This window comes from Alligator mississippiensis, chromosome 15, assembly GCF_030867095.1.
Source record: "Alligator mississippiensis isolate rAllMis1 chromosome 15, rAllMis1, whole genome shotgun sequence".
NCBI lineage: Eukaryota > Metazoa > Chordata > Crocodylia > Alligatoridae > Alligator > Alligator mississippiensis.
Window position 1 is genome coordinate 28112421 of NC_081838.1, and position 138385 is coordinate 28250805.

The window sequence follows — 138385 nt, forward strand, 5'->3', positions numbered from 1 at the left end:
GCTCAAGGGCAACCAGCATGGTTTCATTCGGGGCAGGTCCTGTCAGACCAACCTGATTGCCTTCTACAGTCAGGTCACAAAATCCCTGGACATAGGTGTCGCAGCAGATGTAGTCTTTCTGGACTTCAGGAAGGCCTCTGATACTTCTCCCACCCCATTCTCATTAAAAAGCTAGGTGACTGCAGGCATTGATGCCTACACAGTCGGATGGATTGCAAATTGGCTGAAGGGTCGTACTCAGAGAGTGTTATTGAGTGGGTAATTTTCGACCTGGAGAGAAGTGGGCAGTGGAGTCCCCCAGGGCTCGGTCTTTGGGCCCGCACTCTTCAATTCCTTTATTAGCGACTTGGACAACGGGGTGAAAAGCAGCCTGTTTAAATTCACAGACGACACCAAGATTTGGGGTGAGGTGGGCACGCTAGAAGCGAAGGACAGATTACAGCAGGATCTGGACAGGTTACAGGGGTGAGCAAATGAAAATAGGATTGGATTCAATACTGACAAGTGCAGGGTGCTGCACTTGGGCAATAGGGACCAGCAGCATACCTATAGGCTGGGGAACTCCCTTCTCGAAAGCACGGTGGCAGAAAGAGATCTTGGAGTCAGTATTGACTCCAAGATGAACGTGGGCTGACAATGCGAGGACATGGTCAGTAAGGCTAACTGTACCTTGTCGTACATCCACAGATGCATCATGAGCAGGTCCAAGGAGGTGATCCTCCCCCTCTCTGCGACACTGGTCAGGCCACAGCTGGAGTATTCTGGGTGCCGCACTTCAGGAGGGATGTGGACAGCACGGAGAGGGTCCAGAGGAGGTCCACTCGCATGATCCAGGGACAGCAGGGCAGGGCCTACGAGGAGAGGCTACGGGACCTGAACCTGTTCAGCCTTCACAAGAGAAGGCTGAGGGGGACCTGGTGGCCGTCTATAAACTCACTACGGGGGACCAGCAGGGTTTGGGAGACCTTGTTCCCCCGAGCGCCTCCTGGAGTAACAAGGAATAATGGCCATAAGTTGCTAGAGAGTAAGTTTAGACTAGACTTCAGGAGGCGCTACTTCACAGTCAGGGCGGCTAGGATCTGGAACCAACTTCCAAGGGAGGTGGTGCTGGCTCCTACCCTGGGGGTCTTTAAGAGGAGGCTCAACATTTACCTGGCTGGCGTCACTTGAGCCCAGTTTCCTCTGCTGCCCACGGCAGGGGGTCGGACTAGAATATCTACAAGGTCCCTTCTGACCCTACGTCTATGAATCTATGACAAGCAAAACTCATGACATGGGTGACACTGTGTGTGTTAAGGTGCAGCAGGATGAAAGCTGCAACCCTGCTAGCCCCTGCTGTGGCCACAAAGCCTGCCAGCTGTCGAGGAGATCGGTGCAGGGGGGTTCTGGGGCCCTGCATCCCTAGCTGCTCACAGGCAAAACTCATGACATGGGTGCTTTTGTAACTGCTGCCTCGTGAGGCAGCAGGATTGAAGATCCACCATCACTTGCCACCACAGACCTGGGGGTAATAATTGACCACAGTATGAACATGAACCGGCAGTGCGATGCTTTAGCCAGCAGCGCCAAGAATACCCTGGCATGAATCAATTGATGCATCTCCAGCAAAACCATTGCAAAGAAGTGATTTTCCTGCTCTACTTGGCATAGGTGAAACCGCTGCTGGAGTACTGCATTCAGTTCTGGGCTCCGCACCTTAACAAGGACATGGTAAACCTGGAGAGAGTCCAGAGAAGGGTTACCCATATGATCAGACTTGCACGGCAAGCCATATGAGGAAAGGCTGAGGGACCTGGGACTCTTCAGCCTGAAAAAGAGAAGGCTGGGAGGGCACTTGGTAGCAGTTTACTGCTACATCAGAAGTATACATCATGGGCTTGGTGAACTGTTCACCAGGGAACCCTTGGGGAAAACTAGGAGTAATGGTCACGGACTCCTGGAAGACCATTTCAGGCTCAACATTAGGAAAAACTACTTCACAACTAGGGTGTCCAGACTGTGGAATAAGCTCCCTCCAGAGATGGTGCAATCGCCTACCCTGGCAATCTTCAAGAGGAGACTGGACAGTCACCTTGCTGGGGTCACTTGACCCCCAGCTGTCTGTCCTGCTTGGTGCAGGGGGTTGGACCTGATGATTTTCCAAGGTCCCCTCCAGCCTTACAATCTAGGAATCCATGAGTGGCTGGAGCCTTAGTCTTAGGAGAGATGGCTTTGAAACGGTTCTTCCAGGCCGAGCCCCCTGCCCCTACCTCTTTCACAGCCGGCAGCCTTTGTGGCCTCAGCAGGGCCTAGCACGCAGGCCTGCAGTAGTTTTCCCCCACCCTGCCCCCAAACAGACACAGTCCCACAAGCACCTATGACACAAGTTTTGTCTGTCATCAGCCACAGGTGCAGGCCCCAGAACCCAGAATCCCTGCACCAACCTCCTCGACAGCTGGCAGGCGTCATGGCCTCAGCAGGGGCCACCATCCCTGCAGCTGTCACCTTGCTGCACCTTAACACACAGGTTCACCCATCACGAGTTTTGCTTGCCCGCAGCTTGAGGTGCGGTTTCCCCCAAACCCCTGCACCTGCCTGTGTGAAACGTGGCAGGCTTTGTGGCCTCCACAGGGGCTAGCATCCTGCAGTTTTGACCCCCTGTGGTGTAACACATACACACGACATGAGTTTTGCTTTCAGGAATTTGGGGTACAGTTTCCCCGAACCCCCTGCACCTATCTCCTTGAGGATTTGCAGGCTTCATGCACTCAGAAGGGGCTACCATTTCTGCAAGTTTCATCCAAGTCAGGCCAGAAGTGACAAAGTTATAGGCTGTTTCAACCTGTTTCAAACATTTTGAGTTTTGTTTTGATTCGAAACGGCCGTTGTGTTGCGGTCCATCGAAACTTTCGAGGTTTCACCATGGGCTGTAATGGGGAAGGACAAAACAGCCTACAGCTCTGTCATTCGTGGCCTGACTTGGATGGGACTTGCAGGAATGGTAGCCCCTGCGGAGGCCGCAAAGCCTGCCGAGTTTCAAGTAGACAGGTGCAGAGGTTTGGGGGAAACCGTACTCAAGCTGTGGACAAGCAAAACGCATGACATGGGTGACTGTGTGTGTTACGGTGCAGCGGGGTGACAGCTGCAGGGACGGTGGCCCCTGCGGAGGCCATGGAGCCGGCCAGCTGTGGAGGAGATGGGTGCGGGGGCTCGGGGCTCTGCGCCTCTAGCTGCCAAGAGACACAGCTCGTGCCCCGGGTGCTTGTGGGACCGTGTCTGTCTTGGGCGGGGCGGGAACTACTGCAGGCCTGCGTGCTAGGCCCTGCCCTGGCCACAAAGGCTGCCGGCTGTGAAGGAGGTAGGGGCAGGGGGCTCGGCCTGGAAGAACCCTTTCAAAGCCATCTCTCCTAAGACTAAGGCTCCAGCCACTCATGGAGTCCTAGACTGTGAGGCTGGCGGGGACCTCGGAAGATCATCGGAGTGGAGGTGCCGGAGGGCGGGGGACACGTGGGTTTCCCGGGGAGGGGGGTTGGTGCATGGGGACACGTGTGTTGCCAGGAGTGGCGGTCAGGGGGGCGGGGCACCAGTGGCTTCCCTGGGGTGGGGTGTTGGAGGGCAAAGGGACATGTGGGATCCGCGGGCGGGGGCACGTGGGGAGCCCGGCTCTGTCTCGCGCTGCTCATTTCCCGCCTGTGGCCACGAGCGGGTTAACGCCGGCCGGGCGGGAGGGGGAGCACCGTCAACGTCACGTGGCGTCACAACGGCGGGGCGGGGTTTGCAGTCAGGCGCGGCCGGGGCAGGAGCGGGGGTCCCCCGGGCGGCCGCACCGACGCGCGCCCCGGCGGGCGGAGCGGGGAATGGCCAGGCCGGCGGAGGAGCGGGCGCGGAGGGAAGCGGCAGGGCCGGGGGGCGAGCCCCGCCGTGTGCCCGGAGAGGATGCCCCGTGCCCCCGGGAGCCAGGTGAGGGCCAGGACGGAGGCCTCCTCGGGGGTCTGGTGCCCGCGTGTGTGCTGCGCACGGGGCGGAGGCGGCGTGTCTGCCCCGCCCGTGACTCGGCTGCCAGACTGGTACCGACGTGGCTGGGCTGGGACAGAGCTCATCCCTGTGTTCCTAAAGTTCATCTCCAGCCTCATGCCCCTGGAGGTCTGTTAGCAAGAGCTGACGTTGAGTCTTCATTCTGCTCCTTCTTCCTCACACTGAAGCCTCCACCATGCTTAGTCCCAGGCCAGTCCAGGAGACGAGCAGGGCTTTCCCCATGCCAGCAGCACCAGGACTAACCTGTGCACTCTCTTCCCACCCGCAGGTGCTGGCACCCTGAGCAGAGCAGAGCAGCAGCTTCCTGAAGAGGGGCCTGGGAACCTGGAGCTGCAGAGGACTTCCCCAGGGAGACCGGAGGAGAGGAGCTCCCTGACACCTGAGCCGGGCCAAGTGCAGAGCGGGCAGGGCAGGCCTCCAAAGCAGGAGGAGAGCTCAGAGGTGAGCAGGGCACCCAGTTCAGCTTGGGGTGAGAGCATAGGTGAGGCAGAGGGCAGGAGGAGCCAGGGGTGCTATAAAGACCTTGGAGAGCGGAGAGCCCTGAAGAGTGTCAAACCTATGGTGATGGAGGCTGCAAACACGCCAAGCTGCATTAGCAGGAGCTCCCTCCCAAGTGCAGGGAGCCAGGGGTGCTGGCATGGGAAGGCCTGGTCAGGGCGCATGGGAAATTTTGCATCCCTGCCTGTCAGGGCTAAGCCTGCACCTAGTTACAGTACAGAGTGATCCCAGACAGGGCTGTGGGGGCTGGAAGCAGCTGGAAAAGGAGACACTGATGGTGTAACGCTTGTGCCTGCAGCTCCAGGAGGTGTTTGAGGACGTGGCCGTGTATTTCACACAGAGGGAGTGGGAGCTGCTGGATGATGACGACAAGGTGCTTTACCGGGACCAGATGCTGAAGAATTTCCAAGCCCTCGTTTCTCTGGGTAAAGCTCTGGTTCTTGCTTCTCTCTGGAGTACTTGACAGAAGCCTTACCGAGAGTGCAGGAACAAACCACCCTGATGTGCAGGAAGATTAACAAGCATGGCAGAAGACCAGCTTGGCTTAGCAGGGGGTATCCGGCAGGGCAGCAGCTCTGCATGAAAGGGCCTGGGGGTTACAGTGGACAATCAGCTGAAAATGAGCCAGCAGCATGCTCTTGTTGCCAAGAAAGGTAACGGCGTCCTGGGCTGCATGGGTGCGTGTGTTGCCAGTGGGTCAAGGAAAGTGATTCCTCCCTTCTGTTCAGCACTGGTGAGGCCACATCTGGAGTCCTGTGTTCAGTTTTGGGCCTTTGGATATGGAAAAATTGGAGAGAGTCCAGCAGTAGACAACAAAAATGGTGAGGGGCTGGGAGACATGACCTGTAAGGAAAGACTGAGGAAATGGGACTTACTTAGCCTAGAGAAGAGGAGACTGCTTGGCAACCATTGATGTTTCCAGATCACAGTGTATGCATGGGAGGTCACCCAATCCTTCGATGCATGTGCCCAGGCAAGAGCTTTTTGGAGGAGCGGAGGCTGCCCAGACCTTGCGCCCCACTTTAGGACACCAAGACAGATTCCACAGGCCAGACTGGGTCTAGACGTTTGGTGAGAACCAGACATATTTGTATAAGCGTCCGGAAATAGAACCCAACTACCTGAAGGGAGGTTCGAAAGGGAATGAAGCCAGACTGTTCTCAGTGGTGGCAGATGACAGGACAAGGAGCAGCCGTCTCAGGTTGCATCCGGGGAAGTTTAGGTTTGATGTTAGAAGAAGGTTCTCACTAGGAGGGTAGTAAAACACCGGAACGGGTTACCCAGAGAGGTGGTGGAAGCTCCAGCCTTGGAGGGTTTCAGGACCCGGCTAAAAGCTTTGGCTGGGATGATCTAGTTGGGGCTGGTCCTGCTTTGAGCAGGGGTTTGGACTAGATGTGACCTCCTGAGGTCCCTCCCAGCCCTAATTTTCTATATTTCTATGTGACGTGTGGAGTTTCATAGTCTGCTTCCTGTGTTTCACACTCTTACCCACAAACACTTTTGGCTGGTGGTGTAAATGTTTCTCCCCACTACTTGGTTATTGATCAGACCCGTCTCACATTTTCATACTAATAGATCCTCCTTCATTTCATTCATCTTTGTTCACTTTTGTCTTCCCCAGTCTTGTAACTCCTGGTGCTTCCATGTGCAGCAATTTCTTGACAACATAATTCATAGATGGAAGGGACCTCAACAGATCATCGAGTCCGACTCCCTGCCATGGGTAGGAAAGTGTGCTGGGCTCGGATGACCCAGGGAAGATGTCTATCCAGCCTTCTCTTGAAGACCCTGAGGGCAGGGGAGAGCACCACCTCCCTTGCAAGCCCGTTCCAGATTCTGGCTACCCTGACTGATCTCCTTTCCCTTCTCAGCGAGTTCATATCATGTCCAGTTCATTGTACTTAAATGCCCTGAGATGTTTTCCTTGGGGAAAATTTTTCTGATTTCCTCTCTCTTTTGCCTAGCTTGTCCTCTCCAAACACATTTAGCAATCCCAGCATGCTCAGTTCCGGGGTATCTAAATCCCCTTTTCTCCTTCTTTGGTTATGACCCAGCAGAAGTTGACGGAAGTCTTACCAGCCACTCATGCTACAGCACGTGGATGATGCGTTTCCTCCACTCTTCCTGTAGTGACATGCACACTTGATGTAACCCAGGTACTCCTAACAAGGGGTCACTGGAAGTTTCTGTCTGCATTCCTCCCTGCTGTCTTCATCCTCGTACACCAGAGACTCTGGCTTTGCTGCATTTACATTAAGACCTGTGCTCTCAAGCTGGCTTTGCCATTCTCAAAAGTTTTCCTCTCCTTTTCCTAAAATCCCTTTGCCGATCAGACACTCATCACTGCAAAAAGAAAAAGTGGGCTAGGTGCAGGTACTAGCAAAAACCAGTTTTCATTTCCAGAGAATCTAATACAGGCGCTTGTTCAGGCTTGTGAGCAGGGTTGAGGTACATATTAACTTACTCGGTCAGCTTGCTTTTCTGATGCGTTCCTATCCCTCCATATCCCCCTAAAGGATTTTCTTAGGGAAGCGCTCAAATGCTTTCTCTAGTTGAGCTAAGTGGACGTAGATCATTTGTACATTATGTCCTTTCACATGCTGTGAGATGTCTCCTTCTGCCTTCTTTTGTCCCTCTCCATGAGCCCCAGGAACTGTTTTGAACCCTGCAATATTTACCAGCCTGTGAACTCATTCCTGTCCTGGGATGATCCTATGATTGGATGGGATGACTGCTTCAACTGCTAATACAGTTATAATAAAATCATCCTTTCCTGTGCTCTGGTGATGATTAATTATCCTCTTTCCCAGAAAAAAGTTTCATTTTCAGTTATCTGTCATTGATGCTTTTCATTGCCACAGGCCTGCTCTTTAAACCTGCACTGAAAATAGGCTCATGACCACTCCTTCCCCTGGAATTACACCGATAAGACAAATGTTATCCATCCACAAGTGTGTCCAATGTCTCTTCTTTTTGGTACCTTGCAAACAGTAAAAGCTTTATCTTTCTGCTCCCTCCTATGTCATGGATCAGTGCATCTTTATGCTGATCCCTGATGACTGTCAGTTTAATGCCCTGTCTGTACCAGAGAGTGGCTGGGGCTTGGTTCCCTATGCCCGATCCCTGCACCACCTGGGTGACAAGGATCATGGTTTCTTGAAGGCTTCTCTCCGTAGTGCCTTCTCTTTCATTCTAAATGCCTATTCTCTCTTGTCCATCAAGGCCGTAACAGAAACCAGGAGTTCCTTGGATCTGTTCCCCAAATCCCAGCTGGTTCTTCTGCATCTAGTACCCAGTCACTAACCCTGTTTAACCACTGTCCCAAACAGGATATCAGGGTCCTATACCTGACTTAATCTGCAGCATCCAGCAAGGACAAGTGGAGCTCTGGGTCTCTGATGAGGACGGTCGGGAAATCTCAAGGTCCGAGAACCTGCTATCAGGTGAGTTGTGGCTGTCCCGTCCACCCGACTCTGCTGTAAGTAACGCTCCTGCCAAGCGTGCTGGGGGGACCTGGAAAGTGCAGACCTGCTCTGTGCTGCCATGCAGGGTGCTGACATCGAATACTGTACGTTATGCTGTAACGTGTCTAGACATGTGTTGTTCCCAGTTGCTGAAATTCAAGGATGTGGAGACAAGGAACTGTTCCCTTCTCCCTCTAATGACAGATGTCAGAGGACAATCAGGTTTGCTGTCTTGATTTATTGGCCCAGATCTGGTTTCCCTGGGATACCGTGTTCTTCTATTTCCATCTTCACTCAGCAATGTAAGAGTTCATTCCCCAGCCCAAGGTAGCCATATCTCTGTAACAGGCTCTCCCAGGGCATGATAGGATTTGTAGTCCCCCATGGGAACCGGCATGTTATGCAGAGGCTCTGTGTAGCTGTTACTGTAGAACAAGAAAGAAGCTGATGCTTGCCCTGGCTTCCCCTGGTCAGGTTGACCTGGAACCCAGGAAGTGTTTCATCATGGTCTCAGGCTGCATTAAAGGGCTCCATGGCATGGGTGGGATTCAGAAGCTTTCGTGTTGCGGATGGAAGTGAATCCCCATCGCTTGCACCAGAATTGCCCCCTTTCTGTTTCCTCTGTGGGGCCTTGAGTGTTACAAAGCTGAGATTCAGCAGAGTCCAGGTTTAGGTTTATGCCAAGGCCTTAAACCAGGGGTGGGCAAAATGCGGCATGCGGGCCAGATGCAGCCTGCCAGGCCATTCTATATGGCCTGCAGGGCCCCTAAAACATTTAGAAGATTAATATTTATCTGTCGATGGCTGCCTGTCATGTGGCCCTCGATGGCTTGCCAAAACTCAGTAAGTGGCCCTCCACCCAAAATAATTGCCTGCCCCTGGCTTTAACGCAGTGCAGACTCCTGTGACATAGAGGCCACTTGGGACCCATCAGCAGAGCGAAACCTCCATAGACTCATTCCCTGTGCCAGACCTGGCCCTAGAAACAAGCAGGAAGCACAGCCCTGCTCCTTTCAGAAGAGAGTGCTGCAGCTCTATGAATTCCCATCATACTCAGCCCAGTAGAGCATGAAACTATTCAGGTACTGTCCTAACAGCTAGCTGTGGCTACTAAAGCGAGCAAAACGCTGGCTTGCATCCATAGATCCTTCTCAGGCAAATCCCAGGACATCATTCTCCCATTGTACTCGGCCTTGGTAAGGCCGCAGCTGGAGCACTGCGTCCAGTTTTGGGCTCCACAATTAAAAAAGGACGTGGAGAAGCTTGAGAGTCCAGAGAAGAGCCACGCGCATGATCAGAGGTCAGGAAAACAGACTTTACGATGAGAGGCTGAGAGCTATGGGACTCTTCAGCCTGGAAAAGCACAGGCTCAGGGGTGATCTGATGGCCACCTATAAGTTTACAGCGGGTGTTAACCAATATCTGGGGGAATGCCTGTTCACCAGAGCACCTCAAGGGATGACAAGGTCAAATGGTTATAAACTCCTGCAAGACCATTTCAAGCTGGACATAACGAAGAACTTCTTTACTGTCTGAGCCCCAAGGTCTGGAGTAGCCTGCCACCAGAGGTGGTTCAAACACCTCCTTTGAATGCCTTCAAGAGAAACCTGGATGTTTTTCTTGCTGGGATCCTATGACCCCAGCTGATTTCCTGCCCCTGGGGCAGGGAGCTGGACTCTGATCTTCCGAGGTCCTTCCAGCCCTAATGTCTATGAAATAACACACATGTCTGACATATGCTTCTCCCAGCAGGGCCGGGGGTGATGGCTGCTGACAGCTGCACTAAAAACTCTGAGAGTCCAGCTCAGAACTCCAGTGACAAGGGAACATTATCCCAACACAGGGACCTGTCCCTCTCTCACTCCCAGCACTTGGGGTTTTCACAGAAAGACCTTGTTTTCTTGAGAAATCCAAGTGCCAAGGTCCAGGCCTGCTCTGAGGCCTAGCTCAGTATTTGCTCTTTGCCAACAGGCTGGGCACTAATCTGGTATTTCTCTTACCCATGCAGGAGGTACCTGGCTGCTGAGCAGAATTAAGGAGCAGCCTCCTGCGGAAGGGCCTGCCAGCCTAGAGCCAGCACGGACTTCCCTAGGGAGTTTAGGCAAGATGGTCTCCCTGAGACCTGAGAAGGAGCCATGGCACAAGAGTCAGGGGAGGCCCCGAAAGCAGAAGGAGAACAGAGCGATGAACCAGGTACCATCTCCAGTTGAGCATGAGAGTGGAGAATGGATGGAGCCCAGACAGAGCCCTGGGGGCAGGGAACACTTTGTGGAGCTGAGAGACCTAAAGAGCCTCTGGGAAGATGCACTGCATCCCAGCCAAGGCATTGGGAAAGGCCTTGGAGGAAAGCAGGAGCTCACTGCCAAGCACAAAGGCAGAGCCCACCCCTGCCTGAAGGTCAGGAAAACCTTTAAGGGCCCATCATTCCTGGCTCTTCATAAGATAAGGTAGACTGGGCAGAAGCCCCACATATGCACCAAATATGGGAAGAGCTTCACCTGCCTCTCCACCCTGGCTGTTCACTCTCAGACCCATTCTGGAGAATTCGGCTTCTCTTTCACTAAATGGGCTTAAAGCTTTGTACGCCCCACAGACCTGGTCAAGTACTTACACGTGTGGAGGGAGAAGCATCAGTACCGCTGTGTGAAGTGTAGCGAGGCCTTCACCCATTTCTTCTCCCTGTCTCAGCACCGGTACATCCACCTGGGGAGGAAGACACACCGCTGCACTGAGTGCAAGAGCTTCATCTGCCGGCAAAACCTGTCCCAGCACCAGTGTATACAGATGGGGGAGCAGCCACACCATGGCACCAAGCATGTGAAGAGGTTCAGGTATTCCTCCAACCTCGTCAGGCACTGGTACCTGCACACAAGGGAGAAGCCACATCAGTGCTCAGAGTGTGGGAAGAGCTTCACTCACTCCTACAGGCTGGCTGATCACCAGCGCATCCACACAGGGGAGAAGCCATATCAGTGCTCAGAGTGTGGGAAGAGCTTCACTTATTCCTCTGGGCTGGCTCAGCACAAGCATATCCACAAAGGGGAGAAACCACATCAGTGCTCGGAGTGTGAGAAGAGCTTCACTTACTACTCCAGGCTGGCTGAGCACCAGCGTATCCACACAGGGGAGAAGCCATATCAATGTTCGGAGTGTGGGAAGAGCTTCACTCGGTCCTCCAAGCTGGCCTGGCACCAGCGCATCCACACAGGGGAGAAGCCACATCAATGCTCGGAGTGTGGGAAGAGCTTCACTTACTCCTCCACGTTGTCCCAGCACCAGCTCATCCACACAGGGGAGAAGCCACATCGATGCTCAGAGTGTGGGAAGAGCTTCACCTGGTCCTCCAGCCTGGCCCGGCACCAGCTTGTCCACACAGAAGAGAAGCCACATCAGTGCTCAGAGTGTGGGAAGTGCTTCACTGTCTCCTCCAGCCTGGCTCAGCACCAACGTATCCACACAGGGAAGAAGACAAATCAATGCTTGCAGTGTGGGAAGAGCTTCAACCAGTCCACCGACCTGGCCAAACATCGTCTTATCCACATGGTGGGAAAGCCACATCAGTGCTTTGAGTGTGGGAAGAGCTTCACTCAGTCCTACAGGTTGGCTGAGCACCAACGTATCCACACAGGGGAGAAGCCACATCAGTGTTCAGACTGTGGGAAGAGCTTCACCCGATCCTCCAGCCTGGCTCGGCACCAGCGTATCCACACAGGGGAGAAGCTACATCGGTGCTTAGAGTGTAGGAAGAGCTTCACCTTGTCCTCCGACCTGGCCAAACACCAACTCATTCACATGGTGGAAAAGCCACATCAGTGCTTGGAGTGTGGGAAGAGCTTCACTTACTCCTCCAGGCTGGCTGAGCACCAGCGCATCCACACAGGAGAGAAGCCATATCAGTGCTCAGAGTGTGGGAAGAACTTCACCTATTCCTCCGGGCTGGCTCAGCACAAGCATATCCACAAAGGGGAGAAACCACATCAGTGCTCAGAGTGTGAGAAGAGCTTCACTTACTACTCCAGGCTGGCTGAGCACCAGCGTGTCCACACAGGGGAGAAGCCATATCAATGCTCAGAGTGTGATAAGAGCTTTGCTCGGTCCTCCAAGCTGGTCTGGCACCAGCGCGTCCACACAGGGGAGAAGCCACATCAATGCTCGGAGTGTGGGAAGAGCTTCACTTACTCATCCACGTTGTCCCAGCACCAGCTCATCCACACAGGGGAGAAGCCACATCGATGCTTAGAGTGTGGGAGGAGCTTCACTTGGTCCTCCAGCCTGGTCAGGCACCAACTCATCCACAAAGAAGAGAAGCCACATCAGTGCTCCAGGTGTGGGAAGTGCTTCACTCTCTCCTCCAGCCTGGCTGAGCACCAGCATATCCACACAGGGGAGAAGCCATATCGATGCACGGAGTGCGGGAAGAGCTTCACTCGGTCCTCCAAGCTAACTTGGCACCAGCGCATCCACACAGGGGAGAAGCCACATTGATGCTTGCAGTGTGGGAAGAGCTTCAACCAGTCATCCAACCTGGCCAAACATCAACTCATCCTCATGATGGAAAAGCCATATCAGTGCTTGGAGTGTGGGATGAGCTTCACTCAGTCCTACAGGCTGGCTCAGTTCCAGCATATCCACACAGGGGAGAAGCCACATCCATGCTCAAAGTGTGGGAAGTTCTTCCTCCACTCCTCCGAACTGGCCTTGCACCAATGCATGCCTATCTATGTGTGTCCATAATTCTGCCAGCAATACAGGAAGGATTTGGGGGTGTATACCTGCTCAGCACCTACCTGTGTCTGCATACAGGAAAGCAGTCTGGTGCAGTGCAGCAACAATTGACCTTTCATTCAGCCTTTCTAGGGCAATGCAGAGCCCAGACAACACAGAGGCTGACCTCCCAGATTTGTTGAGGAGATGGAGTTAAATGGGAGCACCGCAGGCAGAGGGCAGTCCTGATACTGGGGAAACATGTGAGGAGTTGATCTTCAAATCAGCCTTGGAGCCTGTGCCATCCCCATTGTTCTCTAAAAGTAGTCAGTGCTCCCAGGGGAAGAAGAATTGCCTTCAAAATAGCATGCTCTTCCCAACTGGATCCAAATGACATTGGGTGACTTTCTTTGGCCAAATCCCAGCTTTGTCCTCCCTCTTGGTCCCAGGGTTTGGTATGTTAGGCTCTTGAGTTGCAGGAAGGAGGACACTGATGTCTGGGGAAGCATTCCTTGCTCCTAAGCAACCCTGACCTTGCCATTTCTTCCCACCGCATCACCCCTCTCCCAGGCCTGCATATTCCCATCGGAGTCTGCAAGAAGCTGCTTCTGCCACCCCGTGAACCCGCTTTGGTGGATTTTGCTGCTCAGCCCTTCGTCAGAGCTTTGTGCTGCCAGCTGCCCCCTCCTCTCCTTCAGACTTAGAAAATTAGGGGTGGAAGGGACCTCCGGAAGTCATCTAGTCCAACTGCCTGCTCCAAGCGGGACCATCCCCAACTAGATTATCCCAGCCAAGGATGGAGATTGTATAACCTCTCTCTGAGTTACCTGTTCCAGTGTTTTAATACCCTCATAGTGTAACACATTCTTCCTAACATTTAAGCTAAACTTCCCTTCCTGCAAGTTGAGACCATTGCTCTTTGTTCTATCATCCAGCTCCACTGAGAACAATCTAGTGCTATCCTCTGTTGAACCCCCCTTCAGGTACTTGATGGCAGCTATTATGTCCTCTCTCAGTCTCCTTTTCTCCAGACTAAATGAGCTCAGTTCCTTCAGGCTGTCCTCACAAGTCATGTCCCCCAGGACCCTCAATATTTTTGTTGCCCTGTGCTGGACTCTCCAGTTTGTCCACATCCTTTCTGCAGTGATGGGCCCAAAACTGAACTCAGTACTCCAGATGTGGCCTCACCAGTGCTGAATGGAGGGGAATAAATGACCTACTGTCAACACAGCCACCAGTGCAGCCCAGGATGCTGTTAGCCTTCTTGGCAACAAGGGCACACAGCGGGCTCATATTCAGCTTCTTGTCCCCTGTCACCCCCCAGGTCCTTTTCTGTAGAGCTGCTGCCCAGCCAGTCCCTCCCAGCCTGCACCGGTGCATGGGATTCTTCCATCCTAAATGCAGGACTCTGTCCTTGTCCTTGTTGAACCTCATGAGATTTCTTTCAGCCCAATCCTCCAGTTTTTCGAGGTCACTCTCACTCTGAATCCACGCCCTACCAGCATATCAACTACTCCCCCATCTTGGTGACTGATTCCTTGTTACTGAAGCCCCACAACTTAACGTGATATCCTTGTGGTTGGTCTCTCTGTCCTCTCCAGACCTGTGAATTGGGAGCAGATCAGGGCAGATCTCTTATTTCCTAGCTCCTTCCCTTTCCATAAATTCACCTCAATTCCGGGGTTGTTGCTCACCCTCAGGAGCAGGAGCTGGTCACCCTTGAGGCATTACACCCATGTCCTATGCAACAAGGACCCTGCCCTTTTGAATGAACTTCTGGCTAGAAGGAAATACGGTCTAATTTCTGGGTTAAATGCAATAGTAGGGGTAAAGGAGGTGCAGCCTGTGACAAGTTCTGCCTCTTCTGTGGAAGGGTAGGGAAAGAAGGAAGGCACCCATCGTGTGGATGAAATGCAGCACATTGTAATTTCCCATTGGGAATACTGAGGCTTCACTGCTAGTGCCAAAGCCATTTGGCTCCATTAGTGCCTGTAGGGGCTACTCCATGGGGTTAATAATAACCCATCCTAGAGCATACTCATTCATCTCTCTAATTGTCGTTTCTGCTGATAGCCCCCAGTGTATAAAACTTGTCCCCTCCCTGTTTCCCTATATTACAGTTTTGAAGGAAATAAACTTTTGACTTAGGAATGAACCTGAGTTGTTCGGCAGCAGAGCTGGTTTGTCTTGTTGGAGGTGGCCACAAGGAGGGGAGGGAATGGGAATTGGTTCAACACATTACCCAGGCCCATAGCTACAAAACTTGCAGCCTGGTTATAGGCAGGGGCAGACATTCAAGCCTCTGCCCCTGTGTGCAGGACAGACATTTGGGCACCCAGAACCACGTGCAGGCCTCCATCCTGGACCTCACCTGACTCCTGATGGGACAGGGACTCTTCTCTTGTCCCGAGGCCCCAGGGTTTCAATCTCTCCTGACTCCTCCAGGCACCTGTCTTTATAACGGGCCCATCCCCCAAGAACATTGGGATGGGGAGAGCAGCACCCATGATCAGGGTGAAACGATTTCCACTGGAGCGTCCCATCTTCCTCCTGCCCCACCAGGAATCCCTCAGCCAGGGTCGCCGCAGGAGCTGGCCCAACATCAGGAGATGCAGGGGCAGGAGGTGAATCAAGCCGCGAAGCATCTGTGAACCATCCTGCCCTGGCAGATGCAGAGCTGGGAGTGGGGGTACGGTGTGGAGACCTGCACTGAGGCCATGTCCCTGGCTGGGGGGTTGCAGCCGGGGCAGGAGGAAGATTGAAAAACTCCAGGTGAGAGTGTGCCCATCTCCATGATCTTGGGCAGCGTTCCCTCCCAGCCCTCTCTCTCCCAGATCCTGATGCCTCTGGCATCTTATTCCTCAATCACAATGAGTATGCATGTCAAGGAGGTGTCCTCAGACAAGGTGCAGCCCATGGGGGCATTGCAGGAACCTGCTGATTCCTGGGCAGAACAGACAAAGACCCATTGTGCAGGCAGGTCTCTGCAGGAGTCAGGAGAGATGGAAATCTGGGGGCCTTGGGACAAGCCTCCTCACATCCCCATAGTGGAGCCCCTGCCCCACCGAGAATCAGATGAGTTACAGGATAGACACCTGGATGTGTGTGTGGGTGCGTGAGTGGCTGTCCTGCATGCAGATCAAGGGGCTCTAATGTCTGCCCCTGCCCAGGACAGGGCTACAATATTGAACCACATATCTGGGCTGGGACAGAGGTCTGATCCATGTGAGATGGGTTGCTCCCAGCAACACGCTCAGTAGTTTATTGCTTCACATTTATTACGCGTGTAGATGTGCCTTGTTTGTCTGGCTTTAAAGGGGTGAAATAACAAGTGTGAAGGTAAAACAGCCCAGTCCAACGGGGCCAGAACTTTCCCCGAGTCACAGCTGTGTCAAGAAGTCCTCTGAAGTGGGCTGGGAGAGGCACACACCATATGTGGGTGCTACAATACTCCTAGCGAATGCCCATCGCAGGTGCATGGCACTGAGGCAGAGGGCACTGGTATAGGGAGCGCAGGGCACCAGGTAATGTTCAGAGGTGGCTCATAGCCTCATAGTTTGTAGGGTCGGAAGGGATCTGAGCAGATCATCAAGTCCAACCTGCCGTGGCAGGAAAGAGTACTGGGGTCAAACGACCCCAGCGAGGTGTTCATCCAGCCTCCTCTTAAAGACCCCCAGGGTAGGAGCCAGCACCACTTCTCTTGGAAGTTGGTTCCAGATCCTAGCTGCCCTGACAGTGAAGTAGCGCTTCCTGATGTCTAGTCTGAATCTACCCTCTGCCAGCTTGTGACCATTATTTCTAGTCACTCCTGATAGTGCTCGGGGGAGCAGGGACTCCCCCAATGCCTGCTGGTCCCCTCTGACTAGTTTGTAACAGGCCACTAGATCCCCCTCAGCCTTCTCTTGTGGAGGCTGAACAGGTTCAGGTGCCGTAGCCTCTCCTCATAGGGCCTGCCCTGCTGCCCCCTGATCATGCAAGTGGCCCTCCTCTGGCCACATCCCTCCTGAAGTGCGGCGCCCAGGACTGGACGCAGTACTCCAAGTGTGGCCTGACCAGTGCCGCACAGAGGGGGAGGATCACCTCCTTGGGCCTGCTCGAGATGCATCTGTGGATGTATGACAAGGTGCGGTTGGCCTTCCTGACCGCTTCCCCACACTGTTGGCCCATGTTCATTTTGGCATCAATAATGACCCCAAGATCCTTTTCTGCCTCTGCGCTGACGAGAAGGGAGTTCCCCAGCCTGTAGGTCTGCTGCTGGTTCCTCCTCCCCAGGTGCAGCACCTGCACTTGTCAGTGTTGAAACCCATCGTGTTCTCATCTGCCCACCCCTGCAACCTGTCCAGGTCCGATTGCAGCCTATTCCTCCCTTCTAGCGTGCCCACTTCCCCCCACATCTTAGTGTCATCCATGAATTTGAACAGGGTGCTTTTTACCCCCTCATCCAAGTCACTGATGAAGATGTCGAACAGCGTGGGTCCAAGGACTGAGCCCTGGGGGACCCCACTGCCCGCATCCCTCCAGGTCGAATAAAATCTGTCCACCACCACTCTCTGGATGCAGCCCTCCAGCCAGTTAGTGACCAAATTCACTGTGTAGGTGTCGACACCACAGTCCCCTAGGTTTTTAATGAGAATGGGGTGGGAGACCGTGTCGAAAGCCTTCCTGAAGTCGAGAAAGACAATGTCCACTGCTACCCCTGCGTCTAAGGGTTTTGTGACCTGGTCATAGAAGGCCACCACGTTGGTCTGACAGGGCCTGCCTCTAATGAACCCATGTTGGTTGCCCCTAGGCATAACCTCCCCTGCCGGCCCCTTGCGGACATGCGCCAGGATAACTCTCAAAAAGCTTACCCAGGACCGCAGTAAGACTAACTGGCCTATAGTTTCCTGGGTCCTCCTTCCTCCCTTTTTTGAAAATGGGAACCACATTGACCCTTTTCCAGTCCTCTGGCACCACACCAAAGCACAAGTGCTCATAAAGCCGTGCCAGGGTCCCGCAATGACCTCTGCTAATTCCCTCAGCGCTCTGGGGTGGAGATCGTCAGGACCAGCTGGTTTAAATACGTCCAGTCCCTCCAGAAGTTCCCTGACTAGGTCCTCACTGACCCTGGGCCTGGGTGCACCTCCCCTGGGGTCTACGGGGGTCCCGGTGGGGGTGGTGACCCGGTCCCTGCTCAGAAATACGAAGGCAGAGAAATTGTTAAAGAGATTAGCTTTGTCATCTGGTGCGATGACCAGATTTCCTAGCGTGCCTTGCAGAGGCCCCACATTACCTGCTACCTTCTTTTACCCCCTATGTATTTAAAAAAGGATTTCTTGTTGTCCTTGATCCGGGTCGCTAGTCCCAGTCCCATCTCCGCCTTGGCCTTCCTGACTGCCACCTGCAGCCCCGAGCTACCGATGGCCCCTCCCTGCCTGTGTAGTCCTCCCTGGCGATGGCCCCTCCCTGCCGTTGGGTGTACGTCTTCTTTTTAGCTAGGAGACGTTCCTGGATGCTTTTGGTGAGCCATGGGGGCTTTTGCACTCTCTTGCCTCCTTTAATCCATCCACCCGGGAACCAATTTACATGGGAAGGGTACAATGAATCATATTGTTGCAATGTGGGATGCCCAGGCAGAGGACACAAGATGGAGGTTTGACATATAAAATGGAAACTTGACATGACTTTGGTTCACTTACAAACACAGGCTTAAACCATACAATATCCATATGAAACAATAACAATCAATACAAAAATGATAATAATACAATATACAACAGTAAAAATCAATACAAACCTAATAATAATACAATATAAAACAGTGGATATCCAAAACCAAAAACCTGTTCCAAAATAAAAATGTTAAAGCTTATCCTAAGTCTGAGCTCACTTATCTATAGGGAATAGAGAGGGAGAGAAAAAATCAGAAATGGTTGGGGAAGGGGAGGGAATGCATTTTAAAATTAAAAAAAAAAGAAAAACTGGGGGTTTTGCTACAGAGACACTTGGCAAAAGGTTGGTGGTGCCCTGGGTGGGCACCCCCGAAAGTCCCACCAGTGCCCCAGTGGTGTGTGCTTGCCTCAACAGTGCCCTGAACCGATGAGCTGTCAGCAAAGAGTAGCCTTCAGAGGTAGAGGCCGGGGAGCCTGGGGCTGGGGCTGGGAGCCATAGCTGTCCCCAGCCCTGTCTGCTGGGAGGGCCCCTGGCTGGGGGGGCTTGAAGGGGCTTCAGGGGGCACTTCAGTTTTCTGCACCTGTAAAAGGGGCACAGGCAGGGGCAAAGGGTCTAAGGAGATACCTTGGTTTTCCCCACCTGTGAAATGGATGCAAGCAGGGGCAAAGGTTATGTGGACTTCACGGGGTTCCATGTTTTCCCCATATGTGAAATGGATGCAAGCAGGGGCAATGGGTTTCATGGAGTGCCTTGGTTTCCCCACCTGTGAAAGGGGTGCAGGCAGGGACAAAGGGTCTATGGGTTTCATGGGGCACCTCGGTTTCCCCAACATGTGAAATGGGTGCAGCCATGGACAAGGGGTCTCAGGGCAAGGGGCATCTGGCTTTGGGAAAGAGCAGTGTGGGGTCAGCACTGGGGTAGGCTGGATGGCCTGGGACCACCCATAACCCTGTGTGCTGCGACGCTGTGGTGCATACCCCACATCTGGTGTAGGCTAGAGAGCCTCGACCTTCCCAGGCTGGCTGTGTAAACAGGTGGTTTGGGACCCACTGGAGTCTGGGCCCTGCGGGCAAGTAGCTTCTTGACTGCTCGCCTGTTCCCCAGGGGCAGAGACACGCTACACCCTCGAGCCCCAGCATCGCCCCGTCTCCCGTGCCTCTTACCTACCGCCGAATGGCCTGTGACGTCTCTGGAGCCTGGCACTGTCACATCGGGGAGCTCTCCCATCAGTAGCTCCTGCCAGTTTCTCAGAGGTGCCAGACGCAGGGCCCCAAAATCAGGGTCTGTTTCTGCCCCCCGGATGGGTGACCTGCAGCCATCTCTGGGCTGGAGGAAATTTAATCTTGGGAAAATGGAGTGGACGCCCATCCCGATGGGATCTTCACGACACAAGCCTAAATGATAGGGGGCCCCCACACCAGTGTCCCAGTGATGCGTGCTTGCCCCAACAGTGCCCTGCCCTGAAGTGGTGAGCTGCCAGCAAAGAGCAGGGTGTCTTGTCTCCTGCAGGGACCTTGGTGGTCCCCTGGGTGAGCCCCGGCCAAAGTCCCTCCAGTGCCCCAGTGTTGTGTGCTAACAGGAAATGTACTCACTGGAAAAGGTTTCAGTTCAACAAAAAGCATTTTTAATTAACCTGATTTTTGAACACAACAATTTTGATCCTTTCCATCTGGTGTGCAGTGGCCACATTGCAACAGAAATTGCAAGGATTTCTAAATGAACCCAAGGGGCACCTGGTGGACAAACTGTGGCAGACCAGGGACAATGGTGTGTTGCCTGTGTGAGAATACAGGTCGCAAAACTACCACGATAAAAATAATCCCGGTGGAACCGTTGGCCATTCATAAAATAAAACATGTTGGAGGTGGTTTTATTCACCACGATAAATAGAAATCTACCACCACAAAAAGATGTCAACGTGTATTTTCACCCGTGACAAAGCTAGAGAAATGGCAATTTTTGCCGTCATTTCGTGACATGGATCTAAGCAATGCAGAATGTGTACAAGGGCCCTAGGTTTACTGCACTCTTGCAATGTAGCATGACAGTTGACGTTACATTTACATTACGTAACGCATTTAAGACTCCTAATTGGTTAATGTGCTCTTACTAGTAAAAGACGCTGAGGGCACGTCATAACCGTTTTACCCTCCTGACCTCCTCCTACTAAATTACAGAAGGGGGCAGTTTAGGAATGTATTTTGCGATTGGTTTCTTTATTTATTTCTTTATTTTTGCTTCCTTGCAGCTCCCCTTGGCCGGCCCGGGCCACAGTTCTCCAGCCCCTGTGCAGGACTCAGCCACCCCAGCAGGCTCAGCAAAGCAGATGACCTCAGCTCTGAGCATGAGCTCCCCCAGGACGCTGTCCCAACCCCAGGGATTGGGCTGCCCCACCAAATGGACCGGTTAGCGTCAGACCTGAGCAGTGTCATCTATTGATGACAGTGCTGTGGCCGCCTGCGGGAGCTCCCTTACCGCCACCATGCTCCCAACCATGACAGTGTCCCCCCAGCCTCCAGGGCACACGGCATTCATGGTGTCATCTGTCTCCAGGCAGATCCAGGCTCAGCAGGGCTCCAGCGCACACTTCTCCCTCCTGCAGCAGAGTCAGTGCCTGGGGATGGGCTGTGGGACAATCCCACCTTCTTCTTCCCTGGCCCCATGGAGGTCTGCATAGTGCCTGAATTGATACGGATCTGGGGGCAGCCCAGGGCACAGCCATCCCGGAGCAGACACACAAGAGCCTGAGAAACTGAATTGATGGATCTACACCTGGGGGTGTTCAAAATGTGGAGCGGTCTGTCATTCAAGGCAGAGCTCTTTGCCAAAGGAGGAAATTTGTGGGTTTCTCTTCTAAAAAGGAAAATCTGTGTTTTCTCTGATTAAAATGGGAAATCTGTGGTTTTCTCTGTTTTTCCATGGGAAATGGAAAACCAGGATTCCTGATTATGAGTAAACTCCCTTTCCAAGTGATTGCCTCTCCCTTGTTACCAGATCCCTCGCCAATCGAGGTGTCTGTGCCAGCTGGAAAATATTTTGAGTTCTGCCCTGTTATCACAGCAGCCTATACAGTGCCTTACAATTCGTGGGCTAAGGTGCTCAATTCAAGTAATCGAGCTCTACTGCAGTTAATCAAGTAGTATACCCTGGTTTAGGGTGTCGGGCTGCAGCAATCAAGCCACACTATAATTAAGCAAATGAGAAGCCTTCAGAGCATTGAAGGGTTTTTGTGCATGTCGGTTTTACTTACAGCAGCCAGAGATGGATGCAAAAGGCTAACATTTACAACACAACCAAAGGACAATGACCTCCACCCTGTCACCTTTGTCCAAACCCTCATCTTCAACCCACCAAGAAAATATACTTAAAAAAACCCAGTATAGAAACTCAGCAGGTTTGTCAGCAAGGCGTGCGCAGTCCAGACCAGAAGCCATCCTGCCACCCAGCCTCCACGTGAAGGACCCAGGCTTTGAGGCTGTACAAGAACGGCCTCCTGCCTGCATCAGGTAAAGATCTCCATGCTGCAAAGATAACACTAAGGGCTAATAGCTTGTTTTATATTGGGAAAGAGTCTTGTACTGTACCTTAGTGTTGTAGCTTGTTAGTAGTGATTAAAACAAGCCTTTCTGCTATCCATCAACCGGGTGTTAATTCCCAGAGCACTCGGTTAAAAATTCAGTTTCTAACTGCAACACCTATCACAGGCACATTTCCTCAAAAAAATATAAAAAATGGGGATGCTGGTCATTTCAGTGAGAATTATAGCTGAGAAATATGGCGAAACGAATTCCTCCCGGTTCCCAGGCAAGAAAGGAAGTGGGAGATGCCGGGGTCGCACAGAGCAGAGCCGCGCGCAGGCTGCTCCCTCCTGTTCCTGTTGCTGCTCATCTTCTGGCTCCAGGAGACGGCTGATACTCTTCCCTCGTCCGCTCAAAACCAAGGCCTACGTTTGCCTCCAGTGTCTGTTCCATCGCTGATGGTGGCTAAGGGTGAGTCCTGAACAACTGACCCCCGCAGGCCTCGACTGCAGGGCTGAGACCGACATGGTGCTGCGCTGAACGAGAACAGCCTGACCCGCCAGCGCTTCCTCTGCTGCAGCAGCAAGGTCTGCACCAAGGGAGCGGGAACCCAGACCGGCCTGGACAGGAAGTTTTCCCAGGGACAAAGCTTGGTCTGAACCAGCAGGATGGAGGAGAGAGGTTTGGGTCTGAAGAACTGCACCCCACCCCGGTATCTGGGCATCTAGGGGGGCTGAACGTATGGGGTCCCGGGGTGGGCCGTGCTGCTTGGGGGACAGCGTTTCCCAGACAAGGAGCAGCCCTTCTCATGTCATGGGGCAAGTGGTGGGAACAGGGTGTCCTGGTACATAACGTGTGGCCAACATGGCCATAACATGACGACCCAGTGTTAGGCATTATGAGGTCACAGACAATGTGATGGGAACAGGGTGTTCTGGGACATAACGTATGGCCAAGATGTCCATCAACATGACGACCAAGGGTTGGGCCTTCTGACATCATAAGGGCATGTGATGGGGCAGGACTTCTGGTTGGTGGCCAAGATGGCTGCAAACATGCTGACCAGGGAAGGTCTTCTGATGTCATAGGGGCATATGATGGCGTGGGACGTCCTGTTCCAGGGCCAGGAACACCCCAAATGGAGTATTTCTGGAGGAAGGGGGGAGGTTTCTGGTGGCAAAGGTCAGGGGTCGGGGCGGGATTTTGGGTCCCAATATGGCAGGCAATATAGGAGTCGGGGGGGGGGGGGCAAGGGGTGGGGCACCTGTCAGGGGGCGGGGCTTTTCAGTCTGATAAGATGTACACCCATATACTACCAAGCCACATTCCCTCACCTAAACATATTATCCCTAACCTTCACCATCACTTCGACATTGGACAAGTAACGTGAACATTCAAAATGTGTCGAACAAAGTCCCATTCCCGCCCTTCTTTCCGTGGCCACCTCCAAGCAGGCAAGCCAGCCCTCCTGCCACAATCCTGAGGCTCATTCAAGTCATGTAAAAGCTGTAATAAAGGTAACGAGGGCAGATTTATACACTTGGAGGGGATCAGATGAAAGAGTGTGCTCCAGGCTGGGTTATTATTAACCACTTGGAGTAGCCCCTACAGGCACTCATGGAGCCAAAAGGCTTTGGCACTAGTGGGGAAGCCTCAGTTTTCCCAGTGGGAGATTACACCATGCTGCATTTCACCCAGAGGATGGTTTCATCCTTCCCCACCCACAGAAGAGGCAGGACCTGTCCCAGGCTGCACCTCCTTTACACCTCCTATTGCCGTTAGCCCAGAAAACACTCTACTTCCCCCTGGCCAGAGGTTAATTCAAAAGGGCAGGGTCCTTGCTGCACAGCAGGGCATGGGTGTGACTAGATCCTGCTCCTGAGGGTTAGGAACAACCCCTGGATTGAGGTAAATCCTCCAGAAAGGGAACAGGCTGGGAAATCAGAGATCGGCCCTGTAAAGTGTTCTGGGACGCAGACTTCAACCATTTCACAGCTCTGGAGAGGACATAGAGACCAACCACAGGGATATCATGTTAAGTTATGAGGCTTTATTAGCAAGGAATCTGTTATGGAGAATGGGATGCAGAGAAGGAGGGCCGGGAAAGCTGGCACCTGGTGGTTGTGATGAGGGGCTGAGAAGCAAAACTTGCCGAACTGGGCTCATGGGCTGCCAGCAGCAGCTTCTTGCAGACCCCAAAGGGCATGTGCAGACTTGGGAGAGGGGCGATGCGATGGGGAGGAAAGGTGAGGTGAGGGAATGATTCCCCGGCAATAAATGCCCTCCTTCCTGCAAATCAAGAGCCTCACATACCAGAATCCTGGGACCAGGAGGGAGGGCAAAACTGGGGTTGGCCAAGGAGAGTCCCTGGGTTTCACTTGGAGCCAGTTGTCTTGGGGAGGGCACCTATTGTGAAGGCACTTCTCCCTCCAGGAGCACTGGCTTTTAGAGAAGGATGCGGATGGCACAGGCTCCGAGGCCGATGCAAAGATCATCTCCTCACACATCCTGAGCATAGATGTGGCCTCTCTTTTCTGTGGATGAGCTGGTGCTGGATGAGGTGGGAGAATAGGTGGGAGAATTGCATAAAACTCTTCCCACCCTCTGATCGCTGATGTGGCTCCTTCCTTGCGTGTATAAACTGGTGCCAGGCCAGGCTGAAGAACTGGGTGAACCTCTTTCCACACTCTGAGCACTGATGTGGCTTCTCCCCTGTGTGGGTGAGCCAGTGCCGGGCCAAGCTAGAGGAACAGGAGAAGCTCTTCCCACACTCCGGGCACCGACGTGGCTTCTCCCCTGTGTGAATACGCTTGTGCTGAGACACGCTGGAGGGGTGAGTGAAAGTCTCCCCGCACTCTGAGCACGGACTGCAGGGCTGAGACCAACACGATGCTGCGCTGAACGAGAATAGCCTGACTTGCCAGCGCTTCCTCTGCTGCAGCAGCAAGGTCTGCGCCAAGGGAACGGGAACCCAGACTGGAAGTTTTCCCAGGGACAAATCTCGGTCTCTCCCAGCAGAGAAGCAGCAGGATGGAGGAGAGAGGTTTGGGTCTGAGGAACTGAACCCCACCCCAGAATCTGGGCATCTAGAATATAGGCTGAACCTCTTGGGTCCTCTGGGGTGGGCCGTGCTGCTTGGGGGACAGTGTTTCCCAGACTAGGAGCAGCCCTTCTCATATCACGGGGCAAGTGGTGGGAACAGGGTGTCCTGGGACATAACGTGGCAGCCAAGGCGGGGAAACCAGGATGGATCCAGAAATGCCCCAACCACAGCTCCCTGTTCACCTCCTGGCCTCACTTCTGCCTCTGGCTTCTGTGAGTCCTGCAGACTGGAGGGGGATCATCCAGAAAACATCCGTTCTGGGGATGCGGCTTTTCCCAGTCAGACCCTGACAGCAAGAGACTGGGACTGGGACGTACTTCAAGTGTGGGCTGCTCTCACACAGGCTTTTCCTCCAGCAGTCAGGCAGCTGCTTACTCTCAGCAAACAGCCTGCTCCTGAGGCTGCCCTGGCGCTGGCTGGGCTGCACCAACCCTCTGGAGTCCCACCGTGCACACTCTGTGTGCTTCCCAGGCCTGGCTGTGCTGACCTACCCAGATGGGCTTTCTATTTGGATCCCAAACCTTAACGTGCTCTGTTTGAGCTTCCCTTGAAGCCAGCCCAGGCATCGGGGAGCCTTGGCCCTTTGGGCTCTGACCCAGGCCTCCCAGTCCCATCCTCCTGGCTCTCTGCATTCCCACTGCCCAGGGTCTCTTTTTGCTCAGCTCCCAGAGAGGGACTTTACCTCTCTTGCAGATGAACTCTGGGCACCGGGAGTCCTATGCAGCAAAGCAGGAGGATCCTGCCCAACACAAGAGCAGGTAGAGGTCTCCTCTGCTTCTGCCTTCTGCTTTCCCCCTGGTGTCCCTGGGAGTGTCTTTTCCAACAGTCCCTCCTGGGTGTGCCGGAGAGGGCAGGGCTCTCCAGGTGCTGGGGCTCCTCCTCAGTGCTGCTCTGCTGTGTCTTCATATGCAAACCAGCCCATTGTAATCTTGGTGGCCCCTTCCCCAGGAGCTGAGTTACCCCTCCCTTTCCTTCCCCGGGTAAGTCACATCAGCCTTAACCCATTCTTTCCCATGGTGACAGCAGAGGGCACAAGAAAGGGAAACTGAGGCAGGGAACACCAACCTGAAAACCCCACAATGCACCCAACAGATGATAAGAGCAACCTCTAGTGTGGGACAGGCCCAGGGGGTTTCCTGTCTATTCATGACAGAGGAGGATCTTCCTGCCCAAGTCCTCCTTTAGTCCAGGTGGATATAGCCTTCCATGCTTGGAGGGGGGCTTTGTTTGTTTTTTTAAAGAAATGTTTTGTGCTCCAATCCAAATGAGTCAAATCGAGTCCAAATCCATGAGTCAGTCCAGACTCATAAGTGGCCCTACACCCGGCAAACCTCTTCCACTCCTCACCGGGGGCTTCAGATACTTCCAAAGTCTTTTGGCAGCATCCTGGGTGCAGGCCCGAACCCACATTCCCCAGGTCTCCCATAGAGCAGTAAGGCGCCGAGCCCCCGCACTTGCAGCCAGGCTCAGCTTCCCTTGCCACCTCCGGCAGGTAGTTGCTGCTGTCTTGCGAGAGAGAGCCCCGAAGCTGGGCGTCTGCGTTCTGTCTCCCCCACTTTCTTGCCCTCTCGCTCCGAGTGCTTCTGCACCTTGGACTCTGGGATGGTTTTGCTGGTGGTGGAACTGCCCGGGGCTCCGGCATTTGTCCTGGCAGCACTCCCCGCCACCGAGACCTTCAGCACAAGTGTGGGGAGGCTTCCAGCGGGAAAGGAGGGCGCCCTGGACGCCCCGACCCACTTCCAGTGCCGCACTGGGGGAAGTGTGGCCACAGCTCTCAAGGGGCAAGCCCTTAGGTGAGCCAGTGCCTCAGATGTCTTGGGCACCCTGACAGCGTGAGGTGCTTCAGGTTTGCTTTGCCTTCAGTTGATGCGCTTGTCACGAAGAGGGCGTTGATCTCCTTCTCCCTGTTCCGGGCCCGCCGGCACTGCGCGGCGGGAGCGCGGGTGCGCGTGCACCCCGGAGCCTGTGCGCGTGCACCCCGGAGCCGCCTGGAAGCACCGCCCGAAACCGGAAGTGCCGGCGGAAGTACGTGCGCCCCGGGGTCGCTGGTGGTTCCCTCGCCCCGCCCCTGGGCCCGGCTGCCCGTGTCTGCACCGCGGAGTCTTTTCCTCCTCGGCCCCTGGAGGCAGCGGGTGCAGAGGCAGGAGCGCCGCGGGCCGAGGGACGCTGCGGGAGCACGTCGGGGCCGGGCGCGAGGGGAGGGCAGTGTCCCGGGACAGCGCTGATGTGGCCGGCCGGCAGCGCGCCGTGCCGTGCCGTGCCGTGCCCCTGGGGACGCTCCCCGGCCGGCGCGCCCGGGCCCGGCTCCCCGTGACCGCGTGTCTGGTCCCCAGGTGGCGGTGAGCGCGGCGTCCGGGACGTGTCCCCACACGACATGCGGCCCCGGGGCGCGCTGCGCCAGCCTGCCCGCTCCTGCCCGCAGCAGCCAGAGGCCCGCGGGGCGGCCAGGCCGGCGGAGGAGCGGGCACGGAGGGGAAGGGCAGGGCCGGGGGGCGAGCCCCGCCGTGTGCCCGGAGAGCAGCCCCCGCCCCCCCGGGAGCCAGGTGAGGTCCAGGACGGAGGCCTCCTCGGGGGTCTGGTGCCCGCGTGTGTGCTGCGCACGGGGCGGAGGCGGCGTGTCTGCCTGCGCTGCTGACAGGGCTGCGCTGTTTGTAACCGTGTGGCCGGGCTGGGCCAGACCTGATCTCTGTGCAGGCAGGTCCCAGGCTGGGGCCCTTGCAAGACGGACCGGGCATTTCTCCTCCCAGCCCCTAATATGTGGATGTGACACGGCACCAACGTCCCTCCAGCTCCTGTCCCAGGGAGCCATGTCCCTGCAGGCTCTGACGTGGCGCTGTGGTCGCCGCCCCACGCTGGGACAGAGTTATTGGGTCTCATCTTCATCCTCGTGCCCATAGACGTCTGTTAGCAAGAGCTGTGGGACTTTGAATCTTTCTTCTCCCCACTCTCCACGCAGGGAAGCCCCTGTCTACCTTAGTCCCAGGCCAATGCAGGAGAATAGCAGGGCTTTCCCCATGCCAGCAGCGCCAGGGCTAACCTGTGCCTTCTCTTCCCCTCCCGCAGGTGCTGGGACCCTGCGCAGGTCTGAGCCGAAGCCTCCCGGACAAGAACCTGCAATCCTGGAGCTGCACGGGAGTTCCCCAGGGAGACTGGAGGAGAGGGGCTCCCTGACATGTGAGCTGGGCCAAATGCAGGAGGGGCAGGGCAGGCCTCCGGAGCAAGAGGTGAGCAGGGCACCACGATCATTTGGGTGGGAGAACAGCTGGGGCAGAGCCCAGGAGGAGCCAGGGACAGCATAATGACTGGAGAGCAGCAAGCCCTGAAGAGCATCAAGCCTGTGGTGATGGAGGCTGCAAACACACCAAGCTGCATTAGCAGGAGCTCCCTCCCCAGTGCAGGGAGCCAGGGGTGCTGGCATGGGAAAGCCTGGTCAGGGCACATGGAGCCGCGGCTCCCTGACACTAAAAGTGGTGCCCGGGCTGCCTCCAGGGGCCGAGCAAACACAACGTGATGTGCTGGGCTAAAGCCGACACCTGAACTCCTGTGTCCACAGCTGCATCCACACCACGGGTTAGCTGAATTTTGCATCCCTGCCTGTCAGGGCTAAGCCTGCAACTAATTACAGTACAGAGTGATCCCAGTCAGGGCTGTGGGGGCTGGGAGCATGTGGGACAGGAGACACTGATAGTGTAACGCGTGTCACTGCAGCTCCAGGAGGTGTTTGAGGACGTGGCCGTGTATTTCACACAGAAGGAGTGGGAGCTGCTGGACGATGACGACAAGATGCTTTACCGGGACCAGATGCTGAAGAATTTCCAAGCCCTCGTTTCCCTGGGTAAAGCTCTGGTTCTTGCTTCTCTCTGGAGTACTTGACAGAAGCCTTACCGAGAGTGCAGGAAGGTTAACAAGCATGGCAGAAGACCAGCTTGGCTTAGCAGGGGGTGTCCGGCAGGGCAGCAGCTCTGCATAAGAGGGCCTGGGGGTTACAGTGGACAATCAGCTGAAAATGAGCCAGCAGTGTGCCCTTGCGGCCAAGAAAGGTAATGGCATCCTGGGCTGCATTGGTGCATGTGTTGCCAGTGGGTCAAGGAAAGTGATTCCTCCCCTCTATTCAGCACTGGTGAGGCCACATCTGGAGTACTGTGTTCAGTTTTGGGCCTTTGGATATGGAAAAATTGGAGAGAGTCCAGCAGTAGACAACAAAAATGGTGAGGGGCTGGGAGACATGCCCTGTTAGGAAAGACTGAGGGAACAGGACTTACTTAGCCTAGAGAAGAGGAGACTGCTTGGCAACCATTGATCTTTCCAGATCGTGGTGTATGCATGGGAGGTCACCCAGGCCTTCAATGCATGTGCCCAGGCAGGAGTTTTTTGGAGGAGTGGAGGCTGCCCAGACCTCCACACCCTTTAGACCACCAAGATGTCTGGTGCTTCCCTGGCTGTATTTGCATTAGCGTCTGGAAGTTGAAAGCTTTTGTGTGGCGGACAAGGATGAACCACGGGGGACTCCAGAAGAGGACACGGAGAGGGGACTTAATAGCAGCATTCAACTACCTGAAGGGAGGTTCGAAAGGGAATGGAGCCAGACTGTTCTCAGTGGTGGCAGATGGCAACAGGGAGCAACTCTCAGGTTTCATCCTGGGACGTTTAGGTTTGATGTTAGAAGAAGGTTCTCACTAGGAGGATAATAAAACACTGGAACGGGTTACCAGAGAGGTGGTGGAAGCTCCAGCCTTGGAGGGTTTCAGGACCTGACAGAGCTTTAGCTGGGATGATCTAGTTGGGGCTGGTCCTGTCTTCAGCAGGAGTTTGGACTAGATGTGACTTCCCGAGGTCCCTTCCAACTTCCTGTATTTCTGTGTGATCTCTGGAGTTTCATAGTTTACTTCTTGTGTTTCAACACTCTTACCCACAAACACTTTTGGCTGGTGGTTTAAATATTTCTCCCCACTACTTGGTTAGTGATCAGACCCGTCTCACATTTCATACTGATAGATCCTCCTTCATTTCATCAATACGTCTTCACTTTTGTCTTCCCCAGTCTTGTAACTCCTGGTGCTTCCATATGGAGCAATTTCTTGACTACATGATTCTTAGATGCTAGGGTCAGAAGGGGCCTCACCAGATCATCGAGTCCAACCCCCGGCCATGGGTAGGAAAGAGTGCTGGGCTGAGATGACCCCAGCCAGATGCCAATCCAGCCTTGTCTTGAAGACCCCAGGGCAGGGGAGAGCACCACCTCCCTTGGAATCCCGTACCATATTCTGGCCACCCTGGCTTGTGAGCAGGATTGAGGTCCATATTAAGTTTTACTAGGTCAGTTTGCTTTTCAAGTGCCTTTTTCCCCTGCATTTCTTCACAAAGGATTTTCTTAGGGAAGTGCTCAAAAGCCTTCTCTACTTGAACAAAGTGCATATAGACCACTTATATGTTATGTCCTTTCACATGCTGTGGGATGTCTCCTTCTGCCGCCTTTGTCCATACCCATGAGCACCAAGAACTGTTTTGAACCCTGCAATATTTGCCAGGCTGTGTACTCATTCCCCTCCTGGGATGATCCTGTGATTGGATGGGATGACTGCTTCAACTGCTAATACAGTTATAATAAAATCATCCTTTCCTGTGCTCTGGTGATGATGAATTACCCTCTTTCCCAGAAAAACAATGTCTCACATTTAGTCACCTATCATTGATGCTTTTCATTGCCATGGGCCTGCTCTTTAAACCTGCACTGAAAATTAGCTCATGACCACTCCTTTGCCTGGAATTACACCAATAAGACAAATGTTATCCATCCACAAGTGTGTCCAACGTGTCTTCTTAGTGGTACTGTGCAAACAGTAAAAGCTTTATATTTCTGCCCTCTCTTAAGTCACAGATCAGTGCATCTTCATACTGATCCCTGATGACTGTCAGTTTAATGCCCTGTGTGTACCAGAGAGTGGCTGGGGCTTGGTTCCCTATGCCCATCCCCACGCCTCCTGGGTGACAAGGACCATGGTCTCTTGAAGGCTTCTCTCCGTAGTGCCTTCTCTTTCATTCTAAATGCCTATTCTCTCTTGTCCATCCAGACCCTAATAGAAACCTGGAGTTCCTTGGATCTGTTCCCCAAATCCCAGTTGGTTCTTCTGCATCTAGTACTCAGTCACTAACCCTGTTCAACCACTGTCCCAAACAGGATATCAAGGCCCTATACCTGACTTAATCTGCAGCATCCAGCAAGGACAAGTGGGGCTCTGGGTCTCTGATGATGAGGACTGTGGGGAAATCTCAAGGTCTGAGGACCTGCTGTCAGGTGAGTTGTGGCTGTCCCGTCCACCCGACTCTGCTCTAAGTAATGCTCCTGCCAAGCGTGTCGGGGGGACCTGGAAAGTGCAGCTCTGCCCTGTGCAGGGTGCTGACATCGAATACAGTATGTTATGCTGCAATGTGTCTAGACATGTGTTGTTCCCAGTTGGTGAAATTCAAGGATGTGGAGACAAGCAACTGTTCCCTTCTCCCTCTAATGACAGATGTCGGGGGACAGTCGGGTTTCCTGCCTTGATTTATTGGCCAAGATCTGGTTTCCCTGGGATACCGTGCTCTTATATTTCCATCTTTACGCAGCAACGTAAGAGTTCATTCCCCAGCCCAAGGTAGCCATACCTCTGTAACAGGCTCTCCCAGGGCATGATAGGATTTGTAGTCCCCCATGGAAATCATCATGGTATGCAGAGGCTATGTGTAGCTGTCGGTGTGGGGCAAGAGAGAAGCTGATGCTTTCCCTGGCTTCCCCTGGTCAGGTTGACCTGGAACCGAGGAAGTGTTTCATCATGGTCTCAGGCTGCATTAAAGGGCTCCACGGAATGGGTGGGATTCAGAAGCTTTTGTGTTGCCGGTGGAAGTGAATGACCAGAATTGCCCCCTTCCCGTTTCATCTCTGAGGCCTTGAGTGTTATGAAGCTGAGACTCAGCAGAGAGTCCAGGTTCGGGTTTATGCCAAACCCTTAGATGTGGTGCAGACTCCTGCGACATGGAGCCCACCTGGGACTCGTTGACAGAGGGAAAGCTTCATGGACTCATTCCCTGCACCAGACCTGGCCTTGGAAGCAGACAGGAAGCATGGACCCTGCTCCTCTCAGAAAGAGCTGCAGCTCTATGTCCTCCTGTCCTACTCAGCACAGTGGAGCATGAAACCATTCAGATACTGTGTAAACACACATGTCCCACATGTGCTTCTCCCAGCAGGGCCTGAGGTGATGGGTGCTGACAGCTGCCTCAGAAACTCTGAGTCCAGCTCTGAACTCCACTGAGTCCAATTTCTTTGCCTCCATTTTTCTGAGCAGGGACTGGGTCACCACCCTCACCGGGGCCCCCGTGGGCCCCAGGGGAGGCGCACCCAGGCCTAGGGTCAGTGAGGATCTAGTCAGGGAACTTCTGGAGGGACTGGACATATTTAAATCAGCTGGTCCTGACGATCTCCACCCCAGAGTGCTGAAGGAATTAGCAGAGGTCATTGCGGGACCCCTGGCACAGCTTTACAAGCACTCATGGTGCTCTGGTGTGCTGCCAGAGGACTGGAAAAGGGCCAATGTGGTTCCCATTTGGAACCAGGAAGGAGGACCCAGGAAACTATAGGCCAGTTAGTCTTACCTCGGTCCTGGGTAAGCTTTTTGAGAGAGTTATTCTGGCGCATGTCCACGAGGGGCCGGCAGGGGAGGTTATGCTTAGGGGCAGCCAACACGGGTTCATTTGAGGCAGGTTGTGTCAGACCAACTTGGTGGCCTTCTATGACCAGGTCACAAAACCCTTAGACACAGGGGTAGCAGTGGACATTGTCTTTCTCGACTTCAGGAAGGCCTTCGACACGGTCTCCCACCCCATTCTCATTAAAAATCTAGGGGACTGTGGCGTCGACACCTACACAGTCAATTTGGTCACTAACTGGCTGGAGGGCTGCACCCAGAGAGCGGTGGTGGACGGGTCCTATTCGACCTGGAGGGATGTGGGCAGTGGGGTCCCCCAGGGCTCAGTCCTCAGGCCTGCACTGTTCAACATCTTCATCAGCGACTTGGACGAGGGGGTGAAAAGCACCTTGTTCAAATTCGCAGGTGACACTAAGATGTGCGGAGAAATGGGCATGCTAGAAGGGAGGAATAGGCTGCAATTGGACCTAGACAGGTTGCAGGGGTGGCCGGATGAGAACAGGATGGGTTTCAACACTGACAAGTGCAGGTGCTGCACCTGGGGAGGAAGAACCAGCAGCAGACCTACAGGCTGGGGAACTCCCTTCTCATCAGCGCAGAGGCAGAAAAGTATCTTGGGGTCATTATTGATGCCAAAATGAACATGGGCCGACAGGGTGGGGACGCAGTCAGGAAAGCCAACCGCACCTTGTCATGCATCCACAGATGCATCTCGAGCAGGTTCAAGGAGGTGATCCTCCTCCTCTATGCGGCACTGGTCAGGCCGCAGCTGGAGTACTGTGTCCAGTTCTGGGCGCCGCACTTCAGGAGGGGTGTGGACAGCATTGAGAGGGTCCAGAGGAGGGCCACTCGCATGATCGGGGGCAGCAGGGCAGGCCCTACGAGGAGAGGCTACAGGACCTGAACCTGTTCAGCATCCACAAGAGAAGGCTGAGGGGGATCTAGCGGCTGTTTACAAACTAGTCAGAGGGGACCAGCAGGCAATGGGAGAGTCCCTGTTCCCCTGAGCACTACCAGGAGTGACAAGGAGTAACGGTCACAAGCTGGCAGAGGGTAGATTCAGGCTAGATATCAGGAGGCGCTACTTCACTGTCAGGGCGGCTAGGATCTGGAACCAACTTCCAAGAGAAGTGGTGCTGGCTCCTTCCCTGTGGGACTTTTAAGAGGAGGCTAGACGAACACGTTGCCAGGGTCGTTCGACCCCAGTGCTCTTTCCTGCCGTGATGGAGTTGGACTTGATGATGTGCTTAGGTCCCTTCTGATCCTACCAACTATGAAACTATGAATAGGGAACCTGAGCCCAACACAGGGAACTGCCCTTCCTTCACCCCCAGCACTTGGGGTTTTGGCAGGAAGACCTTGTTTTCTTGAGGGAACACAACTGCCAAGGTCCAGGCCTGCTCAGAGCCCCATCCCAGCAGAAGAATTACCAGTGTTTGCCCTTTGCCTACAGGGTGGGCAGTAATCTGGTGTTTCTCTTCCCCATGCAGGAGGTGCTTGCCTGCTGAGCAGAACTAAAGAGCAGCGTCCTGCAGAAGGGCCTGCCAACCTGGAGCCAGCCTGGACTTTCCTAGGGAGTTTGGGCAAGATGGTCTCCCTGAGACCTGAGAAGGAGCCATGGCACAAGAGTCAGGGGAGGCCTCAAAAGCACAAGGAGAACAGAGTGATGAACCAGGTACCATCTCCATTTGAGCGTGAGAGTGGAGAAGGGACAGACAGACAGAGTCCTGGGTGCAGGGAACAATTTGTGGAGCTGAGAGACCTAAAGAGCCGCTGGGAAGATCCACTGCATCCCAGCCAAGGTGTTGGGAAGGGCCTTGGAGGGAAGCAGGAGCTCCCTGCCAAGCACAAGGGCAGAGCTCACCCCTGCCTGAAGGTCAGGAAAGTCTTTAAGTGCCCATCACTCCTGGCTTTTCATAAGATAAGCTACACTGGGGAGAAACCCCACGTATGCGCCAAGTGTGGGAAAAGCATCACGTGCCTCTCCTCCCTGACTGTTCACTCTTAGACCCATTCTGGAGAATTCCCCCACTGCTGCACCAAATGGGCTTAAAGCTTTGTGCGCCCCACAGACTTGGTCAAGTACCTACACGTGCGGAGGGGAAAGCATCAGCACTGCTGTGTAAAAGGCCTTCACCCATTTCTTCTCCCTGTCTCAGCACTGGTGCATCCACCTGGGGAGGAAGACACACCGCTGCACTGAGTGCAAGAAGAACTTCATCTGCCGGCAAGACCTGTCCCAACACCAGTGTGTGCAGATGGTGGAGAAGCCACACCATAGCACCAAGCCTATGATGAGATTCAGGCATTCCTCCAACCTCATCAGGCACTGGTACCTGCACTCAAGGGAGAAGCCACATAAGTGCTCGAAGTGTGGAAAGAGCTTCACTCATTCCTCTAGGCTGGCTGAGCACCAGCGTATCCACACAGGGGAAAAGCCACATCGGTGCTTAGAGTGTGGGAAGAGCTTCAATCATTCCTCCAGCCTGGCTCGGCACCAGCGTATCCACACAGGGGAGAAACCACATCAGCGCTTGAAGCGTGCAAAGAGCTTCACTTCTTCTTCCAGGCTGGCTCAGCACCAGTGTATGCACACAGGAGAGAAGCCACATCGGTGCTTAGATTGTGGGAAGAACTTCAATCATTCCTCCAGCCTGGCTCGGCACCAGCGCATCCACACAGGGGAGAAGCCACATCAGTGCTCAGAGTGTGGGAAGAGCTTCACTCAGTCCTCCAGCCTAGCTCGGCACCAGCGTATCCACCCAGGGTGGAACCCATATCAGTGCTCCAAGTGTGGGAGGAGCTTCACCTACTCCTCCACGTTGGCCCAGCACCAGCTCATCCACACAGGGGAGAAATCACATCGATGCTCAGTGTGTGGGAAGAGCTTCCCCTGGTCCTCCAGCCTGGCACGGCACCAACTTGTCCACACAGAACAGAAGCCATATCAGTGCTCGGAGTGCGGGAAGAGTTTCACCCGATCCTCAAGCCTGGCTCAGCACCAGCATATCCACACAGGGGAGAAGCCATACACATGCTCAAAGTGTGGGAAGAGCTTCATTCACTCCTCTAGCCTGGCTCAGCACCAGCGTATCCACACAAGGGAAAAACTTAATCAATGCTCAGAGTGTGGGAAGAGCTTTACCTGCTTCTCCAGCTTAACCCAGCACCAGCGTATCCACACAGGAGAGAAGCCACATCAATGCACGGAGTGTGGGAAGAGCTTCGCTCAGTCCTCCAGCCTGGCTCAGCACCATCGTAGTATCCACACAAGGGAGAAGCCACATCAGTGCTTAGAGTGCGGGAAGACCTTCACTCAAGCCTCCCGCCTGGCTGAGCACCAGCGCATCCACACAGGGGAGAAGCCGTATCAGTGCTCGGAGTGTGGGAAGAGCTTCAGTCGTTCCTTCAGGCTGGCTCAGCACCAGCGCATCCATACAGGGGAGAAGCCGTATCGGTGTTCAGAGTGCGGGAAGAGCTTCACTCATTCCTCCAGCCTAGCTGAGCACCAGCACATCCATACAGGGGACAAGCCATATCAGTGCACCGAGTGTGGGAAGAGCTTCACCCAATCCTCCATTCTGACCCGGCACCAACGTGTCCACACAGGAGAGAAGCCACATCAGTGTGCTGAGTGTGGGAAGAGCTTCACCCAGTCCTCCAACCTAACACGGCACCAACGTGTCCACTCAGGGGAGAAACTACATTAGTGCTCACAGTGTGGGAAGTGCTTCCTCCACTCCTTCAAACTGGCCTTGCACCAGTGCATGCCTGTCCAGGTGTGTCCATAGTTCTGCCAGCAATACAGGAAGGATTTGAGGAAGTATACCTGCTCAGCACTCACCAGTGTCTACATACAGGGAAGCAGTCTCACACTGGTGCAGTGCAGCAACAATTGACCTTTCATTCAGCCTTTCTAGGACACTGCAGAGCCCAAAGGACACAGAGGCTGACCTCTCAGGTTTGCTGAGGGGTTGGGGTTAAATGGAAACACCGCAGGCAGAGGGCAGCCCTGATGCTGGGGGACCTGTGAAGAGATGATCTTCACATCAGCCTTGGAGCCTGTGTCATCCTCATTGTTCTCTAAAAGTAGTCAGTGCTTCCAGGCAGAGAAGAATTGCCTTCAAAATAGGATGCTCTTCCCAACTGGATCCAAATGACATCTGGTGACTTTCTTTGGCCAAATCCCAGCTTTGTCCTCCCTCTTGGTCCCAGGGTTTGGTATGTTAGGTTCTTGAGTTGCAGGAAGGAAGACACTGATGTCTGGGGAAGCATTCCTTGCTTCTAAGCAACCCTGACCTTGCCTTTCCTTCCCAGCACATCTCCCCTCTCCCAGGCCTGCATATTCACATCGGAGTCTGCAAGAAGCCTCTTCTGCCACCCCGTGAGCCCAGTGTGGTGGATTTTGCTGCTCAGCCCCTTGTCAGAGCTTTGCGACACCAGGTGCCAGCTGCCCCCTCCTCTCCTTCATAGACTCGTAGAAAATTAGGGGTAGAAGGGCCTCCGGAAGTCATCTAGTCCAACTGCCTGCTCCAAGCGGGACCATCCCCAACTAGATTATCCCAGCCAAGGATGGAGATTGTATAACCTCTCTCTGAGTTACCTCTTCCAGTGTTTTAATACCCTCATAGTGTAACACATTCTTCCTAACATTTAAGCTAAACTTCCCTTCCTGCAAGTTGAGACCATTGCTCCTTGTTCTATCATCTAGCTCCACTGAGAACAATCTAGTGCTATCCTCTGTTGAACCCCACTTCAGGTACTTGATGGCAGCTATTATGTCCTCTCTCAGTCTCCTTTTCTCCAGACTAAATAAGCTCAGTTCCTTCACGCTGTCCTCACAAGTCATGTCCCCCAGGACCCTCAATATTTTTGTTGCCTTGTGCTGGACTCTCCAGTTTGTCCACATCCTTTCTGCAGGAGGGGGCCCGAAACAACACAGGACTCCAAATGTGGCCTCACCAGTGCTGAATAGAGGGGAATAAATGACCTACTGGCAACACAGCCACCAGTGCAGCCCAGGATGCCGTTAGCCTTCTTGACAACAAAGGCACACTGCTGGCTCATATTCAGCTTCTTGTCCCCTGTCACCCCCAGGTCCTTTTCTGTAGAGCTGCTGCCCAGCTAGTCCCTCCCAGCCTGCACTGGTGCATGGGATTCTTCCATCCTAAGTGCAGGACTCTGCCCTTGTCCTTGCTGAACCTCATGAGATTTCTTTCAGCCCAATTCTCTAATTTGTCGAGGTCACTCTGAATCCTCACCCTACCCTCCAGCATATCAACTACTCCCCCATCTTGGTGACAGATTCCTTGTTACTCAAGCCCCACAACTTAACGTGATATCCTTGTGGTTGGTCTCTCTCTCCTCTCCAGAGCTGTGAATTGGGAACAGATCAGGGCAGATCTCTTATTTCCTAGCTCCTTCCCTTTCCATAAATTCACCTCAATTCCGGGGTTGTTGCTCACCCTCAGGAGCAGGAGCTGGTCACCCTTGAGGCATTACACCCATGTCCTATGCAACAAGGACCCTGCCCTTTTGAATGAACTTCTGGCTAGAAGGAAATACGGTCTCATTTCTGGGTTAAATGCAATAGTAGGGGTAAAGGAGGTGCAGCCTGTGACAAGTTCTGCCTCTTCTGTGGAAGGGTGGGGAAAGAAGGAAGGCACCCATCGTGTGGGTGAAATGCAGCACGTTGTAATTTCCCATTGGGAATACTGAGGCTTCCCTGCTAGTGCCAAAGCCATTTGGCTCCATGAGTGTCCTGTAGGGGCTACTCCAACAGGTTCCTGAAGAAAAAGGCCCTGGAGGTTGCAGTGGACTATACACTGAATATGAGCCAGCAGTGTGTCCTTGTTGCCAAGAAGACTAATGAGATCCTGGGCTGCATGGGTGCATGTGTTGCCAGTAGGTCAAGGGAAGTGATTCCTACCCTCTGTTCAGCACTGGGGAGGCCACATCTGGAGTCCTGTGTCCAGTTTTGGGCCACCACTACAGAAAGGATTCATAGATGCTAGGGTCGGAAGGGACCTCAATAGATCATCGAGTCCAACCCGCTGCATAGGCAGGAAAGAGTGCTGTGTCTAGATGACCCCAGCCAGATGCCTATCTAACCTCCTTTCGAAGACCCCCAGGGTAGGGGAGAGCACCACCTCCCTTGGGAGCCCGTTCCAGACCTTGGCCACTCTAACACTGAAGAAGTTCTTCCTAATGTGTAGTCTAAATCTGCTCTCCGCTAGCTTGTGGCTATTATTTCTTGTAACCCCCGGGGGTGCCTTGGTGAATAAAACCTAACCAATTCCCTTCTGTGCCCCTGTGATGAATTTATAGGCAGCCACAAGTTCACTCTCAACCTTCTCTTGTGGAGGCTGAAGAGGTCCAGGTGCCCCAGTCTTTCCTCATAGGGCTTGGTCTGCAAGCCCTTAACCATATTAGTGGCCCTTCTCTGGACCCTATCCAGGTTATCCACATCCCTCTTGAAGTGCGGTGCCCAAAATTGCACACAGTACTCCAACTGCGGTCTGACCAGCGCCCGATAGAGGGGAAGTATCACCTCCTTAAATCTGTTCGTCATGCATGTGCTGATGCACGATAAAGTGCCATTAGCTTTTCTGATGGCTCGTCACACTGCCGACTCATGTTCATCTTGGAGTCCACTAGGACTCCAAGATCCCTTTCTGCTTCCATGCCACCCAGCAGGTCATTTCCTAGGCAGTAGGTGTGCTGGACATTTTTCCTCCCTAGGTGCAGCACTTTGCATTTCTCCTTGTTGAATTGCATTCTGTTGTTTTCTGCCCATTTGTCCAACCTGTCCATGTCTGCTTGTAGTTGTTCCCTGCCCTCCGGCATGTCCACTTCTCCCCACAGTTTTGTGTCATCCGCAAGCTTGGACAGAGTACACTTCACTCCCTCATCCAAGTTGCTGATGAAGATATTGAAGAGTATCAGTCCAAGGACCGAGCCCTGCGGGACTCCACTGCCTACACCCTTCCAGGTCAAAACCGACCCATCCACCACGACTCTCTGGGTGCGACCCTCCAGCCAATTCGCCACCCACCGGACTGTGTAGTCATCCAAGTCGCAGCCTCTTAACTTGATCACCAGTATGGGGTGGGATGCCGTATCAAAGGCCTTCCTGAAGTCTAAGTAAACGACATCGACCCCTACTCCTGCGTCCAGGAGTTTTGTAACCTGGTCATAAAAAGAGACTAAATTAGTCAGGCATGATCTGCCTGCTACAAACCCGTGCTGGTTTCCCCTCAGCATAATTTTTCCTGCCGGGCTCTCGCAAATGTGAGCCTTGATAATTTTTTCAAAGACTTTGGCAAGGATGGATGTGAGACTGACTGGCCTATAGTTGCCTGGGTCCTTCTTCCTCCCCTTCTTGAAAATGGGGACCACATTGGCCCTTTTCCAGTCCTCCGGGACCTGGCCCGTGCACCACGAGTGTTCAATGGATGTGGAGCAATTGGACAGAGTCCAGTGGAGGGCAACAAAATGGTGAGGGGGTTGGGGGGGCATAACTTATGAGGAGAGGCTGAGGAAACTGGGCTTATTTAGTCTAGGGAAGAGAAGACTGAGGGGATATAAAGGCCTGTGCAAATAGGGAACTATTCGATTTGGATTTGGATTTGGCCGATTTGGATGCCAGATTCAATTCAGAGATCTGAATCATTTTTTCTTTTTGATTCAATTGAATTGCTTTGGAAGATTCGGAGCTGATTTGGAGATCTGGCCATAAGGTATGATGGGTAATCAATGAAATATGTATAATGTTTTTTGGCAGATTTGGATGAAACTTGCAGGGGTGGTAGCCTCTGCCGAGAGCATGAAGCCTGCCCAGTTTCAAGGTTATAGGTCAGGGGCTTCTGGGAAACTGCACCTCAAACTGCTGACAAGCAAAACTCGTGTCATGTGTGTATGTTAACCCACAGTGGGGTGAAAACTGCACAGGTGGTAGCTCTTGCTGTGGCCACGAAGCCTACCAAGTTTCAAGGAGATAGGTGCAGGGGTTTCTGTGAAACTGCACCTCAAGCTGCGGACAAGCAAAACTCCTGACATAGGTGACACTGTGTGTGTTAAGGTGCAGTGGGGTGAAAACTGCAGGGATGGTAGCCCCTGCTGAGGCCATTAAGCCTGCAAGATTTCAAGGAGAGAGGTGCTGGGGTTTCTGGGAAACTGAACCTCTGCACTTTTACCTGTGCTGCTACATCCCCCTAACCCCCTGCCCACCCCAGCCTGCACCCTCACCCCCTGTTGCCTCCATTTCCTTTTCACTGACTGGCTTTCTTACCTGCATTGCATGCTAGGCCAGCCTCTGGCTTCTTTATTATTCCTGCCATCCAGGACCAGAAGACACACCAACTGCAGGTGCTTCCTCAGCTTGACAAAGGGTTTTTCAACCCGAAAGCTTCCTAAGATATGTATTTTTTAACTATTTCCGTTTTTTTCATAATAAACATATAAACATAAAAACACAAGCCATCACACACCACGAGTAACATATATCCAACACAACATCTTTACTTCTTGTCAATTCCTTTATAAGAAGAAAGGCTGTGACAGTTCTGCCTGGGTGCCTTCGATGCTGCTGGCGCTATTGGTGTTGAGCCAGCTGAGTTATTTGGACCTGCTGTTGTTTACAGTGGTGGACCAGACTGAGGATGTAAGGGAGGAGGAGGCCTCACGGGGGCACGCTACCATGTTGTGCAGAGGTCCCAATGCCAGGAAGGGCACACGTGAACACATACATAGTCCCACAAGCACCCATGTCACGAGTTTTGCCTGCCTGTGGCCAGAGGTGCAGGGCCTCAGAAACCAGACTCCCCCTGCACCTATCTCCTGGACAGCTGGCAGGGTTCATGGCTGCAGCAGGGCCTAGGAGACCTGCAGTTTTCACCCCGCTGTGCCCTAAGACAGACCTTGTCAGTTGCACAAGCACCCATGTCACAAGATTTGCCTGTCAGCAGCCAGAGGTGCAGGGCCCCAGAACCCAGAAGACCCTGCACCTATCTTCTTGACAGATGACAGGCTTTGTGGCTTTAGCAGGCCTGCAGTTTTCACCCCCCTGTGCCTTAACACACACATAGTGTCACCTATGTCATGAGTTTTGCTTGTCAGCAGTTTGATGTGCAGTTTCTCAGAAACCCCTGCACCTATCTTCTTGAAACTTGGCAGGCTTCATGCTCTCAGCAGGGGCTACCACCCCTGCAAGCTTCATCCAAATCAGCCAAAAAACAACAAAGTTATAGATATTTCATTGATTCTCCATTATACCCTATGGCCGAATTGCCAAATCTTTTCCGAATCAATTCAGAAGCTCCGAATTGACTTGGACAGCCTGAAGCTTCTAGCGATTCAATTCAGATTTGTAGATTCGGCCTCCAAATCGTCTGAATCAGCACCTTAATTCCCTGCCATGCTTGACACCACCAGAAATATTACCCAAACAAGGTTTTAGTCCCAGGAGCGATCAGACATCTGCAGCTGCCCCCATGTCTGCATCCAGTTCCTTCAGTCCACTGTCCTGGCAGACCGAGCCAGTGAGATCTCCAGGTCCACTATGTGCTCCTCTGTGTAGGGCTGGGCAGGCTCCACGGCACGCTGCTCCCTTCCCCTGTTAGTCCAGCCTCCAGCTTCCTCTTCCATTTTCCCTTCTGTCCAGCCCCAGGGATTTCTGGGAGTAGCTGTCCAAACTCCCAGTGAGCACAGCTATGCAGACTGCCCTTGGTTCCTCCTGTTGTTAGACACATTATATTCACCGTATACTAAAATATTTGCATGTGGCCAAAACCCTCAACCAGAGGCAGCTTTGCTGGGGTCACCGTTTTTCTTGTCCCACTTGAACTTTCAGAGCATGTAGAAATGGGAAGGCGGATGCTCTTTCCCAGACAGTGGAGTATGACACTTACCTGGCACCGGGACCATAGGAACCTAGCCCCATTTTGAAGCCACAAAACATTTTCACACCACCTTGCCAATGGCTCTGCTGTCTGTGCCACCACCTGGAAGAAGTCCATGCTGAAGAGCAGGCTGCCTTCATGCGACCACTGTGTCAAGTCCAAGGTGGGGTTCTCTTCACTCAGGGTAAGATTTATATGCCCTTATGTCTAGCCAAACCCATGGTACTGTGTTTATACCATGATTCATTGTTAACCGGCCATCCTGGAATGGAGGAAACCTGTCAACTAATCACCTGTTACTTTGGTGGCCAGTGAAGGCACCTGTGGTCTCTACCAGCCCCTTTCCATTCCTTCTCGGCCTCTTGTAGGCTAAGATCAAGCATGGTTCTTCTCTGATTGAGTGGGTTCTCTATGTTCTGGATGGTGACATAATTACTAAGATGGTGCACTACATCCCATGTGTATGTCTATCCTAGTGTCACCATCCTTTTTAAATGTAAATGTGGGACACCTGCCCACTCCCCTCCACATACCTTCCCAGACTTGTATTCATACATGTACCTCCCAGATTTGGGCATTGACAGATGTGGGCTCCCTGCCGTATGCTCAGGGCTCCCCACCCTGCTTCCCTTTCCCTGGAAGCCCCGTGCCAGCCGTGTGCCCCCTGCCCATCTGGCAGCAGCAGGGGACACAACTCCATGCTGCCTTACCCCTGCTGCTGCTGGACAGGCAGGGGCACATCACCCTGGTGTTTCAGGGTCCTTATGCAGGGCAGCAGGGTGGGGAGCCCACAGCCAGCATCTGCCCCATCTCACACAGACATCTGGGGGGGTACGTGGATGAGCTCTTTATATAAGCAGAACTTGGTATGTTGGGAGATGAACACTCTTGTAAGGATATCAGGGCTAGGGGCAGATGGTGGTACAAAGAGAAAAGTCCAGTACTAGGTTGGGACATAACACCCAGATTAAGATGCGGAACAAGTCCATAGTGCAGGATGACTCAAAATATTCCAGATATTTGTGGAATGTAATATGTAACTTATTTAGATCACTGTATAAAAGGAGAATTAGAAAGCATGGGACCATTGAATTACCGTCAGGTATCCTACATGGTGTTGTACTGATACTTGTCATGGGCACATATGCAACATCTTGTCTGTCAGATCCCAGCTGTGTTTGGGCCCTGGCTTGTAGACAGTAAACCTGCCCAAACCTTTGCCAGTTCTTTAAGACAAGATTGGTGTTGGGATCTTCTGGCTATGACTTTTTGATAAAACCACAGTCAAGGAGACTTCAACACTGAAAACATCTAACTAACATGGAGAGAGGACAGAGACACTGCTACCAGGTACTACAGCAGTACTTCTGGGGCTACCTCATTTTCCAACAAGACCACAGTGCTCTCAGAGGTGCCTCATAAAGAACTAGGCCTGGAAGGGACTTCCAGAGGTCATCTAGTCCAGCCCCCTGCCTGAGGCAGGATCATCCCTCTCCAAACCATCCCATGCAATCATAATTTCAACTGTACGTAAAACTGCCCTTAACCCTGATGCAACATAGACCTGACACCCTAATCTGCCACAGGTAAAATGGAAAACATGGCATCTGATGTCCTCCTTCTCTAAAATGTCAGTATATACTGAAGAGCTCCAGGGCAAATGACCATGCCCTTCCCCTCTAAAGAAAGACAAAAAACTCACAGTCCATACTGTAACAGGGTGGCCTCTTCGTGAGGTCTGTGCCGGCCTCTGGGGTAACCTCTCGGCTTGCTCCCCTGCCATGCCTTGATAGAAAAAAATGAAAGTTGTTACTAAGGTGGAAGGCTACCCATTTTCTTGCCCTCCTGATCACTGGGGCCTTACTACATGCTTCGACCTGCCCTTACATGTGTCCCATGCCTCGCAACCTGTCCAACTTGTCACTTGGATTTTGTCAACTCTGTATTTAGAATGGATCCAATGCAAGAATCTCCAATGCCAATGGAATCATCATCAATGCCAATGGAAAGAATCCACTTCACTTCTCCACTCTCCTCCCCGATAGCACCTCGGTCATCTCCTAGCCACTCTGGCTGTCTGCCTGGCTTTCTGATTCAGGTGCACCTAAAACTCTTCTTCTCATCGACTTCAGCATCTCTTGGGAGATGCTCCAAGGTGCCCAAAGTCCTGCTTTCTTCCTGCAGCCATTTTCTGAATGATGCCTTTTAACCCTTGCCAGCCCCCTGGATTTGTCCATTCTACCAAGCTAGGTTTATGCACCATGCATTTGAAGTTTGCGCTTCCCCTTGGCCTCCAATAAGGTGTTTCAGATGCCTCCTAGGCTGCCAATTGGCCCCTTAACTACATCTGCCAGAAGACGTGAGGACCAGCAGATCCTGTAGGGTCAGCCTGGATGGCTCTCAGGGCCTCTGCAGCCTCAGAGTTGCAGGGACTAAGCCTGGCCTGGCCTGACTTAGGCCATCCTTCTCCTGTCTATGCAGATGCTGCCTCATCAGGCCAGGCCTGGCCTGGGGAGCTCTATGGAGATCCCATTTCCTAGTTGGTTCTAGTTCAGGAGCCTGGATCATGGGGCCCTGGGGCAGTGAGGCTGGACCAGGGAGGATGGTGGGGAGCTCTGACCTTTGCCCTTTCTCCCAGGTCATCTACACCCTGTGCAGTCCTGCAGTCTCTTTGCTTCATATCACCAAGCTCCTGCGCCAGTACAAGGACGCCAAGTCCCTGGACACGGTCCTGCAGGACTTCCTGAGCAGCAATGATGAGCAATGCCCAGGGGCCCTGAGGCAGGGAGACCTGTGCCAGCTGGACACCTCAGTGCCATAGCGTTCCCAACTGCAGGCATGTGGGTGCCTAGAGGCTCTTTGCCCTGTGTGTTCACTGCAACTGCACTCTCCTCATGCAGGGGTCTTCAGTGCCTGGTTCAACCATGTTTCTGGCTGGTTGGGCCTGTGAGGCCAAGAGGACTTTTTCTACATCACCTACAAGGAGCGGCTATGGGTATGACCCTGAAAACACCTGGCCCTGGCCCTGACCTAGAGCCAGAGGCCAGTTCTCCATCATCAAATTGAGCCAGGCAATACAATATAAAACTCTGAGCTCACCTTCAAATCTTTGCTTTTCAGTCTTGAACTACAGGTCTTGTTGAACAGATGGACCCAAAGAAGCACTCTTTCTAAAGCCTAATTTGAAAGATAGGTGAGAAGTCCTGGAGATCTCACTGGCTCGGTCAGCCAGGACTGTGAACTGAAGGAGCTGCACTCAGACTTGGGGGCAGTTGCAGGTGTAGGATCATTCTTGGGATTAAAAGCTTGTTTGGGGAACACTTCTGGAGGTGTTGGGGGGTGGAAGGGAATTAAGGTGCTGGGGGTATGGTACCACAATGTTGCTGTTTCTTTATCTTTTGCCTGTTCCCTCCCTTTGGCCCATTGACTTGCGACCCTAACCCTTATGATTTCTATATACAAGTCGGAACTCCCCCTTGCTTCTTGTGCCAGTTTCTGGGGTGCAGGTTGGCAAATAGGTTTTTGTCATCCACAAGAACCTGTACTTTGTGCCATGGCTCTTCAAAGTATTGCCACCACTTCCTGAAAGCCACTCTGATGCCTATGAGTTCACAGGTCAAGATCTCAAGATTTTTCTTCTGCTGGGGTAAGTTTGCAGGAAAAGATGCAGTGATGCAGGATTTGCTTTGGGCCCTGCCATTAAAAGAACACCACACCTATTACAGTGCTGGATGTATCCATTTCTACCATGAATGACCATTTCAAATATTCAAAGAATATCTGGGCTTCCACAGGTCAGTAAAACTGGAGATTTTTACTTAGTAGGGTGGGGGGAGGACTAGCAATAGTTAGCTACCTAGAAACCTGACAGATGGCCAGGTGTGGAAACTGCAGATGGGCTCTAAATCACCACCTCCAACTTCACCTTGCTCAGCAGCCCTTTGGGTGACTGGAATCTGAACCAAGGGGAGAGAAATAAAAAGGGAAGTTCTACTGGTTTTATCCCATCTGGTGGGAACGCCATTATCCAATAGGAACTAGAGCCTAATATAGCTGTGGCCATGGGTTTAAGTGGAGACCTAACTGACCAGAAGGACCCCAGCTGGACTTTACCACATTCTCGGTCACTTGTGCTGGGGTCGGACTCACTCCACCACCACCCTCAGAAGCCACAGTGGGGGCAGGCGGTGGCCCCCTCCAGCAGGGCTCTGATTTTCTGTTTTAAAAAAAAAAAGGCCAAAATATATAGGTATTTAGAACGTATTTTATTATGATTGAGGGACTGGTAGGATTTGAAGCTGTTTAAAATTGTAGATATATCAATAAAACATTGTGTTAAACTGATACAGATATAGAGAGGCATTTTATTTTAATCATGGAAAAATGTGAATTTGGGGTTTTTTAATCACAGAATTTGGGATTTGGGGGAAATTTCCCCCTTCCCCTCCATGACCCCAGATTAAGTCGTACTCTTTTTTGGAACTGGAAATATGGTAACCCTGCATAAGCATTTGTCATCAGGGCCCTGAGCAGGGTTGAATACGAGCAAAGGAGGCACCTAAGTCCACTAGGGTCCCTGCTGCCTGCTTCTCAGTCCGGTGACCCAGACTGTCCCCAAGCCCTGGAGAGTCCAACCCCCACTCCCTAAAGGCTTACGTGTATCCTGCTGCCAGGGCTGCTCCCACTACCCTGCCTGGCTATATGCTGAACACGTGCATGTGCGCACACAGATGCACATGGTGCTCCCTGCTTCCATTTGCCCCAAGTAGCCCTGCATTTTAAAGCAGGAAACAGAAAACTCAGATCCCAAACATGCTCGGTGCTGGGCAAGCCAGGAGATGTAGTTCTACCTACCAACATCCATGTTGAAAAAGGACTATCAGAGGAAATCCTGGACGTTTGTATTTAAAAAAACTGCCCAGATGGAGGTCATAGGACTAAAAAAAAAAGGACATGTCTGGGAAAACCCGGATGTATGGTAACCCTTATCATGGAGGGTACTTGTACATATGACAAATATTGCCCATTTTTGTTGTTTAATTGTGCCACACTTAACACATACAGGGTTTTTTGTGTTTTATATGAGTTCTGTTATGTTGCAAACTAAACCACATCCGCATATAGTTTAGTTTGCAACATAGCTACTTGAAAAAATTGCAGCCTTTCATCTGACAGCTGATGCCTCAGCTGTGGGAGAAGTGGCCTGAAGGCAGAAGGGGCAAGGGGCCTGATCCTTTTTTTTTCCCCCATGGAGCCTGACCATCTCTCCCTCAGCCAGGGGGTGAGCTGCAGGCAGGCCAAGCATCCCCTGACCTGTGGGGGGCCCGGTTTTTTCCTCCACGGCAGGCAGGCCAAGAGCTGCCCCAGCTCGGAGGCGCCCGATCCAATGCTTCAGGTCTTGCAAAGAAACATCAGGGAACCTTAACTGATCAGCAACCATGCTCCCCTCTTGAAAAGGGTTGGTCAGGATTTCAGTTCTTTTGACACACACTCCCTCACTTACATGCACTGCCCCCGACCTTTACCGCCCATTAGAAATTCAGCAAGTAACAGACACACTGACAATGTGTTGAACAAACTCCCATTCCCTCCCTTCTATCTGTGGCCACCTCCAATAAGACAAACCAGCCCTTCTCCCAAACCACTGAGCTTCATTCCTCAGTCAAAAGGTTATTTTCTTAAACACTAATATAGGGAAACAGGGAGGGGACAAGTTTTATAAGCTGGGGGGGTATCAGCAGAAAGGACAATTATAGAAATGAATGAGTGTGTTCCAACATGGGTTATTATTAAGCACATGGAGCAGCCCCTACAGGGCACTCATAGAGCCAAATGGCTTTGGCACTAGCAGGGAAGCCTGTTTTCCCAGTGGGAGATTACAACATGCTGCATTTCACCCACACGATGGGTGCCTTCCTTCTTTCCCCACCCTTCCACAGAAGAGGCAGGACTTGTCACAGGCTGCACCTCCTTTACCCCTACTATCACATTTAACCCAGAAAAGACCCTACTCTACTCCCCCCGGCCAGATGTTCATTCAAAACCACAGGGTTCTTGGCTGCACAACAGGACATGGGCCTGATGCCTCAAATGTGACCAACTCCTGCTCACGAGGCTTAGCAAAGACCCCTGGACTGTAGTGAATCCTTGGGAAAGGGAAGGGGCTGAGAAACCACAGGCATCTTTGATGAAAAGGGTTCTGGGCCCTGGTCTGTTCCCATGTCACAGCTCTGGAGAGGACATAGTGACCAACGCACAGGGATATCATGTTAAGTTGTGGGGCTTCATTACCAAGGACTCTGTTACAGAGAAAGGCATGAAAGGAAGGAGGGCAGGGGGGAAGCTTGCACCTGGTGGTGCAGAGGTCTGATGGGCTGAAAAGCAAAATCTGCCAAAATTGGGCTCATGGGGTAGCAGCAGCAGTTTCTTGCAGACTCCGATGGGCATGTGCAGACCTGGGAGAGGGGTGATGCGGGGGGAGGAAAGGTAAGGTCAGGGTGGAAGGCAGGGAATGGTTCCCTAGCAATAAATTTTCTCCTTCCTGCAACTCCAGAGCTTCAAATACAAGAACCCTGGGGCCAGGAGGGAAGTCGAAGCTGGGAGTCAGCCAAAGACAGTCCCTGGGTGTCGTTTGCAGCCAGCTATCTTGGGGAAGGCACCTATTGTGAAGGCAATTCTTCACCTGCTGGGAGCGCTGACTGCTTGTAGAGAATGATGGGGATGGCACAGGCTCCAAGGCTGATGCAAAGATCTTCTCCTCACAGGTTCCCCCAGCACAGGGGCTGCCCTCCGCGTGAAGTGTTTCCTTTTAACCATTCACCCACATCGGGCTTGGGAGGCCAGCCTGTGTCCTTCGGGTTCTGAAGTGCCCTCGAAGGAATGAACAAAGCGTGAGCTGTTGCTACAGTGCACCAGCATGAAACTGCTTCCCTGGATGCAGACACTGCTGGGTGCTGAGCAGGTATACATCCCCAAATCCTTCCTGTATTGCTGGCAGAATTATGGACACTCCGCACAGGGATGCACTGGTGCAAGGCTAGTTTGGAGGAGTGGAGGAAGCACTTCCCACACACAGCACTAATGTGGTTTCTTCTCTGTGTGGATGAGCTGGTGCTGGGTCAGGTGGGAGGATCGGGTGAAATTCCTACCACACTCCGAGCACTGATACGGCTTCTCCCCTGTGTGGATGAGCCGATGACGGGCTAGGGTGGAGGACTGGGTGAAGCTCTTCCCACACTCCAAGCACTGATGTGGCTTCTCCCCGGTGTGGATGACCCGGTGCCGGGCCAGTTTACAGGGTCGGTTGAAGCTTTTCCCACACTCTGGACACCGATATGGCTTCTCCCCCGTGTGGATGAGCTGGTGTTTGGTCAGGTAGGATTGGGTGAAGCTCTTCCCACACACCAAGCACTGATGTGACTTTTCCCCTGTGTGGGTAAGCTGGTGTTGGGCCAGGTTAGAGGATCGGGCGAATCTCTTTCCGCACACCAAGCACTGATGTGGCTTCTCCCCTGTGTGGATAAGCTGGTGCTGGGCCAGGTTATAGGATCGGGAGAAGCTCTTCCTACACACCGAACACTGATGTGGCTTCTCTCCTGTCTCTCTCAGCTCAATAAATTGTTCCCTGCACCCAGGGCTCTTTCTAGGCTCTGTCCCTTCTCTGCTCTCATGCTCAAATGCAGATGGTACCTGGTTTATTGCTACATTCTCCTTCTGGTTTTGTGGCCTCCCCTGACTCTTGTGCCATTGCTCTCTCTCTGATCTCAGGAAGTCCATCTTGACATAACTCCCTAGGGAAGCCCATGCTGGCTCCAGGTCTGCAGGCCCTCCCACAGGAGGTTGCTCCTCAGCTCTGCTCAGCATCCAGGCACCTCCTGCATGGGGAAGAGAAACTCCAGATTAGTGCCTACCCTGTTGGCAAAGGGCAAACGCTACTATTCCTTCTGCTGGGCTGGACCTCAGAGCAGGCTTGGACTTGGCACTTATGTTCCCTCAAGAAAACAAGGTCTTTCTGCCAACACCCCAAGTGCTGGGGGCGAGGGAGGGGTAGGTCCCTGTGCCCAGCTAATGTTCCCTACTTGGTGGAGTTCAGAGTCAGACTCTCAGAGTTTCTGGCCCAGCTCTCAGCACCCATCACCTCAGGCCCTTCTGGGAGAAGCAATGTGGAATGCGTGTGTTAGGGCAATGCCTGAACAGCTTCAGGTTCTAATGGGCTGAGAAGGAGGAAAGGAGTCAGAGCTGTGGCTCTGTCTTCTGAGAGGAGCAGGGCTGTGCTTCCTGACTGCTTCCAGGGAAAGGTCTTGTGCAAGGAATGCACCCAAGGAGCTCTCCTCTGTTGAAGGGTCTCAGGTGACCTCCATGTCACAGGAGTCTTCAAAGGGTCTAAAGCAGAGGTTCCCAACCTTTGGGCCGTGAGGGGTTGGCTGCTGGTCCGCAGGACGTATGGCTGCCAGACCAGAAGTCTGGAAGTGACCAGCATACTGTGGACCAGCAGCTAACCCTTTTTTATACTGAGTATAAAGTCACTTCCAGACTGCAGTACACTGGTCCGCAGTTTGCTGGTCTGCGGTCACTTCCAGTCTGCAGTTTGCCGGTCTGCCATCTAAAAAGGTTGGGAACCATTAGTCTAAGGCATGAACCTGAATCTAGACTCTGTGATAAATCTCAGGCTTTGTGATACTGAATGCCGCACGGAGGAAACAGGAAGGTGGTAATTCTGGTGCAACCATGGGGGATTCACTTCCCCACACAACCTGAAATCTTGTGAATCCCATCCGTGCCATGGAGCCCTTGATAAAACTCTTCTGGGTTCCAGGTCAACTTGACCAAGAGAAGCCAGGAAAAGCCTCAGCTTCTTTCTTGTCCAACACGACTGGCTACGCAGAGCATCTGTATAGCATGCTGATTTCAATGGGGGACTACAAATCCCATCATACCCTGGCACTCTGGGCTTCACTGATAGTAGAGCCAGGTTGGGGATAGCTACAACTGACCTGGCAGGAGGTCCTCTGATCTTGAGATTTCCCCATGGTCCTCACCGTCACAGACCCAGAGCTCCACCTGTCCTTCCTGGATGCTGCAGATTAAGTCAGGTGTGGGACCTTGATATCCTGTTTGGGCAGTGGTTAAACAGGGTTAGTGACTGGGTACTAGATGTAGAATAACCAGGTGGGATTTGGGGAACGGATCCAATAAACTCAAGGTTTCTACTACGGCCTACTATGGACAAGGGAGAATGGACCTTTAAGGTGAAAGAGAAGACACAGCAAGGAGAAGCCTTCAAGAGATGATGGTCTTTGTCACCCAGGTTTTGGAGGGATGGTCATAAGAAACAAAGCACAAACCACTCCTGAGCATTAAACTGACAGAGTCACCAGGGACAGGTGTGGAGATGTACATCTTGGATCAGTAGTAATGAGCAGAAACACAAAGCTTTTACTGTTTTCAAAGTACCAAAAAGAAGAGATATTGGAGAGACTTATAGATGTTTAAGATCTATCTTATCAGTGTTATTCCAGGAAAAGGAGTGAAAATGAGTGTATGGAAGGTTTAAAGCAAGGACTTGTGGCAGCGAAAAGCATACATGACAGGTATCTGACAATGAGACTTTTTGTTTGGGGGGAGAGAGTAATTCATTACCAAGGACAGGAAAGGATGATTTCATAATACCTATAGCTGCAAGTGAGTAATCATCCCCTCCATTGGGAGGATTGTACCCGAAGGGGAGATGAGTGCACAGCTTGGCAATACTACAGGTTTTACCATAAAGTTCCTGGGAGTTGTGGATATGGAAAAAAGAAGGCATAAGGAGATATATTTCACAGTATATAAAATGTCATAATATAGAAGTGGTCTATATGGTCTTTGTTGAGCTAAAGAAAACATTAAGGCACTTTCCTAAGGAAATCCTCTGGGTGAAAGGGAGGGAAAAAAAAGCACCAGAAAAGCAGACCTAGTAAAAGGTAAGTACCTCAACCCTGCGCACAAATCAGAACAAGCCCCTGTATTAGAGATCTTCTGGAAAGGAAAAGTGTTTTTTTACTAGGTCTGGCAGCTAGCTCACTTCTTTTTATCACAATGATGGGTATCTGATCTGCAGAGGGATTTCAGGACGAGTACCAGAAAATGTTTGAGAATGGCAGAGGGAGCTTGAGAGCACAGGTCTTAACAAAAACACAGCAAAGCCAGAGAGTGGTCTATGGACATGAAGATGTTAAGGGGGGATGTGGGCAGAAGCTTCCAGTGACCCATGGCTAGAAGTACCTGGGTATCATCACGTCTACATATGTCACCAGAGGAGGAGTTGAGGAAATGCATCATCCACCTGTTGTAGCAGCAGAGCCTGATAAGACTTTCTATTCACTTCTGCTGGGTCATAACAACAGGAGAAAGGGGATTTAGATCTCACAGAACTGAGCATGCTAGGATTGTTAAAAGTGTTTGGAGAGGACACTCTAGGCCAGGCAGGGAAGAAATCAGAATCATTCCCCAAGGAACAGCTCTCAGTGCATTTATGTACAATGAACTGGAGAGATGAACATGCTGCAAAGGCAAAGGGAGATCATGTTATCAAGAAACTGCTGCATGTGGAAAAACTAGGAGTTATGAGAATGGGGAAGACACAAGTGAACGTGGCTGGATCAAATGAAGGCAGATATATCAGTCTGAAACGTGAGAGAGGTCTGATCACTGACAGAGCAGTGGGAGGAAGTGGATTAAAACCCGTAGCCAAAAGTTCATGAGGATGAGACTGTTGAAACACAGATGACTACAAAACTCCAGAGCTCCCAGAACTCCAGGGACAAGCAAGAACCAGAGCTTTACCCAGAGAAACGAGGGCTTGGTAATTCTTCAGCATCTGGTCCTGGTAAAGCACCTTGTCGTCATCATCCAGCAGCTCCCACTCCTTCAGTGTGAAATACACGGCCACGTCCTCAAACACCTCCCAAAGCTGCAGGCACAAGTGTTACATCATCAGTGTCTCCTCTTCCAGCTGCTTCCAGCCCCCACAGCCCTGTCTGGGATCACTCTGTGCTACAATTAATTGCAATCATGGCCATGACAGGTAAGGGCACACACCATTCCCCAGTCTTCAGCTGACATGTGATGTGGATGCTGCTGTGGACCCAGGCGTTCATGTGTCACAGCTTTAGCCCAGCTCACCACGTTCTATTTTGCTCAGTCCTTTGACCCTGGGCAGCAGTTTTAGGGCAGGGATCCCTGGCTCCATGCACTGTAACCAGGCCTTTCCCAAGCCACACCCCACCTGGCTTTCTACAGGTGGGAGGGAGCTCCTGCTAATGCAGCTTGGTGTGTTTGCAGCCTCCATCACCACAGGTTTGTCTCTTTGCTCCCCAGATTCCTACAGCACCCCTGGCTCCTCCTGCCCTCTGCCCCAGCTGTGCAACCACCCACGACTGAACCGGGTGCCCAGCTTTCCTCCAAGCTCTCCCCCTGCTTTGGAGGCCTGCCCTGCCCCCTCCGCACTTGGCCCGGCTCAGATGTCAGGGAGCTCCTCTCCTCCGGTCTCCCTGGGGAAGTCCTCTGCAGCTCCAGGTTTCCAGGCCCCGCCTCAGGAGGCTGCTGCTCCGCTCTGCTCAGGGTCCCAGCACCTGCAGTGGGAAAGAGAGTGCACAGGTTAGCGCTGGTGCTGCTGGCACAGGGGAAGGCCTGCTCATCTCCTGGACTGGCCTGGGACTAAGCATGGTGGAGGCTTCAGTGTGAGAAAGGAGCAGAAGGAAGACTCAAAGTCGCACAGCTCTTGCTAACAGACCTCCACGGGCATGAGGCTGGAGATGAGTCCCAATAACTGTGTCCCAGTGTCAGGTGGTGAACACACCACGTCAGAGCCTGCAGGGACATCACTCCGGGGAAAGAAGCTCGAGGGATGTTGGGGGCTTATCAGCGTGCACATGTTAAGGGAGGGGGAGGGGAAATGCAAGGTCAGTCTTCTCCAGGGCACGTGAAATGTTTCCAGGAGAACTGGGGGAACAAGAACCGCTGATCTGTTGGAGCACTGACCCCACCAAAATGCTGTGGCAGAGATTTCTCCACGGAGGGACGCTGCCTCCTGCTGTTGCAGGAAAAGAGAGAACCAGCGCCCCTTCCCTGCTCCTGGGGAAGGGCCTCGTCTGGGGCACCAGCCTGAGCAGCTGTTGTCTGCTGACACCTCCCCGGTCTCCTCGGGTCCAGGGGACTCTGCAGCAGGACAGAGCCCTGGGTTAGCTGCACCGGGACCAGCCGGGGGCCACTGGGGAGTCTCATTTCCCTGACACCTGCACCTGCCCCGTATTGGGCTCAGAGGGCTCGCGGGGACAGGAGAATGGGGCCAGTAAACACTGACTGTAGGAACATGAATGACATCCCTCATTGTCACCATGGCAGCATGACAAGGCCCAAGCAAGATACAGCCTCTCTGTGCTGGGAGCTGCACACGCAGGGATCAGCTCTGTCCCAGCCCAGCCACCTCGGTATGAACCTTGCAGCCTGGTCACGGGCGGGGCAGACACGCAAGCATCTCCCCCATGTGCAGGACAGACACTCGGGCACCCAGACCCACGTGCAGGCCTCCGTCCTGGACCTCACCTGGCTCCTGGGGGGGCGAGGGATCCTCTCTGGGGATGTCAGATGACTTGTCCTGAGGCCCCAGGTTTTCAATCTCTCCTGACTCCTCCAGGTGCCTGTCAGTATGACGGGCCCATCCACCAAGAACATTGGGATGGGGAGAGCAGCACCCATGACCAGGATGAAATGATTTCCACTGGAGCATCTCATCTTCCTCCTGCCCCACCAGGAATCCCTCGGCCAGGGTCGCAGCTTCAGCGCAGGTCTCCACGCCGCGCCCCCACTCCCAGCTCTGCATCTCCCGGGGCAGGATGGCCAGGAACTGCTCCAGCACCACCAGCTCCAGCATCTGCTCCTTGCTGCGGCGCTGGGGCTCCAGCCAGCGCTGGGCCAGCTCCCGCAGCCGGCTAAAAACCTCCTGCAGCCCCTTGGCTTCCAGGCAGCGGACGGCCCGGAAGCGCTGGCGCCAGGTCTCTGGGGTGCGGAGGTCGTGCCGCGGTGCTGTCTCTGGGGGAATCTCAGGGTGACAAGGTGGCTGCACGGCCTGATTCATCTCCTGCCCCTGCATCTCCTGATGTTGGACCGGCTCCTCCTGCAGCCGCTGCTTTACTGGCTGTGGTGCCGACCACCCTGGGGACACCCCGGCCCGGATGACACGAGGGACGTGTCCTGCCCCCTCCGCTCCTGCCCGGAGCCGCCCCGGTGTCCCCTCGGGCTGCCCGGGAAGGCGCAGGCTGCCCCCGGCGCCGCCGACACCGTCTGCCCGGGAGCCGCCCCGTCCCGCCGGGGCCTGGGCTCGGGCTCTCCCCGCGCTCGCAAGCGCTGCCCGCAGCGGCCGGTCCCGGGGCCCGCGGGGAAGGAGACAGGCCGGACGTGGCCGGCCCCAGCCCTGGCCGGATCTGCCGGAGCAGCCCTGGGGGCTCCTGGCTCCTCCTGCCCCGTACGGGCTGCGCCCCGCGCCCCCGGCCTCCCCGCACGTGTCACGCCCGGAGCCTCCGCCTGCAGCGCGGGCAGCGCCCCCCCCCGCGCCCCGCACTCCCAACCCCAGCGCTCCGCCCCTCGTCTTCCTCCCCTGCCCCTCCCCCTCCCCCTGCCCTGCCGCGGGGGCTGCTGGGAGCTGAGCCCAAACCCGCCTCCTCCTCTCCTTAACCCTTTGCTGGCTGGGCGGCGCTCCGCAACGCAAGTACCGCCCTGCCCGCTGCCGCTCGGGGGGAGGGAGCTCCTCCGCCTTGCAGACCGGATCGGGCCCGGGCCCGGGCCCGGGCCACACCCAACAAACGCAGTGGGATCTTTATTATATACAACCATATACAGAAAAGAAGCCGAGGAAGAAGAGTACACACGCGCGCAGCCCCCCCCATTAACAACAAAACCAGCAACTGAGATGCCGTCTCCAGGTCCCGGCTGCGGCGGCCGCTCCCCGCGCAGCGCGGTCCCGTGCCCGGCACACCGCCTGCGCCTGCCCGCCGGGGCGGAGGGGCCTCGGGCAGGGCGAGCCGGGCGTCCCCGCGCGGGCCGGGCTCGGGCCACTGAGGCCGGGCCGGGCGGGAGGCTGCCGGGAGGTCGGGGCGCGGGGGTCTCCCTGCGGAGACGCGGGGAGGGGCCACCCCGAGCGCCTGCCCGAGCCGGCACGCGGCTCTGCCAGCAAAGGGTTAACGGGGGCGGGTCTGCGCTCCGCTCCCAGCAGCCCCCGCGGCGGCGGGGGCGGGGCCGGCCCGGCCCGGAGGACGAGGCGGCTCTGCGGTTTGTGCGGCCGGCGGGCGGGGAGTCGGTGCCAACCCGGGCGGGGCGGGGCGAGCCCCCGGGGGCGGGCGGTCCGCGCTGCCTCCTTCCCCGCGGGGCCCGGGACCAGGCCCCGGCGGGACGGGACGCGGGAGCCCGGGGCAGCCTGCGCCTTCCCCGCCAGCCCCGGGCAGCCGAGGGGACGCCGGAGGAGCGGGAGCCGGGGGCTCCGGCCAGGACACGGGGCTCGTGCCGGCCCGGCGGGGACCAGGTGCGCGTGGCCGAGGCGGGCGGCATTACAGGCAGAACAGCAGCAGCTGCGGGAGGAGCCGGTCCGAGGCGGGGAGATGCGGGGGCAGGAGCGGAGCCAGGCCATGCCGCCCCCGCCTCAGCCCCAGGACCCCTCGGAGACCCCCCCGCCGGCACCGGGGCACGACCTCCCCGCCCAGCACGCCTGGCGCCAGCGCTTCCGGGGCCTCCGCTACCGGGAAGGCGCGGGGCCGCGGGAGGTGTGCGGCCGGCTGCGGGAGCTGGCCCAGCGCTGGCTGGAGCCCCAGCGCCGCAGCAAGGAGCAGATGCTGGAGCTGGTGGTGCTGGAGCAGTTCCTGGCCATCCTGCCCCGGGAGGCGCGGAGCTGGGAGTGGGGGCGCGGCGTGGAGACCTGCGCCCAGGCCGTGGCCCTGGCCGAGGGGGTCCATGTGGGGCAGGCGGAAGATGCAAATCATCATGTGAAAGCATTTCACCCTGATCGTGGATGCTGCTGTGCCCGTCTCCGTGTGTTTGGGGGATGTTCCCTCCCAGATCCCAGCTCCCCGGTGACGTGTGTTTATCCCGTCTCCAGGTCACGCCGAGTGTGAAGGTCGAGGACATGTCGTCGGACACGATGCAGCCTGGTGAGTCCTGGCCGGAGCAGCCACGCGCCTGTCATGCAGACAGGCCTCTGGAAGAGTCGGGAGACGTGGAAACCTTGGGGCCTCGGGACAACCCACCTGACGTCCCCAGAGAGGATAACCCGCCCCCCCGGGAGCCAGGTGAGGTCCAGGACGGAGGCCTGCACGTGGGTCTGGTGCCCGCGTGTGTGCTGCGCACGGGGCGGAGGCGGCGTGTCTGCCCCACCCGTGACTCGGCTGCAAGACCGGTACCGAGGTGGCTGGGCTGGGACAGAGCTCATCCCTGTGGGCAGCTCCCAGGCTGGGGGCACCGATCTCTGCTGGGCGCTGCACACACCACAGGGGCTTTCTCCTGCTCGGGCCTTGTCGTGCTGCCATGGTAACAACCGGTGATGTCACTCACGTTTGAAGAGTCAGTGTTCCCTGGCCCTGTCCCCGGCCCCCTGACCCTTTGTGCAATGAGGGGCCGTGCAGACATCGGGGAAAGGAGACTCCCCGGGGCCTCCGGCTGGCTCAGGCGCAGCTAACCCAGGCTGCAGGTTCCCTTGACACCAAGCAGACCCGGGAGGTGTCAGCAGACACAGCTCCTCAGGCTGATGCCCCAGATGGGGCCCAGGAGCAGGTAAGGAGCCATGATTCTCCCCTTTACTGCAGCAGGAGGCACCGTCCCCCAGTGGAGAAATCTCTGCCACAGCATTTTGGTGGGGTCAGTGCTCCAACAGATCAGCGGTTCTCGTTCCCCCAGTTCTCCTGGAAACATTTCACACGCCCTGGAGAAGACTGACCTTGCATTTCCCCTCCCCCTCCCTTAACATGTGCACACTGATAAACCCCCAACATCCCTCGAGCTTCTGTTCCTGGGAGCGATGTCCCTGGAGGCACTGACGTGATGTGATCACCACCCCACGCTGGCACAGAGTTCCTGAAGTTCATCTCCAGCCTCATGCCTGTGGAGGTCTGTTAGCAAGAGCTGTGTGACATTGAGTCTTCCTTCTCCCCCTTCTTTCACACTCTGAGGCCTCCACCATGCTTAGTCCGAGGCCAGTCCAGGAGACAAGCGGGGCTTCCCTCGTACCAGCAGCACCAGGGCTAACCTGTGCACTCTCTTCCCACCCGCAGGTGCTGGCACCCTGAGCAGAGCGGAGCAGCAGCCTCCTGAGGAGGGGCCTGGAAACCTGGAGCTGCAGAGGACTTCCCCAGGGAGACTGGAGGAGAGGAGCTCCCTGACACATGAGCCAGGCCAAGTGCAGAGGGGGCAGGGCAGGCCTCCAAAGCAGGAGGAGAGCTGGGAGGTGAGCAGGGCACCTGGTTCAGCTAGGCGTGGTATAAAAAAGTAGTTGGGGAGTGGAGAGACCTGAAGAATGTCATGCCTGTGGTGATGGAGGTTGCAAACACACCAAGCTGGCATTACTACAGGGGTGGGCAAAATGACCTATCCAGTCGGCAGCTGGACTCCATTTCTCAACAGCCCCTGCCTGCATGGCTGGGGCTGGTCTCCATGGCGACCCCGGCCCCAGCTGTGCTGTGAGAGTTCAAGGGTGGGGTTGCCTTGGAGACAAGCCCCAGTTGTACTGGCAGGCATCAGGGCAGAGCAGGGCAGCTTGCTCTGGAGCCAAGGCAGGGTCTTGAGCTGTAGCCTGCGTGCTCCAGGCAGCGGCGCACAGGCAGGGGATTGAGCTCTGCCCTTGCTGCAGGCCAGGCTGTCACCCCTGCAAGGAGCCGGGGCAGAGCCGCGATCCCCTGTCCGCACGCCCAAGCAAACAGAACGTGATGAGCTGGGCTGAAGCCAACACGTGAACTCGTGTGTCCACAGTGGCATCCACATCACGTTTCAGCTAAAGACTGGGGAATGGAGAGGAGCTCCCTGACACCTGAGCCGGGCCAAGTGCGGAGGGGGCAGGGCAGGCCTCCAGAGCAGGGGGAGAGCTTGGAGGTGAGCTGGGCACCTGGTTCAGTCGTGGGTGGGAGTAGAGCTGGGGCAGAGGGCAGGAGGAGCCAGGGGTGCTGTAGGAATCTGGGGAGCAGAGAGACAAGCCTGTGGTGATGGAGGCTGCAAACACACCAAGCTGCATTAGCAGGAGCTCCCTCCCACGTGTAGAAAGCCAGGTGGGGTGTGGCTTGGGAAAGGCCTGGTTACAATGCATGGAGCCAGGGATCCCTGCCCTAAAACTGCTGCCCAGGCTCAAAGGACTGAGCAAAATAGAACGTGATGAGCTGGGCTAAAGCTGTGACACATGAACGCCTGGGTCCACAGCGGCATCCACATCACATGTCAGCTGAAGACTGGGGAATGGTGTGTGCCCTTACCTGTCGTGGCCATGATTGCAATTAGTTGTAGCACAGAGTGATCCCAGACAGGGCTGTGGGGGCTGGAAGCAGCTGGAAGAGGAGACACTGATGGTATAACGCTTGTGCCTGCAGCTTTGGGAGGTGTTTGAGGACGTGGCCGTGTATTTCACACGGAAGGAGTGGGAGCTGCTGGAAGATGACGACAAGGTGCTTTACCAGGACCAGATGCTGAAGAATTACCAAGCCCTCGTTTCCCTGGGTAAAGCTCTGGTTCTTGCTTGTCCCTGGAGTTCTGGGAGCTCTGGAGTTTTGTAGTCATCTGTGTTTCAACAGTCTCATCCTCATGAACTTTTGGCTGCGGGTTTTAATCCACTTCCTCCCACTGCTCTGTCAGTGATCAGACCTCTCTCACGTTTCAGACTGATATATCTGCCTTCATTTGATCCAGCCACGTTCACTTGTGTCTTCCCCATTCTCATAACTCCTAGTTTTTCCACATGCAGCAGTTTCTTGATAACATGATCTCCCTTTGCCTTTGCAGCATGTTCATCTCTCCAGTTCATTGTACATAAATGCACTGAGAGCTGTTCCTTGGGGAATGATTCTGATTTCTTCCCTGCCTGGCCTAGAGTGTCCTCTCCAAACAATCCTAGCATGCTCAGTTCTGTGAGATCTAAATCCCCTTTCTCCTGTTGTTATGACCCAGCAGAAGTGAATAGAAAGTCTTATCAGGCTCTGCTGCTACAACAGGTGGATGATGCATTTCCTCAACTCCTCCTCTAGTGACATATGTAGACATGATGATACCCAGGTACTTCTAGCCATGGGTCACTGGAAGCTTCTGCCCACATCCCTTCCTAACATCTTCATCTCCATATATCAGAGACTTGGGCTTGGCTGTATTTCTCTTAGGACCTGTGTTCTCAAGTTGTCTCTTCCATTCTCAAACATTTTCTTGTGTTCTTCCTAATATCCCTCTGAAGATCAGATACCCATCACTGTGAGAAAAAGAAGTGGGCTAGCTGCAGGACCTAGTGAAACCCAGTTTTCCTTTCCAGAAGATCTCTTATACAGGGGCTTGTTCTGATTTGTGTGCAGGTTTGAGGTACTGACGTCTTACTAGGTCAGTTTGCTTTTCTGGTGCTTTTTTTCCCCTCCCTTTCACCCAGAGGATTTCCTTAGGGAAGTGCTTTAATGTTTTCTTTAGCTCAACAAAGACCATATTGACCACTTCTATATTATGGCCTTTCACATGTTGTGAAATGTGCTTCCTGCCTTCCTTTGTCCATATCTATGACTCCCAGGGACTTTGTTAAACCCTGTAGTAGTTGCCAACTTGTGCACTCATCTCCCCTTCTGGTATGACCCTCCCAGTGCTTGGGATGATTGATTGCTCATCGGTTATTATGAGTTGTTATGAAATCATCCTTTCCTGGCCCTGGTCATGATGAATTACCTTCTCCTCCAGAAAAAAGGTCTCATTGTCAGCCACCTGTCATGCATGCTTTTCACTGCCACAAATCCCTTCACTAAGCTCATTTTCACTCCTTTTCCTGGAATTACATTGATAAGATAAATGTTATCCATCCATAAGTGTGTCCAATATTTCTTCTCTTTGGTACCTTGAAAACAGTGAAAGCTGTGTGTTTTTACTTCCCAGTACATCACAGATCATTGCATCTTCACACTTGTCCCTGGTGACTCTGTCAGTTTAATGCCCTTTCTAAGTCAGGAGTGATTCATTCTTTGTTTCCTATTACCAGCCCTCCACCACCTGGATGACAAGGACCATCATCTCTTGAAGGCTTCTCCCTGCAGTGCCTTCTCTTTCATCTTAACTGCCCATTCTCCCTTGTCCATCAAGGCCTTAGTAGACACTTTGAGTTCATTGGATCTATTCCCCAAATTCCGGTTGGTTATTCTGAATCCAGTACCCAGTCACAAATGCTCTTTAACCAAACAGGATATCGAGGACCCACACCTGACTTAATCTGCAGCATCCAGGAAGGACAAGTGGAGCTCTGGGTCTGTGATGGTGAGGACCGTGGGGAAATCTCAGGATCCATGGGGAAATCTCAGGATGATGAGGACTTGCTGCTAGGTGAGTTGTTTGTCCCCTCCACCTGACTCTGCTCTCAGTAAATCTCCATGACCAGAGTGCCAGGGGGACCTGGAAACTGGAGGCCTGCCCTGTTCTGCCCTGTTCTGCCATTCCAGGGTGCTGACCTCAGACACAGTGTATTATGCTGTAATGCAGGGATGGGCAATTATTTTGGCTGGAGGGCCATTTAACAAATTTTGGTGAGCTGTGGAGGGCTGCAAAGGCGGCCTCATGTCCAGGTCGCCATCTTGGGACCAAAGTCCCATCCTAACCTCTGGCCTTTGCCACCAGAAGTCCCTCCCCTTCCCCCCAGAAGTACTCCTTTTGGGAAGTGGATTTGCCACCTTGGAAACGGGGGGGGGAAAAAACCCACAAATTATTTACTAAAAATTGAACATCCGTAACAATATATTTTAATTTTATTTAAAAATATATATATTTTTGTCCTGATGTGTTGGGTTTCTGCTGTGTATATATAGCAGTGTTTGTATAATAGCTCAAAATGAAGTCTTATCCTTGTATAGTGCGGAGGGTGTGGAGGGTTATGGGTGGGTAGGTATAGGGTTTGTGGGCAGCTGTGGGTGTGTGAGTGGATGGGTGTATGTGGGGTGTGGAGGAGGGTATGGGGGTATGGGTGGGTGTGGGGTGTTTGTGGAGATGAGTAGAGGGCTGTGGGGTTTATGAAGGGGGATGGTGGCTGGGGGTGTGTGTATGTGTGGTGTGTGCATGTAGTAGTGAGCAGGGATCCCCCCCAGAGGCTTGCAGGTGTGAGTGGGGAGAGGGGTGTAGGGCAGGGTGTGGGTAGGTGCAGTATTTATGGGATGTATGAATGTGTGGGGGATGGTGGGGTATGTGGGGTGTACATGGGAGCCCCCTGCATACACCCCTCTGAGCCGGTCATCCTCCACCCCAACAACAGCCCAGAGCCCACTCGCCCTGCAGCGCCTCCCCTGCTACTGCCAAAAGTGTGCAGTCCCAGCGCAGCGTGCTCTGCCCGGCCTTGGCGTGTCCTACTGCCCCGGGCATGCAGCGCAGCTAGGATGGCTGCTTCTGGCTGTTGACACTGCTGCCCCCAACCCCACATGCCAGCTTTGGGCTGAGCAGCAGCAGCCGGGAAGAAACTGTGGCCTGTTGTGGGGGAAAAGCTGCCCTCCTGCTAGCAGGCAGTTTTTGTTGCGGCTGCCTGTGCCATGCCAGGCTGCCTTCCAGCTCTGTCACCAGTGCCTCTAGGCTGCCTTGTGGCTGTTCCACACTGTCACCACTGCCACACAGGGCAGCCCAGAGGCAGCGGTGACAGAGCTTCAGGGCAGCCCAGCATGACGCGAGCTCTGGGCAGCCACACCAAAAACTGCCTGTTTTTGGTGTGGAAAAGGTGCCACTTTCCCACCTGCAATGAGCAACAGTTTCTTCCTGGCGCTGCCACTGCTGCTGCTGCCCATCCTGGAGCTCTTGCTGGGGTCCAGGCTCAACAGCAGTGGTATGAAGAAATCCTCTCCCCCTTTCTCTGACCCTCACTTGGGTTAGCCCAGGTGACCCCTCTCCTTCCATGCTCCTCTTGGATCAGGGTGGTGAATCAGGTGACCTGGCTAGATAAAATTCTTAGGGGGAGGGAGGATCACTCTCTTCCTTCCGGTGGGCACCTGGAAACTACAAACTTGTACCCCAGTCCGTGGCCTGGTGATTTCTGTAGGTAAAAACCTGGAGACCTGCAGGAGTTAGGAATCATGTATAGGCAAGTCGTATCTTAAAAGGGTCATTGTATCCAGTCTCCTTAAAGAAAAGCAAACAAGTTGCTTTTGTTTGCTGAAAGTGTATTCTGACTTCCTTGTTCAACACACTGACTCCCCCCCTCCCCCAATCAACAAGGGTGTTGGGTTACATCCTGCATTGTTGCACACCGGGAGAGAGAATGAGAGATGGAGAGAGACCTTCCACCCCCTGCCTGGCCTGCAAAGTTTGTCTTTTTTTATCTTCCCTCAGTTCTTCCTAATGCTATCATGGGATGCTCTGGGCTGAAAGAAGCACATGAAAATATTACTGTGGGCAAAGCACCCCCTAGTTTTGCAGGGTCTGTGTGCCCCAGGCTGTGCAGAGCCCTGCCAGAGACTAGTGCCTGGGTGGTGGCAGCGTTACTGCAGGCCTGCAGGGGTTCTCCAGGAAGAGGGACAGCTGGCTGTAGGCTCTCTGAGGGAGACTCCCAAGGCGCAGTTTTTGGCCAGGCACAGTGTGGTCGGTGTCTGTGTAATAGCACCCCCTATTGTGCTGCCACAGGCAGCACGAGAGAGAAACTGCTGCTCAGTGCAGGGTAAAAGCGGCCACTGCCAGTGCTTCTTGGTACAGCCACCTGGAGCCTGTGTGGGACTGCTCTGCATCTGCTCTGTGCTGCCACTGCTGCCCTACCGGGCAGCTCAGAGGCAGGGGTGACACAGTAGAGACTCAGGACAGCCCTGCACGAGGTCTGGGCAGCTAAATCTGGAAGTGCCTGCAACGGGAGGGAGAGGTGCCACTTTGCCCTGTGTTGAGCACCAGTTTCTCTCCTGTGCTGCTGCTGCTCAGCCCAGATGGGCAAGTCTAGGGCTGGCATGCAGGGTCAGGGCTGTGTGCAATGGTACCTGCTGCTACTGTGGGGCTGGCAGCAGCCACAAGGAGCTGCCACCGCCCAGCCTGCCTAGAAAGGCAGCCCAACTGTGGAGCCATCTCAGCCCCACTGCATGCCAAGGGGCAACAGGACACGACCCAACTTGGTGGTGCCTTGGCCAGGCAGGACCAAGGAACCCGCTATGGGTTGGACACAGCCCCTCCCCAGGCTGGATCTGGTCCCCAAGCCATACTCTTTACCAACAAGGTAGGCAGTCAGCTGGAGTTTCTTTTCCCCATGCAGGAGGTGCCTGGCTGCTGAGCAGAGCTGAGGATCAGCCTCCTGCGAAAGGGTCTCCAGACCTGGAGCCAGCATGGGCTTCCCCAGGAAGTTTGGGTACGATGGGCTCCCTGAGACCAGAGGAGCAGTGGCATAAGAGTCACGGGAGACTTCAAAAGCAAAAGGAGAATGTGATGAACCAGGTACCATCTGCAGTTGAGCATGAGAGTGGAGAAGGGGCAGAACTTAGAAAGAGCCCTGGGTGTAGGGAAGAATTTGTGGAGCTGATAGACACTGGAAAGAGGCACAGCATCCAAGCTAAGGCTGTGGGGAGGGCCTCAGAGGGAAGAAGGAGCTTACTGCCAAGCACAAGGGTAGAGCCTACCTCTGCCTGAAGGTCAGGAAAACCTTTAAGTGCCCATCACTCCTGGCTCTTCACAAGATAAGGTACACTGGGTCCCATGTATGCACCAAGTGTGGGAAGAGCTTCACCTGCCTCTCCACCCTGGCTGGTCACCACCAGACCCATTCTGGAGAGGTACCCCGCTGCTTCACCAAATAAGGAAGCTCTTTGTGTGTCTGCAGACCTGGTCAAGCACCTGCATGTGCAGAGGGGGTTGCATCAAGCACAGCTGTGTCAAGTGTGGGAAGACCTTCACCCACTTTTTTTATCCCTGTTTCAGCAGCTGTCTATCCACCTGGGCAGGAAGACACACCACTGCACTGAGTGCAGGAAGAACTTCATCTGCTGGCAAGACCTGTCCCAGCACCAGTGTGTGCAGCACTGCTGCACCAAGTGTGGAAAGAGATTCAGGCAGCTGTCCAGCCTGGACAGGCACTGGTGCACGCACACAAGTGAGAAGCTACATCAGTGCTTGGAGTGTGGGAAGAGCTTCACTCTCTCTTCCAGCCTGGCTCAACACCAGCGTATCCACACAGGGGAGAAGCCACATCAGTGCTCAGAGTGTGGGAAGAGATTCACTCACTCCTCCAGCCTGGCTCAGCACCAGCGCATCCACACAGGAGAGAAGCTACATCAATGCTCAGAGTGTGGGAAGAGATTCACTCAGTTCTCCAACCTGACCAAGCACCAGCTCATCCACACAGGGGAGAAGCCACATCAATGCTCAGAGTGTGGGAAGAGCTTCAACCGATCCTCCAACCTGGCCCTGCACCAGCTTATCCACACAGGGGAGAAGCCACATCAGTGCTCCGAGTGTGGGAAGACCTTCATCCATTTCTCCTACCTGACCAAACACCGGCTCATCCACACGAGAGAGAAACCACACTGGTGCTTGGAGTGTGGGAAAAGCTTCACCCGATCCACTTACCTGGCCCAGCACCAGCTGATCCACACAGGGGAGAAGCCACACCAGTGCTCGGAGTGTGGGAAGAGCTTCACTCACTCCTCCAGCCTGGCTCAGCATCAGCGTATCCACACAGGGGAGAAGCCACATCAGTGCTCGGAGTGTGGGAAGAGCTTCACTCATTCTTCCAGCCTGGCCCAGCACCAGCTGATCCACACAGGGGAGAAGCCGTATCAGTGCTCAGAGTGTGAGAAGAGCTTCACTCACTCCTCTGGCCTGGCTTGGCACCAACGTACCCACACAGGGGAGAAGCCATATCAGTGCTTGGAGTGTGGGAAGAGCTTCACTCACTCCTCAGGCCTGGCTCGGCACCAGCGTATCCACACAGGGGAGAAGCCACATCAGTGCTTGGAGTGTGGGAAGAGCTTCACTCAGTCCTCCAGCCTGGCCCAGCACCAACGCATCCACACAGGGGAGAAGCCATATCAGTGCTCAGAGTGTGGGAAGAGCTTCACTCAGTCCTCCAGCCTGGCTCACCACCAGCGTATCCACACAGGGGAGAAGCCACATCACTGTTCAGAGTGTGGGAAGAGCTTCACCCAGTTCTCCAACCTGGCCCAGCACCAGCTCATCCACACAGGGGAGAAGCCACATCAGTGCTCAGACTGTGGGAAGTGCTTCACCCAATTCTCCAAACTCGCCCAGCACTACCTGATCCACACAGGAGAGAAGCCATATCAGTGCTCAGAGTGTGGGAAGAGCTTCACTCACTCCTCAGGCCTGGCTCACCACCAGCGTATTCACACAGGGGAGAAGCCACATCACTGCTTAGAGTGTGGGAAGAGCTTCACCCTGTCCTCCGACCTGACCAAACACCGCCTCATCCACACGGGAGAGAAACCACATTGGTGCTCGGAGTGTGGGAAAAGCTTCACCCTGTCCTCTAACCGGGCCCAGCACCAACTGATCCACACAGGGGAGAAGCCACACCAGTGCTCGGAGTGCGGGAAGAGCTTCACTCACTCCTCCAACCTGACTCAGCACCAGCGTATCCACACAGGGGAAAAGCCATATCACTGCTCGGAGTGTGGGAAGAGTTTCACTTACTCCTCCAGCCTGGCTCGGCACCAGCTTATCCACACAGAGAAGAAAACATATCAGTGCTTAGGGTGCGGGAAGTGCTTCCTCCACTCCTCCAAACTGGCCCAGCACCAGTGCATCCCTATCCAGGAGTGTCCTTAATTCTGCCAGCAATACAGGAAGGATTTGGAGATGTATACCTGCTCAGCACTCAACAGTGTCTGCATCCAAGGAAGCAGCCTCATGCTGGTGCAGTGCAGCAAGCGTTCACTTTTTGTTCAGCCTTTCTAGGTCACTGCAAAAGCCGAAGGACACAGAGGTTTGATGCGTGTGAGGGTTTAAAAGGAAACATCTCAGGTAGAGGCCAGTCTGGATACTGGTGGGAACCTGTGAAGAGATGATCTCTGCATCAGCCTTGGAGCCTCTGCCATCCTCATCATTCTCTAAAAGCAGCCAGTGCTCCCAGGGGGAGAAGAAGTGCCTCCAGAATAGGTGCCCTCCCCAAGACAGCTGGCTCCAGGTGACACCCAGGGACAATCTTTGACCGACTCCCAGCTTCAACTTTCCTCCTGGGCCCAGGGTTCTTGTATGCGAGGCTCTAGAGTTGCAAGAAGGAGGACATTTTTTGCTAGGGAAGCATTCCTTGCCTTCCACCCTGACCATGCCTTTTCTCCCCACCACATCACCCCTCTCTCAGGCGTGCACTTACCCTTCGCAGTCTGCAAGAAACTGCTACTGCCACCCAGTAAACCCAGTTTGTCAAGATTTAGCTTTTCAGCCTCTCATCAGAACTGCACCACCAGGTGCAAGCTGCTCCCCCACCCTCCTTCCCTTCATGCCCTTCTCTATAACAGATTCCTTGGTAATCACGCCCCACAACTTAACATGATACCCCTGTGCCTGGTCTCTATGTCCTCTCCAGAGCTGTGACATGGGAACAGACCAGGGCCCAGAACCCTTTTCATGGAAGCTCTCTCTGTGGTTTGTCAGCCCCTTTCCTTTCCAGAGGATTCACCACTATTCAGGGGGTTTTGCTAAGCCTCAGGAGCAGGAGTTGGTCACATTTGAGGCATCACATCTATGTCCTACTGTGCTGCTAAGGACCCTGCTGTTTTGAATGAACCTTTGGCCAGGGGGAAGTAGAGTGCCTTTTCTGGGTTAAATGTGATACTAAGGGTAAAGGAGCTGCAACCTGTGACAAGTCCTGCCTCTTCTATGGGAGGGTGGGGAAAGTATGAAGCCATCCTGTGGGTGAAATGCAGCACATTGTAATTTCCGATTGGGAATACTGAGGCTTCCCTGCTAGTGCCAAAGCCATTTGGCTCCATGAGTGTCCTGTAGGGGCTACTTCAAGAAGTTAACTCATCCTGCAGAAAAGGCCCTGGGGTTGCAGTGGACTATACACTGAATATGAGCCAGCAGTGTGTCCTTGTTGCCAAGAAGACTAACAGCATCCTGGGCTGCATTGGTAGGTGTGTTGGCAGTGGGTAAAGGGAAGTGATTATTTCCTTCTGTTCAGCACTGGGGAGGCCACATCTGGAGTTCTGTATTCAGTTTTGGGCCTAGCACTGCAGAATGGATGTGGACACATTGGAGACAGTCCAGTGGTGGGCGACAAAATGGTGAGGGGGCTGGGGGACATGACTTATGAGGATAGGCTGAGGAAACTGGGCTTATTTAGTCTACAGAAGAAAAGACTTAGATTTAATAGAAAGTCTGAAAGACTGGGATTTAATAGAAGCTTTCCAACCACCTGATGAATGGCTTCAAAGAGGATGGAGCTGAACTCTTCTCAGTGGTGTCAGATGATAGAACAAGGAGCAACCATCTGAAGTTGCCACAAGGGAAGTTTTGGTTAGATAGGATGAATTTTCTCACCACGATAGTAGTAAAACGCTGGAGCAGGTTCCCCAGAGAGGTGGTGGCATCTCCATCCTTGGAGGTTTTCAAGACCCGGCTGGACAAAACTTTGGCTGGGAGGCTGGGCACCTTCAAGTCAGCTGGTCCTGACATTTTACACCCCAGAGTACTTAAGGAGCTGGTGGGCATCATAGCCTAGTCACTGGCAAAGATATTTGAAAACTCATGGTGCTCAGGTGAAGTACCTGAAGATTGGAAGAAGGCCAGTGTGGTGCCTTTCTTCAAGAAAGGGAGGAAAGTAAATCCAGGGAACTACAGGCCAATCAGCTTGACCTCAATCCCTGGAAAGATTCTGGAAAAAAAATAATCAAAAACCCCATTCATGACAAGCTGGCTAATGGCAACATCTTGAGGGATAGCCAGCACAGGTTAGTTGTGGGTAGGTCTTGCCTGGCCAATCTCATCTAACCAGCTGACATATCACCTGGACAGGGGAGAAGAGATTGATGTCATATAGCTGGACTTCAAAAATGTCTTTGATCTGGTGTCCCATGATCGCCTCATAGAAAAATTGGCCAACTGTGGCCTTTGCTACATCACCGTCCGATGGCTGGGGAATTGGCTCTGAGGCTGGACCAGAGAGTGTGGCGCTCAGCAGAAGTGAATCATCACGGTGCTCCGTGACCAGTGGTGTCCCCCAAGGCTCCATCCTTGGACCTGTTCTTTTTAGTGTCTTTATTAATTATGTGGATACTGGTGTCAGAAGTGGACTGGCCAAGTTCACTGATACCACTAAACTTTGGGGTAAAACCTCCACACCTGAGGATAGGGTGGTAATCCAGGCTGACCTGGATTGGCTAAGAAAGTGGGTGGATATAAACCTGATGACATTCAATACCAACAAATGCAAGGTGCTCCGCCGTGGCGGGGGTGGGGGAGAATATGCAGCATGCTTATAGGCTCGGCAGTGCTATGCTCACTAGCACCATGGTTGAAAAAGACTTAGGGGTCTTGATTGACCACAAGATGAACATGAGCCACCAATGCAGTGTTGCAGCTGGTAAAGCGAACAAAATTCTGGCATCTATAGGTGCTCTCAAGTAAATCTCAGGATGCCATCCTCCCACTGTACTCGGCCTTGGTGAGGCCGCAGCTGGAGTACTGCATCCAATTCTGGGCTCCGCAGTTCAAGAAAGATGTGGAGAAGCTTGAGAGAGTCCAGAGGAGAGCCACGCATGTGATCAGAGGGCAAGAGAACCGGCCTTATCAAGAGAGGCTGAGCGCTATGGGACTTTTCAACCTGGAAAAGTGCAGACTCGGGGTGACCTGGTGGCAGCCTATAAGTACATATGGGGTGTGCATCAGGATCTGGGAGAATGCCTGTTGACCAGAGCGCCCCAAGGGATGACAAGGTCAAAATGTCACAAACTCCTCCAAGACCGTTTTAGGCTGGACATAAGGAAAAACTTTACTGTCCGAGCCTCCAAGGCCTGGAAGAGACTCCCTCCAGAGGTGCAAGCACCTGCTCTGGACTCTTAAGAAATGTTTGGGTGCTTACCTTGCTGGAATGCTTTGACCCTAGCTGACTTCCTGCCCCTGGGGCAGGGGACTGGACTCGATGATCTTCCAAGGTCCCTTCCAGCCCTAATGCTTGGGAAATCTATGAAATCGATGATTTAGCTGGGGTTGAACTAGATGACCTCCTGAGGTCCCTTCCAACTCTAACTTTCTATGATTCCATGATTCTGGAGCACACACCTTCATCTCCATAATTGTCCTGTCTGCTGATTACCCCCCCCCCCCCCCCGTGTATAAATCTGCCTCCTCCCTTTCCCTAAATTACAATGTTTATGAGAAATGTGTGATTGTTTTTGAATGAGCCTCAGGTTTTTGGCTAGAGGGCTGGTTTGTCTTGGAGGTGGGTGGCCGCAGAAAGGAGGAAATGGGAGTTTAACAAATTTTGAATGTGCCTGTTGTTGAATTTCTAAAGGGTGGTGAAGTTTAGGGGCAATATGTGGAGGTGAGTGGAGGTGACTGGTGGGAGGGGCACATGCCCCACCCTGAGATTGGTGGCCGCTGCCAGCCCCTGCAGGCAGTTCAATGCTCGCCATCCCGCTAACACTGCCTTCTACAGGCGGTCGCCGCCACTGGCGCCACTCCTCCTTCCTGCTGCCACCGGCTTCTGTGGGTGGTTGCCGATCATGCTGCCACCCACAATTGTGTCCCTCCAGTTTCAGGAGGCACCAGTCACCCATGACTGGGAGGGATGTTGCTGCCCTGTGACTCATCCCCGCATGGGCTTTCCAGGGGCAGCTGCTCCCTGCCTGTTCTGGAGGTTGCACCCGCAGGGCCTGGGCTGGGCAGGCACTGCCGGGCTTGGCTGTACCTCCTGGCACGGGGGGCTGTCCTGTCATAGCCAGCCCATTTCTGAGCTTCTGTTTGCTGTGGTCCCTGGGAGCTGCCTCCTTGCACATCCCTCTCGGACCCAGCTCCCCCCAGCCGGGTGCTGCTTCCTGCAGCCGGAGCTGGAGCTGCGAACAGGCTGGTGGGATGTGCCCGGGGCAGGGCGCGAGGCAGTGCCTACCTGGAAACTACCAGCCTGGCAGGACAGGCACTGCACTGTTGGCACAAATGACAAAGTAAACAGAAGGCAGCGAGGTTTGGGGGAGGTGGAGGCTGCAGGGCTGAGGCCCCCGGGGGCTGCAGAGGGGCTCGGGGCTGATGCCTCCCCTGCTGGGGCTGGGGGGTGGCCAGTGTCTGTGCAGGGTGCAGGCATGGCAGGAGCCAGGAGGGGCTGAGAGTGGGCACGGCTGAGGCAGGAGAGTGAGGGGTCTGTCTGTGCTGGCAGTGCCAGGCTGCAGGGTTTGCACACCAGGCCCTGCAGCTGCTCCTGCTGCTGCCACCCTTGCTGCTTGTCCCAGGAGAAGAGGGGCAGCAAGGTCCTTGGCCTGGCTCTGTGTCGCTGGGTCCCAGCAGGAGCTGCCCCAGTTGTGCTGGGGCTGAGCCCGGGGCAAGCAGCTGCGGGCAGTGCAGGGGAGAGCAGGCTGAGGGGCGAGGGCAGGGAGCGGGATAGAGCTGGGGGTCACAGAGGAGTTGGGGGACGGGCTGTGGGGCCCTATGTGGGACAGTGTGGGGGGGGGATGTGGGGCCAGACGGGCTCTGAGGACAGTGGTTTATGGGGAGGTGGGTGCTGCGGGGAGGGGAGCTGTGGGGCCATGTGGGAGCTACACAGGAGATGGGTGGGATGGCCAGGAGAGGCCACATGGGGCTGAGTCAGTGGGGGTCCTGTTAGGAGATAGCAGTGGACTGGGGGGTTGCACATAAGCTGGGGAGTGTCCAGGCTGTGAGGGAGGAGGGGTGGAGGAGCCATGGGGGGTGCATTGGTGGAGCCAGGGGACCCTGCCAGGGGCAGTGTGGAGACCCCATGGAGGGTGTTGGGGAGCCAGACCCCTCCACCATCTGTGTTGGGGCAGGGCAGGCTGCAGGTCGGGAAAGTGGGTCACGGTCCAGCCTCTCCCTTCACGTTTGTATTTCTTCCTTTCCTGCACACCCCTCTGGAGACAGGATGCTCGCCAAGTGTCACCAAGTGCCCGGTTCCCCTGGGCACAGGTCAGGCCTGCAGACCGGAGGGGGATCATCCAGAGAACATCACTTCTGGGGATGTGTCTTTCCCAGTCAGACCCTGGTGCAAAGAGCCTGGGACTGGGACGTACTTCAAGTGTGGGTTGCTCTCTCACAGGTTTTTCCTCCAGCAGTCAGGCAGCAAACTCTCAGCAAACAGCCTGCTCCTGAGGCTGCCCTGGCGCTGGCTGGGCTGCACCAACCCTCTGGAGTCCCACCGCGCACACCCTGTGTGCTTCCCAGGCCTGGCTGTGCTGACCTACCCAGATAGGCTTTCTATTTGGATCCCAAACCTTAACATGCTCTGTTTGAGCTTCCCTTGAAGCCAGCCCAGGCATCGGGGAGCCCTGGCCCTTCAGGCTCTGACCCAGGCCTCCCAGTCCCGTCCTGTCTTTCACTTGTCTCCCAGAGTGGGACTTTGTCTCTTGCAGACAAGCTCCGGGCCCGGGGAGTCGTATGCAGCAAAGCAGGAGGATCCTGTCCAGCACAACAGCAGGTAGAAACACCTGACGGGAAATACCGTGACCACTAAGGTGGTTGTCCTTCTCGCTGGGGATAACCGCTGTTCTGGCATGGGGTAGTACCCGTGGAGATAATGTAGAGTTAACCTCCCATGTTCATTTCCCATGAGAAGTTCTTGGCTTTATGCCCCCTTGGTGGCAATGGGAGACTCCTTCCTAGCTTGTTTCTGCAGCCATAGGGCTGAGGGCAGGCAAAACTCAGGGGCATCTGAACCCCAAGTCTCTGGGCTTGTGCCCGCCTGTAGGATGCCTGCCAAGGGATTTGGAAACATCTGAAGCCCCAGGCGGGGGTGGCGGATGTTTGCCAATAGTTGGGCCACTCATAGTTCTTGAATGACTCACGGGTTTGGAATTGATTCAGCTGATAGGCTTGAAGCACAACATTTTTCCCTGTGGCCACAGGGGAGAGGACGAGGAGCAACGGCCTCAGTGAGGGCTCCTGCCCTACCGGCCCCAGGAACCACAGATTTTTCTGCTCCCTGGTCCCTGAGACACCACATGTTGACCCGTAGGTGCAGGCACTGGCATGGGCTGTAGGGCCTCAGGCTGTGGGGCAAAGGGCTGGGGGGGCAGGGAGCTTGGACACCTGGGGTCTCTCCCAGCTCCAAGGGAAGGGTGCCTGGAGGCTAACTTGCAGGAGGCAGCACCCGCCCCCACCCCCCATAAGCCCTTTCACCCAGCAGTTCCTGGGAAGCTGCCTGCTGGGGTGCTGGCCCTGGGGTGTGACCTGAACATAGGGTCCCTTGTGCTCAGGGGAGCAGGGACCTCCTTCCTGTCCCCCCTGGTCAGCATTGGGGTGCCATGCCAGTGTCTGGGGGGGCTGGTGTAGTACCAGCACTGATGGGGTTAAAGGAGCGGGTGCCCGGGGCTTGCCCACATGTGCAGCAATGTGTGTGAGCTGCTGAGAATGGGGGGGGGGGGGGGAACTATGGGGACTGGGGCAGAGGGCACTGGGGGGACTGGTGACACTGGGGGCCTGTGGGGACTGGGGAGAAGGCACTGCCCCCCCCCATGGTGCCCACAGGGTCAGAGACCAGGAGGGGGAACAGGCTGGGTGACCTTGATCCCCTGAATTAAAGGTCAGGGATCAGGGGTAGGAGTGGGTCAGGGGGTTCCTGGCATCAGAAGGCAGGGCCAGGCCCCGGGGTCAGAGGGCACTGGCACCACCAGCCCTGGGGTCCCTAGTGCAGGTCAGGCCCCAAAGGCAGGGTCCAAGGTCAGGGTTCAAGGAAGCACGTGCAGATGCCAGGTGCTTCCAGGGGGTTTAATGACCAGCTTGGAGCTGGAGACCCTCCCCACAGCCCCTAGAGGGGCAGGAGCAGCCCCTGCATCAGGCTGCGCTGCTGGCACCGTCGCAGGAACTGCCGGCATCGCCAGACCCGCTGGTGCCTCTTGGGCCTGCCCTGGGCCCGGCCCTGTGTGGGGCGGTGCGGGGCTACAGGGAGAAGGGGAGAAGGGGGTGAGTGGTGCCCTTGTGACCCCGTCCCACCCCCCAGGCTGTGCTCCCTACCCCTGCCCCTTCCCCCAATTCCCCCTACCTGCCCCAACCCTCTTACCGCACATCCTCTCCCCCAGCCCACATTCCTTGCCCACGCCCCTGCTCCCCAGTGCCCCCTACTACCTCCACCCTTCTGACCCCATGCTGTGCCCCCACTTACCCGTCCCCAGTGCCCCTGCTCCCCAGTGCCCCCTACTACCTCCACCCTTCTGACCCCATGCTGTGCCCCCACTTACCCGTCCCCAGTGCCCCTGCTCCCCAGTGCCCCCTACTACCTCCACCCTTCTGACCCCATGCTGTGCCCCCACTTACCCGTCCCCAGTGCCCCTGCTCCCCAGTGCCCCCTACTACCTCCACCCTTCTGACCCCATGCTGTGTCCCCACTTACCCGTCCCCAGTGCCCCTGCTCCCCAGTGCCCCCTACTACCTCCACCCTTCTGACCCCATGCTGTGCCCCCACTTACCCGTCCCCAGTGCCCCTGCTCCCCAGTGCCCCCTACTACCTCCATCCTTCTGACCCCATGCTGTGCCCCCACTTAACCCGTCCCAGCCCCTGTCCCCACCCCTGGCCAGCTCTCACCTGTCATCACCTCGTGGGGGTGGATGCCCCTGCAGGGGCATGCGCTGTTGTGCCCCTGCCCCCCCCAGACGCCGCCCTCGAGCTGGCCCCAGGCGCCCAACCAGCCTGAAACGAGACGGTGTGTGTGGCGAGGGGGGGCTGGGTTATCCCCCTGCCCTCACACCCTGCCATGGTTCAGGGTGGGACACACTCACCTTCGCATGAGCAGAGGTCGAGGGATGTCTCTGAGTCTCCATTTTCCTTCTGGGCTGGACGCCTGCCTGTGCCCAAGGGGAGAAGGCAAGGTAGGCACTGGCATGGGGCTGGGGCTAGAGAGGGATCCCTCCCCCTGGGCTGGGATGCAGCTGGTTTTGGGGTGGGACACACTGGGATGCAGCCTGTTCTGGGATGGGACGTCAGGGCTGGGTATAACAGGACCCTGAGATGCAGCTGGCTCTGGTGCAGCGCATTGAGGCTGAGCTGGGCACCTCTGGGATGGAATATATTGGAGCCTGGCCATACCAGGACCCCTTGCCTGGTGCCACAATGCAACTCGCTCTGGGGTGGGGACATTACAGCTGGTCCCTGGGCCCCTTCCCCTCTCACCTGGCTTCTTCACAGCCGATCCCAGCCCCAGCAGCAGCAGCAGCAGCACGAAGCTAAGGCGTAGGTCCATGTTGGTGGCACTGAGAGAGGCATCCGCAGCCCTGGCTTTATCACTGCGGGCCTTCCCCCTGCCCGTTTTTGCCCAGCCAGGTCTCATTGGCTGCCCCATGGAAAGTCCCAGAAGAGGTGCCAGAAGGAAGGAGAAACAAAGCAGAGTTGATTCAAAGCAGAGCCAAGCCCAGCACTTGCCGTGACAAAGAATTTGCTTTCCCAGAAGGTGTGCCCGGGCCAGGTGAAACCAAACTGAAACATGAACCCAGGCATTCTGGCTCCTAACCCTCCCAGGCTTTTGCTTTTATGCATAGGGCTCATCTTCCCAACTGGGGGAGAAGCCAGACATCTGGGCTCTCTGCCTGAAACCACTAGACCCACTTCCTCTTCTAGACCAGGGAAATGACCTATGTGCCCGGCCCCCCTGGCTCTTACCCAGCACACCCCACTGCTCTCTCAGGATGGGGACTGAACCCAGGAGTGAGGGCTCGCCCTCCTCAGGCCCTGGCACCCTCCTACCCATGGCTCAGGGGTGGCTTTCATCTGCTTGGAGCCACGTGTGCTCCCAAGGGGAATGTGGGGGGTGGGCTTCTGGCAGCTGGCACCCTGTCTGGCCCCCGCATGTGCCCTGTCCTTGGTGGGGGTTTTGCTGCAGCCCTTGTCCCAGGGATGGGACACCTGGCAGCATCTTGGGGAGGGGCTGGGGTAGAAGAATGGGCTGAGGTCAGGGCCACCCCCAGTGCTGCCAGGTGCTGCTGCCCCCCCCCGTGTGCCCTTTGTGCAAGGAGCTTGAGCAGCTGGTCAAGGGGGTCAAGGGTGCCCCTGCCCCAGGGGTGGGGGCTGATTGGTTGGTAGGAAGCCCAGCCTCTGGGGAGAGAGCAAAGCCCAATCATCCTGCCCGGCAGAGCCTGCGGAGAGGTGCCACCACTGCTTGTCAGGGACCCAGGCACTGCAAGGGATGACAAAATTGAACGGTCACAAACTCCTCCGTGACTGTTTCAGGCTGGACATAAGGAAGAACTTCTTTACTGTCCGAGCCCCCAAGGTCTGGAATAGCCTGCTGCCAGAGGTGGTTCAAGCTCCTGCATTGAACGCCTTCAAGAGACATTTGGATGTCTATCTTGCAGGGATCCTATGACCCCAGCTGACTTCCTGCCCTTCGGGCAGGAGGCTGGACTTGATGATCCTCTGAGGTCCCTTCCAGCCCTAATGCCTATGAAATCTGTCTGTCCCTCAGGCAATGCAAATCTCTGTATATTGGGGGGGGGGGGGCAGAGTTGTGGGGTTCCTGGGCAGGTTGGGAAGCATCCCAATTCCCATAGAGGCAGGGAGCACCTGCCAGCCCCCACCACCCTACCTGCCCCTATGTCTGTGTGGGGAGTGGCAGAGGTTGGGGGGGGGGGGGGGAGTTTCCCACAGAGAAGCTTCCACCTCCTCAGATCCACACAGCCACACCTCGCGCTGATACCGTTGGCACACACATGCATGCACAAGCGTGTGCCATGTGCTGACCCTGGGGACATGCACTACAGGGCCGTGCACCCTTGCCCCCAGAGGCTCCAGATACCAACTCTGGACATGAGCTCACGTGCATGAATACAGCCTGCTTGGCATGGACAAATAGACAGATACAAGTCCGTGCCCAGTGGCTCCATGTGCCCGTGCGCTTGCACGTACTCTGAGCATTGATATAGCCCCATCGGTGCAGACACGGGGGCTGCAGACAGCATGCAGCCCAGACGCACCATAGACACAGCCATCCCATGCCCCTGCGTGCAGAGAGGGGAAGCCGCATGTTGCGCACACAGGGGCACCCCCCACCTTGCTTCCTGGGGGCATTTCTGCTGTGTTTCCTGAAGAAACCCCTGCTCCTGCCCTGCCTCCTACTCTCTCAAAGATGTCTAGTCAGGGTAGCAGAGCCCCTCATGGACTATATTTGGGATGTATGGCCCCAAATCCACCCCTAAAGGGCTTACTTTGGGACGCTGGCCTAGTGCCCTCAACTGCTGGCTTCTCCTTTCCCCTCGCAGCCTCTGTCCTGGCCTCCTGCCTCCAGCCAGCAGTGGTCCAGACCCACGTCACCATGAACCCTGGCACTGCTCTGGTCCCTGTGGTGGCAGGGCCGTAACCTTGGCCCGGCAGTCACTGCTACCACATAACATTGTGATCTGTGTCTGGTGCCACCCGGCCAACACTGCACCAGCTGGTGAGATGCTAAGCTACTACCCGAGCAGCCGCACCCAGAGAAACGGCCGTGGCTATGTGGGGCGCGAAATGGCGGGGCTGGGCTGCACCATGCACATCACAGGGTTCATGCTGAATTACTCCAGCCCCTACACGGTTCGTTTGGCAGGACCCAGAGCAGACGTTGTGCTCCTGGTGAACTTGACAGTGTATGGTGGGTGCCCCCAGCCGGAGAGGGACCTGGGGGCAGCAGGGGCAAGGGCAAAGCTGAGGCACCGTCCCCACTCCTGCAGCCTCTTCCAGCAGGTCCAGCTGGGCCCCAGGGTTCCCTGGGCTCCTTATAATTCCTGGTGAAAGCAGAGACCAGGGGAACTCTGCTTTTCTCTGTAGATTTGGAGGCAGCAGGAATGAATCCTTGTACTGGAGCTTCTCTGGCTCGCCATGCTCTGCTTGCCTCCAAATCCATCCCTCAAGGATGAATCCATGACACATCTGTGTCCCAGGCAGCTCGGCCCCTCCTGCCAACCCCAACCACAACAGAGCCACCCGTCCACACTGCATCAGCTGGCCTCCCAGCATGTCGCTCACAGCCTGCGGGGAGGCCAGGGTCTGTAGGGCTACCGGGGCTCCACCCAGTGGCACAAGGGGCAGGCGGCAGAGGCACCTTATAGCCCTTTATTGCAGTCCTAAAGTCTGGGGGGGGGGCAGAGGCTGATGGGGCCAGTAAATGCCCATCGTTGAGGGTTGGGGACAGTTACTGGGCTGTGCCAATGCTCCTGCTGGGCCCAATTCCAGAGGGTCCTGGCTACGGTCCTGGCCCTTCCACTCAGGGTCAGAACAACACCACACTGAGGTCAGGAAGGGATTTTGCCCCTGGTCTGATTGGTACAGACTTGGGGGGGGGGGGGAATTGCCTTCCTCTGTAGGGGAGGCACGACCTCTTCCTGGGGTCTCTGGAGTGTGTATTAACAGCCTTGAGAGAGGCAGGCACTGGGGGCTGCGGTTCCCCTGCCTCCCCTGCGGGTGTGATGACTGGTGCTGTGTTGGGGTGGGCAGTAGTCTGAAAAGAGACTAGGTGATGGGTTTGTCTGAGATGGGCTGGCCAGGGCTGATCCTGCCTCAGGCAGGGGTTGGACCAGATGACCTCTGGGGTCCCTTCCAGCCCCGCTTCTCTGAGTTGTGTGACTCATGGACATTGCCTGGGTCTGTCCACATTGTCCCAGCCTGACCCTTCCCAGTCCAGTGCCCAGCCTCCCTAGACTCCAGGACACCCTTGGTTTGCCATGGTCATTTGATTACAGGGCAGGACCAGAGCGGTTTTACCGTGGCACAAACCTTGGCAAGTCCAGGCATCGAGCAGGCATCAGCTCATGTCACAGGCACCCCTGGATGTATCTCACGGTCCCTGGGGGTGCCATGACCCCTGACTTTGAATCCCCAGTGTCACCCACTCTCAACACATCCCAGGCTCAGCCATGTCTCCCCCAGTCTCTGGGCCATGTCTCCCAGCACCAAGCCCCTTTACCCCCTCACTTCCTCCACTCCAGCCTCCATTGCCCCTGCTGCAGCCTGTCAGTCCCCATGTCTGGTCTCAAGAGGATGGATCTGTTGCCAGGGGCGAGGCAAGACCCCCGGGAAGGTCCTCATCAGCCTTGCAGACCCTGGGTGCCAGCTTCATCCAGGGACCTGTGGGTTGGAAAAAGGTGGAGCAGCTGGGGCCGGAGCCAGCCAGGATCTCATAGATTCATAGACATTAGGGGCTGGAAGAGACCTTGCAAGATCATCGAGTCCAGCCCCCTGCCACGGGCAGGAAGTCTGCTGGGAACAAATGATCCCAGCAAGTTAAGCATCCAAACGCCTTAAATGAGTCCAGAGTAGGTGCTTGCAGCACCTTGGGGTGGGGGTGAAGGAGTCTGTTCCAGATCCTGGACACTTGGACTGTAAAGAAGTTTTTCCTTATGTCCAGTCTAAATCAGCCTTCCAGGAGTTTGTGGCCATTAGACCTTGTTATCCCTTGGGGGGCCCTGGTGAACAACTGTTCTCTGAGACCCTGGTGCACCCCCTTATATACTTATAGGCTGCCACCACGTCCCCCCTGAGCCTTCTCTTCTCCAGGCTGAAGAGTCCCAAATCCCTCAGCCTCTCCTCGTAAGGCTTGCTCTCTTGGCCTTTGACTGTGTGGGTTACTCTCCTCTGGACTCTCAAGTTTGTCCATCTCCCTCTGGAAGGGGGGGCCCAAAACCGGATGCAGTACTCCAGCTGCAGCCTCACTAAGGCTGAATACAGCAGGAGGAGGATGTCCCTGGTTTTGCTTGACATGCATTGGTGGATGCACGCCAGAGTTTGGATTGCTTTGCTGGTCATGACATTGCATTGGTGGCTCATGTTCATTTTGTGGTCATTCAAGACCCCCCAAGTTTCTTTCAGTCGTGATGCTAGCAAGGCCTGCCAAACCTATAAGTATGATGCTTGTTTTTCCTCCTGAGGTGGAGCACCCTGCACTTCTTCACATTAAATGCCATCAGGCTTTGGTCCCCCCACCTTGTGAGCCCATCCAGGTCAGCCTGTATCCCCAGCCTGGTGGAGACAGAGCCTCCAGTGCGACCACCTTCCCCCATAATTTAGTGTCATCTGCAAACTTTGCCAGTCCACATCTGGCTCCTAATTCCAGATCATTAATGAAGATGTTGAAGAGTACTGGCCTGAGTACTAAGCCCTGAGAGACACCACTAGTCACCTTGCACCATGTTGATTTGCAGCCATCAACTAATACTCTTGGGGTCCGGCCCCGGAGCCAGTTCCCCAGCCATCAGACTGTGGGGTTGTCAAGGCCGCAGTTCTCCAGCTTAGCCATGAGGACATCATGGGAGACCAAGTCAAAGGCCTTCTTGAAATCTAGATATGACATCAACCTCGTCTCCCTTGTCCAGGCAGTGCATCACCTGACCACAGAAGGAGAAGAGGTTGGTCAGGCAACACCTTCCAGCGACAAAGCCATGTTGGCTGGCACTCAGAAATTTGCCTTCCGTTAGCCTGTTGCTGATGGATCCCTTGATGATTTTCTCCAGGATCTTTCCAGGGATGGACATCAGACTGATTGATCTGTAATTCCCTGGGTCTTCCTTCATTCATAGATGTTAGGGTTGGAAGGGAACTCAGTAGATCATCAAGTCCGACTCCCTGCCCTGTGCAGGAAAGAGCGCTGGGGTCAGATGACCCCAGCCAGGCGCATGTCCAGTCTCCTCTTAAAGACCCCCAGGGTAGGGGAGAGCACTACCTCTCTTCAAAGCCCGTTCCAGATTCATAGTTTCATAGTTTCATAATAGCTAGGGTCAGGAGGGACCTGAACAGACCATCTAGCCTGACCCCCTGCCACAGGCAGGAATGAATGCTGGGTTCACAAGACCCCAGACAGGTGATCGTCCAACCTCCCCTTGAATTTGCCCAAGGTAGGGGCGACGACCACTTCCCTGGGAAGTTGGTTCCAGATTCTGGCCACCCTAACTATAAAGAAGTTTTTCCTGATGTCCAGCCTAAATCGGCTCTCCGTCAGTTTGTGGCCGTTACTCCAAGGGTGCCGTGGTAAACAGGGCATCTCCTATTCCTTGCTGCCATACCACCTCCCCCCCACCAAACCAGTGAATTTGTAGGCGGCCGCAAGATGAATTTTTAGGCAGCCACAAGAAAGGTGGCCCCCTCCCTTCCTTTCTTGAAGGTTGGGATCACGTTGGCTCTTTTCCAGTCCTCCGGCACCTCTCCTGAGCGCCACAAGTTATCAAATATCTTCGCCACAGGGCATGCTGTGATGTCCGGCACCTCAGTGTGTCTGCCTTGCCCCATCCTACCTGCAGCCAGGAGCTGAACCCTGCCCCCTGCCCCTCCAGCCTTCAGTTTTGGTTTTTTTGTTGTTGTTTTTTAAGAACTTTTTCGCGTCCCAAGCCAAATCAGCCAAATCAAGTCCAATCCGTGAGTCAGTCCAACTGGCAAACATCCTCCACCCCTGCCAGGGCCTTCAGATATTTCCAGCATCTTTGGCAGGCATCCTGCCTGCAGGCCCAAACCCCTCCTGCCCTCAGGACCTGAGCTGCAGCTTCCTTTCTGGGAAGTCTTGGGGGAGTGGAGCCCGGTCCAGCCTGCTTCGTCCCAGCAGCTTCCTTCCAGCTCCCTCTGGTTATTTCTCAGCCAGTTTTCTGCAGCTTGTGTCATCTCGGTGCCCCCAGTGTCACACCCAGCACTTGCCCAGGCATGATCAGGGCCTTTCCCACTGCTGGCACATCCCCAGCGTGGTGGCAGAAAACTCCCTAAACTTCGTTATCTAGCTGCAATAGGTACCAGACAATGCGGGTAAAGAACTGACAGTCATTTATTTGCTCAAGCAAAGACCATTAAGCCAGCAAAAGGCAAAATGGCCCCCCCTAAAGGGTGGGGCGTTCTTCTATACTTTTACAAGGCAAGACTACAGGGTTAATAAAAAGCAATATTTGGGCAGTGCTTTACAAATCTTTGTAACAGCATATTTCTATTAAGCTGAACTAGCACTTTTTAAAAGCTAAAAGTTAAGTAACAGTAACATTATGATAAGTTAGCAAAACCTTGCACAGTGGTAGATACTTCTTAAGGACACAATCACTGTACTTAGAACAATGGCTTCTTTGTCTTATCTTGCTTCTTGCTGTAGCTGATTTTCCAGCACACAGACACAGATCCACTTGCTGCATTTTACTCAGAAAATGCTTAACACAGTTAAAATGATTACTCAACACAAGCAAAGGCTTAGCTATCATTCTGCCTTGTGGTCAGCAGCATTGCTAGGCCACAGGTCATGCCTTGTATTCAGCTGCAAAGCTAATACTTCTTAATAATCCAGATTATTGTTAACCTAACAGTATGCTATCAGAAAACTATTCTATTTCAGGGCAATAACAAACATGCTCACTACACCAGCACCAGCATGATGCAGCCAGTGACTATGGGGATGGCTGGGAGCTGGGTTGGGGCTGGGTCCTAGGGCAGACCCCAGCCCAGGACAGGGGCCATACTCTCAACTATCCAAGGGGCCCTGATCCTGGACATTGGCCCAGCTGCAGCATCCCACATTACCCAGGACCTGCTGGGGCCTTGGGGTACCTGGGATGGGGTTGGGGGTAGTTGGGACCCCGGTAGCACAGCCTCTGTCCCCCAAAGAGATGTGGATGTGGCCCAATGTGACGTGTCCCAACCCCACAGTGCTGAAGAACAGGACCCTCATGTGCACCTGCAAACCCCTGCCCCCAGCACTGAGACCCAGCTGTGGGACCTGGTGCCAGGTGGCCACAGGAGCTGTGCCCAGGGGACCAGACCCTGATGGTGCAAGGGGTTAGCAGGGCTGACACTGGCAACTACCAATGTGAGACCAGGGACCTTGTCAGCAAGGAACAGAGCGAGGTGATCTCCCTGACCATGATCTCTGAATATCGGCTGCTCTGGTCCCTCGCAGCTCAGACAAGGAAACAGGGATGCCTCTGGGTTGGGGCATCGGGGGTGGATATAGCAGGGACCCTATGATGCAGCTGGTGCTGGGGTGAGGCATCAGAGCAATGTATAACAGGGCCCCTGAGACAGAGCTGGCTTTTGAGCCCAATTCCCCCTGACCTGGCACCTCCCCCTGCAGATGGGCTGGGGACTGCCAGCCTTGCCCTGCCAGGGCCCCTGGACCCAGCCTGACATACATGGCCTGATCTGTGCTGGCCCCACAGTACTGCTCCCTCCATAATGGAACCAAACTGCCAGAGATGGAGGTGAGCTTGACCGTGGCCCAGCTGGGCTGGGGCCAGCAGGGCACGTACTGGTGCGAGGTACAGAACCGCGCTAGATTGCCTTGGGGGCGGGAAGCAGCCCAGCTGGGCTCACTTCCCATCCCCAGACTTTCAAAATGTTTTGACTAGCCTCATTTTGTTTCGAGGCTATTTCGACAGCCTTTGTTTCACTTCAATTTTGCTGTTTTGACCTTGAAATGAGTCGAAACAGTGTCAAAACAAAATGGCCGGCAAAATTTCACACAGCCCTACTGGACAGCAGCTCTTCAGAAAAGGACCTGGGGGTGACAGTGGATAAGAAGCTGAAAATGAGCCAGCAGTGTGCCCTTGTTGCCAAGAAGGCTAACGGCATCCTGGGCTGCACTGGTGGGTGTGTTTCCAATAGGTCATTTATTCCCCTCTATTCAGCATTGGTGGGGGCCACATCTGGAGTCCTGTGTTCAGTTTTGGGCCCCCCACTACAGAAAGGATGTAGACAAATTGGAGTCCAGTGGAGGGCAACAAAAATGATAAGGAGGCTGGGGGACATGACTTATGAAGAGAGGCTGAGGGAACTGGGGTTATTTTGTCTAGAGAAGAGAAGACTGATGGGGGGATTTAATAGCAGCCTTCAACTACCTGAAGGGAGGTTTGAAAGACGGAGCTGGACTGTTCCCAGGGGTGGCAGAAGGCAGAACAAGCAGCAAGGGAAGTTTAAGTTAGATGGTAGGAAGAATTTTCTCACTAGGAGGGTAGTAAAGCATTGGAACAGGCTACCCAGAGAGGTGGGGAGTCTCCATCCTTGGAGGTTTTCAAAACCCGGCTAAACAAAGCTTTGGCTGGGATGATGTAGTTGGGGCTGATCCTGCTTGGAACAGGAGGTTGGACTAGATCTAGATGTGACCTCCTGAGGTCCCTTCCAGCCCTGACTTTCTCTGATTCTAAGGCAGACACACAAGCATATAGCAGTGACTGTCAACCAGGGTGCTAGAGCACCCTGGGGTGTCTTGCAATCCTCTTAGGGGTGCCATAGAGAGCTGCACAATATTAGTACTGTTAGGTGTGGAAATGTTATTCTCAAGCTAACTTAAAATTTTCAAATAGAAATCCTTAATGTCAAAAGCATTCAGACCTGTTGTGGTCTTTCTGAGTTCTCTGGAATAGCAGCATTGCTCTGCTGTTTTTCTGTACTGAACAGATGAGTGAAAGCCAAGAGCTGGCATTTTCAGGGGGGCAATTAGCCTACAGCAGTGGTTTTCAACCTGTGGTCTGTGAACACCTGGGAGTCCTCAGACTATGTCTAAGGAGTCCTCAGAAGATAACTACAATCGATCAAAAGTATGTGAATGCCCACACTTACAACGTAAAGGGCCCTGGGTGGAGGAATCACACTCCCAGTCTGCCTCTCTGCTGTAAGCGAGGAGCCCTCCCATTTACCACTGAGCTGTGACCTGGGCGGGAGACATTCCCAAGGGAGGGGGGACCTGCTCCCATTGTCTCAGTTTCCCCACCACTGTGTAGTAAAAAGACGTTAGCCCCCATAATTTTGCAGTAATGCTTGCGCAACAACCATATGATAGAAGTGTCCTATGACCATCTTATGACCCTTTTGTGTAAAGATCAGGAGGTCTAATGTCCAAGCTGTGGTTCTTACTGCTTGCCTTGCATTTTGAAATCATCTCTGTCCAGTGCCTTAAGGTTACGTTAAGATAAGAAGTTACTAAAGTTTAACTAACTTTGTTGAAATTGCTCTTTTCTTCTGAGCATGCTGCAATTCTACCTTTGAGTGCGCACGTACTAACCCTGATAAGTCACATTAACCAATAACTAGTTAAGTACAGCCTACAAGATAAGACGTCACAATTAGGAACTGGTACTGCAGCCAATAAACTTCTAGTACGTCAAGACTCTGTTATAAAAATGTGATTCCAGGCCGGACTCATCGTCGGCCCTGATTTGAGCTCTCTGCTCCTCGGTCGAACTGTTTGCAAACAATAAACCTAGATGGACCCAGCCTGTATGTGTGACTCTTTCCTTGAGGGTAATTGAACAAGCCTCCAGGGGAATGAAACTAGCCGTTTTGGCAACAACTGCAGGTCATGTGACTAGCCCCTCACCTGGAAGGTGATGTCATTTGGAAGCAGCCAGTGGGGATGCTTCTGGTGGAAACTTAGTCATGAGGTCACAACAGGTGTACGAAAGGGTCCCCGTGAGGAAGGGGAAAGAGACATGTTTTGGGGACAGCCAGCGAGTCAGGCTGCCTCAAGCAGGTTCAGTCAGCTCCTGGGGGGAACTGTGGGTAACTTATCCGAATTGTGGCCGGTAACCCAGACCCAATTGTTCTGGACTCGCTCCCAAAGGGCCCGCGAGCCTCGTATACTGTTTTGCTCAAGGCTGGTATTTTTCAGAGTTCCTTTTGGTTTGTATTTCTTCCCTAGGCCCTCCCTCTCTGCTCATTCAAGCTATCAACAGAGCAAGCCTTACTGTACACGTTTGAGAGGGACTGGGCAAGCCTTCTTGTTCCCTTAGCATGGCTGAGCAAGGGAGGCTACTTTCTATGCTTCAGGCTCACAGAAGCACTCCAAGATCCCAAGGTTTACAGGGCCTGAATATCCTGGGCGGCACAGGGCCAGACAAAGGCCCGAGTCCGGGTGGTGGCAGCGGTACTCCAGGCTTAAGGGGGAGCTCCAGGAAGGGGGTCCACCAGAAGTTGGTGCCCCTGGGCAGGCATCTGAAGCCTGGTTTTCGGTGGGGTGCAGAGGCAGGTGTCCCAGTACAGGAGCGCCCCCTACTGGCCCACCATAGTCTGCACCTCGGTTGGAAAATGTTAGTGGTCCTCAAATGAAAAAAAGGTTGAAAACCCCTGTCCTACAGAGTGCTATGTCCCTCTAGTGGCAACACTTGGAAGTACAAGTATTTGCATGGCTGTGCTTGAGAGGATCACGTGCCTTACAAGCCTGCTATGATAATACATCAAATCTGGAGAGAAAGGAAAGCGGTTCTTGCAGAGAAAGGCATGAGAATGCGCCCATCACTGTGTGCTATAGCTCCACTTTCGTAAACCACAAGCTTAACTGATACGTTATATGAAAAAAAGAAAAGCAAATAGAGAGGTGTCTGTATGTGCCTGCGTATTAGGAAACTACACACACAAGCACACGCACACACATTATTATGTCAAGTCTTTGTCACTTCTAATGTAGTGATTTTAAGTTTGCTATTGTGAATTAAGCTTGTTATTGTATCTTTATATTTGTTAATAAAAATATGCTTTTTAATTTATATTTGGATGTATGGATGAATGAGTATAGAGTGATTGGTAAAAAGCAAAAGTACTGTGTGTCAGCAAGCAAGGTACCAAATGGTGAACTATGCTAAGAAGAGGCTGAAAAGGTAAATTCAGAAGCCAGTCTGTACCAGGTGAAGAGGAAGACCAGCAGAAAAAAAACAAGAGAAAAAACAAGGTCTGCAAAACATCTCAAAGCTAAAGACGCCCTTTGTGATGGACACAGCCTACACCGGTGATAACAGAAGAATGTTGTAAACAGACTGATTGAAAAGCAACACCTCAAGCGGTGATATGTGAGCGGGACCACTTGCCAGAGTGGAAAATCACTAGAGTCCGAACAAAGAAGACACAGAAAGGTGGACCAAGAAAGGTGGTCAAGAAAGGCGGACCAGTCATCCAACATCAACTTGATAACCCCTATAAAGGAGAGAGATTTAGCAGCAAGAAGTTGGGGAGATACTCTGCAAAATTTCACTGGAACACAGATGTGTCTGTATTCCCCGTTCCTAATCTAATACTCGCTTGGCCGGCCACCTGGCGTAGTATCGAGCAACGAACTTTGGTAACTATAACATCTGCAAAATGACTGTCAGTGTGTGTGTGGGTGGGTGTATGTATGAGAGCTCTATTGAATATTATGATCAATAAACATGGCATTTTGCCTTATTCCCCCTCATAAGGTCTCGCTCATCATTTGAGCACATCGGTAATTTGGGCAACTCTAATGTGCTTCTGTGTTTTTACTATGAAAGTAGGATTCAGGTGGAATTCTCTTCCCTGTTCTTCCATTACTGGCCCCTTTTTTTGCTTTTTGTCACGGCGGGGTCCTCACAGAGGGCCGTGATCTCCTTGAGGCCCTCTCACCGCGCTACTCCGGCCCGAGGGCACCCTCCATTCTCGCCCGACACGTCTTGATGGAATATATGTAATAGGGAGGCTACCTTGTGTTTCCTCGGGCCTGTCAGCTCCTGGACCCCTCGTGGGTCTCCCCATATAATGGGCGCTACCCAAGCGCCCTAGCCTTATGGGCTATGCGTGGCTCCTACCTCCCCTGATACCACGCCCCAAGCCTCGCAGATGTAATGGACGTTGTTTGGTCTATACGCCCGCTTCCTGGGCCTCCTCTGTCACGTGGCCCACTCTGGGCTCCCTCTCTCGTGCCCAGCCTCTTGCTGGGACTCTCGTCTGGCCCACTCTGGGCCTCCCCTGCCGGTGTGGTTCCGCTCAGGGACTCTCTAGTGGGCCTCCGGTCCTATGGGCCAACCGCACGGATACCCTCCCTGACTCTGGCCCCCCGCGCTGCTACTGCCTGTCTTCTCAGGGGCAACCGCAGCGCCCTGCCTTGGTCTGAAGGGTATTGCCGCACTAGCCTGCGGCCGGGCTCGCTATGCCCGTGCGCCCACACTGGGCTACTCAACAAAGCACAATGGCGTTCCCCCTCTCCGGGGCTCGCCGCGCCCACACTGGGCTACTCAATAATGTACAAGGGCGTTCCCCCTCTCTGGGGCTCGCCGTGCCCACGCTGGGCTACTCAATAATGTACAAGGGCGTTCCCCCTCTCTGGGGCTCGCCGTGCCCACGCTGGGCTACTCAATAATGTACAAGGGCGTTCCCCCTCTCTGGGGCTCGCCGTGCCCACGCTGGGCTACTCAATAATGTACAAGGGCGTTCCCCCTCTCTGGGGCTCGCCGTGCCCACGCTGGGCTACTCAATAATGTACAAGGGCGTTCCCCCTCTCTGGGGCTCGCCGTGCCCACGCTGGGCTACTCAATAAAACACAATGGCGTTCCCCCTCTCCGGGGCTCGCCGCGCCCACACTGGGCTACTCAATAACGTACAATGGCGTTCCCCCTCTCTGGGGCTCGCCGCGCCCACACTGGGCTACTCAGTAATACCGCCCCTTTCCTGGGGCCGGGGGCTATGTTCCCCCACACGCAATCCGGGGTCTCGGTCCCCATCCGCAACCTACGGGTTGTGCCCGCGACCCACTGGCCGCGCTCCTCCCCGCCAGCTGCTCGTGCAGTGGTGTGCGAGCTGCGCCTTCGGGGTCTATGCTCCCCCACACGCAATCCGGGGTCTCGGTCCCCATCTGCAACCTACGGGTTGCGCCCGCGACCTACTGGCCGCGCTCCTCGCCACCAGTCGCTCATGCACTGGCGTGTGAGCTGCGCCTTCCCTGGTGCTATGTAGATAATGCGCCCTCTTGGCGCTAGGGCACCCCACACTCTCTGGGGTCCCTGTGATTGAGGCCTCCTCCAACCCCTACAGCCTCGCCCAAGCCTCCGGGTGTAATCATACAAACACAAAGCAAAACCACAAGCCCCTAGGCTGTAACACAAATGCAAGCCGCCTGGCCATAACTCCTCATCATAGCTCAAGCCTCCAGGGCTATCATGAGCTGTACTTGCGACTTAGGCTCCTTCCCATATCTCGGCCGAGGTAGCTCCTGCCTCTCCGGCTGCTGGCAGAGAACTGCCAGCCTGGCCTCAGCCCTGAGCTTTATAAGGGCCGGGCCTGCCCCCTACAGGCAGCTGGCTCCGCTTGGTTGCTCCGGCAACCCGCAGCTGTGCTCACTTGGTTCTGCCAGGGCTCTCTCCCTGGCAGTTTCTCCTCTCTTAGGAGCAGGCACTAAGGTACCCTGCGACACTTTTTAACAGTAATTTGGTCACTTTAAGGGAGCAAAATATACTGTGTCCTGAATTCTTTCACCAGTCCCCTAAAAGTACAATTGGATATTTTGCTTTGTGCACTATTATGACAGAAGACTTCTTCAGTTTGTGGCATAAAATACCTCTGCTGTTTCATTAGCCCTTGTGTTTAGTCCTTTTCCTTTTCATTCCACCAAAAGAGCCCCAGAGTGTGTCTAGGATATTCAGGTTGATTATTTTTGTTACAGTTTCCCAAGGAAGGGAGATTGTGTTTTCTATCACTGGCTTGTAGTGAAGCCTCTGCTGCTGTGATGGTGGCACATTCAGCTTTTTCTGAATAATTTGCCTATACTCTCACGTGCGTGATGGGTACGAGAGCTGTGAATGCTGCCAGTTCTCTTCAAGGAGAGAAAGTTCCCAAAGCTATTAGAGCCGATCAAGGTCAAGGTCCCAGTCAAAATATAGGTAGTTGGGCAGATCCATCAATAAATTCCTCTGAGCCAGCTCCACATTGGACAGTTGAGATGCTCAAATGTCAAAGCAAATCCTTTTTGCAGACCATAGTTCAAACTGGATCCCAGCACATGAATCCTGTTCTCGGGATACTCCATGATAAGCCAATCAGTCTACCTCTGGGCCCTTGAGCCTCTGCCACATCATGATCTTCTTTCCTAGACAAGTTTATATTTTATATATCTCATTTTAATACATGTTGCTGTGGTCTTTTTTTCTGATCTGTTTTTGGCATAATAATGAAAACCACTTTTGCTGGAAAAGGATGGCAGTTGTCATGGGTGCATATGTGTGTGTGTGTGCGCGTGGCGCACGATTCGAACGCTTGTGGTGCACGGGCCAAGTCCCAGAGGACTGGAAAAGGGCTAAAGTGGTCCACATTTTCAAGAAGGGGAGGAAGGAGGACCTGGGCAACTATAGGCCAGTCAGTCTCACCTCCATCCTTGGTAAAGTCTTTGAAAAAATTATCAAGGCTCACATTTGTGAGAGCCTGGCAGGGCAAATTATGCTGAGGGGAAACCAGCACGGGTTTGTGGCAGGCAGATCGTGCCTGACCAACCTAGTCTCCTTCTATGACCAGGTTACAAAACGCCTGGACACAGGAGGAGGGGTGGATGTCGTATACTTAGACTTCAGGAAGGCCTTCGATACGGTATCCCACCCCATACTGGTGAACAAGTTAAGAGGCTGTGATGTGGATGACTGCACAGTCCAGTGGGTGGCGAATTGGCTGGAGGGTCGCACCCAAAGAGTCGTGGTAGATGGGTCAGTCTCGACCTGGAAGGGTGTGGGCAGTGGGGTCCCACAGGGCTCGGTCCTTGGACCGATACTCTTTAATGTCTTCATCGGTGACTTGGATGAGGGAGCCAAATGTACTCTGTCCAAGTTTGCAGATGACACAAAGCTATGGGGAGAAGTGGACACGCCGGAGGGCAGGGAACAGCTGCAGGCAGACCTGGATAGGTTGGACAAGTGGGCAGAAAACAACAGGATGCAGTTCAACAAGGAGAAATGCAAAGTGCTGCACCTAGGGAGGAAAAATGTCCAGCACACCTACAGCCTAGGGAATAACCTGCTGGGTAGCACAGAGGTGGAAAGGGATCTTGGAGTCCTAGTGGACTCCAAGATGAACATGAGCCGGCAGTGTGACGAAGCCATCAGAAAAGCCAATGGCACTTTATCGTGCATCAGCAGATGCATGACGAATAGGTCCAGGGAGGTGATACTTCCCCTCTATAGGGCGTTGGTCAGACCGCAGTTGGAGTACTGCGTGCAATTCTGGGCGCCACACTTTAAGAAGGATGCGGATAACCTGGAGAGGGTCCAGAGAAGGGCAACTCGTATGGTCAAGGGCCTGCAGACCAAGCCCTATGAGGAGAGACTAGAGAAACTGGACCTTTTCAGCCTCCGCAAGAGAAGGTTGAGAGGCAACCTTGTGGCTGCCTTTAAGTTCATCACGGGGGCACAGAAGGGAATTGGTGAGGATTTATTCACCAAGGCGCCCCCAGGGGTTACAAGAAACAATGGCCACAAGCTAGCAGAGAGCAGATTTAGATTGGACATTAGGAAGAACTTCTTCACAGTTCGAGTGGCCAAGGTCTGGAACGGGCTCCCCAGGGAGGTGGTGCTCTCCCCTACCCTGGGGGTCTTCAAGAGGAGGTTAGATGAGTATCTAGCTGGGGTCATCTAGACCCAGCACTCTTTCCTGCCTATGCAGGGGGTCGGACTCGATGATCTATTGAGGTCCCTTCCGACCCTAACATCTATGAATCTATGAATCTATGAATCTATGTACATGCACCCAGAGCAGCTGGGAAGAACGGCCAGGAACTGTGAGGTATCTCTGTGCAAGCCCAGGGCTGCTCGCTCTCTGTACAGCACAGTTGCTCCCAAGCCATGGCACACAGGGGCCTTTTCGCCCTGGACCCTGCCTTCCTGCCCTGGGTCTTGGAGTCAATGGGAACCTGCCCAGTGAGAGCTGCACCTTGGCTCTGCTGGCTCCTTCCTGGACTCTCCCCCTCACTCTGGTTACAGTGTCACAAGACACCTGGACAAGCTGCCCTGCCTGGCACAGTTCAGCTCTGGCAGCAAACACGGCCTCCAGGTCCTGGCATCCCAGCTGCAGCTGTTCCGGCCTGGGGTCCAACCCACTCACACAGGCCTCTTGGGGGGGCTGTGTCCCCTGGGGTCCCTGGGCCCAGGCTTTGTGACTCAGTGCGTCACCATGGCTGCATTATGACATTGTGACATCGGAGCCCTCTCAGCCAGTCCTAGGCCTCTGCCTGGACACAGGTCACTTGCATTCTGAGTTCTCATTGGCCGAGTCCTGGCTTCGATCTCATCCCAGAGCAGATACAGCTAAGGCAGCAGGTGTGTGTAGCTTCACTGCAGGGGTGGATCCTGTAGGAGCCCTGCTGGGCCCCAGAGGACCAGAGCTGCAGGGAGAAGGTGACCCCAGAGGGGCAGGATCCCGAGATGAGCAATGGAGCCGGAGGCAGGTGGCGAGAGAGGAGTGGCAGCTGGGGACACGGTGACTGCAGCAGATGCTGGGAGGGTGTGGAGCAGCTGCAGACCGGACCTGGGGTTAATGAGATGTGCATGGTCTGCCCTGGAAATAACCAGGCTGAGCTCCAGCCAATGGAGGCCCTGCCTTCCTCTCCAACCTTGGGGCATCTCTGGGCTGGGGTCCCAGGCCTTTCCCCACAGCCTGAGGGGCAGACCCATGTGAGCCCCTCTGGGGCTGGGAGTCTCCCTGGGGCTCAAGTCTCAGGAGCGAGATTTTGGGGGATTCTCACCCCGGGGCATATGGCTGCACTGGGGTAGGGGGTCCTCAGCCCCTTGCCTTCCTCCTTAGCAGGGGCATCATGAACCCCTTGGCCCTAGGCAGGCATGAGGAGCGCGGTGCACACAGGTCTGGCCAGGACCGGCCCCTGAGGGTCTCTAGTGGTTAGGACCACCCAGGTGGCACAAAGCCAGCAGTCGGCCTCTGCGCAAATGCTCCTCAGTTCCTAGACCTTGGGGAAGTGTCAGGACGGAAGAGTTAGCATTTGGATCTTTTTTGCAAGGACTGAACTGACGCTGCCTCCTTCCACACTGCAAGCGCCATTAGAGCAGATCCTGAGCTGCTGTCATGGGTGCCAGGACCAGCTCAGACCGTAGCAGGCTTACCGTTCCAGAGCTTAGGCTGAGTCCCAGGATTGAGGGTCTGCTGTTTGATTGGTGGAGCCCACCCACCAATCTGGAGGCAGCACAAGGGAAGCAATGCCCCGCCCTTTCCAAAGGGAGGGGCAAGGAGCAGCTGGACCTGAATCGGAACTGTGCCAGCCAGGTCTGGAGAAGGTCGGGGGTGGAGCCACCAAAGAGTATAAAAGGGGAGTGTGCTCGCAGGCTGGGGACAGCGAGGAGAGAGGAGCTTCGGAAATGGCCATGCTCAGGCCCCCGCTTGAGCTTCAGTGGTGTGTGAATCGGTGCACGGGGATCAGGCTCTAGGAGCCACTCGAGGCAGCTTGAGCTTGCAGACCCAGCAAGCGGCTGGGCAGTCGGTGTGCAGATTGGCACACAGAGAGCTGGCCCTGGGAGCAGCTCGAGGCTGCTCGGACCCTACCCAGTGCGCGGGTCAGCCCATGGAAGACCTGCCCGGGAGCAGCTCGTGGCTGCTCAAGTTAGCCCCAGCCCTAGGCCAAGTGACCGGAGCCCTGCAGTGCGGCTCCACCTTTAACTAAAAGAGCCCCGGTGCCCAGAGCAGGGCCCAGGAACAGGAGGACACCCAGTGTGGGACTGGGGATCCAGAGCCTGTAAGGGTTTGGCTCCCGCGAGAGAGAGAGAGTGCCCCGGGCTGCCCAGTGCATGGCACCACGCCATCGAGGAGACCCAAAGGCACTGCTGGAGAGAGGCTCTTGTAGGATCGGCCTCCAGGGGACGAATCTTGGCTGCTTCAGAGTGAAAGCGTGAGTTGCTGGGGAATCGGGCCCCGCAGGGGAGGCGGGCACAGGACAGGAGGGTCAGCCGCCTCCACCCTCCATTGCAGGAGGGGCGTGTCCATATCCCAGGGCCCTAAAGGGGAGGGGCTCCAAGGAAACCCGTCGGGGAGGTACTGAGTCCACTCCCTATTTTGGGCGATTGTTGTTGTGTCAAGGTCTATATAGCTATGGGTATTCTTTAAGGACGTTTATATGGTTTATATGTTCTTAATGTGTTAATATGTATATTTGTATTGTTATTTGGTAGGTCTAGGAAATATTATTAACTTATTTGGGTTATATAAGTTGAGTCCCCATATGTGTTTATCGTGTTGTAACCTTAACTATGTTGTTCAATGTATTAATTTATAATATATATTGTAAGTTATAAGGTTTATGTGAATTGTGGGATATTATGTGTAGTGATATATGCTAAGCTTTATTGTGAATATTTCATGTTTTATCTAAGTATTTATTATAGTAATAAATTGTATATAGTTAAGCACTTGGTCTTGGCCTGGCTCTGTAGAGAGGAGAGAGAACTGCTCTAGTAGCTGGTGCCTCCATCAGCACCCTGCCTGACCCCCACCACTGTCATTGGAGGACAGGGCATCCCCGCCACGTGTACCAGGGCTCCAAGACCAACCCAGAGGATGCAGGTTGGTCTCTCTCGCCATCTCTGTCCCTCTCCTTCTCTCTCTCACCTCCCATACACCCATACACTGCACACACGCAGTAGTTTACCAGGACTGGGCTGTTTTTTCCAGCAGAAAAAGGGAGTAGCTGAGGCCTTGCGGGGCTTATTTGCCCCTTCTGCCTCCTTGAAGCCTGGGCAGGCCTGAGCCACCAGTTTGTGGGGCAGTGCAGGGGAGGATCTCCATTCAGGGGCCCAACCTGGCCCCACATCCAATGTAACCCTCAAGCCTGTGACCACCTCTCCCAGCCGTGTGGAGTCCCCAGAGCCTCCAAACCAGTGCTGGGCTCTGCTGGAGCTCCCTGTGGCAGGCCCTGAGCTCCTATGTCTGGCTGTGAGAGGAGAGATGGGAGCCAGAGGGACAGGGCAATGGCGACAGGGAAGGAGGGAAGGGGGCTCAGTCTCAACTCTTCCCCAGGCCTGGCTGGGAGTTGGGCGTGCGGTGGCATTGACCCATGTTTAATAAAAGCGGGGTGTGGAACTGAGTCTGCGGCTCTGAGTTGTGAGCATGCTGGGACACGGACGCACCCACGTGTGCCACAGCCATGCACAAGCCCAAGACACACATGCCTGTGGCATGACCATGCACATGGCCTGGACACGCACATACCTGTGCAGCAGCCCAGCCTGCCCATGCCAGTGTGTGTGCTGCCTCGCCCCATCCCTGCACACGTGTCACTGGCGTGTGCGCCTTGCGTGGCCCCCTGGACACGCTAGGGCACAGGCAGCTCCATCTCAGGGGCCACCCACGGGGTCCCTCCCCCATGTGCCTTGCAAATGCAGTGTGCTGGGGCAGCCCTGGACACCTGGGTTCTCTGGGCACTGGGGGGCTATGGTGTGAGAATCCTTGTGTACTCACAAGCACCCTACCATGCAGCTGGTTATCCCTGTGTGGGCTGCAGCCCTGCCAAGCCACCTTCTACACCTGCCCTGTGGCCTAGGCCCCCTGCTCACAGGGTATGGGGGGATGGGTAAGAGCCTGGACACCTAGGTCCTGGGGGTAGCACTGAAGCCTGCCCCCCCGCCCGATGCAAAGACTCTGTGGGTGCAGCCAGCACCAGGGCACTGCCAGGGAAAGCTTGCAACCAGCTCAGGGGCAATGTCATCGGGGCAATGCGAGCACTGCTGGCACAGGAGCACATGGGAGTACACGCAGGCACATGTGTGTGGAGCCAGGGAACGTACGCCTTCCTCGTCCCCCCCCCCGCATGAGCATTGTGACACAGGTGGTTGTGGCACTTCCTGCCCCATTGTCTGCACTGCCCCCCTCCCAGGCAGCCAGTGCTCCACAGGACTTGGGGGGCAGGGGCTGTGGGTCCAGAGTGAGGGGCACCAGCAGGGCTGGGGGGGACGGGGGTTGCAGGTCAGTAGTGAGGGGGCACCAACAGGGCTGTGGGTGATGCCCAGGGCTGCATGCCAGTGTTGGGAACTGCTCCTTTAAGGGGCCTTCGCTCCACAGCCCCTGCCCCATCAGTGCCCCTCACTCCTGACCTGCATCCCCCCATCCCCTTCAACCCTGCTGCTGCCCCTAATTCCCAACCTTCAGCCCCTAGTCCTCCTGGTGACCCTCAGGCCCAAGTGAGTTCATTCAGGCCATGCCTAGAGCACACATGCTCCCCCCCCAGGATGTTTCAACCTGAGCTGGGAAGTGCCCACATGGCCAGGAGGGGCCGTGGGGCTGGGGCCAGCCTGCCCCGGGGCAGTGGTTTGAGGGGTCCCCTGGTGGGGGGGGAATTCTCCTGGCAGGTGAGACTGGGCCAAAAGCAAAGGTGGGGGTGGGAAGGAGTCGGTTGGACTCAGGAGTCCCCACCACGAGCAAAGGAAGTCAGATTGCAGGAGACAGCAAAGGGGTGCGGGTCGGGAGTGAGGGGCACCCCTGGGGCAGAAGGGAGTAGGGGCTGCTGAGGTCCTGCCCCACAGCTGGAGGAAGCCTTGGAGGTGCCACGGCCCCCTGCATGTGGGTGTCCGGGTGCACCCAATGGACCATTGGGGCCTGGATCTCCAGGCCTCAGGCATGGGGTTGGCACTGGCTGGGGCTGCTGCCGGCAGGTGAACAGGACCCAGGAAGTGTCTCCATCCCCTGTGAGTCCCAGGCGGGGACGAACGTCAGCCTGCAGGTGCAGGGCGTCTCCTCCCAGTTTGCAAGCTGCACCTGGTACGACAGGACGAATGCCACAATCCTGACATCCTTTCCACCTCCAAAGCCTGGTAGCTCAAGAGCCCAGCCTTCACGGAGCAGATGGCAGCGGAGCCGGACCACACACTGCACATGGCGACATTAACGTTTGCCAGCGCTGGTACCTACAAGCTGCAGATCATTGCCCACAGGGAAAGCACCTAGATGGCGAGCATGGAGCTGCGTGTCTGGGGTGAGCGCCGTCCTGTTCCTTCCACCCTCTCTCTGCTTCCGAACCTGGGCAAGGAGCTCCGGGCACGTCTTGAGGAGCCCACTGCCGCTCCACCCAGAGGGTGCCGGGTGGGAAAGAGAGGGGGAACATCCGGGACTGGAGCCATCCAGGACCTCAGGTATCACAGGCCTGGGATGCGGCTGGCTCTGGGGTGGGCACTGTAGTGGGTAAACTGAGTTATGCTAAGGCTTTTACGCATAGTCTAGGCCTTCCCAGAACTAAGCAACAAAAGTTACAAAAGTAAAGAACAACCAAAGGAAGGTGCATGTTGGCATGCCACGGTGATTCTGGGAGGACAGACACAGCTGCTGCATCCCTGCTCGAACAGCGGGAAAGCCAGAAACAAACATCCCACACACCCAGCAGAGGACCCGAGGCCTGGTACCCCCAAAGGTAGCCACTGAAACCTCTATGAAGCCACTTGTCAGGTCGTTTTACAGGGAGGAGCCCTGTAATGTTGCATAAGGGTTACTACTAAGTTCACTTGATACCACATTGGACGAGTTACCGTGTCAATCCTTGTGGGGCTCTGCCAACAAGAAATCCTATTGGGAACAAGCAGCGTCCCAAGAGGTGCAATCGTACAAGAAGAGAGAAGAAAGTGAGGAGACGGGGAAAGCTGGATCCTGGTGCCTCTCCCATTTGTTCTAGGTTCATTTGAGCTGAGGGATTTGCTCCCAGGGAGAAGAAATGGTGAAAGGCCGGTCTGGGAGGACACCAGTGGAGTTGGAAGAACAGATGTTTTGTGGTGGGAAGGTGAGGCAGGAGGGAGCTGAGTTAGATCAGGTACAGCGAGCTGTGGGGTAAATGGAGGGAAGGGCAGGATCAGGCCTGAGGTGCTGTGGCTGTAACTAAACAGCGTTGTTTGGGGTCACACCTGGTGCATTGTAGGTTAAAAGAAAGGATCGCACCTGAGTCTTGGAGGGGTTGAATGGAAGGCAATGACAGGGTTAAATGTGGGGGAGTGTGCTGAAACCAGTTGGGCGAGCTGGGATCCAGTTTGCAGTTCCCTGGGGGACTCCCTGTGGGCCAGTTTTCTGGAAATAATGATTGTCAGTAGTTGCATAAGCAGGACGCCTCTATGCCTCCTTCACCCCAGAAAGTGATGGCAGCCTGGGCTTGGCAACTGGGCCCAAGACGGCTCCCAGGTTGCTTCCCTATGACTTTGTTTCATGGTACTGGGTAAGTGCCATCCCCAGGTTTAGCAACCGTTCTGGGGCAAGCAGGGCTGAGTGGGCCTGAGGGGAAAGAGTGAGGCTCTGAGAAAGCTGGAGAGGGGGAACACTGCCAGGGTGGACAGAGAAAGTCACAAGAAGGATTAGTCCCAGGGAGGACAGAGTAGTCGGAGGGAGGATGGAGGGTGCTGGAACGCCATGAAAAAAGACTGGTTTGGGGGTAGGGTCTCCTGTGCTTTTGGGGATGTTGGCACCCTGATACCTCCTCTTTAACAAGAAAACACCCTCCCTCCTTCTCAGCAGCTGTTCAAAAAGGAGTGCTCGGAGGCAGGGTGCTACAAGCCACCAGGAAGCCAGGGACTGAGAAGAGTCAGGGTCTCCAAGCCAAAGGCTTCCCTGCATGAAGCTGTGCTAGGGCTGGGGGCAGGAGTCCTCTTAGGAGAGGGGAGTAGATAAGGTTGCTCCTTGGGGGGGGTCCAAGGAAGAGCTTTCCCCTTCCCTTTGAAAGGGGAGCTTGATCCTTCCATGGGTGCAAGGGGAATGGAGAAAGGAGGGACCTGGGAGATGCTGGCCTTAGTGTGGAGCGGTAAAACAGTGGGGATGTGAAGGTGACTGCGGGAAGTTGTTTCCTAGAGGGTAAAGGTGATAGACATGGCCCACAAAGTCCCTTTCCTCTCCCTCCATCTGCAGCCTCCTGTAACTACTAGATAAACCAGCCCTCCACCAACCATCACAGGAGTTATTCAAACAGTGTGAGATTTTTCTTTTAAAAAAATATTTGAAAAAGAGAAGGGAAGTCAGGGCTATTTTCTTTCTTCTGAACTTGTGCTCAGTTCAGGGGCAATGACAGGGGCTGCTTTTTGCCGTCTGGTAGGACAGACCAGAAGATCCAAGATAGGGCGATTGGTGAGGGCATGCAAAGAAAGACCACGGAGCCAAGTGGCTTTGAGACTAGCAGAGACTTTAATGTGTGTACCAGGGAGTCCAACATGCTGAATTCCTCCCTAAAGGTTGATCTTACAGTCTCTGCCTCTATGCATGGGAGATGCAGGGCCTGCCACAGGCTGTCCCTCCTTGAGCACCTATTTTTGGGGAAAGGCAGGACAGTCCAGGAACAGGCATAGTGATGCCTATGTTCTGCTACTGGGATTTCCCAGGCTTCTGTTTTGCTCATTGCTGCATGGGGCTGGGAGGAAATTGCACTCCCCCACCCCTCCGCTTTCAGCTGCATGTCAGGGATCAGTCAAGCCTTCATCAGAGGCTGCAAAGAGACCGGGGGTTGCAACTGGGCCAGGCCAATGCTCCTGCTGAGACTCAAACCTGCAGGTTCCTGGCTAGGTCTTGCCCCTCTGCTTAAGTTAGCACCAATCACTGTATTCAGAGTCAGGAAGGAATTTTGCCCCATGCTCAAAGTGGTATGGACTCGGGGGGGGGGGGGGGGTGCCTTCCTCTAGCAGAAGGGATCGGACATGGCCCTCTTCCTTCAATCTCGAGCATATAGAAACGTTCACAGCAGCAGGACATTGGCCACCATTGTCCCCCTGCTTTACCTGCGCCCAGTGAGGGTGCTAGGTCTTGTATTCTATTAGGACTCACCGTGTCATTCTGCTGTGAGTTTAGACGATGGATTTTTATAGGATGCTCTGAATACAGCTGATCCTGTGGGGGTTGGACTGGATCATAAAAAAATCACAGAATTTAAGGGCTGGAAGGGACCTTGAAAGAGCATTGAGTCCACACCCCCCCGCCCTGCTCTGGGTGGGAAAACTGAGATCAAATGATCCCAGCAAGGCATCTGTCCAGCCTCTTTGTGAAGACTTCCAAAGTTGGGGACTGCACCACCTGCTTGGGAAATCTATTCCAGATTTTGGTCATCCTTACTGTAAAGCAGTTCTTCCTTACATCCAACCTGAAACCACCTTCTACCAGTTTATGGCTGTTGCTCCTTGTCCTCCCCTGGGGTGCCCTAGTTTCTCTCTCAGCTCCTGATATTCACCCCTTACATAAAGATGGCCAAGTCCCTCCTCAGTCTTCTCTTCCCCCAGCTGAACAGTCCCAGATCCCTTAGTCTTTCCTCATAAGGTTTGTCCTCCAGGCCCTTAATCCTGTGGTCCTTCTCTGGGCCCGTCTGAGATTATCCACATCTTTTTTTGCAGTGCGGTGCCCAGAACTGGACACAGGACTCTAAGCTGGGGTTTCACCAGCGCCGAGTAGAAAGGAAGTATCAATTCCTTAGCCCTGCTCACGACGCATTGGCTAATGCATCCCAGTATGCTATTAGCTCATTCATATTGGTCATCCCAGTATGGATGACCTTTAGTGGCCCTTCCAGCCCTATTCCTCTATGATTCTATGAATGCTTCCCTGACCGTCGATGCAACTTTTGTTGCACCCCAAACGCCTCGGGACCCTGTGAGCAGTGAGAGGGACAAACCCATCAGCTTGTGCCATGAAACAGAATGGGATTGGGATGAGATACATGACAGTCTGTACACTATACGTATCTGTTTTGAATATTGCGTGCAGCCCTGGCCTCCACCTCTCAGGTGGGACATAGCAGAATTAGGCAAAGCAGAGAGAAGAGCAACCAAGATGATCAGGGGAGCAGTGGTCAAACCAGAAGAGACTAAAAGGCTAGACTTAATGAGAAGGCTGAAGGCGGGTTTGAGGGGGCTATGATAGAGGTCTACAGATCATGAAGACTATGGCCAAAGTGAACAGAGAACTACTATTCAAAGTCCCAGACTACTAATCCTAGGGGGCACCCACAGAAATTAGGAGACAGTTTTACAACAAACAAGAGAAAGTACCTTTTCATGCATCGTGTAGTTACATTGTGGAAGTCATTCATAACTACAGGAGGTTGTAGAGGCTGGCGGTACAGCCAGGTTAAAAAAAGGGCCTAGACCAACTTGTGGCCTGGAGATCTGCTAACACCTGTTAAGCAGAACAGTTGGAGATGTTTCCTCTGGCATATCTAACCCAACGAGGGTGGATTCATAGATTTCATAGACATTAGGGCTGGAAGATCTTCGAGTCCAGCCCCCCGCCCCAGGGGCAGGAAGGCAGCAGAGGTCATAGGATCCTAGCAAGATAGACATCCAAATTTCTCTTGAAGGCATTCAGACTAGGTGCTTGAACCACCTCTGGTGGCAGTCTATTCCAGACCTTGGGGGCTCAGACAGTAAAAAAGTTCTTCCTTATGTCCAGCCTGAAACGGTCACGGAGGAGTCTGAGACCATTTGACCTTGTCATCCCTTAGGGATGTTAGGGAGAGTAACTAGATCAGGGTGCTCAACCCACAGCCCATGGGCCACCTCCAGCCCCTGTCTGAGACTGTCACCCTGTGCGTTCACAAGGCCTAGATCTTGAAGTGCAGGGCCTCGCAGAGGTGGCATGGGGTCCTGGGGCCTGATCCCAGCCCGGCCCACAGACTGGCTCCATGAATTGTCTGGCCCACGGGGCCAAAAGGTTGAGGACTGCTGCTCTAGATCCATCCAGTTCAGTGCACTCCCTCTAAAAGCACACAGTCCTGCTGCCATCAGGATACTGGGCTGTATGGACATTGGTCTGAGCCAGTTTGGCACTTCCTCTGTTGCACCAGGCACACCAGTTGTGTCAGGAACACGGCCCTGTATGAGCATGGTGGGGAGGGGGGTCTCCAGGATCAATCTGGGGTGAGGGAGGCCCCCCAAAGCCACCCCCAGCGCCTGTGCTGACCCACCCTGCCCAAGGTCTGACTCAGAGGCCATGTCCCTCTCGCGGGCCCAACAACAACCAATGCCCCTTTCCTCCAAGAACGGGTCCAATCCCTTGGTGAATCTGGCTAAGCTCTCAGCTTCTACCACATCTGGTGACCACAAATCCCAGCCTTTCACGCTACGGTGGGTGAAAAAGACCTGCCTGGTGTTCGTTATCAACTGACGACCTCCTAGCTTCATGCTGTGACCCCTCATTCTTGTCTGGTGAGAGATCATCAATAATAAGTCACTACCACATTTCTCTTCGGCATTTAGCGTGTTGTAAATCTGTCCCCTGCTCAAATGATTCTTATCTAACCTGAACCAACCTAGCTTCATTAGTCTTGCCTCCTAGGCAGCCCCTCCACAGGCCACCTCATCCTTGTTGCCCTTCTTTGGACCTACTCTACCTAATCTCTGTCCTTTTAACATAAGAATTTCCGTCCTTGAACCAGATGCTAGGTCTGTTTTGCCCAGGCTCCTGTGTCACATGGCAGCAGAGAGCGGAGGATGAAAGGGAGAGCGAGCTGGGCTTCTCCCCGTTCCTCTCTCCCTTGCAGCCTCCAGCACTGAAGGTCCAGGAAGTCCTTAGCTCCCCTTGGAGGTGTGAGGGACCAGAACTGGGCACAATATTCAAGGTGTACTGAGGACAGAGGTGCACACAAAGTCCTCCCCCCATTGGGCAGTCATGGCCCCTCCTGTGCGTGGACATGCCGGTGGCGGGCCAGGCTGGAGCGGTCGGGGAAGCTCTTCCCACAGTCGGGGCAGCTGCAGGGGCGCTCGCTGGAGTGGACGCGCCGGTGATGGGCCAGGTCCGAGCGGTTCACGAAGCTCTTCCCGCAGTCAGGGCAGCCATGAGGTTTCTCCCCCAAGTGGAACTTGCGGTGGACAGCCAGGCCGGACGACTGGGCAAAGCTCTTGCCACAGTCACTGCACCGGTGCGGCCTCTCACCTGAGTGGATGCGGCGGTGGGCGGCCAGGTGGTCGAGGCGGGAGAAGCTCTTCCCACATTCACAGTGGTGCAGCTTCTCCCCTGAGTGCACGTGCTGGTGGCGGATGAGCTTCCAGCGCCACAGGAAGCTCTTCCCACACTCCGGGCAGCTGTGCGGCTTCTCCCCGGAGTGGATACGGCGGTGCCGGGCCATGTCCGAGCGGCTGGAGAAGCCCTTCCCGCAGTCGGGGCAGCCGTGGGGCTTCTCTCCTGAGTGGATGTGCTGGTGGCGGGCCATGTCTGCACGGCTCAGGAAGCTCTTCCCGCACTGCGGGCAGGGGTGAGCTCTCTCCCGGCGCTTGGCACTGAGCTCCTGCTTTCCCTGGAGGCCATCCATGCCAACTTGGATCGGAGGCTGCCCCTCGTACTGGGGAAACCAACTTTGGATGCTTGTCAGGTCTCCCAGGTCCTCCGTGGTCTCACCGCACCCCCAGCCATCTGGGAGATCTACCCCAGATCCGCTCTCCAACCCAAGCGGAGCCAGCATCTCCACATGCTGCTTGTGCTTCTGGGGCCGGCCCTTCCTCTTGCACAGTCGGCCCTGCTCGGGTCTCAGGGGTCTCCCTGGGGAAGTCCTCAGCCCCTCCAGGTTGGTAGGTCCTTCCTTGGGAAGCTGCTCCTCTGCTTTGCCTAGGATCCCCGCACCTGCCAGGAGGGGAGAAGAACCCATGGGTTAGCCCAGAGCTAGTGGCAAAGGGAAAGCCCATCTCCTCCTCTGTGCTGGTGTGCACCAGAAGCAGCCTCGGCATGTGAGGAGGAAGAAGCAAAATCCCTGGCTCTTGATAAGGGACGTCAAGGGCCGTGAAGCTGGAGATGGTCCCGGCTCAGAGCATCGTGTCAGATCCTCCATGAGCATCGCTCCCTGGGGGAGACTCCATGTTGAGTCAGGTTTAAGGTGTGGGGGTGGGGGGGAAGGAAAGGAAAGACCAGGGTCGTCTGCTCCATCGAGCATCAAAGCTGATCCATTCGAGCATCAAATCCACATCCAAACACTCTGGCAGGCCAGTTTTCTGTTCTTGAATTTGGTCTCTTGATGCCAGAGAGAGGAAGAGAAACCCCTCCTGAGGTTCTAGCTGTGCTTCTCCCTACATCTTTTGCTTCATGACCTCCCCATTCAAGTCCCAGGACCTTCCTGTCAACCTCCTCCTGGTCCAGGCCAAGCTTCTCTCCTACCAGACCAGGAAAGAGACCCCTGGCTGGCAGGGAAGCGGGGCTGTTTTCTGTCACTCCTCCATGCAGCTTTGGCTCACCACCCCTTAGGCCTCGCCAGGCCATGACTGGGAAAAGAGAGTACTGAGGGCACAAGGGGGAGGGGGAATTGGGATACAGTGGTCAGTATTTACACCGACCAGGATAAACCAACCAAAATAAAGGCTTTTCTTGCTGCTGCTGCAGTCATGCAGCCGGACTCTAGTTCCAGCTCCACCCCAGACGAGCAGTGACCGGGATTTGAGCCCCTCATGCCATGGGCGGAAGAGCCACACAGGCCCCGGGGGCATGCAGCATGTTACCTGACCCCAGGAGTTGTGGCAGCTCCTTCCTGGAGCCGTGGGGCAGCTCGTTCTGGGGCCCTGGGCTCTCAGCCCATCCGGCCAGCTCCACGGGGTGGAGCTGGGGTCGCTCTAGCGACGAGTCCAGAGGTTCCCACAATGCCCCAGTGGGCTCCATCTTGTCCGAGGCCACGTCCTCAACCTTCACACGCACTGTGACCTAGGGGAGTGAAATAGGTCACCAGGGAGCCCCAAACAGGGAGACGGGAGGAGAGGGAACATCCCCCAGACCCATGGAGACAGGGACAATTGGGGCATGACACTCACCTGCAGTTTTGCATCCTCCGCCTGCCCCAGCTGGAACCCCTCGGCCAGGGCCACGGCCTGGGCGCAGGTCTCCACGCCGCGCCCCCACTCCCAGCTCTGCATCTCCTGGGGCAGGATGGCCAGGAACTGCTCCAGCACCACCAGCTCCAGCATCTGCTCCTTGCTGCGGCGCTGGGGCTCCAGCCAGCTCCGGCAGAGCTCCCGCAGGCGGCTGCACACCTCCCGCGGCCCCGCGGCCTCCTGGTAGCAGAAGCCCCGGAAGCGCTGGCGCCGCATCTCCAGGGCTGGGGGGTCGTCCTGGGGAGCCAGCTCCAGCTGTCGTGGGGTCACGGGGGCTGGCAGGGCCTCGGCGGGGAACAGCGGAGACTGCAGGACCTCCCAGCGCTGCACCGCCTCTTCCTGCGGCTCCTGCTTCACCACCACTCTCAGAGGCTCCTTGCCAGGCCGGGCTGGGACACAGCCTCGGGCCTTGTCTCGGGGCTTGGGGCCTGCTGGGTCCTGCTCCTCCTTCTTAACCAGGGGCTGCAGGAGCGCCTCGAAGGGGAAGGCGAGGCCTGGGGCTGCCCCCAGCTCAGCAGCCATCTCCTCTGCTGGGGAGGCTTGTCCCAGGGCTGAAGATGGAGTTTGCGCTTTGTCCCTGTGCCCGTCCGGTCCCCTGGGAGAAGAGACAGCAGGGGGCAGAGGGGCGATGGGGGAGCAGCTCCACCACTCGCATGCTCAGCCCTCACAGACCGACTGCGCCTGTGCGGACGGGGCACGGGGGCTGCCCCTGCCCGAGACGGGGTGCGGTCAGTGCCCTGGCACGCGACACCCCACAGCCCCTCTCCCCCGCAGCCCCTGCCGGTCCCCACTGCCCCCCGCCCGCAGCTCTGCTGGTGCCCCCATTCCCGCCCGCAGCCTCCTCCCCCCCAGCCCTGCTGGTGCCCCCACTGCCCGCCCGCAGCCCCTGCCCCGCCAGCCCTGCTGGTGCCCCCACTCCCTCCCGCAGCCCCTGCCGGCGGCCCGCGCTCCCGCCCCGCAGCCCCGGGCACCCACGGGCGCGCAGCAAAGCTCCACGCTGGGAGCTGATCCCGGAGCCCCGGAACAGCGCTGCCGCCCCGGAACTTCCAGCAGCCAATAGGAACGCGAGCTGCACGGCCCCAGCCAATAGCCGCAGAGGGAGGCGGGAAGAAGCCTCGGGCTGCCGCGAGGATTCGTCAGACTAGCAGTGACGTCACAGGCATGGGGGCGGGACCAGCCCGAGGACAGATGCACGGCGCCGAGCACTGGGCGGGGCTGCAGCCTCCCAGCCAGTAGGGCAGGTGCGTGCAAATGAGCAGGGCTTGTGATGTCACAATAAACTGTGTGATGTCACAGTACGGTGTGTGATGATATCACAGCAAGGCTTATGATGCCCCAACAGGGTTTATGATGTCACAGTAGGGTTTGTGATCACATCGTAGGGGTTGTGATGTCATAAACCTACCCTCAGCCCAGGCCCTGGCTGTGGGGATCAGATCCTGGGGGTGGTGCTGAGCTCCCTGCCTTGATTTGGGGCTGGGGGGTGGGAGCAGGGTGGGACAAGACCCCTCAAGGAGGGGAGACACCAGCACGGTGAGCCCCTTCTCCCTAGCCTTGACTGACTTGGGGTCTGTGAGGGGGAGGACAACGTCCTGCCCATGGGGGATCGCTCCCAGGCCCTCCCTCTGCTCACTCCTTCAGCCTTTGGGCTCAGGACTCAGGGCCATCTGCACCCTGAGGCCTCCCGGCTTGCACACAAGACGCCTGCCGTGGAGTTGGGGGTATCTGGGCTGAAGAGTCCAGGAGGGAGGAGAGTTGCCTGTGGCAGCGTCACGCAGACTAGAAGGGTGGAGCTCTGCACAGGTGACTGGTAGGGGGTGCATGGGGGTGCACGTGCCCCTCCAATGGGGCTGGTGCCCCCCCCAACGGCCGACATTGATGCTGTCGGTAGGGCTGGTGCCCTCCCAACATGGCCATCGCCGTCTGTGGCTTCTGCAGGTGCCCACCCCGACAGATTCGGGAGGCACTAGTCACTCGTGGAGCTCTGCTCAAGTCGATGGCATTTGGCCTAGACACAAAATACAAAAAAAAACAAAAACGGAGAGGTGAGAAAGCGAGGATTCCTGGACTTGTGCAACATGAGGGTTGGAAGGGACCTCACGAAGTCACATCTCATCCAGCCCCCCGCTCCAAGCAGGACCAGCCCCAACTACATCATCCCAGCCAAGGCTTTGCCTTTAAAACCTCCAAGGATGGAGGCTCCATCACCTCTCTGGGTAGCCTGTTCCAGTGCTTTACTACCCTCTGAGTGAGAAAAATGTTCCTAATATCCCACCTTGACTTCCCTTGCTGCAGATGGAGCCCGTTGCGCCTTGTTCTGTCATCTGCCCCCAGTGAGAACAGCCCAGCTCCAAGGAGATGGGAAAGGAGAGGCCTGGGCTGGATCCTGGTTTGTGGAGTCTGAGACCTGGGGTGGATCCTGGTATTACAGAAACCTCTAAGAGGTTCATTCCCAGGGACTGAAAATAGCAAGAGACAGCTCTCGCTATCACAGAGGCGCGAGTCCTTGTGGCCACATCTGAGTCTGGTAGCCTTGGGCACAATGCTTTGAGCAGACACAGGAAAAGCAGGTCATCCTGTTACTTTTGGTCTCTTGGGAATGAGTGCCAAGGGTAATCCCAGGGTCCTCAGACAGGAGATCATAGAAAATTCAGGTTGGAAGGGACCTCAGGAGGTCACATCTAGTCCAGCCCCCTGCTCCAAGCAGGACCAGCCCCAACTACATCATCCCCGCTAAGGCTCTGTCTAGCCGGGTCTTCAAAACCTCCAAGTAAGGAGATCCCACCACCTCTCTGGGTAACCTGTTCCAGTGTTTTACTAACTTCTTCCTGAGAGAGTTTTTCCTAATATCCAATCTGAAGTTCCCTTGCAATTTCAGACCATTGCTCCTTGTCCTGTCATCTGCCCCCACTGCGAGCAGTCCAGCTCCATCCTCTTTGCAACCCCACTGCAGGCTCCTATCAAATCTCCTCTCAGTCTTCTCTTCTGCAGACTAAAAAGCCCAATTCCTTCAGCTTCTCCTCATACATCATGTGCCCCAGCCTCCGAACCATTTTCGTTGCTGGATTCTCCAATATGTCCGCATCTTTTCTGTAGTGGGGGCCCAAAACCAGATGCAGGACTCCAGATGTGGCCTCACCAGTGCTGAATAATGGGGCAGAATCACTTCCCTTGATCTGCTGCCAACACTCCTATTAATGCAGCCCAGGATTTTTTTCTCCTTCTTGGCAACAAGGGCATGCCGTTGGCTTCGATTTCACTTGTAATACCCTGAACTGGATGTCGAAGCACGATGGCTGGGGTGTTAGCAAGTCTATTCTCTCTTCCCACCACCCTCACCTGGGTTGTGCTAGGATCAGCTTGCTCTGGAGCTGGGTGCTGATGTGGGTCGGCACCGTTCAAGCTTTGGGGTCATGCAGTTGCCATCTGACAGCAGGGAGGTGAGGACAGGCCCGTCGGCCCCCCTGCACTGCTGGCATTTCACCACCTGACGCATGTCATAATGCAATAATTGAAAGTTAGGTGTGCATCCTAATTGAGGAAACTGAGCTTGAGCAATTTTGGTTAGAAGGAAAAATCTTTTCTTTTTTCACTCTGCCTTCCCAAAAATAAGCTGCCTGTCTTACTTGGGGGGGGGGGGGCATGGTATACACATAAATATTTTGTTTAAACACATTTTTCTTCCCTTCTCTCTTCTTAAGCTATACGCCAGCAGAAGACTCTGAAACTACAATATTTAGCGCATGCCTGTAATAATGTATCTGATCTGTTTGCATGAAGATGTGTGTGGTGGTGTTTTACATCAGTCATGAAGAGCAATAGACAAAAATCATTCACACTTAAATCAACTACAATTCTAAAATTGGTCTTTGCCATGGGATTAATATTTCTGAAAACAAGGGTTGGATATTTGATCTGTCAAATAAAGTTCAGTCAATTGACTAGTCAAAAATGGCCAAAAAAAATGCCAAGAGGTCCAAATAATACACAGAAAAAGCACATTTTTTGTAAGAAATGTGTAAAAAACAATTTTAAAAAATCATATTTCTGTGAAGAAAACTATAAAAAAGGTTGTCTTTTTTTGTAAAATTGCTATGATCTTCGACGAGTCAAAAATATGCAATCATTTGATCATTGAATTGATGATATTTGACTGGATAATAAACTGGCTAGCCAGTCCAACTGAAAACCCATTTAGGAAGGAACAGAGGCCTTGGTGCCTGATATGGCAAAGTCTACTTCCTTTCAAGAAAATGGCCTGAAACCAGCAGATGAACGTCTGATGTGGAGCTTCTGCCCACACCTATCCCCCCATCTTGTATTTTTTGGTTTTGAATCAGTTTAATTGTTTTCAGTTCTGTGGCTAATGGCTACCTCTCAATTAAATTTATTGCCCAAGTTTTTGGAAAGAGTGACAAGGACACGAAGTCCCGGTGCTTCTGCCCTGGCCTCCTCTGTGCACTCCCTGTCCCAGACTGATGCTGTGTGCCCCACTATCCCCAGCTCTGAGATGGGTTGGGGGGAGGCAGAGGTGATGCTATATCCAGCCTGGTTTTGTACCACGCATAGTGCCCTAAGGAATACATCTTTCCCCCACCGCTGTATCCGGCCCTCGCCCAGCTCTGCACCCGCTCTGCACCCGCATGATGGTGGTCGGGGTTGGGGGACATCCAACAGCTTCATATATGTCCAGCCCAGGGATAATGGAATAGGGGAAAAAAAGGAGGCGGTTGAGGCCTTTGCAGAGGGATTTCTGTGTGTGTGCTTCTCCCAGATTTGTATGCATATGTGTGCCTAAGCAGGGGAGACAGAGAGATAAGCATTAACCCCAGGGAAGCTGTTCCCTTATCCCCTAGAGCAGACAGGCTAGGGGCAAAAAAGACTCTAGGTCTGGAAACAATCAGCCTATGGCAGAAACAGCAGCACAGCTGGACCCTGATTCTGCACTGGGCGCAGGGAAAGACTGGCCTTGCCTCAGGATAGAGCTACAGCAGCCAGGCTTGGATGATGCACAGACAGATGCAGGGAGGGTGCTGGTAGGGTAGAAACCATTGCTGTTCTCACTGCTAATGCCCCATGGGCATCACAGACCAGGCCTCTACCCCCTACACTGGTCTCACATGCTGCAGAGGACCTGCCCTGGACCCCTCGGTCCAGCCAGAGGCAGCTCAATAGCCCCCAGGGTGATGTCTTGTTCCCTATGCAGGTTCAAACTCCTTCATTGTGCTGTGCCCCACATAGCAAGACATCTTAACCACTGGACTGCAGGTGCACCAAGAGTCGACACCACATTCCTGGGCTCTATCACCAGCTGAGGAGACCATCTCCCTGCATCAGGGTTGCATGAGCAACCTCCAGGGAACGGATGGGAGGAAGGTCCTGGTCAAAGGGAAAGGAGGATTTGAACCAACAGCTAATGCAGTGAGTTCCCAAGTGCTAGTGATTTTAGAAAACATCTGGGGGTGGGGGGCATTGGAGTTGAGGGAGGTAGTGGAGATGCAACCACCTTTGTCAGGGATACAGTATACTTTGGGCTAGGTATACAGGCCCCCTTGCCTAGCAATGAGATGCAGCCACCTCTGTGATTGGGCATTGGGGCTAGGCCCCTCGTGGAGTTGGGATGTGGCCCCTTCTGAGTTGGGGAATTGGGGGTTGCCCCCTCCGCTGATGCCAAGATGCAGCTGCCTTCCCTTTGTCTCTCTGCGCTGGTGTGGACATGGGGGACACTGGCAGCAGGGGAGGGCTGGAAAAGAGGGGACCTCAGAGCAGGGTGGTCATTATAGAGGACAGTCTGGCTGTCCTCCGTCCTCTGTTGATACGAAACCTCTTGAAAAGAAAAATAGAGGACACAAAGGTGTTAGGTTTTGTATCTATAAAGGAGAGAGTAGCAGAAAAATGTAATGTCCTCTATGATAGCCACCCTAGTGGGAATCCTCGGGCAAGAGGATACAGGTCGAGGGGAGGAGAGTCCCAGCTGAGGGTCTCCGATCCCTCCACTGCCTTCTTGGCAGCCCCCAGCAGCCGGCTCCTGCTCCACGTGGATCATTTGAGGAAGCCGCACTGTGGAGGGGGAGAGAAGGCGTTGCATGAGTATGGAGAGTAGAGTGGATAACATCCAGTGCCGAGCAGAGTGGAAGAATAACATCCTTGGTTTTGCTGGAGATGCATTGATTGATGCATGCTAGGGTATTATTTGCCCTGCTGGCTACAGCATTGCACTGCTGGGTCATGTTCATACTGTCGTCTATTATTACCCCAGGTCCCTTGGTGGTGCTGGTCAGTTTGGTGCTGCCAAGCCTGTAGGTGCGTTGGGGTGGCTCGTCCCGGAGGTGGAGCACTTGACATTTTTCAATGTTCAACTTCATCTAGTTCCAGCTCACCGTATTTGCCAGTCTGTCTCCATCTGCCTGTATCTGCAGCCTATTTTCAAGTGTAACCATGGTTCACCATAACTTGGTGTCCTCTGCAAACTTGGCCAGTGAGCTCTTTACTCCACATCCAAATCATTGACGAAGATGTTGAAAAGCACTGGACCGAGCACCAACCCCTGTGGGACACCGCTGCCCACTTCTCACCGGGACGACACAGATCCGTTCACTACAGCACCCTGGGTCCCATCCTGCAGCCCGCTTCCTACCAACCTGACTGTCTCGCAGGCAAGCCTGCAACTCTCCAATTTTCTCCAAGTGCCAGGCCAAAACAATGGGCAAAGTCCAAAATCCCAGAGCAGAGCTTTTACAAAGAGCGTCAGGCCCAGACTGTCCTTAAGAGCCAAGGCGTCGGGGCCAGACTGTGGCTGTGAGAAAAGCCAGGCCCAGACCATCAGCACCGGGGAGGCCACATCTGGAGTGCTGTGTCCAGCTGTGCGCCCCCCACTGCAGGGAGGAGGGGGACACTGGAGAGGCCAGGGCGGGCGGTGGAAAGGGCGTGGGGCTGCGGGAACCGGGTTAACTCCGTCTGCAGAAGAGGGGGCGAGCAGCGACGGGGCTGCGCAGGGCCGGGCCGGACTGTTGTCCGTGGTGCTGGAGGCCGGGGCCGGGCGGCCGGGCTCCCGCCGCAGCGAGGGCAGTCGAGGCTGGGCGTTAGGGAGACCTCTCCGCCGAGGGGGCGAACAGGCTCCCCGGGGCGATCCCCGGCCCCGGCCCCGGGGGTCCTGAAGCCCGGGGCGGGCGGGAGGCGGCGGCGGCGGCGGCGGGGCCGGCCCGGCCCGGCGCGGGGAGGAGCCGCGTCCCGCCCCGGAGCCGGCGGGAGGAAGGGGCGGGGCGGGCCGGGCTGGAGGCCCTGGTGGGTCGCGGCGGGCGCGGGTGGGTGTGCCGGGGGAGCGGCGCGGGGCCGGGCGCGGGTGGGTGTCCCGGGCGGGGCCGCCCCGAGTCGGGGTTGAGGCCGGCGGTGCGGACGGGCGGCGGCGGCGGCGGCGGCTGTGCCCGGGGGTCGCAGCAGGAGGCGGCGCTGTGGCCGCCGGGCAGGGGCGGGGCGGGGCGGGGCGGGCCGGGCGGTGTGTCTGCAGCCGGGGACGCGGGCCGAGCCCGGGGCCGGGGCGGGGCGGGGCGGGCTGGCTGTGCAGCCGGGCGGCCCGCGGGTGGGGTGGGGTGGGGTGGTGCGGGTGGGGTCGCGGCCGAGGTCCATCTGGGCTCCCCCTGCCGAGGCGGGCCGGGGCGGGGCGGCCGCGGGCTCCGGCAGCGCGTCTGCTGCTGCGCGCGGTGCGGGCGCTGCTCGTGCGCGGGGCCCGAGGGGGCCGGGCGCGGGGCCGGGCCGCAGAGCCGCGGTGGGGGTCACTGGGGCCCGGCCCCGCGCGGGGCTGCGTGGGGGGTTGTGGGCGGCGGGCGATGGCCCTGCGTTGCCCAGGGCGCCTCCCGAGAGCAGCTTTCCGCGTGGCCGGGGCTCGCAGAGCGGTGCTTTGGGAGCCAGGGCCGAGCAGGGCGCCCAGGCGGCCCCTGTGGGGTTGGGGGTGTCAGGCTGGGGCACTGGGTCCTGATTCCCCACGTCTTCTCCTTCTCCTTTCCCAAGGGTGCCCAGTGGACGGGACGCTGCCAGCAGGCCTCTTCTGTCCCCCCGTGCAGCCCCCGGCCAGGATGGAAAGGCAGGGCCCGGCAGGCCCCAGGCTCGGGGCCGGAGCCGCGTGGGCAGGGGATGCGCCTTGTGCCATCCAGGAGTCGCCGAGCTGGGCAGCGAGGCGGCAGGTCAAGCAGGAGCCGGCGGAGGAGCCGGGCCAGTGCTGCGGGGATCGGTGGCAAGAGGGGCTACCTGCCCTGCACCCCTCTGCCCCAGTGACAACGGAGCTGCCACCGGGGGACGAAAACCGCCTGAGCCCAGAGATGCGGCGCCGGCGTTTCCGGGGCTTCCGCTACCAGGAGGCCGCGGGGCCGCGGGAGGTGTGCGGCCGGCTGCGGGAGCTGTGCCGGGGCTGGCTGGAGCCGCAGCGCCGCAGCAAGGAGCAGATGCTGGAGCTGGTGGTGCTGGAGCAGTTCCTGGCCATCCTGCCCCGGGAGATGCAGAGCTGGGAGTGGGGGCGCGGCGTGGAGACCTGCGCCGAGGCCGTGACCCTGGCCGAGGGGTTTCAGCTGGGACAGGTGGAGGACGAGAAGCTGCAGGTGAGAGCATTGTACCCCGATCGTCCCCACCTGTGTGTGTCTGGGACACGATCTCTCGTGCCCCCGTCTCCCTGTTCTGGGATCCCTGGTGACCTGTTTCACTCCCCACAGGTCATAGTGCGTGTGAAGGTCGAGGACGACGCCGTAGACGGGGCAGGACAGGACGAGACCCCAGGGTCCCTGCATGAGCCACCTTGTTTCCCCACGGAGGGGCCCCCGCCCCTCCAGGAGTCAGGTGAGTGTTGGCTGTGGGGCAGCGCCTGGGTAGAGCTGTGGAGGGGCCTGTTCTCCATGCCCGCCTGGCTGGGAGCAGCCAGCACGAGGGGTCTGAGTCTCTTGCTGCCCATCTGTGGCTTGACGGGCTCTGATCTCCATCACTGCACATCGCTGCTGAGACAGCAGCCCCAGCAGAAAGCTCCTTGGTCATGTTTGGGCCTCCTAGCGCCGCCAGGGCAAGAACCGGTTGTGCAGATCAAGCCATGTGGGTGGCATGATCGGGATCACACCTTAGATCACATTAGGCCTTATTGCTCACGCAGGGGGCACCTGGACTCTCAGCCATGGCACCTTGCTGTTGTTGTCCAGGTGCCCCCCAACTCGAAGATGTGGGACTTGTTGGCAGATGGAAATGCTTTGGGCTTGTGCCCCAAAAAGAGCGAGTCCCTGGGAGCAGGTGAGGGGAGCTGCAGCACCAGGAGGCACCGTCCGTCAGCAGAAAACTTTCATCTGTGCTCATGCCCCTCGCTCCCAACCTGCAGCTGGTCCCCTAGCCCTGCCGGTGCCCCTCACTTCCCATCCCCACCAGCCGTGCTGGTGCCCCTCACTCCTGACCTCCAGCCCCCCATAGCCCTGAGGCTGCCCCTCACTCCTGACTTCCAGCCATCTGCCCCTGCCCCTGCTATAGGTTGGAAATTTGATAGTGACATAAGTCCCAGCTGCTGCACTCCCCAAACTCCTGGGGATTAACTCTTTCACTGCCTGCCCCACTCAGATTTCTGGCTTGGGTGGTGCCTGGCCCAGACTCAGCCCACAGAGCTGCATGACTAGCACCCCAGCCTAGGTTACGCCCCACTCCTGCGTGTCCCCTCGAGGGTTTGGAGGTGAGAGGATTCTCTCCTTTCAGTGGGGGATCTCGGCTGGGACCGAAACCCCCCAGCACAGTGCCCTGCGAGTCCTGGAAAGGCAACTTCAGAGGGGCAAGATTCCTTGTGGCTCAGCTCCTAATCCACCTTTTCCATCCCTAGCATCCCTGGGGACTTCATTATCCGAGTCTTTCGTTTAGATATGATGGTTTTTATCCAGCCAGTGAATTGGTTTCTGATCCTCAGTGCTACTCTGGTTCTCATACCAGTTATTCATTCTTTCTTCTCTTGTTTCTGCCACTCCTGTATTTATGGTTATTGTCTTTTCTGCATTAGCAACTTGGTCCAAATCCATTTTTGTTATTAAATAAAGACTTCTGTCTTTCCTTTTAATAAGTCAAGGAACCTTCACAGATTTCTACCTTTCATAGATTCATAGATGTTAGGGTCAGAAGGGACCTCAATAGATCATCGAGTCCGACCCCCTGCATAAGCAGGAAAGAGTGCTGGGTCTAGATGACCCCAGCTAGATACTCATCTAACCTCCTCTTGAAGACCCCCAGGGTAGGGGAGAGCACCACCTCCCTTGGGAGCCCGTTCCACACCTTGGCCACTCGAACCGTGAAGAAGTTCTTCCTAATGTCCAATCTAAATCTGCTCTCTGCTAGCTTGTGGCCATTATTTCTTGTAACCCCCGGGGGCGCCTTAGTGAATAAAACCTCACCAATTCCCTTCTGTGCCCCTGTGATGAACTTAAAGGCAGCCACAAGGTCGCCTCTCAACCTTTCTTTTCCTACATCTGTCAGTTTCTCCTAATACTTCTTTAACCACCTCCAGCATCCTCCTTCCTTTATCCCCAGGTGCATTTGCATCAAGCCTTTATTGTTAAAACAACATCATGGGTTGACTTTACTATTATAGAACTGGCTTATTCATAGAATCATAGAAAGTGAGGGTTGCAAGGGACCTCAGGAGGTCACATCTAGTCCAGTCCTCTGCTGAAAGCAGGACCAGGACCAGCTCCAACTAGAACATCCTAGCCAGGGCTTGTCGAGCTGGGCCTTAAAAACCTCCAGGGATGGAGATCCCACCACCTCTCTAGGTAACTTGTTCCAATGCTTCACCACCCTCTTCATTAGAAACTTTTTCCTAATATCCAACCTCAACCTCCCTTGCTGTAACTTGAGACCATTGCTCCTTGTTCTGTCAAGTCATGACCTAAATCCTGCTTTCATCTCTTCCCTGTATTTCTTTCTTTTTTACTGTATTATTGGAATGGCCCAAAGTTCCCAAGTAGAGTGAAGTGCCATAAAACAAAATCCTAACAAGGTATCACCTTTCATCCCTTCATTTCCAATTTATCTTTAATATTAGCCATTATGATACTTTTTTTTTGGTACTTGATGACTATTGCTTCCATAGGTGCTCACCCTTCTGGAAAACTGTGTTGACCAATGCCACTCTGTGGGCTTCCACGTGCTCTACAAATGCGTTTCCTTCTTGCTGCTTATCTTCCTATCTGTAAACCACATGGATCGTATCATACTCTTTTCAGTACTTATCAACCTGTGCAGTCATAGCTGCTCCTATGAGGATCTTTCTGTTGGATGGAATAACTGCTATGGTTGCATCTGGTGTTGATATCAAGTCTCCCTTTCTTGTTTGACAACAGCTTGTCTGTGGAGCCTGTATCTAGATGATGTGAATTACTTTCCCTCCCATAGAAAGTTGCAGTGTCATCTACCTGTCATTGACCAATAATTGGTGCTGAAAACATTCATTGAGAATAAATCCTGTTCCATTTCTTTGCACGGAGTTACCCTCATATGGTAAACTACCTTGTCCATGTAAATGTACGTCATTTGTTATGTGGAACACACTAAATCTTTTATCCTTCTGTCTTCTAATACATCTCATGTTTCTGCACCTTTGCCCCCATTGTGTGGTACCACTGGGCAATTAATGTGAAGCAATAAACTCTGGGGGGTTTATTGCTCTGGAGTTTATTGCTCCTGGGGTTGCTGTGACCATGTGCCTGGGACTGCAGCATGTTGAGCTGGGTTGGGGTAACCCTGGCTGGCAGGGTGCCCTGGGGGGGGTCCCTGTATTTAAAAGTACTACCCTGCTGCTGTGGTAATTAGTTTTCTGTGGCCTAATAAGGCCCCATGTGTAGATGCCAAGACATTTACTACGGAGCTAATTGGACAGCTCTGCAGTAAATGTCTTGTATAGACGCGCCTGCTATGAGGTTTTTTTTATGCCCATGTATGCTTCATAATGATTTATGTGTCATACAGCTATACTTCTGCTTATTTGGGTGACATCTATATTTCTGTTTGTCTGTTCTGTCTGTCTTTAAAAAAAAGTTATGAATTAATGAATCCAAATCATAACAGATTTAGCATTCAGAAACATATCCAGTCCCCCAAAATATACACAAAGACAGACATGAATCTTCTCTCAACAGTAGTACCACAATGCAAATCAATGTCCACTGAAGTCTTGTGTTTCCTTCTTCTCCCCTGCTTTCCTCCCCCCCCAAAAAAAACCAAAAAAAACAAAAAACCACCCCACAAAAACCAAAAAGGTTCCTCAGTGTATCTGTCGATGCCAAGCCCCGGTGTTTCTTTGTCTCTGTACAATAATTCAGTCCCTCTGGAATGCTGCTCATCATCTTCTCACCCCTGCTTTTAATTTTTAAATCTGTTCCTTAGTGCTCACTCAGAGCTTGCATTTCAGTAATCAGAAAAATTTCTCCCACTTTCTAGTTTGGAAGCAGAAGATTCATTTTTAGCAAATTCCAAAAATTTCCACAAATATCCGTTGGCCTGATTTTAAGAATCAGCCGATTCTCAATTATGGACAAGGTGCGATATGCATAAAATGCCCAGTCGTGACACATCCGCTCGATAGCAGGAGACCTTTATTGATGCACAGTAGCAGCATATGATAATTAGCGGGCAAACAAAGGCTCTCACCATACACTGTGCCCCAGGGATGCACACAGGAAGATGGATGTCTTCTGCGGGTCTCTTCGATTTGGGGTGGTCTCGCCTGGAGGAAATGCCCAAATGATCAACATGCCCTCCCTTTGTTCCTCTCCAGTGTTATACCTTTAGGCCATTCATTGTGTACCTAGCTGGTGTTCATTTATTAGTCAGATTTTTTGCATTTCCTCTCTTTTAGTCTTCTTTAGTGCTCATTGCTTTTTAGGCTTTTTATTGCTTTTAAGCTGAAATATTCTTTTGAATTTAATTGATGTGATGTGATGAGACTCCATGAAATACAGCCTTATATCCTTGATGCTAAATGTCCATCTTCCCTTTTTTCCTCAAGGCTTCATTAGGATACCTGAGTCCACTAGTGCCAACTGGATATTGGATGGAGAGTAACCAAACATAATGTCCTTCTCTCTATTTCTTGGAACAGGACATCGAGGCCCCACACCAGACTTGATCTGTCACATCCAGCAAGACGAGGCAGAGCTCTGGGGCTGTGGCAGTAATGAACCTGCAGAAAGCACATGGTCTGTGGGTCCAACCCTAGGTGAGTCCTAGTGGGTCCTGCCTCCCCCCAACTCCCCTAACCTGAGGCCTGCTCAGAACTTGGAGTGACAGGGAGAGCTGGGCACTTCTTAAATGAATATGAGCTACAACTCCAAGGTCCTGACTTGAAGCAGCTTGGCTTGTTCTGTACTGTCCAGGCTGGTGTGTGCTTCCAGTCCCTGCACTTTGAGGTGGGGACAGGTGACTGTTCCCTCTTCTTTGCTCTTGACAGTGGACGCTGGGGAAAGAAGTACCTCTTTGGCAAAGTCTCCTATTAGCCTTCTCTCTGGAGAATGAGTCCTGGGCACCATGGCAGGGGTTGTGTCACGGAGAGGGGAATCTGCTTACAGGGAAGGCATACAGTACTGGGGCCAAAGGCCAGCCTGCTGTCTTGATGCCAGGTGCAAATCTGATATTCCTGAGGAACTGTGGGCCAGGAATTCCACCTTCACTCAGCAATGCACGAGTTGAGTCCCCAGCCGAAGGTGCTCGTTCCTCTGACCCTCTCTGGTAGTGCATGATGGGATTTGTCATCCTCTGTGGCCATTGTTATGGTCAGCAGAAACTTGGAGATCCAGTAGGGTTGGGCTGTATAGGCTGTGGCTCTCACCATCTCTTGTGGTTCCTCCTCCTTAATTTGAACTGCAGCTCCCCTCCATAACAAACAAGTCATATGTGAAGCATTTAATCGGTATCTCTGCCTGTATTAAATGGCTGTGAGGTGTGGATAGGAGTCACAAACTCTCATGAAGCAGGGGGTACCAAATCTTCCTGGTTTGTGCCACAGTCTCCTCCTTTCTGCTCCATCTCTGGGGCATCCTGGGGACAAGTGTCCTAGGCTCTGAGACCACATGCAGTTTAACCCCAAGACCTTTGTCCTGGTCCATATTCCTCTGACACAGAAACCACCTGGGACTCATCTGCAGCTGAAGGATCTATTGGCTCGTTTTCCAGACCAGACATGTCTTGGCATGCTGGTAAGAAGCAGAGGTCTGCTCCTTCCAGAAAGACCTGATTTCAGGCCTGGCTCAGCGGCTGAAAATCCTCTGCTCCCAGAATGTTTCCCTGAAGGACAAGGGCAGACACACTCTGCCTTTTCTGGTTAAGCCTGGCAGCCCTTAAAGCTTGCTTGTGCCCCAGTAGCCCTCCCCTGGACCAGGTCCCCAGCCCTGCTGTTCTGAAAATGCCCCATGCATCCGGGGCTACTGACATGCTCCTGACCAGGGACATTGTGGACGCTCCATCACTGGAGGTGTTCAAGAAGGAGCTGGACAGCTGCTGATCGGGGGTGGACACAGGCAGCATAGTGATGCCTATGTTCTGCTATGGGGATTTCTCAGGGTTCTGGGCTTTGCTGTTCCCCCTTCCCCACTTTCTGCTCCATGTGCCAGGGTGTTTTTAAGCCTCCTTCAGAGGCATTGGGTGTTGGCTGCAGCCCCAGCTGGGGGTTGTGACTAGGCTGTGCTGATGCTCCTGCTGGGACTTGAAACCAGATGGTCCTGGCTACAGGGTCTTGCTCCTCTTCTTGGGGTCAAACCAATCACCATATTTGGGGTCAGGAAGGAATTTTACCCCATGGTCAGATTGATATGGACCTGGGTGGGGATTTGTCTTCCTCTGGAGCAGGAGGCAGTGTCTCTGCTTGGGATCTCTCGACTTTATATTAACATATTGTTAGAATTCACTATCCGGTGAAAGGTGGGAAAGATAACTACTAGGCCATAAGTGCCAGGCTTCAGAAAGGCTAAATGTAATGGGCTCAGGAGATTAGTAAGCGAGGCACTGAAGGGCAAGAGCATTGGCAAGATGGGAGTCCAGGAAGGGTAGGCGTTCCTCAAGGGAATGATCCTTCAGGCACAAAAGTGGACCATCCCAGTGCACATAAAGGGAGGCAAAAGAGCCAAGAAACCCTCTTGGCTGAACAGGGAAATCCAAGAGAGCCTAGGGAGGAAAAGAGAGGCATCCAGACTGTGGAAGCAGGGAGTAGCCACCAAGGAGGAGTATACCTGCTTGGCTCGCACTTGCAGGGAATCAGGAAGGCCAAAGCAGAAATGGAACTCAGGCTGGCTACAAAAATTAAAGACAACAAAAAGTCCTTCTTCAGATTCATAGATTAGATTGTGAGGGGCTGGAAGGCACTAGTAGATCATCGGGTCCAGCCCCCTGCACTAGGTAGGAAAAGACAGCTGGGGTCAAGTGACCCCAGCGAGGTGACTGTCCAGGCTCCTTTTGAAGATTTCCAGGGTAGGTGGAGGGAGCTTATTCCACAGTCTGGACACAGTGACTGAAGGAGACTTTCCTGAAATTGAGCCTGAAGCGGCCTTCCAGGAGTTGGTATCCATTGCTCCTGGTCTTCCCCAAGGGTGCCCTGGTAAACAGCTGTTCACTGAGTTCTTGATGCACTCCCCTGATGTAGCGGTAAGCCACTACCAAGTCCCCTCTCAGCCTTCTCTTCCATGGGCTGAAGAGTCCCAGGTCCCTCAGCCTCTCCTCATATGGCTTGTCTTGCAAGTCCCTGATCATACGGGTGACTTTTCTTTGGACTCTCTCAAGCTTTTCCACGTCCTTGTTGAAGTGCAGCGCCCAGAACTGGACTCGGTACTCCAGCTGCGGTCTCACCAGTGAGGAGTACACTTCCTCAGTTTTGCATGAGATGCAGCAGTTAATGCATGCCAGCGTGGTGTTTGCCCTGCTGGCCGCAGCATCGCACCACTGGCTCATGTTCATGCGATGGTCGATCGCTACCCCTAGGTACCTTTCGGCTGTAGTTCAAGTCAAATTATTGCCAGCACGCCTGTAGGTATGTTGGGGATTGTTGACCCCCAGATGGAGCACCTTACACTTCTGAGTATTGAACTTCATCTCTCAGATGGATTTCATAGGTATATAGGGATCAAAAAGAAGGCACATGACAACATAGGACCCCTACAGGACAGACTAGGGCAATTGGTACCAGATAGGAGGGACAAAGGTGAGCTCCTGAATGAGTTCTTTTGCATCTGTATTCCTAAACATGGATAAAGACATATCTCTGAAAGGGGCTATAGACAGACATAAAAGAGACTCCAACCCACCAACAGTTAGCACTGACCTAGTGAAGGGGCATTTGGAGAGGCTGGATGTGTTTAAGTCAGCAGGCCCGGACAGTCTTCATCCAAGGGTACTGAAGGAATCTGCCAGTGTCATAGCAGACCCACTGGTGAGGTTGTTCGAGCACTCATGGTGCTCAGGATGGGTCCCAGAGGACTGGAAAAGGGCCAGTGTGGCCCCTATTTTCAGGAATGGGAGAAAGGATGATCCAGATAACTATAGGCCAGTTGGCCTTACCTCTATCCTTGGGAAATGCTTTGAAAAATTTATTAAAGATCACATTTGTGGGAGTCCAGTAGGTAAAATAATGCTGAAGGGCAACCAGCACAGATTCATAGCAGGTAGATCCTGCCCGACTAACCTTGTTTCTTTTTATGACCAGATCACAAAATGCTTAGATGCAGGAGTTGAGGTAGATGTCATCTACTTGGATTTTAAAAAGGCCTTTGATACAGCATCGCATCTCATTCTTATAAACAATAGCAGTTGTGGCGTAGATGACTACACGGCCAGGGGGTGGAGAATTGGCTTACGGAGCGGACCCAGATGGTGGTGGTGGATGGGTTGTTTTTGACCTGGAAAATGTAAGCAGTGGAGATCCCCAGGGTTCAGTCCTTGGACCAGTGCTGTTCAGTGTCTTCATCAGTGACTTGGATGAGGGCATGGAGAGCACTCTGTCCAAATTTGTGGATGACACCAAATTATGGGGCAAAGTAAACAGACTGGGGGGCAGGGAACGGATTCAGGTGGATTTGGACAGGTTGGGAACGTGGGCAGATCAGAATAGGATGCAGTTTAACAAGGATAAGTGCAAAGTGCTGCATCTAGGGAGAAAGAATTGCCAACACACTTACAGGCTGGGAGGTGACTTTCTAAGCAGCGCAGCGACAGAAAGGGATCTTGGAGTCATAGTTGACTCCAAGATGAACATGAGTTGTCAGTGTGATGAAGTGATAAGCAAAGCCAACTGCACTCCTTTATGCATTAGAAGGTGCGTCATGAACAGGTCTAAGGAGGTGATGCTTCCCCTCTGTGCAGCACTGGTAAGATTGCAGCTGGAGTACTGCCTCCAGTTCTGGGCGCCGCACTTCCAGAGGGATGTGGATAACCTTGAGAGGGTCCAGAAGAGGGCCACTCATATGGTTATGGGCCTACAAGTAAGGTCCTATGAGAAGAGATTGAGGGACCTGAATCTCTTCAGTCTCTGCAAAAGAAGGCTGAGAGGGGATCTTGTAGCTGCCTACAAATTGTTGGGGGGTGGGCAGCAAGGAATAGGGGATACTCTGTTTACCAGGGCGCCTCTTGGGGTTACTAGGAACAATGGCCATAAACTGACAGAGAGCAGATTTAGATTAGACATTAGGAACATTTTCTTTATGGTGAGGGTTGCCAAAATCTGGAATGGGTTTCCAAGGGAGGTGGTGCTTTCCCCTACCTTGGAGACTTCAAGAGGAGACTGGACAAGCACCTGGCCGTGGTCATATGACCCCAGCACTCTTTTCTGCCCAGGGCAGGGGGTCGGACTCAATGATCTAGTGAGGTCCCTTCCGACCCTAAAAGTCTATGAAATCTATTAAACTCTTTTGCAGAAGCAGGACTTTGCCTGCTGATGTTCCTCTGCTTTACCTGTCACAGTTTTGGGTTTGTTGTCCTGTTGTGTCAGGGCTGACTGTAGTTTTAGGGCGAGGTCGGACAAAGGGTGTCTAGGATGGCTTGCACAGAGCTAACACTGACTCGGGCAGGGCTTGGACTAGATGTGGCCTCTGGAGGTCCCTCCCAGCCCCAATCTAGGATTCTGTGATCAGGACGTTGGCCCATGAGGCTGCCTCAGACTCGGGTCCCAAGAAGCTGCTCTCGGGACTTGGTAAAAGCGTCAGAGCAAGTACTGGGATGAGCCCCACACAGCCCTATCAGGGAACATGTTTCTTGAGCATGTCAGCATACCTGGGTGTGCGAGGCAGTGCTCAGGACCATCTTTTTCAAGTCCTGCAGCTCCTGTGGTAAAGCCAAGCCCCTAAGGAGCCTCCTTCTTGTAGGCAGTTGCCTCTGGTTTCATTCTCTACCCTAGACAGCAGAGAGATATTGATGTCTAGTGGCAGCACATGTATTTCCACATGTTACTGTCCCACAAGGGGTCTGATGCAGCCTGGCTCTTGTTTCTCAGGCAGGGTTTAGAACTGGGACCAAACCACTGAGAAATGGGAGCCAAAGCTATGTTCAGTAGGGAACATGAACCTGGCACAGAACTGGACCAGCCCTCTGGAGTCTCAGGGCTCTCCAACGATGCCACAGCTGATGAGAGCTGGAAGGAAGCGAGTCATGACTGTGGCTGCCTTCGCTGCCTCCTTCAGTGCTTTTCTTCCTCAGGGATGTGTGAGCAGACTCAGCGCTACAGGTGCTGCTGGCTCTGCCCCATTTCACACTTGCATGCATTTGCCTCTTAAAGGCATATCCCTGAATCGCTCAGAATACAAGCAGTCTGGTTCCTTGGAGCTTCCCGGCCATCAGACTCCTATGACAACGCCCATGGTGGTTTGGGTGGCTTGGAAAGGACCCCAGCACCCTTCCAGATGGCTGTACTCCTCCACTCTGGGCACGTGAGACCCCATGTCCTGCTACATGTACCTGGCCTTGTCCCCTGATCCTTCTGCTGTCACCTTGCAGAGCATGCAGGACACCCACAGGGAGTGCAAGCAGCCATCCCAGTTGGGGCAACAGCTTGGCCCTACTCTGAGGCACATCCCAGCACAGGGCAACAGCAGTGGTTTGCCCTTCTCCAGGGGTACAGGGTCTAATTCCTGGGTTTCTTTTTCTACTCGGCAGGGGCTGGGAGACTGAGCAGAGCAGAGCGGTGGCCTCCTGAGGACAGGCTTGCAACTCCTGAACTGGCTGCAACCAGACAACCCTTTCCCATCTCACACGGACAGAGAAGAGCTGAGCCCCAACCTCTCCCTGCATTTGGGGAAGGCCTCAAGGGGCAGCGAGACCTTAGTAGCCAGGAGAGCAGGGCTCACAGTGGGGAGGCAATGTATAAATGTGGAGTGTGTGGCCAGAGCTTCAGGGACAAGGACCACCTTTTTGTGCACCAGAGAGCCCACAGGAGAGACACGGACCTGCCCTGTGGTGACTGTGGGAAGATCTTCCACGACAGGTCACTCCTCCTTATGCACCAGCGCACACACGCCAGGAAGCACCCTCACCTCTGCCCCATGTGTGGCAGGAGCTTTGCCTGCTGCTCCCACTTCCAAGCCCACCAACGCATCTGCCGAGGGGAGAAGCCGTATGGCTGCAGCGACTGCGGGAAGAGCTTCATGAAGCAGTGTCACCTGGAGGAGCACCGCCGCCTGCACACGGGGGAGAGGCCGTTCTCATGCCCAGACTGTGGGAAACGCTTTGCCTGGAGCTCGAGCCTCACCGCCCACCGGCGCATCCACACAGGGGAGAAGCCGTTCCCCTGCTCCCGCTGTGGGAAGAGCTTCCGGCAGAGCTCGCAGCTCGCTGTTCACCAGAGGGTCCATACAGGGGAGAAGCCGTACTGCTGCCCAAAGTGTGGGGAGAGCTTCACCTACCAACATCGTCTCAAAGGCCACCAGTGCCCTGACCCACTGCCCTGAGCCTCAAGTGGGAAGAACTTCCCTGGACAACCAGCTCTTTACAGCACGGGTATTCAGCCGCGTGCATGCTAGATGAGTAGGACGGGGCCAGTCTGGGTACCAGCATCAGGCCCTGGGGTCTGGCACTGCCAAGTCTCCACCCCAGCTCTGCGTTTGGCCTCTGGGACTCGGTACCACCCTCTTTCCTGCCCCCTCATGCAGGGATTGGTTCCTCAGGGCCTGACACCACAACCTCTCACTCCAGTATCCTGGGATTGAGCCCTGGGGCCCGATGTCACCCCCATGTGGCCCTATGCTCGGGGATTGGGCACCCGATCCAGTGCACAGGGCCTGGGGTTCCCCATAGATCCAGAAATTTGGCAGTGGAGGAGTGATGCTTCCATTCGCCCACTACCAAATTTCCAGTGCCGTGGGCCAGATGACACGTGGTTGTGGGCCAGAAAACACCCCTGGTTTAGATCAATCTGTGTGTGCACATGGGGAAGAAACCAGACAGGAAGATTTTCCCCCAGAGCTCCCAGCTCACCCTTCACCAGTGGGTCCTCACTGCAGGGAGACTTGCAGCTGCACTGAGCATGTGAAAGACTTTGTACAACCAAGGACCCACCCCACCAAGACCTTCACAATCAACAAGGAGTAGCTGTTGCCAGCTTATCCCTGCCCCTTCCTGAGCACCAGAGGCTTGGCTGCTCTATCTGGAGGGGGAAGCTGGTGATGCGCCCAGCACTATGCCATCTGGAGTCTCGGGGCTTTCCAACGACACCATAGCCGATGAGAGCTAGGAAGAAGCAAGTCATGACTACGACTGCTTTTGCTGCCTCCAGTGCATGTCTTCCTCAGGGATGTGTGAGCAGACTCAGCGCCACAAGTGCTGCTAGCTCTGCCCCGTTTCTCATTTGCATGCATTTGCCTCTTAATAAAAGCACGTCCCCGAATTGTTCAGAATATAAGCGCCCTGGTTCCTGTCATCAGGCTCCTATGATGATGCCCATGGTGGTTTGGGTGGAGAGGCTTGGAAAGGACCCCAGCGCTCTTCCAGATGGTTGTGCTCATTCACTTCAGGTGCACAAGACCTGGTGTCCTGCTGTATGTCCCCGTCCTTGTCCTTTGAGTCTTCTGCTGTCACCGTGTGGAGCATGCAAGACACCCACAGGGAGTGCAAGCAGCAATTCCCTGTGAGCAGTGTATGCAACCAGATACAAGCAGAGCTGCCTGCTGTTTCATTCTGGGCACTGGATGTGTCCCCTCCCCCATGGGTGGCTGGTGCTACAGTGGGTCTGAACCCTGACAGCCATAACCAAATGTCATGGTTACTTTCCCTTGTCTGGTAGCTCCCCTGAGCCTTTGGGTTTTCAAGCCTCTTGCACCCGGGATTAAGTCAGGTTGGCTTTTGGGGTAATCTCCTTGTCAGACCCTGTTTGCAATGGGCAGGTAGGATAAACCAATTTCCTGGTGCCCAAATAAGCCTGCTCTGTGTGGCTTTGCCCAGGGGTTGGCGGCCTGTGGCCATGAACTTGGATCTGAGCCCCAAAGCCTCTGTCCCTGCTCAGAGCGGTGAGTGTGGCCCAGTGTCCGAGCCTGTATGGACGTGGCATCTCACAGGGGTCCCGATGCTGTCCTGTTCCACGCTGCCACAACAAGGATCGGGCCCTTCGTGGCTCCCCTGCCCAGAGGCACGCGTGCCCCCATCGCCAACAATTGGCTGGGCTGGGGCTCAGCAGACCCCGGTGCAGCTACTTGCAACCTGGCTGCCTACCACAACTGACCCAGGCTCTGGGCAGGCCACTCGGGGCAGCAGGGAGGTTTGTGGAGCCTTGGCCCCCCGGGGAGACCATGAGGGAGCTGCAAGGGGCCCGATCCTTGTTATGGCAGTGCAGCCCCAACCACTTCCTTGCTGTCTGCCCTGAGGCATGTGTGTCAAGCAAAATGCCTTCATATGCCACACACCGGACACGTGTGCCGGAGGATGCTGACCCCTGGTCTAACCCTTAAGGCCACTGCCAGGTCCTGCAGGCAGCCACGTGGCCCTCAGCCCCATGTGGCCCCTCTCAGGTCTCCAGCCCACCTCCCCTGCAGCTACCTTGCCCATAGCCCCTGGTCAACCTCCTCCTGGCACTAGCCAAGCTGGACATCTACCCAACCAGGAAGGAGGATCTGGCCGGGGGGATCCCCCGGTGCTTGTGGGGCCGTTGTCCTGTCCCTCATCTGCTTACTTCTCCAGGTGAAGTTTCCCTGGGCAGCATCAGCTGACTCCTTGGATTCATTTGAGAGCCAGTGGGTGCTGGTCATTGATGTCCCTCACTCAATGCCCTCATGAAACTACAACCCTCACTTCTGTCTTTTTTGGTGTCCTATGAGATCAGTGATGTGCCCTTCGCAGCTCTCATCACCCGGGGGCATGGGAATTATAGTTCTACTTGGTGAGCTTTGGCCCATGTCACAGACTGGCACATCAACAGGCCTGCCTTGGGCAGGGGGGGTGCAGTTGATGTGACCCCTGGAGGTCCCTTCAAGCCCTAGTTCTCTGCGAGTCCAGGAAGGTCTGGTTCAGAGGCCGTGCCCTTCACTCCTGTGCTGAATAGTGACTGGTGCCCCTTTCCTCCCTTTCCTTCAGTGGATCTGGCTGTGCTTCTGGTTTGTATTGCATCTGCTGGCCATGAGTCCCACCTGTGGCTCCCATGCTGGATGCAAAAGACCTTCCTCATGGTCGTTTTAAACCTTCGACTTACTACTTCCATGGTTTGACCCCTTGTTCTTGTCTGCTAAGAGACTGTCAAGAATCAAGCCCTACTTTCCTGTGAAAGAGCCAAGTATGAGCCAACCAAGTGCCCTTGTTGCCAAGAAAGCTAAGGACATGAGTAGGAGCTTTGCCAGATGGAGGGAAGTGATTCTTCCCCTCTATTTGGCACTGGGCAGGCCACATCTGGAGTCCTGTGGGGGCTTCAGTCCAGAAAGGATTGGGAAGAGTCTGGCAGAGGGCAACGAAAATGGTTTGAGGGGCTTAGGAAGAGAGGCTGAGGGAACTGGGCTTATTGAGTCTGGAGAAGAGGGGTGCTTGTACAGGTGACAGCGTTTCATTCTCCCTAAATTGAATAGGTTTATTAAAATCAAAATGATTTGTTTTAGCAAACTGAGGGGAGATTGAATAGCAGCCTTCAGCTCCCTGCAGTGGGTTGCAAGGAGGCTGGAGCTGGACTGGTCTCAGTGGGGGCAGATGGCAAAACAAGGAGCAATGGGCTCACGTTGCAGCAAGGGAAGCTGTTAGATATTAGGAAGAACTTTCTCACAAGGAGGGTAGTAACGCACTGGGACAGGTTACACAGAAAGGTGGTGGCATCTCGATCCTTGGAGGTGCTGAAGACCCGGCTGGAGAAAGCCCTGGCTGGGATGATGCAGTTGGGGCTGGTCCTGCTTGGAGCAAGAGGCTGGGCGAGATGGCACCTGAGGTCCCTTCCAGCCCTTGTTTTCTGTGATTTTAGCTCATGACCCGCTCAGCTCCAAGAAGTACCAGCGGGGTGGAAATGGTCTACAAGGGGAGGGGTAGTCTGGGGGCCCCTGGGGGTACTCTGGGGCAGCGCTAAGGTTAGGTGAGCTGGCAGACAAGTGGATGGATGAGGTGGGCATGTGGGGGTGGGAATCACTGTCAGGGAGGGGTTGGGGAGGTGACAGGGCTGGGGTGGGGGCAGGAGAAGCACTTGGGCCAGTCGGGGGTCCCTGTCAGGGTGCGGGGCAACGGGGGGTGTTGTGAGGGGGTGGGGGCAGAGAATGGGGCTGTCCCCCCAGGAGATGATGGGGGAAAGGAGGACTTCGGGGGGTTGGGGCAGGGGCTACTACAGGGGTGTAAGGACTCTGGACCCTCATAGGGCACCGGCCTGCACCCGGGGCAGGGAACAGCTGCCCCCTCCCACCCCGGGGAATTCAGGGGATGGGACCCAGGCGGTGGGGAGAAGACACCGGGCACCCCATGTACGCCAGCATGTCTGGCCAGCGCCCCAGGGGGAGGTGAGGCAGAGGTGGGAAACTGAGGCCCCTAGAGACAGGCCCTTCCCTGCTTTGGCCCCTTTTGCCCCTCAGCCCTGGCCCCTCTCAGGCTCCGGGTCCCCAGGCCCAGTCTCTTGTGACAGCCCAGCTCTCCAGGTACCTCGACCCAGGCACCCCTGTAGCCTCCATCCACCCCGACAGTCGCAACTCAGTCCTCCCATGTTGAGGTAAGTGTATCACCCACCATGGGCGCTGCCAAAAGGCTCTGTTATACCCAGCCTCCAGTGCCGCACCCTAGAGGCAGCTGCACCTGTTATACTCAGCCACCAAAACACCCCAGAAGCATCACCCTCTTGGCAAGGCTTCCCTGTTATACACAGCCCCAGGCGCTCCACCCCAGAGCTGGCCGCATCTCAGCAGGGACCTGGGAACAAGCCCAGCATCAACTCCAAACCTTACAGACAGGTGATTTGCTGTCTCCAGCATCCGGGACGCACTGGAGGATGCATGCCGTCGCAGCCTGCGCAGAGACCAGGTGCCTGGTGGGGTTGTTCTGATCAGCCTTTTGTACAGCTCTGAGCACCAGCTGGGCCTGGGTCCTTGGGAATCAACCTCCCCTGCTTGCAGGCTCCAGCTCTCACCCCGGGGCCCACACAACTGCTCTGATAGTCCCGCAGAGGCATCTGCAGAGGGACAGTTTCTCTGAGGGGTGTGCATGTGTCTGTATGTGTGCGCACATGCATGCATGTCAGACACCTGGGCTGTATGTGTGTCAGACACCTGGGTTTTGTGTGTGTGTGTGATGGATGCAGGGGCAGGGGACTGTTGGACGCTTGGGTTGTGTGTGCGTGTGTGGGTTGGATGGCTGGGTAGTATGTGTGTGTGCCTGTGTGCACACACGTGGGTTGGACACCTGGGTTCCGTGTGTGTGTGAGGGTTGGATGCCTGGTGTGTGTGCACATGTGGGTTGGATACCTAGGTTGCGCGCATATGTGTGTGCGTGGATGGGACACCAAGAGTGGGTAGGTTGGATGCCTGGGCTGTGTGTGTGTGTGATGTGTGTGCGGGTGGGGTTGGATGCCTGGGTTGCATGCGTGTCCATCCATCCCTGGTGCCTGGAATTGGTGGGTCCATGCAGGACATGTGGGTTGTGGTGGGAGCCAGGATGCAGCCAGCTCTGGGGTGGGGCAGGGCAGGAGTGGCTGAGTGGAACAGCACAGGAGAGCCCTGGGCCTTGCCCCCTGGAAGGCACCAGCTGGGCAGGATTGGGGTCAGTGCACATGGGGGGGGCAGGGACAGGGGCACCACAGGGGCAGCAGATCGGGGGGGGGGGGGGGGGGGCCTCAGTCATGGCAGAAGGGAACACACACACACACTCCCCAGGCATCTAACATGTGCACACACACACACACACAAAGAGAACCCAGACATCCAGATCTCTCACACACAGTTAACAGCAGGGGGCATAGAGACACCCAAAGGACCCCCATCCTTGCCCAGGGACCCAGACTTCTGCTCTGGCCCAGCCACCCAGCACCCACCCAAGCCAGCTGCAAGGCAGCACTGGGCAAGGGTGGGGGTCCTATATACCCAGGTCCCAGACCCCCACCCCAGAGGCAGCTGCAACTGTCATACCCAGCCCTGTGTCCCACCTGAGCCAGCTGCAGCTATCTTATACCCAGCTCTAGATGCCCTTCCCCAGAGCCAGCCGTAGCCGTTTTACCCAGCTCCCACCCCAGAGCCAGCTGCAGCTGTTATACTCAGCCCCCAGCACTCCACCCCAGAGCTGACAGCAACTCTGCTATACCCAACCCCCCAGGGGGGTGGGCAGAGACTGGGGGAGATGTGAATGGGGTACCAAGAGTCTCATCCCTGTCCCTCCCTGCTTCCTGGCACTAGGGGACTTACCCATCTCCGTCAGCTGCGCAGCAGGACCGCCAATGGCATCAGTGCTGCGGTGCCTGCATGGCAGGGAGGGCGGGGAAGAAGGTCCCTGTGGGTAGTGGATGCCATGGGGTGAGCACACAGGGGACTGGCCCCATACTCCCCCCCCCCCCCCCCCCCACAGCTAACTATTCCAATGGGCCAAGTACAAGGCACCATAACTCATCCAGGGTGAATGAGTCCAGCCCAGGGGGCAGGGAGCCCGGATGCCTGGGTTCTCTGGGCAGGTGAAAGCAGGCCCCACTCATCCAGTTTCCCATCCAGGCTGCGACATGGTCTATACCTGCTTAGCAGCAGGACATGCCAGGTGTGGGAAACCCCGAAAGCACCCTTGAGGATCAGGGGGTGGAAGGACCAGGTTGCAGGTGGTCTGGCCTAGTGGTCACACCACTGAAGGAGGGACCTGAATCACAAGCCAAGTTAGGGGCCCAGCCACCAGCTCCAAGGAGAAACTTTAATGGGATCCTTCGTTTGGCAGAACGTAGCCTGGACGCCTTTGCAATGTCTAACGAACCCCTGCAAATGCCGGCTGAATGGACAGGAGGGTTGTAACTCTGACCAGAGGAAGCCATTGCAACCAGGGACAGATCCAGGATCTTCCAAAGGGGGTGCGGAAGCATCGACCCACCCTGCTCCTAGTTTCCTCCAGTAAGAAGGAGACCATGAGGTCTCTTTAAGTCTCTAAAGCAGGTGACCCCCCCCTTTTTCCATCCTCTTCAGTGCATTGAGTCCGAGAGAAATAGGGCCAGAAGGGAGCTGTGGAGGTCGCATCCAGTCCAACTCCTTGCCCCAGGCAGGATCAGACCCATCCAACCCATTCCAGACAAACCCAGCACCCTAAACCCTTAGCAAAATTACTATCATGGCACTGGATATCATCCCTGAAGCTGCCCCAGAGGGACCTCAGCTGCTAATAGAGATTCCAGGCAGGGACTCTGGTGCTTCTTGCCTGAGACCCGGGGGGGGACTGAGAAGGGAGGATTTTCACCAGCTTTAGGGATTGTGAAGAGTCCTCAGAGGCTTATAGCACAGTACAATCCAAAAGGTGGGGATGTCACCATGCCACCGCACCCCTTCTGCATCCACCCCTAGCTCCAGATAACCAGAAGGCAAGGGCAGCAATAGGGCTTTTGGAAGTTCAAGTCCCCTCCAACCGATAGATGCTGTGTGTGGACAAAGTCAATCTGGGGCGCTTTGTCTCTAGCTGATGCAGCTAGCTGAGATCCAAACTATCTCCTAGGAGCTTGCGGGGGGAACCTTCTTCCTTGTCCCATGAAATCTGGGGGTCTGCAGTGGGTCCTACCTCCTGTGGGTGCAGCTCTACCCTGCCCTCAAGTCCTTCACAACGGTGCGACTGGGAGCAGCCCCAGGATCTCCATGAAGCCACTGGAAGAAGAGCAGGGCTGGGAAATCCCAGTCTTTTGCACCTGCATAGGCCTCCAGCCTCTGGTTCGTGCCTATCTCACGACTCTGGAGATGGGTAGAGACCTGCCCCAGGAACGCCCCGTTTAGGTCTGGCAAGACTGAATTATGGTTGAGATGGTAAAAAGAAAACCTGAATTGGGCTCTGGGGGACACCGCAGGATCCATGTAGGGTCAGATGCCTGATGACATCTGGCCTGATGCCCCTCATGCTCCTTCAGGGCCAGACTCCGACCTCCAGAGGAATGAAGAGGACATTCGCTCTCCCAGGAGAAATTCTCTCAGGCATGATTGAACCCCAGATATTTTCCTCCTGGAGCAGCCATTTTTACTCTGGGAGAAAAGGCCCAAACGTCTGCACACTCGCAATTTCCCCTGGGAGAGCAGCACACTCTCCCAGGAGTAAATGAAGGTCTGTACAAGGCCAGAGGCAGCTCTGAGCTAGCTCATCTGGGACACATGCTGACAGGGACCTTCCTCTTCTTTGCCCCAGCACATACAAGGCCCCGCCACGTCCTACCTTGTGAGGGACAAGGGCAAGGCAAATCTCTTCAGGCCCTCAGTGTGGGGATGAGTTGGCTCACCCGAGTGCAGCTGCGGGCTGGGACCAGAGGTGCACCGAAAGCTCTGTCCATAGGCAGCCAAGGGGTCCCCAGAGGGGATGCACTGGTGCTGGGCCAGGCTGCAGGGCTGCGTGAAGCACCTGCCGCAGTCGGGGCAGCCGTATGGGCGCTCCCCGGAGTGGATGCGCCGGTGCTGGGCTAGGTGGGCATGCTGGGCAAAGCTCTTGGGGCACTGGGGGCAGCGGTACGGCTTCTCCCCTGTATGCACGCGGCGGTGCCGGGCCAGGTCTGAGCGGCTCACAAAACGTTTCTTGCATTCGAAGCAGCCATGGGGCTTCTCCCCTGCGTGGAGGCGGCGGTGCCGGGACAGGGAGGACAGGTGAGCAAATGGTTTCTTGCACTCAGCACACCAGTGACGATGCTCCCCCGGGCCGGGGGCCGGCTGCTCCTCGGTGACCTCTGACATCTGGGCACCTGCTGGGTGGAGACATGGAGCTTTGTCCCTGCCCTGCTGCTCCCCTGAGCTGTCACGGGACTCAAAGCAAGGCTGGGCCTTGGCACTTGGTTTCCCCTGGGCCCCAGCCACACATTATATATATATAATGCACCTGACTGGTGAATCGTGCAATAAATTTAGACTGGCTACATGTGCGAGGTAATAATCACACCACAGAAATGGCCATCCAGCTACCAAAAGAGCCAAGCAGCTACAAAGGTAGCACTTGAAAGCATGTAACAACTTTATAGCTGGTGAACTGCACAATAAGTTCCAATTGGCCACGCGTGGAAAGTAATTAGCCACCATTAATAAGCAAATCATGCAATGAATTTAGGACCAGCCATAGATGCAAATGAATTCTCACACAATAAAAAATGACTCTCCTTCTATAAAAACAGCCAACCAGCTCTCAGGTTGTTACACGTGTTCAAGCACAATGGCCCTGCTACACATTACATATATTACACAGTTAACTAGCAAATCGTGCAACACATTTAGGCTGGCCATGTGTGCAATGTAAGCCTGGCCACAAGCACAAAGGAATTATCACACAGCTCACTGGTTAATCGCACAATAAATCTAAACCAGCCAGACGTGCAAAGTAATCTTCACACCATTAACTGGTGAACTGCGCAATATATCAAGACTAGTCACACATGCAAAGTACCTATCACGTGATAAAAATGACAGTCCGGCTATTAAAAGAGCTCACCAGCTACAAAGTTAGTGCCTGAAAATGGGTTTATACCTAGTTTCTCTCCAGCTTTAAGTTGGACATGTAGCACGGCCCCTACTTAAACTGAAGTTTCCCTTCCAGGACCCCCAGGGCACTGAGCTGAGGGTGGGGGTTCAGTCCTAGCTGTGAGCCCCCGCTGAATGGGGAAAATGTCTTCACCTCTGAACCCTCTGGGAGATACACAAGGGAGAGGCATAAACTAGGCTGGAGCATTCAAGTTGCACAGCCCTGGGTGGCCAAGTCTGGGCCAGGCTCCAGCCAGGCCAGAAATCTGGCAGCTGCAGCCCCCCACTGGTGCCTCTCACTCTTGACCTGCAGCCCCCTGTCCCCCTAGCCCCACTGGTGCCCTTCACTCCTGACCTGCAGTCCCTTGCATCCCTAGCCCTCCTGATGCCCCTCACTTCTGACCCACAGCCCCCTGCCTCCCTAGCTCTGCCGGTGCCCCTCATATCCAACCTGTGGGAGTTGTGACGGAGTGAGGGGCACTGACAGGGCTAGGGGAGCAGGGGGATGTGCTTTGGGAGTAAGGGGCGCCAGCAGGGCTAGGAGTACAGGAGGCTGCAGGTCAGGAATGGGGGGCACCTGCACAAATGAAATTTTTCTGCTGAGGGACAGTGCCTCCTGGTGCTAGAAAGGGCGAAGTCACTCCCCTCACCTGCTCCCGGGGATGACCTCCTTTTGGGGCACAAGCCTGAGGAGCTTTCATTTGCTGACGAGTCCCAGGTCTCCTCCGTGTCGGGGGAATCTGCAGCAGGACAGAGGCCCTGGTTAAGCTTACAGGAACCAGGCAAAAGTCAGTAGGAAAACCCACGTCTTCAACACCCGCCTTGGCCCATTGGTGGAGCCAGAGGGCCCAGAGCAGGCACCAGTGAGGAGTAACCGCAACTCAATCACTGAGGCCCCAGCCACACATTACACTTATAACGCAATTCACCACTTAATTGTATCTGAAGTTGTGACTGGACCTCATGTTCCATTCATGATGAAATGCAGAAAGACCTAAAGTGATCCCATATATAATGTGGAACAATTTTGTGCCTGGTTCCTATCGCACCACTAACCCAATGTGTGACCAGGTGTGCTCCTACAGTGAGCAGTCCACAGCTGACTAGGATGCAACCCCATGGCTGGGAGCCCAAGTCTGCTGAGGGAGCTCCCAGCCATGGGACCCTGCTATTGTGGTCCCAGGTGCCCCCTGCACACGTAATAAGGCCTGTTGTGATCTGAGGTGCGACCCCAATCATGCCGCACACTATGTGGATTGATTCACACAACCGGTTCTTGCCCTGGCGGCGCTAGGAGGCCCAAACATGACCAAGGAGCTTTCTGCTGGGGCTGCTGTCTCAGCAGCGATGTGCAGTGATGGAGATCAGAGCCCGTCAAGCCACAGATGGGCAGCAAGAGACTCAGACCCCTCGTGCTGGCTGCTCCCAGCCAGGCGGGCATGGAGAACAGGCCCCTCCACAGCTCTACCCAGGCGCTGCCCCACAGCCAACACTCACCTGACTCCTGGAGGGGCGGGGGCCCCTCCGTGGGGAAACAAGGTGGCTCATGCAGGGACCCTGGGGTCTCGTCCTGTCCTGCCCCGTCTACGGCGTCGTCCTCGACCTTCACACGCACTATGACCTGTGGGGAGTGAAACAGGTCACCAGGGATCCCAGAACAGGGAGACGGGGGCACGAGAGATCGTGTCCCAGACACACACAGGTGGGGACGATCGGGGTACAATGCTCTCACCTGCAGCTTCTCGTCCTCCACCTGTCCCAGCTGAAACCCCTCGGCCAGGGTCACGGCCTCGGCGCAGGTCTGCACGCCGCAGCCCCACTCCCAGCTCTGCATCTCCCGGGGCAGGATGGCCAGGAACTGCTCCAGCACCACCAGCTCCAGCATCTGCTCCTTGCTGCGGCGCTGGGGCTCCAGCCAGCCCCGGCACAGCTCCCGCAGCCGGCCGCACACCTCCCGCGGCCCCGCGGCCTCCTGGTAGCGGAAGCCCCGGAAACGCCGGCGCCGCATCTCTGGGCTCAGGCGGTTTTCGTCCCCCGGTGGCAGCTCCGTTGTCACTGGGGCAGAGGGGTGCAGGGCAGGTAGCCCCTCTTGCCACCGATCCCCGCAGCACTGGCCCGGCTCCTCCTCCGGCTCCTGCTTGACCTGCCGCCTCGCTGCCCAGCTCGGCGACTCCTGGATGGCACAAGGCGCATCCCCTGCCCACGCGGCTCCGGCCCCGAGCCTGGGGCCTGCCGGGCCCTGCCTTTCCATCCTGGCCGGGGGCTGCACGGGGGGACAGAAGAGGCCTGCTGGCAGCGTCCCGTCCACTGGGCACCCTTGGGAAAGGAGAAGGAGAAGACGTGGGGAATCAGGACCCAGTGCCCCAGCCTGACACCCCCAACCCCACAGGGGCCGCCTGGGCGCCCTGCTCGGCCCTGGCTCCCAAAGCACCGCTCTGCGAGCCCCGGCCACGCGGAAAGCTGCTCTCGGGAGGCGCCCTGGGCAACGCAGGGCCATCGCCCGCCGCCCACAACCCCCCACGCAGCCTAACCCTAACCCTAACCCTAACCCCGGCCCGCCCCGCCCCGCCCCTGCCCGGCGGCCACAGCGCCGCCTCCTGCTGCGGCCCCGGGGCACAGCCGCCGCCGCCGCCCGTCCGCACCGCCGGCCTCAACCCCGACTCGGGGCGGCCCCGCCCGGGACACCCACCCGCGCCCGGCCCCGCGCCGCTCCCCCGGCACACCCACCCGCGCCCGCCGCGACCCACCAGGGCCTCCAGCCCGGCCCGCCCCGCCCCGCCCCTTCCTCCCGCCGGCTCCGGGGCGGGGCGGGGCGGGACGCGGCTCCTCCCCGCGCCGGGCCGGCCCCGCCGCCGCCTTCCGCCCGCCCGCCCGCCCCGGGCTTCAGGACCGCCGGGGCCGGGGCCGGGGATCGCCCCGGGGAGCCTGTTCGCCCCCTCGGCAGAGAGGTCTCCCTAACGCCCAGCCTCGACTGCCCTCGCTGCGGCGGGAGCCCGGCCGCCCGGCCCCGGCCTCCAGCACCACGGACAACAGTCCGGCCCGGCCCTGCGCAGCCCCGTCGCTGCTCGCCCCCTCTTCTGCAGACGGAGTTAACCCGGTTCCCGCAGCCCCACGCCCTTTCCACCGCCCGCCCTGGGCTCTCCAGTGTCCCCCTCCTCCCTGCAGTGGGGGGCGCACAGCTGGACACAGCACTCCAGATGCGGCCTCCCCGGTGCTGAGTAGAGGGAAGAATCACTGCCCTCCATCTGCCGGCGACTCTCCTACCCACGCAGCCCAGGATGCAGGTAGCCTTCTTGGCATCAAGGACACACTGATGACTCCTACTCCACTTCTTGTCCACTGCCACCCCTGGTCCTTTTCTGCAGAGCTGCTGCCCAGCCAGTCACCCCCAACCTGCACCGGTGCACGTGATTGATCCATCACAATGGTGAGGTGCATCCTGAGATATCAAACAACAGGTATTTTTTCCCCATTAAAAAGAAACTAGAAGCCATACTAATACACCCGGGGCCTGGAGCTGTGTTATTTGGTTTTGGATTGAAGCAAAAGTCCAGGGGAGGCTACGTGGTGGTGTGTGTCTACCCAGCCAGAGGCAAACACGCGCGAACACCTCACCTGTCAGAGCACACATATGTAGACAATAAACATGACTCAACCTTTGCCACCGAACTGAGCCCGTGGAGGTTCTTTAAGACGAGATTGGTATTGGGCTCTCCTGGCTGCGTCTCTTTGCTGGCATTCAAGAGACTCTTTGCTGGTCCCAGAGACTTCAACCCTGACACTGCATCAGTGACACGCAATGATGGCAACAATGACGTGTGAGAAGGGATATGATAGACAGAGACGGAAGCATGACACGCCGCCATGCACCCCAATCATTTGTTCTCTGCTGCTGAAACAGAAGGGGAAGCATTTCAAAGGGCAAAACCCGCCAGACCCTCTTGTCTACACTGAAACCTGGGGTCCCAGGCCACGGCCTGGCCAGCTGCCAATGAGTT

General features: G+C 55.0%; 8 protein-coding genes across 8 annotated transcripts; 5 read left to right on the forward strand and 3 right to left on the reverse strand.

The window, feature by feature from the left end:
* Positions 1-3765: 3765 nt before the first annotated feature.
* Positions 3766-38937, forward strand: LOC102568511 (zinc finger protein 11). The gene is given in 8 exon segments (XM_059718979.1): positions 3766-3939; positions 4283-4455; positions 4811-4937; positions 7842-7955; positions 9985-10169; positions 10665-12456; positions 34997-35164; positions 35249-38937. Coding segments are annotated over 8 exon segments (3843 nt in total). The 5' UTR covers positions 3766-3836; the 3' UTR covers positions 36430-38937.
* On the forward strand, positions 26990-34889 carry LOC109286271 (zinc finger protein 28 homolog). The gene is made up of 5 exons (XM_059718963.1): positions 26990-27496; positions 28017-28177; positions 28662-28788; positions 31132-31248; positions 34129-34889. The coding sequence occupies exons 1-5, from the start codon at positions 27328-27330 to the stop codon at positions 34644-34646; spliced, it is 1092 nt and encodes a 363-aa protein (XP_059574946.1). The 5' UTR covers positions 26990-27327; the 3' UTR covers positions 34647-34889.
* A 7844-nt stretch (positions 38938-46781) lies between the features above and the next one.
* Positions 46782-56115, reverse strand: LOC102569515 (zinc finger protein 287). The gene is made up of 5 exons (XM_059718929.1): positions 55123-56115; positions 54025-54149; positions 53362-53488; positions 51531-51647; positions 46782-50411 (listed from the first exon to the last, which is right to left on the reverse strand). Exons 1-5 carry the CDS (start codon positions 55667-55669, stop codon positions 49615-49617), a joined length of 1713 nt encoding a protein of 570 aa, XP_059574912.1. The 5' UTR covers positions 55670-56115; the 3' UTR covers positions 46782-49614.
* Positions 56116-57089: 974 nt separating this feature from the next.
* Positions 57090-57680, forward strand: LOC132245843 (SCAN domain-containing protein 1-like). The gene has a single exon (XM_059718977.1). The coding sequence runs from the start codon at positions 57171-57173 to the stop codon at positions 57678-57680; it is 510 nt and encodes a 169-aa protein (XP_059574960.1). The 5' UTR covers positions 57090-57170.
* Positions 57681-57691: 11 nt separating this feature from the next.
* Positions 57692-71065, forward strand: LOC106737775 (zinc finger protein 420). The gene is made up of 7 exons (XM_059718883.1): positions 57692-57854; positions 58833-59005; positions 59527-59646; positions 60135-60261; positions 61966-62103; positions 64985-65163; positions 65644-71065. Exons 1-7 carry the CDS (start codon positions 57692-57694, stop codon positions 67507-67509), a joined length of 2766 nt encoding a protein of 921 aa, XP_059574866.1. The 3' UTR covers positions 67510-71065.
* A 28582-nt stretch (positions 71066-99647) lies between these two features.
* LOC102569982 (zinc finger and SCAN domain-containing protein 30) lies at positions 99648-106412 on the reverse strand. The gene is made up of 4 exons (XM_006278412.4): positions 106291-106412; positions 105256-105910; positions 104950-105148; positions 99648-104083 (listed from the first exon to the last, which is right to left on the reverse strand). The coding sequence occupies exons 2-4, from the start codon at positions 105835-105837 to the stop codon at positions 103134-103136; spliced, it is 1731 nt and encodes a 576-aa protein (XP_006278474.2). The 5' UTR covers positions 105838-105910; positions 106291-106412; the 3' UTR covers positions 99648-103133.
* A 6165-nt stretch (positions 106413-112577) lies between these two features.
* Positions 112578-126172, forward strand: LOC106737705 (zinc finger protein 397). The gene is made up of 5 exons (XM_059718942.1): positions 112578-112599; positions 113323-113906; positions 114018-114141; positions 118418-118534; positions 124447-126172. Exons 2-5 carry the CDS (start codon positions 113388-113390, stop codon positions 125235-125237), a joined length of 1551 nt encoding a protein of 516 aa, XP_059574925.1. The 5' UTR covers positions 112578-112599; positions 113323-113387; the 3' UTR covers positions 125238-126172.
* Positions 126173-131602: 5430 nt separating this feature from the next.
* Positions 131603-137102, reverse strand: LOC106738195 (zinc finger protein 24). Its single transcript, XM_059718961.1, has 5 exons — positions 137077-137102; positions 136120-136703; positions 135885-136008; positions 135038-135127; positions 131603-133624 (listed from the first exon to the last, which is right to left on the reverse strand). The coding sequence occupies exons 2-5, from the start codon at positions 136636-136638 to the stop codon at positions 133101-133103; spliced, it is 1257 nt and encodes a 418-aa protein (XP_059574944.1). The 5' UTR covers positions 136639-136703; positions 137077-137102; the 3' UTR covers positions 131603-133100.
* Positions 137103-138385: the final 1283 nt, after the last annotated feature.

Bases quoted from the DNA above. Each gene is read 5' to 3' on its own strand.
- LOC109286271 (XM_059718963.1), top strand. From the start codon at position 27,328: ATGCGGCCCCGGGGCGCGCTGCGCCAGCCTGCCCGCTCCTGCCCGCAG. The intron at 28,178-28,661 runs GTGAGCAGGGCA...GTGTCACTGCAG, and splicing joins GCAGGCCTCCGGAGCAAGAG to CTCCAGGAGGTGTTTGAGGA. The intron at 28,789-31,131 runs GTAAAGCTCTGG...TGTCCCAAACAG, and splicing joins CCAAGCCCTCGTTTCCCTGG to GATATCAAGGCCCTATACCT.
- LOC102569515 (XM_059718929.1), bottom strand. From the start codon at position 55,669: ATGCAGGGGCAGGAGATGAATCAGGCCGTGCAGCCACCTTGTCACCCT. The intron at 51,648-53,361 runs GTAAAGCTCTGG...CTGCCCAAACAG, and splicing joins CCAAGCCCTCGTTTCTCTGG to GATATCAAGGTCCCACACCT. The intron at 50,412-51,530 runs GTCAGTTGTAGC...TTCCCCATGCAG, and splicing joins ATCAGAGGACCTCCTGCCAG to GAGGTGCCTGGATGCTGAGC.
- LOC132245843 (XM_059718977.1), top strand. From the start codon at position 57,171: ATGCGGGGGCAGGAGCGGAGCCAGGCCATGCCGCCCCCGCCTCAGCCC.
- LOC106737775 (XM_059718883.1), top strand. From the start codon at position 57,692: ATGTCGTCGGACACGATGCAGCCTGGTGAGTCCTGGCCGGAGCAGCCA. The intron at 59,647-60,134 runs GTGAGCTGGGCA...TTGTGCCTGCAG, and splicing joins AGCAGGGGGAGAGCTTGGAG to CTTTGGGAGGTGTTTGAGGA. The intron at 65,164-65,643 runs GTACCATCTGCA...TCCCTGTTTCAG, and splicing joins AGGAGAATGTGATGAACCAG to CAGCTGTCTATCCACCTGGG.
- LOC102569982 (XM_006278412.4), bottom strand. From the start codon at position 105,837: ATGGCTGCTGAGCTGGGGGCAGCCCCAGGCCTCGCCTTCCCCTTCGAG. The intron at 105,149-105,255 runs GTGAGTGTCATG...TCACTCCCCTAG, and splicing joins CGGAGGATGCAAAACTGCAG to GTCACAGTGCGTGTGAAGGT. The intron at 104,084-104,949 runs GTAACATGCTGC...CCCTCCTGGCAG, and splicing joins GCCACAACTCCTGGGGTCAG to GTGCGGGGATCCTAGGCAAA.
- LOC106737705 (XM_059718942.1), top strand. From the start codon at position 113,388: ATGGAAAGGCAGGGCCCGGCAGGCCCCAGGCTCGGGGCCGGAGCCGCG. The intron at 113,907-114,017 runs GTGAGAGCATTG...CACTCCCCACAG, and splicing joins TGGAGGACGAGAAGCTGCAG to GTCATAGTGCGTGTGAAGGT. The intron at 114,142-118,417 runs GTGAGTGTTGGC...TTCTTGGAACAG, and splicing joins CCCGCCCCTCCAGGAGTCAG to GACATCGAGGCCCCACACCA.
- LOC106738195 (XM_059718961.1), bottom strand. From the start codon at position 136,638: ATGGAAAGGCAGGGCCCGGCAGGCCCCAGGCTCGGGGCCGGAGCCGCG. The intron at 135,128-135,884 runs GTGAGTGTTGGC...GTCCTGCTGCAG, and splicing joins CCCGCCCCTCCAGGAGTCAG to ATTCCCCCGACACGGAGGAG. The intron at 133,625-135,037 runs GTGAGGGGAGTG...GTCTCCACCCAG, and splicing joins GAGGTCATCCCCGGGAGCAG to CAGGTGCCCAGATGTCAGAG.